Source organism: Mauremys reevesii, linkage group 5, assembly GCF_016161935.1.
Source record: "Mauremys reevesii isolate NIE-2019 linkage group 5, ASM1616193v1, whole genome shotgun sequence".
NCBI lineage: Eukaryota > Metazoa > Chordata > Testudines > Geoemydidae > Mauremys > Mauremys reevesii.
In genome coordinates, this window is record NC_052627.1 from 72,708,598 (window position 1) to 72,852,776 (window position 144,179).

The 144,179-nt window shown below is 40.1% G+C and overlaps 1 protein-coding gene across 1 annotated transcript; it reads right to left on the bottom strand.

Annotated features, from left to right (window-relative positions):
- Positions 1-937: 937 nt before the first annotated feature.
- On the bottom strand, positions 938-119,499 carry GLRA3 (glycine receptor alpha 3). The gene is made up of 9 exons (XM_039542736.1): positions 119,392-119,499; positions 110,890-111,017; positions 102,321-102,388; positions 68,282-68,505; positions 62,098-62,180; positions 39,891-40,028; positions 22,924-23,138; positions 19,083-19,229; positions 938-2,169 (listed from the first exon to the last, which is right to left on the bottom strand). The coding sequence occupies exons 1-9, from the start codon at positions 119,481-119,483 to the stop codon at positions 1,900-1,902; spliced, it is 1,365 nt and encodes a 454-aa protein (XP_039398670.1). The 5' UTR covers positions 119,484-119,499; the 3' UTR covers positions 938-1,899.
- Positions 119,500-144,179: the final 24,680 nt, after the last annotated feature.

Genomic DNA, 144,179 nt, shown 5'->3' on the forward strand with positions numbered 1-144,179 from the left:
CAGGATATATAAATATATTTGTGAAAATTATATCACATATCCCAAAACAATTGCTCTAAATCTATTTTATGCATTACCGGGGGTGGGAGGGAGAAAACCTAAATAGGACCATATTCAAAATTAAAAAGGGTTATGCAATTGTTTTGAGACAATTTAGCACAACCAGATTGCCATTCTTTTAAAAATCCCCCTAGCTAATCCTCAAACAAAACCAACGTTGTGTTCTAATCTTCAATGCAAGGATATGTTGCTATGACTAGTTCATATGCAATATGCCTCTAGTAATGCAGCAGATGTTTGCCTCCAGTTGTTTTGCTTTTGTGTATACACTTTGAGCTGTAGCAAACTGAAAATTTTAAATGTGCTCCAAACAAAGAAACTTTTCAATAATTTGTCTTAGCTATTGGATTCCATTACAAGTTCAAAGCATCAGGTATGCTCTTGCCTGTAGCTGTCTATCGGTTTCCACATTTTAGAACTTTTTTTTTTTTTGCTTTTCATTAGAGAAGTGGCAACATTATTTACTGGAAGTTTATTTTTTTTTAAACGATATAAGATCTATTATGTAATAATTTGAAAGAAGCAATTAATGTAATCTATCTAATTCTAAGTAGGGAAAATTTGCTCCAACAGTTTCAATTTCTTCTCCTATCTTTTACCATGAAGTGCAGTAAAAATAAGATTGTCCTGATATATTTTTAGAAGAACTGTTTAGTGTTTTCTAAGATACAGACTATTTTCTGCCAGTGTCCAAGAAGTCATGTCAGAATCTTCTCATTGAACAAATCATTCAAATTAAGAAAAGACTGACCTGGTTATCTTTAGGTACTTGTATATCAAACTTTCACTGATGATAATGGAAGTATCTGTGCAGAAATGTTGCCATAGTCAGCTTCAAAAAAGTTCATAAATTACTTTTATCATAGGTATAGGCTAAGTGACTTATCCCTTTTGTTTTGTTTTTAATGTCACTTTTCACAAACTTATTTTGATGTCATTTTTAATTGTCTGGCTTGTCTCCACAAATACTGTGGTTTCTGAACATTTACCTGATGAGAGAAACATCTTTTTATTGTTGTGATTTTTTTTTATTTTCTCTTTCAATTTACCCAAGGGTGATTGTGAGTAATTAAAAGTACTTAAGGGCAACAATCCTTTAAAAACAGTACCTTGTTCCCATTGTGATATGCACAGTACCAGAAAGTTTGACTAGTGGGTCGCTTCAGACTGGGCAATAGATATTTGGTGCTACTTTGCGTATTACATTGCCATGTTTTTTAAGCTCCAGGGGAACCATAATCAATTTATGAAGTGCTTTGTATGAGTAAATTTGTTTTTTTCTTTTCTTTTTCTTTTTTTTTTAAAGAACGTAATGTGTCCTGTGCTCTTGATAAAACCCAATGTGCTTGAGCTCTAAAACTCAAATCAGTAATTCATTACTCATTTTGTAAACTTTATATTCAAATTTCTGACCCTCCTTTAATCTGTTACTCTGGGAGTCATCTAAGACATTAGACCCATTTTTGTAATTTTTTTTTAAAAAATACAGTTGAATTAAAAAATTGTAAGGAACTTTAAAGAATACTGTACAATTGTACCACAATGTAAAAGTATGTATAAACACGTTGGCAGTAAAGCTGTAGTATAGTGTTGTGATTTTTACTATGAAAAAGTTGATTGTTTAGTTAGTATGAAGTAGAAACTTAGTAATAGCAGATATACCTTCACTGGGTGTCATTTGTCATCTGTCCAATAGTGACTCTGCATAGCAAGTCAAATGGGATCTTTTTCTTTGTGCCTTTTAACTATCCCAGTAAGCATCTGTATGCTCATTTGTAATGGAAAACCTCTTGCTGAACATGCCAGCCCCAACAGTTTGTACAACAAGCCTTAATCTTGTTATTGGTGAATGTCCTCATGCCTAATGATTTTATAGATAACCCAATAAAAAATGTTGAAAATCAGAAAGGCTAATGGGAAGCAAGCTCTGGAAATGGTATCAATTTTCTTGGCTCGGTCAATGAATACCTTCCTCATTTCATCGAGGCTTTTTGGTGCAGCTTGGATGGGATTATTTGGCCCCTTTGGAGTCACTCCGTCTTTTGCTTGTAGACATGGTCCCATTCCATAGGCTGTAAAACTGAATCGACTCTCCCTTACCTCATCGTCCTGTTGCAAGAAAAGTAAGGAAGTTCTTCAGTTACATAAATTTCGAATCTATTGAAAACAAAGTTCTGCATCCTTACTTCAGTGGCTTTTTTAACCCACCACTTTATATTTGCTGGATGACATCTTGGTCCCATTGAAGTCAATGGCAAAACGTCCATCGAAATCAAGGAGGGAGGGATTTCACCAACTGGCATTTTTAAATACATAATCTATTCAACTTAACTTCCATTATTTCTAATGATCTGTGATTGGACAAAATACCAATTTACTCTGTTCTTTCCCATTTAGAGCCCAATTCCCTGGTCTTCAGCCAAGCAAAACTCATGTTGCTCTTTTAGACAGGGACCATATCACTTGTCGTGTACATAGCCCCATTGTGCTATCGTAGTACATATAACATGTTGACATCAATTAAATTACTGGGAATTCTGCCTGCTTGAATACTGTAGTCTAATTGTTATGCCTTATTTCTATAGTTTCATATAGATACATCAAATAAAAAGAATTCTTTTTTAAAATGAAGGGAAATTGTAAGTAAAATATTATAAGTAGAGAAGGCTAAGGCACAGGGATCAAAACTAAGGGCCATATTCTTTGCAGTTTCTCCACTATATATACAGAAAAAATCCATTGATGTCAATGCAGTTATTCTGGATTTATTCATGTGTGAATGAGAATTGAATTTGGTTCTACATCCATTGAATGGAAAAGAAGAATTATATACATACATGGGGATGTGGTACATGTCCAAAGATGTGGCTTTCATTTTGTAAGCACATTTTGCATCACTACTTACCCAATTACGGGTACCAGGTAGGTAGAGATGCACAGGCTCAAATTTGCTGCTGTAACTTATTCTGCAGGTGCAAATATAGATATATAAATTCTACACAGGAACTGAGACCAGGTCCAAAACTGACTGAATGTATATCCCAAAGTCTCCTTTACCTTCAAACTATGTGGTTTTTTTTCTTCAATACATATCCTATTGAAGAGTAATCCAATTACTTTTGAGGAATTCATATTTGAATTAATTTAAACTCTATATTTCTTGTTCTTATCTGATCTTGTTTAAGTGCTCTATAACTATATGCTTTTAAGATCTCTGAAGTGCAACAAAATAATAAAAAATAAAGTATTCACATCTTATTTCTCAAATAATGATGTAGTCCAGGAAAGCTGTTGCCTTAAAAGACTAGACGAAAATAAAGTTACAAGTTAGACTTAGGGAAGAAAAAAATCAGTTCCTTCCCATTCCATGAGAATTTTTGAGCTTTCAAAAAAAGCCCTTGTTCTGTATTAGTATGAAAAGTGGAAATCTTAATTTTTTTCATGAACCAAAAATAGACAGAATCCTATCAGATCAATTGAAATGTTTCATTTCAAAACATTTCATTTTGATTTAGACTTATGTTTTTTTTCTACAAACTTCTAAACCAAAAGTCCTTCTGAACCAAAAAAAATGAAGTTTTTGTTTTGAAAATGTCAAAATGGATTGTCTTGAAAATTTTAAAGCTTGTTAAAAAATTTTTAAATAAGAAGTTTGTCAAAACCTTTCCTTTCCTGTGTTCAGTTTTGATGTCAACAAATCAGCATATTCTGGAAAAAACACACAAACATTCAGTTAAATTGAAAAGTTTAGGCTGACAGTCACCTCAGGGATTTTAAAATCTCAGTAATGGAATCTGAGAATGGTTGCCATTCCACTGAAATGCTTTTTAAATTTATACTTTTGCAATCCTATAAACTTATTCACAGTTCTCTGTTTTAATAACACTTCTATAGTGGCTTTATTGTAATTAGTAATGCACTCTAGTAAACAAAAAAAGGAAAATTAACATGAAAGCAAGAAAACAGCAGTAGGTTAATAAAACATGGGGATGAATAACAGAAATATAAAATGATAGCAGGGTACAAATGTTATGACACGATTAAACAAAACTGTTTTAAACTAAGTACTCTGGTACCAAAAACCTGGGAAATAACATCTTTGTTGTAATACTTTTAATAGGTGAAATATGAAGTGGTAAATTCATCTTGTGTAACTCTTGACTTCAGTGGAGTTACATGTAAGATGAATTTGGCCAACAGATTTTTTTTTTTTTAAATACCCAGAACCTGACTAAGGGCCTCGCCCTCCATATACTTGCTACTGGATGTAGGGCTTACTACAGTGAGTAGTTCCATTGACCTAAAATTAGCGTTTGATTTCTTGCAATAGTAAAGACTAACTCTTGGAGTGTGTCTGCAGGATCAGGCTCTAAAATGGGACACAAGACTCTGTTCTATGTTACTAACTAAGATTAATCTTCTGAATGCTCCCTCAAAGATATCTGAAAATAATAAAATCATCTCAAATAACGCTGATGGTCCATTTGTTTTCATAGGTGGATTTTTCTGTTATTTCTCTTTGAAATATAATTGGATTGTGTCCCTGATCATCTTGGCAAATATCCATAGATGGACCGATGCTCCATGAACTTATTTAATTCTTTTTTAACCCAGTTTTATTTATATATAATTAAATGGACCAGCTCCTCAGCTGGTGAAGCCACTCAGTTGGAGGTATACTGACATACAACACCTAAAGATCTGGACCATAGAATATCCCATTCAAAATGCACTGAATGTTGATTTGAAAACTTAAGTCTTCATTTTAGGATGTCACACTGAAGCACAGGGGGAGGGATAGCTCAGTGGTTTGAGGATTGGCCTGCTAAACCCAGAGTTGTGAGTTCAATCCTTGAGGGGGCCACTTAAGGATCTGGGGCAAAAATTGGTCCTGCTAGTGAAGGCAGGGGGCTGGACTTGATGACCTTTCAAGGTCCCTTCCAGTTCTAGGAGATTGGTATAACTCCAATTATTACCTAATTTTTCTTTTCTTTTCCTTTACATGATTGTCTGGTGCATCATCTTTTTATGTAATTGATAAAAAGGAAAAAATGAATTAACACTTATTTATAGAAGCCTTTGCTGAAGTTTTAATATAAACAAGAGGTTTTCATGCATACTGCTTAACAAATTAATCATTACAAATTGTTCAAAGTCTAGTTACATATATTTTTATTAGTATAAATATTTTAGCACCTCTTTAAATATTAATGAGTGCTCCTAAATATAGGTAAAGATTTTTGAAACACAACCAGAATCCTTACAGGCTTGAAGGCAGTGAGCTGGGTTGGTTTATTTGCATATCAGCATCACTATATAAAATACCTAGGCATAAAATGATCAAAACATTTAAATTACCTTGAGCTCAAGATGTTTTCTGTTTGATATATGCTTTCAATAATTTAATCTTCCTGAGGAATAACACACATTTGCTGAAATATCTTTGCTATATTTTTTGGCTGTAAGTAATACTAATAGTTTTAGGATGTATTTATAACCTTTGAGTTATTTTGAACATTTTAATGTTTTACTCTCCACACTTTTTTGCAGAAAGCATTTATAGTTGAAAGCTGAATAGGTTTTTTTTTTTTAAATATGTATCCAATCAAGTTATTTCTCTTAGCTCTGATAATTTTTAAGCCTTCCTTGGAATAGCAGAAAGTCAAATTTTAATTCCCTGTTTTAATTCCAGATGTACACAGGTCAATATCGACTACAGAATTAACAAAACAGGTACCTTTTTAATAACACTTCACATCATCACATACAGGTAATGAGTCCACATGGGGGAAAACATCAGTTCAGACAAAAGAACAGGGCCTTTGTTAATGATTGTGTATCACATTATGACAAATGGGACATCTTCTACATAGTTTACCCTTAAATTTGTACTGTAGATTTGAGCCAAAGTCCCGTCTATATGTTCTGCACTTCTCAAGCCATTGCTACGTCGCAATGATTCATTGATTTCATTTCCATCAAGCACTCCCCCAAAATACTTTCATCAAAATGAAGGGAAGACCAAAAAGGAAAAAGCAAAACAAAGGAAAACAAACAAAAATAAATGTGATTATCATTAAAAGGTATAATTAAACTTGTCTGTACATCTATTTTCATTATTAAAGATACCATGATCTTTAGGTCTATGAAAACAGAATAAAAAAGGTTGAATATTCCTGAGAAGTATATCGCATTAGAATTTAGTTTAAAAATAGAAACTGTATTTTTCAGTATATGTACAATATTCCTCTGTGCTTGCTTCTTTTGAAATAACAAGAAAAATAAACTCAATATGGACCAATTATGTATGATGCTTCTAACTCTGTCTCTCTTCTATTGTCTCTTTCTGCTCATTCAGGTGCTTTTAAAAACAAAAGTTTATAAAGTAAGTGGTTTTTAATTCTTAAAGTTCAGATCAAATAAATTAAAGTGTATTGAAAATGATTTGTTGCAGGCCAGATCCTGCACATCTGATTCAGGCAAAACAATCACTGACTACATAAGGACTGTAGTAGCAGTTCTCAGGTTTGGAACTTAATGTTTATCTCCAGTTTCAGGGATTGTCTCAGTTGTGTTTTTAATTCATGTGATACTTGGTCCAAAGGTGGCCAATGTTTTTTGTTCATTATAAAATATTTTTAAAACAATTTCAGTCAGGAATGGAGTTGAAGGGTAAATCTCATCATTTCCATTCTCTCCACTGCATCAATGATGATAGACTCGAATAGTCATTTGTCTGTTTCTATGGCCTGTTCTACAATAAAAAGGGGGTTCGAATTAGGGTACGCAAATTCAGCTACAGGAATAGCGTAGCTGAATTCGAAATACCCTAATTCGAACTACTCACCCGTCCAGACGCGGCAGGGTCGAACTCCGCGGCTCCCCCGTCGACTCCACCACCGCCGTTTGCAGTGGTGGAGTACTGGAGTCGACCACGGCGCTTCCGGAGTTCGAACTATCGCATCTAGATCAGACGCGATAGTTCGAACTCCGAGAAGTCGAACTCACCGCGTCGACCCGGACGGTAAGTGTGGATTAGCCCTATCACAAACATCTCTGCACTTTTCTTCATGCTTCTCTTTTATGCATGGAATGTTCTCCAGGAATCTATTCATAAGGCCATTATCCACTCCTTCAAATCCATCCTTGCAACCTACTTCTGCTATGATATCTATCAGGAAGGCAACAGTGACTAGAATACATGACATGTTGGTTTAGATGACTTGAATGGAAGTAAGATTGGGCTATAAATAATACACACACATAAGTAAAAGTCAACAGTAGACTTGTTCTGTACTTTCCCATGAGAGTTGGATTGAGTCTTCAAAAACAAAATAATCTTTAAATAATTTGGAACCAAAGTTAAGATCACACCACTGTAATCACTATCTCCATTACAATTGTCTCCCTACCTCCATCCTCCTTTTGTTCATCAAACTCACTTGTTTCAATTGGTCTCAAATTAGACTGTAAGGCCTTCAAAGAAAGGACTTCATTTTCATATATTTCCATGCATCTAGCACAAGGGGGCTAGTCGTGACTGGGAGCTATCACTAGAGCTAGTTGATGATAAATGGTAAATATTTTTGTGAAAATTGTCAATGTTTTTAATTAAAAGTGAATTTTGAATTTTCAACCAGTTCTAACTACCACAATATAAATCACAATAATGTCCAGATTCTGTTTTTGCCAAAATCTAGACGTGAAAATTGTTTCATCTTGAAAAATGTTGCAGACAGTTTAGAGTAAATTATAGATTTGCAGTATTAAAAATTAAAACAGCCAAAGCTTTGGGCCACATGCTTTGCCTGTACAGAAAAACCCAAGTAGGGGTTAGACAACACTGATTCCACAAATGGAAAGTCATTTTGTTAGGAGGGGGGTTCTGTACCCTATGGAACTGGTAAAGTTCCATCCCTGTAAACCTGTCAGTTTCCCAAGATTATAGATGGACAGAGTTGCCTAAAAGGCTTTTTCATCCCTAAACTCCCTGCTTCTATAATCTACCTAGGTATAATAGGGAACAGAATGGCAGCTCTAAATCATGATAAGAGGGGATTTAAAGTCAGGTTATTTGAACACCTATCCTGGTATTTAATTTCTCTTCATTCTCCTGTTGATTTCCTGGTTAAATAAAGGTCACTGAAAGTTGTTTTCTTTATATGATGCATCTTAAAAAGAAGTAAAATAAAATTTAATTCCTGGGAATCCGTGATTGTTAACCTTTGCCAAATGAGTCAAAATGTACACTAAACTTTATAATCACTGGCTACAGTAGCTGAGTGGGAAAGTGATAGGCGGAAACCAGCATAACACAGTGTTAAAGTGTATTTGTTAATTTACTAAATACAATTGCACATAAATGCTATATTTAGAAAATGTACTGAAACAATCATGTTTGTTCGAAAGACTGTTTAACTCTGTTTTAATCCAGAAGACTTCAATTATTTTTGTTAGCAGTGTTAGTGATCTATCAAATGTTTTCTCAAGGAGCAATGTCGTTTGAGTAAATGTATCCAGTCCTTTTTACAGTTGCCCAATAAGAAAGTGTTAAATAAGGCTGTAAGAAAAGGGATACTGGCAGAGTTGTCTCCAGACCTGCAAGCCAGAATTAAATCTGGAGGTCGGTTTGGAATCCACTTCCCTGGAGGTGGATATAAGCATTAGCCAATAGCATCCTCTGCTCACGAGCCACAAAAAGCATCAATGTCAATTGCAAATAGAGCTGCCTGCCTTCCCTTATAGAAAAAATTGACTTCAATAGAAAAGATGCAAACAAATTCTGGGGATGGAAAATGCAGTAAGCAGAGGGGCTAAGCAGTGTTGTGTTTTGGTTTTTGTTTTTTAACACCACTGAAATGAAACACATTCTTTAAAAAGCAAAAATGTAAACCCAAAAACACAACAAAAGGAGAAAATGCACACTGCAAGTTATTCTTAAAAAAAAACCAAAAAACTAGAACTATCAGAGTAATATTTAGCAAAAATGGTCAACATGTTTGCTTTTTTCAATCATCCACCTTTTAAAGTGTAACAATTAAAGTATGTATGAAATTCCATCATTAGCACTTTTCAATTCAATGCATAGAACAAGGAAATCCAGGCATAGACTAGCTAGAGAAAGTAATGGATAAAATGTAGGAATATTTTAAAGAAATAACTAAAATTAAAATGATAAAATACTTGAATTTTTTACTGTGGCATTGATTTTTTTTCTCTGTAATTGCTCTATGTATGAATGCAATTAAAGTGAATATTGTCATTTTATGTAAATTGCTGAAATAGATTTGTCTCATTCAATGCTACATATTTTAAAATCTTAAATATTTGTTAATATTGTTGTCACTACACTCTTTGCCCCATGCTGCCTTGGAATATGCGCACACAACTCTTACTCAGGCAAAACTGACATATTTAAGTCAGTATCTTCTGGAATGTGGTCCTATATTGCAGCCTTGGAGCCCAATTTGAGCTCACTGATACCAGTCTGTAACAGAAGTAATTTCAAGGAGGTAGACTGGGGTAGGAGCAGTATGAAATCAGAACCAGGCCCCGGAGGTGTTGGAGATTCAAGGGCTTGTACCGGTAACGCACTGAGTATTCTGGCCTGATCCACCAAAGCACAGATCAATGAGACTATGCTTGTACTTTAAGTTCAGCACATGTTTAAGTGGTTGAATGTTCAATGTTAAGTGCAAGAATGTTCAGCACCTTGTGAGTCCATCCCCAAGGCCTTTGAATTGGATTAACTGCTAAAGAGTTGTATTGGGGGAAACTGAAGTCTTGCTTAAAAAATGGTAGATGTAAATGAAGTTATTTTGATTCTAGAGGAGGAAGGAAATATATTACTCTACCAGCCTGTGCCCTTGTGCTTAGAATACCCAATCTGTTTTTCACTCTGACTTTGATCATGTGGTGAAAAGACACTATTTGAAATCAGGTTTCAGAGTAGTAGCCATGTTAGTCTGTATCAGTTTTTGTTGTGTAGTTGCTAGTGAGTATTTGCTTCAGGGTGGGGGGCTGTCTATAAGTGAGGACTGGTCTGTCTCCCAAGGTCTGTGAGAGTGAGGGATAAGTGAGAGTGAGGCCAGTCCTCGCTTACAGATAGCCTCCCAACCTGAAGCAAATATTCACCAGCAACTACACACTACACAACAAAAACAGTAACCCAGGAACTAATCCCTGCAACAAACCCTGTTGCCAACTCTATCCGCCTATCTATTCAAGGGACAGCATCATAGGACCTAACCACATGAGCCCCATCAGGGGCTTGTTCACCTGCACATCTACCAATCTGAGATATGCCGTCATGTGCCAGCAATGCCCCTCTGCCATGTACATTGGCCGAACCAGACAGTCTCTACGCAAAAGAATAAATGGACACAAATCAGACATAAGGAATCATAACATTCAAAAACCACTAGAAGGACACTTCAAGCTCCCTGGACACTCAATAACAGACTTAAAAGCGGCAATTCTTCAACTAAAAAACTTCAAAAACAGACTCCACTGAGAAACTGCAGAACTGGAATTAATTTGCAAACTGGACACCATCATGTTAGGCCTGAATAAAGACTGGGAGTGGATGGGTCACTACAAAAACTAATTTTCCTCTGCTCATACTCACACCTGCTTGTCAACTGTTGGAAATGGGCCACCTTGAGTGCATTGGCCTCTGTTAGTATTACACAAGTAATTTTCCCTCCGTTGGTATTTACCCCTTCTTGTCAACTGTTGAGAATAGGCCATTTCCACCTTAATTGAATTGGCTTGTTCGCACTGATCCCCCGACCACTTGGTAAGGCAACTATCTTTTCATGTGCTGTAATATATATATTCTGCTTACTGTATTTTTTCATTCCATGCATCTGTTGAACCCAGTTGAAGTGGGTTCTAGCCCATGAAAGCTTATGCCCAAATTTGTTAGTCTCAAAGGTGCCACAAGGACTCCTCCATTGTTTTTATTTGAAATCAATTAAGTGAAATTAGCATGCCTGAGACCCAAAGTAAACTTTGCATTTACAATATTGCAAAAGCTTCTACCTGAGAGAAGCAAGAGAAATGGACCAAAACAATCATCACATAATGGATCATGCAATATAACTATTAATACTCCATGATGCCTTAATTTTTACCTGACCTGCACTCTTCCTAGTTCTCTCTCTCAGGCCCACTGCTAAGACTTCAAACTATTATTTAAAAAATAACCTGCCACAAAAATGCCTTTCCTCCTATGTGGCTGGGGGAAGTGCACTTTGTGTTAGTCAGCACAATAGACAATACTCCTCTCTCCCCCCACCCCCACTTTCTTCCTCATGTTCAGTCAGGGCTAGATTCTGAAAGCCCTTGGTGGGCAGCCTCAGTGGGCACAGGAGCAAACCCAGTATTGGGCAGAAGTAGCCACCAGATTCTATGGAGGCATCTTCTTGGACATGAATTTGAGTTGTAGTCAAGAGGGGCATTAGCCACCTACAGCAGCACTTTGCACCCTGGCACCTGCAACCTGAATCCTGCCCTAGTGCAGAGGGAGTGGTGGGAGATACTCAAGAATAAGCCTGCTCCACCCTGCACCAACCCCACAGTGGTGGCTGCCCTCCTGCAGGGCTGGGCCAGCTCTCCCTCCAGGCATTGTGACCTGGCACACAGGGTTGCAGTGCCACTCATATGTGGCCTGGCTGCCCCTCCATCATGACAGAGGGTTTGACCAGGCCAAATTTAAGTGAGTGGTGGTGTGACCTGATGCATGGTTTGCAGCACCACTCAGGTTTGGCTCCCTTGGTTTCATGATAGCTGTAGATACAGTTGAACCCATGGAACCAGGCTAAAGTTGCCCCTGGAAAATAGTTACATAAAATATAGGAACTGGGTCTTATGTGAGTGGAATTTCTGAAAATGCTGGACAAAGTGCATGGGTTTGGAACAAGCCATTGCAAGCTTTTTTTATGTAAACACCAATCCTTCCCTACAAACCTTACCAGTGTAGGGTTAGTTCTTGAGGACAGGAATCTCCAGGCATGGTGTATTGGGTAATAGATTTATAATATGTTAGCAATATAAGGGGAATAAGCTGATAAATCACTTTACGCTTGTGACCTAAATAATAATTTGAGCTCAGGTCTCCAGGAATTGAAAGACTTTTGAGCTAATTGACATGCTGTCAAGGTTCCTCCCCCACTCTGAACTTTAGGGTACAGATGTGGGGACCTGCATGGACACTTCTAAGCTTAATTACCCGCTTAGATCTGGTAACACTGCCACCATCCAGAAATTTCAGTGTCTGGATCACTTTCTGTCCCCCCAAAACCTTCCCCTCCCTGGGCAGCCTTGAGAGGCTTTTTCACCAAGTTCCTGGTGAACACCAATCCAACTCCTTGGATCTTAACACAAGGAGAATTTAACCATCCTCCCTCCCTTCCCCCACCAATTTCAAAATCAAAATTCTGGAAAGCTAAACTCCATCGAAGAAGTTTTTTGTTGTTTCCTTGGCAGTATGAAGCCACTTTAGCGCAGCATGGTCAGTTTGTAGCTTAAAATGCCGTCCCCAAACATATGAGCGGTGCTTTTCCAGGGCATACACAATGCCGTAGCATTCTTTTTGACTGATTGACCAGTGGCTTTCCCTCTTAGACAGTTTCTTGCTGAGAAACACGACAGGATGAAATTCTTGATCCGGTCCTTCCTGCATTAAAACTGCTCCTACACCACGTTTAGACACATCTGTGGTTACTAGGAATGGTTTGTCAAAGTCTGGGGCCCTTAGCACAGGGTCAGACATGAGTGTTGCCTTAAGCTAGGTAAAGGCCTTTTGACACTCATCAGTCCACTTAACTGCATTTGGCTGTGTCTTTCTGGTCACGTCTGTTAGTGGGGCAGCGATTTGGTTGTAGTGTGGTACAAATCGCCTGTAATATCCGGCCAAGCCTGAGAAGGATTGGACCTGTTTCTTTGACTTTGGGACAGGCCACTTTTGGATAGCATCCACCTTGGCCTGTAGGGGATTTATCGTTCCTTGACCCACCTAGTGTCCAAGGTAAGTCATTCTGTTTTGGCCTATTTGACACTTTTTAGCCTTAACAGTTAGTTCTGCCTGCCTGATGCGCTCTAAGACTTTTTCCAGGTGCTTCAGGTGTTCTGCCCATGAATCAGAAAAAATGGCCACGTCATCGAGGTAGGCAACTGCAGATTCTCCTAATCCTGCTAGGAGACCATCTTTGGAAGGTGGCGGGTGCATTTCGCAGCCCGAAAGGAAGCACATTAAATTCATACACCCCTGCATGGGTGATGAAGGCTGACCTTTCTTTGGCGGGTTCATCTAGCGGTACTTGCCAGTACCCCTTGGTTAAGTCTAATGTAGAGATGAACTGGGCACGTCCCAATTTCTCCAATAGCTCATTGGTGCATGGCATTGGATAGTTGTCGGGATGAGTTACAGCATTTAGCTTACGGTAGTCCACGCAAAAACATATTTCCCCATCTGGTTTGGGAACTAGAACCACTGGAGATGCCCATGCACTGTTAGAGGGGCAGATTATACCCATCTGTAGCAGGCTTTGGCTCTCCCGTTCTATAGCAGCTTGGGCATGAGGAGACACCCGGTAGGGTGGGGTTCTAATTGGGTGAGCATTACCTGTGTCAATGGAGTGGTATGCCTGTTCAGTCTGTCCTGGAGTGGCTGAGAACATTGGCGCGAAGCTAGTGCACAGCTCCTTGATCTGTTACCGCCGCAGACATTCCAGGGTTGTGGAGAGGTTAACCTCTTCCACACCACCGTCACTTTTTCCGTCGTAGTAGACACCTTCAGGCCACTCAGCGTCATCTCCTCCCTGGGCTGTAAACTGACAAACCTTTAAGTCTCTGGAGTAAAAGGGCTTTAGAGAATTAACATGGTACACTTTAGGCTTTAGGGTTGAGGTGGGGAATCCTATGAGATAGTTGACAGCTCCCAGGCGCTCTTGGACCGTGAATGGCCTTTCCCATGATGCTTCCATCTTATGGGCCTGTACCGCGTTTAAGACCATAACCTGGTCCCCTACTTTGAAGGAACGCTCTTTGGTATGTTTATCATACAAGGCCTTTTGCTCCTCCTGAGCATCCTTTAGGTTTTCTTTAGCAAGGGCTAAAGAGTGTCGGAGGGTGCTTTGTAGGTTGCTTACAAAGTCTAGAATGTTAGTTCCTGGAGAAGGCGTAAACCCCTCCCATTGCTGCTTCACCAACTGTAATGGCCCCTTAACCTCATGGCCGTACACAAGTTTGAATGGTGAAAACCCTAAACTGGGATGTGGTACAGCCCTGTAGGCAAAAAGCAACTGCTGCAACACTAGGTCCCAATCATTGGAGTGTTCATTTATTAATTTACGTATCATGGCCCCCAAAGTTTCATTAAACCTCTCCACCAGGCCATTGGTTTGATGGTGGTAAGGGGTGGCAACCAAGTGATTCACCCCATGAGCTTCCCACAGATTTTTCATGGTCCTTGCCAGGAAATTTGTTCCCGAATCTGTAAGGATGTCGGAGGGCCAACCTACCCTGGCAAAAATGTCTGCTAAAGCCTGGCACACAGTTTTAGCCCTGGTGTTGCTTAGAGCTACTGCTTCCGGCCATCGGGTAGCAAAATCCATGAAAGTCAGTATATGTACTGCTTTCCTCTGGGGGTCTTTTTTGGGAAAGGACCCAGAATATCCACAGCTACTCGCTGAAATGGGACCTCAATTATGGGGAGTGGCTGGAGAGGGGCTTTGACCTGGTCTTGGGGCTTTCCCACTCATTGGCACACCTCACAAGACTGGACATAATTAGCAACGTCCTTGCCCATTCCCTCCCAGTGGAAAGACTTCCCCAACCGGTCCTTGGTTCTGTTCACCCCGGAATGACCACTGGGATGATCATGGGATAAGCTCAAGAGCTTTACCCGGTACTTAGTTGGAACTACCAACTGTCTTTGAGGATGCCAGTCTTCCTGGCGTCCACCAGAAAGTGTCTCCTTGTATAAAAGTCCTTGTTCTACAACAAACCGGGATTGGTTAGAAGAGCTGAGAGGCGGCTGGGTGCTCCGTGCCGCCACCCAAGCTTTCTGAAGGCTGTCATCTGCTTCCTGCTCAGCCTGGAACGGTTCCCTTGATGCTGGAGACATCAGCTCCTCCTTAGACTGTGGACTTGGGCTTGGTCCCTGTGGAAGCGATGTAGATGATGAGGTTGTTTTCGTTAATTGTGAACCGCTTTCTGCTGGTGCACTATGTGATATTTCAGGCTCTGGCTGAGCCTCTTGGGTAGGGTTGTCTGCTGCTTCTGCCATTTCAGGCCTGCTGGTGCCCTCTGGCGTTGGAATTGTAGATGGGCTTGCAAGCGCTGGAGTCAGTGCTGGCAACGCTTCTGGTGCTGGTTGCTTTTCCAGTTCCGGTTCTGGGACTGGCTGCACTATGGCTGTTTTAGGTGTTGGCAGGGGATCCGGTTCCACCACCTCGGTCTGGGTCTCTGGTAACACAGACGGGGCCCTTGTGGACGGCTCAGGAACAGGGATGGGTGTGGAAGCTTGCTTGCCTGGCTGCGTGTGACCATTCCCACTCTCTTGTCCAGCTTCACATGGTTGGCCAAGTCTTCCCCCAGTAGCATGGGGATGGGATAATTGTCATAGACTGCAAAAGTCCACATTCCTGACCAGCCCTTGTACTGGACAGGCAACTCAGCTGTAGGCAAGTTTACAGATTTTGACATGAATGGGTGAATTGTCACTTGGGCCTCTGGGTTGATGAATTTGGGGTCCACTAAGGATTGGTGGATAGCTGACACTTGTGCCCCAGTGTCTCTCCACGCGATAACCTTCTTTCCGCCCACTCTCAAGTTTTCCCTTCGCTCCGAGGGTATTTGAGAGGCATCTGGGCCTGGGGATCTTTGGTGTGATTGTGGTGTAATGAACTGTAATCGGTGGGGTTTTTGGGGCAGTTGGCCTTTATATGTCCCAGTTCATTACATTTAAAACATCGCCCAGCTGACTGGTCACTGGGCCGAGGTGGGTTGCTGGAGACTGGTGAGGTGGGACAATAGGGGGCCTGGGGCTTTCCTTGGGTTGTAGGTGGGGTCTTGGGTTGCCCCCGGTGATAGGGTTTATTTTCGGTTTGCCCCCTCTGATATTCACTCCCCTTGCTAGTAGTTTTTTTCTTTTCTGCCACTTCCACCCATCTGGCTCCAATCTCCCCCGCCTCGGTTACAGTTTTGGGCTTCCCATCTAGGATGTACCTTTCTATTTCCTCAGGAACACTCTCTAAGAACTGCTCCATTTGCATTAGGAAGGACAGTTCTTCCAGAGAGTTAGCACTTGCTCCTTATATCCAGGCCTCCCAATTCTTTCCAATGTGGTAGGCATGTCGGGTAAATGACACATCGGGTTTCCACCTTAGGGTTCTGAACCACTGATGGGCATGCTCTGGTGTTAGCCCCATTCTGATTCTGGCCTTGGTTTAAAAAGGTTTGTAATCATTCATGTGTTCCTTAGGCATTTCAGCCGCCACCTCTGCTAAGGGTCCACTGAGCTGTGGCCTCAGCTCTATCATGTACTGGTCTGCAGAGATGCTGTACCCAAGGCAGGCCCTTTCAAAATTTTCTAAGAAGGCTTCAGTATCATCACCTGCCTTGTAGGTGGGGAATTTTCTGGGATGGGAAACAGTATCTGGAGAAGGGTTGTTAGGGTTGGCTGGTACGTCCTGCTTAGTCCTTGCTAATTCCAGTTCATGCTTTCTCTCTTTTTCCCTCTCTCTTTTTCCTTTGCCTCCATCTCTATTTGTTTCATCTCCATAACTCTCCTGTGGGCCGCTTCTTCCCTGGCTATTTCTGCATTAATTTCTAATTGTTTTAGTTCCATCCGTCTCTTATGTTCGTTGTCTTTCTCTGTTGCTTCCAGCCTAGCCAGTTCTAGTTTGTTAGTTGCTCCACTGGTACTCATTTTCCTGCTTTCTTGTGCTGGCCACACCCCTCTGCAGTTCACTGAAACTGGGATGCACTCAGCTCAGGGCTGCTTGGTTAACAGAGACTTTCTAACTAGCTATACCCAAGAGGTAGAAAGAAAGAAAACAATTCAGCTTGTAAATTCCTTTTGCTGGCTGCTTGCTCACAGCTTGAAGCCTCCTCTTAACAAAGACCCTTGTTAAAAAAAACGTAACACCTCTGCCTTCAGGCTGCTTTCTAAGCAGCTAGAAAGGAGAAAAAAAATCCTACTGGCTTTTGGTTCCTAAAAAATCCCTCGCCGCTGCTCACCATGTCAAGGTTCCTCCCCCACTCTGAACTTTAGGGTACAGATGTGGGGACCTGCATGGACACTTCTACGCTTAATTACTAGCTTAGATCTGGTAACACTGCCACCATCCAGAAATTTCAGTGTCTGGATCACTTTCTGTCCCCGCAAAACCTTCCCCTCCCTGGGCAGCCTTGAGAGGCCTTTTCACCAAGTTCCTGGTGAACACCAATCCAACCCCTTGGATCTTAACACAAGGAGAATTTAACCATCCCCCCTTCCTTCCCCCACCAATTTCTGGTGAGTCCAGATCCAATCCCCTTGGATCTGAACACAAGGAAAAAATCAATCAGGTTCTTAAAAAGAAAGGTAAAATTATCTCTGTAAAATCAGGATGGAAAATACTTTACAGGGTAATCAGATTCATATAGCCCAGAGGAACCCCCTCTAGCCTTAGGTTCAAAGTTACAGCAAACAGAGGTAAAATCCTCTCAGCAAAAAGGAACATTTACAAATTGAGAAAACAAAAATAAGACTAACACGCCTTGCCTGGCTATTACTTACAAGTTTGAAACATGAGAGGCTGATTCAGAAAGATTTGGAGAGCCTGGATTGATGTCTGGTCCCTCTTAGTCCCAAGAGCGAACAACCCCCAAAACAAAGAGCACAAACAAAAGACTTCCCTCCACCAAGATTTGAAAGTATCTTGTCCCCTTATTGGTCCTCTGGTCAGGTGTCAGCCAGGTTTACTGAGCTTCTTAACCCTTTACAGGTAAAAGAGACATTAACCCTTAACTATCTGTTTATGACACATGCTCTCCTTTAATACAATTTGAAATCTGATACATAGCAATATTCTACATAATGGCCTCATCCAACTCCTGTAAAAGCCAAAGAAAGATTCTTACTGACTTGAATAGAAGATGGATCAGGTACTTGATGAAAGGCTGGGGGGAAAAGTAATGTCTCCACCATTTTCCCCTATTAAAAAATCAGCAATGAGTAGTGGAAGTCTAACTCACAGAGTTGAGAACTGTGGCACAAATTCTGGAAGCCTTTGCTCAACATTTACTCTTTGTTAAGAGAGGACTTGCAGGATTTGACCTTTGGACCAACCCTACTTGTGATGAATAGCAACATACTTCACAAGTAGTCCCAATAGATTCAACAGAGGGCACAGAACCTCAGCAGATCATAGCTCTGTTGAAGTTAAGTGATAGTTGTATGACAATTTATACCAGCTGAGGATGTGACCTCCACATGAGTAAAGGTGGCACAATCTGGTACTCAAGTACTATGATAAAGAAAAACAGACTTAGCTGCGTTTAACAGAAAATGTACTTTCTACCAGCAGAAAAACTCATAAAAAGTGAACTTTTATCAAAAACTGTATTTAGATCAGATACATCATTAGAGCTCAATAGAAGTCCTTAGGGCCAAATTAAGAAACTATATTTAATAAATTTCCATGCAATTGTGTGTGCCAGCAACATCCACAATCATGGAACACTTTGACCGTGCTTTCACAGGGTGAAATTCACCCCTGGACAGTGGGGCCTGCACATGGCTCATCCACAATTTAAATCCTCCTTAATCCCCCTTTTGAGGATTTAAGTAGAATTTTTGTGTGGTCCTTGTACTGACCCACTGCCCAGGGTGAATTTCACCCTATGTTACCATTTTATTTCTACAGCCACTTTAAGCAGTGCCATCCTTACCAACCAAAGCCATTTCTTAGTGCAAATCCATCTCTCTCTCTCTCAAAGATGTGAGTATTGCTAGTTTGTTTGTTTTTTACCTTGTTCTTCTTCCTCTTCCGGCGGAATCTCAGAAGCTCTTTATGCTGCCTTGACACAAAATTTACAGCTGCATACTCCAGAAGTGCAGAAAATACAAAGAGCAGGCATACTGCCATCCAAATGTCGATAGCTTTCACATATGAAACCTATGGAGAAAGAGAATGAAAATATTAGAAACACAGATGTGAATTTCAGTATCTCATAATACCAGGGGGAAATAAATTAGTGTCCCCAGACCACCGCGCTATTTTTACCAAAGAAGCACTAGCATGAAAGCTGCTTATATAACAGAGGACAAAAGGTTCAGTCTTTATTCCCTACAATTTAATTTCATGGGAAAATATATTTCTTGCCTCTTTATGAGCAAATCTTTGCACAAATGATTAGTACTTCATGAACATTTCTTCATGATCTGCTGTACACTGCATTTAATCAAAACCCTGATAATGTAAAGGGAAAAGCAGAAAGATCTAGAAATTTTTAAATTTCTGGATGGGTATGGTCCATTTTCTGCAGACGTCTGCTCAAACAGCACAAAAAGGGTAGCACGTAGCTAAAACTGACCAGCAAGAAACTTCTCTGGCATAGGGGAACTCCCCAGTAGCATAAAGCTAATGCAGTTTAGGGGCTGTGTTGGAGAAAGAAGAGGTTGTAATAAAGCAGAACTCTCCTGACTTTGGGTCCATTCAAACAGCCCCTCAGCTGCACTAACTCTTGTTAGCACTGAGGAAGTGCACGTTGGCCATTCCCTCATGTGCTGCTGCTCTTCTGTGGAGCACAGTCACAGATGCAATCTGGCTCTGTAATCCAGGGCCTGCTCCTGCTCTGACTGTAGCCAGTTAGGGGTTTGATGTTTAATCCAACCAGAAGCAGACCCCAAATATGCGATTTTTAAATGTATGCAGTTTTATCAGATATAATAATAATTTGTTCTCTTTTTTCATGTGTATGTAGTGTAGTTGTTTTCCCAGTTGTTGAATCTTTTAGTTTTCTACCTCTTAAGTATCTATTATTATAGGGATGTTGTAATAATTGGGGCCTAGTTGGCCTACCTAGGGTTACAACCTGGCTGGTATTTGACTGGCTTGGCTGGTTTGTTTATTTTAATGGATTTGCCAGAAAACTAATTTAATCTGCTGACTTTTTTTTAAATGGGGCTAAAGATTTGCATTATCATAATGATGGACTGGGATATCTAGTGTTTGTGTACAGCTGACAATGCTGCAGTGTTCCCACTTCTGAAGTTTAAGTAAAAAAATGCTGTTCTCAATCTTATCTATATGTGTGTTGGGAGCGGGGATTTTGGGGTTGGGGTTGTGGCAGGCTTCCCTTTTTGGGGTGGGTGGGTGCCGGTTTCTTTGCATGTCAAAAGCGGTAACTCTAGGCCTACCCCATTTGTAAGCATAACTGTGGGAAAGTAAGAGTGTATAAAGGGTTACAATAACTCACAGCAATAAATATAGATGGAGCAAGGTGCAAAAGGGAGACAGACTGACCTAGTCCAAACAAAAAGATCTGCTAATATAACCCAAAGACAGTGTTAAGTTCATGTAAACAAGAGAAATGTGGGTTTGGAAACCAATAAACCCAAACTGGTGTGTGGGAAATTAGGCCTACTGGTAGATGAAACAATGAGAGTGAGCTATTCTACCCATCATTCCCCTTTGGGATCTTTAAGAGAAGATTTTGGGGGGAAATTGAAGGCGGATGCTGCCTGACTGAAAGATAAAAGAATAGAAAGGAGTGAGCTTCACCATGATGGCTGCTACCCCCATCCATTTCCTTAAACCCCAGGATTCACTGTAATAGCATTGGTCCTTCACTGTCTTGATCCTGAGAGATATCCTAACCAGGCCGGGTCCGAGAGAGGGACCCAGATAACACTGGGATTTAGCCAGAGCTAGTGGAGATGGCAAACACCATTTGAGATGTGAAACTTTGTTACACTTCCCCCAAACTTCTGTGTCTTTTCCTTCCCTACCTTATTTTTTTGTCTTTCCTATTGTCCCTTTGCCGTCTGTTTAATAAGAGTCTGGCTTAGCTTGCTGAGGCTGCACATTTTGCAACACTGCTCTGAGCCTGTGACCAAAGAAACGGTTAAAAACAATGCCCCAAATAGCCTGATGCTGGTACAAGTTCACCAGGTATCAGAGTGGCTAATAAGATTGTGTGCCATGCCCGCGTTTCTCCAAAGGAGAAGTTGCAAGAGTGAGTCAACACCAAAGGCAGAAGCTGCATTTTCTATCATTACTGTGTGTTTTTCTCTCCCCTCTTGTGTATTTATCTTATGTCTTCTAGGAGACTGGATTGGACTTTAACAACAACAACTCCTGCCCGTCTCCATTTTTCCTCCCCACCCCCCCCAAAAAAGAACAGTTATTACCACCTATAATACCATCTAAAAGACTGTTTGCAGTTTAGTTGTAGTCATGCTGGTCCCAGGAGATAAGAGAGACAAGGCAGGTGAAATAATATCTTTTGTTGGATAAATTTCTGTTGATGAAAGAGACAAGCTTTTGAGCTTAAAACAGTCTAAAGACTGTCAGACATGGTTTATTTTCTGTTTATAGATCCTATGCAGTGAAAGGGAACAAGTATTCCTTATATAGTTTACATTTTAAATGCTTTTGCTGTTTTTCTTTCTTTTTTATCTTTATTAAAAATCTTTAAAACTTTTTATTAGTGTTTGCCATGGTAATTAACTGGCTGATTAATTACCCAAACCCAAAACCTTTGGTGAAAACTGTTCAGTATTGGACAGTATAGGGTCATGGTCATACTTTTGACTCTTTGGGCCCATATATTCCATCAAAATTAATGCAGCAGGGTCCTACACTGTGGGACACTAAGTTCTCTCTGCAACCAAAGGCATATTTATTTTGATCAGAGGACAAAAAGTCTGGCTCCAACAACCAGGAAAATATTTATACAAAAACAAGAGAGGTAACAACAAACATATCAAATTATTCCCATTGATTTCAGTGGGAGTTCAGGGTGATTAGTCTTTCCTGTAAAAGAAAACATTTAAGTAATGACACTTAGGCAATTTAAAAATGGACAACATAAATTTTTCTGGGGATTTCACCCATGCTGCTGACAGACACCTTTGTAAAACACTTTGGGCTAGACTGTCACTCTGACTCAGTGTGTGGCTGTGGAGGTGATACTTGTCCAATACTCCTCACTGTAAGAGGATGGAGAAGGGGTGTTCTAAGGATGAGCCCTGGATCCATGAGAATAGCTGACGAGATGCATATAGTAAGCTCTTCAATGAAAAGAGAAATAACTTGCTGTGCCCCCACAACCAGCATGGGGAGCTGGAAAGAGATTGTTACTCTGTAAGTCATAGTTTTTGATTTGTCTCGTTGTGGGAGAGTACAGCTACATGCTGCCCTTTTACTCACGGCAGACTGGAAAGCTGCAATATTCTCAATATTTGCTAAATACATTGGTTGTATCACAATGGAGAAAGGGACAAACTCATCACAGACCAGCATATAAAAATCTGGGCAACACTAGTGGAGCAGTGAAGAACACTGTTTCTTCAAGGTTCAAAATCTGTATCATTGAAGTCACTGGAGTTAAGCCAGCTGAGAATTTGGCTCAACAGATCAGTTGGTACAGAAGTAAAATGTGTTCTGTTGAATGAAAAATTAAAAAAAACCCCAAATCAAAGTGGTTTATCTCCCTTCTGTTCATCCTTAATGAACAAATTTATCTGTTAATAAGAAGAGCACATGTTGTAAAGGTTATTGAAGGCCTCTGACAGCCATACAGAATCATCATTTGTACTAACACAATGATTCTGGTATTGTACAAGCAAAGCAGTTTTTTGCCTACCTTTGGAAGTGATGCTCGTGAACCTGAACTTTGTGTTGTCATGGTCAGTACAGTTGTTATACCTAAAGCCACTCTGGCTGGTGCTGCATCCATATTGATCCAAAACGACACCCAGGAGAGAATGACAATCAGGAGACTCGGTATGTACATTTGAATGAGATAATAACCCATTTGCCTTTCAAGGTGGAATCGGACTTCAATGCATGTAAACTTTCCTAGTTGTAACCCAAAAGAAAAAAAAAGTTTCATGAAAATAGGAAAGCTATTTTCGTTGCTAACACACACTCTAAATAAAACATTTATATGAGCAGTTCAACTAGACTTGTCTTCTAGTGGAGTTACAACTGTTTTGATTGCTCTTTCAGCGTACATAAATTTCCCCATCACCATAGGAACATCTGTTTGGAGAGAGAAATTGAATTTCCAAAATTTTCTCTGCTTGTAGAATTCAGTAAGCTGCTCTAGAATTGTGCTTATTTTGAAAGTAACTATCATAATGAAACACACTAAACATAATGGTCATAATGAGCAACAGGTCATTTTCCAACCTTTGCCATCTGAGTTGCTATTTAGAGATACTGCCATCTGCAGAAGGACATTGTGCTCTCCTGTGCCATCAAACTTGCAATCCCATGGCTCAGTTTGAAGTTTAATTTTATTTCTCAAACATAACCTAAAAGGGAAATCTGGGGGGCGAGGGTGGCCTCAGGGTAATAATTGCTGACCCGTTATGTATGCCTCATCCCCCTTCCAAAATGTTCTAACTTAAAAACCTAGTTATCAAGGTTTTCAAAACTTTGGGCTTCTAATTAAGTTACTTTTGGACTTTAGGAACCTGAATAAATGGTTTTTGGTTTTTTTTCAAAGTGCTGAGCACCCACTGACTTGATTAAAAGTGAGCAGGAAATGTATTCACCCGTGGAAGTAGAATATCACTGTTGCCACCAAAACAAAACAAAAAAGTATTAATGCTCCTATGCCAGAATTTGTCACTGTTCCTGACCTTGTGGTGGTCTCCTTTTGTAATTCCCTTTGTTTCTACTAAATATTAGCATTTGAAGGCAATATTATTGATATATTTATTGACAGCAGAAATTATATTTCACCATGGATCTCTGTGCTTATTTGAATGAATGCATTTTAATCATTCTGGATTTTGGATGGATGCATTTATATTAATATTTAAAAGGTGTGCAGTTATTCCAGAAGATGTGATTTCCAATAAGTTATACCAATTATTTTTTCTGACCCATTTTTACCCACACGTTTATACAAAATCCCATGCGTATTATCACATTCATGTACCATCCTGTATTATCTTTGTACTGAAACAGCATTATCTAGCATATAGAAATCAATTTCCAATTGATGAAGCTGAGTTAAAATGTCTTACATATTCCACTTTTGGACAAATTAAATGACTGGTAAAGTGTGTCATTTATTTTTCCTTAAGGTAGCTTTGTTATAAAGCCATTAGTCTTGTCTGTAGATTTTGTAGTAAATTTCATGGAGAGTAATCCCTATTTCTGTGAAGTAACACAAGTGTCCAGATTTAAGTAAGACTATGGTGATGGGACTCAATTGTTCAATGAAAAAATTCTATTTTAAAACTAGAGAAAATAATTGTAAGGAGTTTTATAGCTACCAGCTCAATCACTCGCTTCACTCATAATCTCTGTCTGTAACTCCTAAAGAGAATTCTCTAGTAGTGCAGATTTCTCTAGCCCAATCCTACCATAAAACCCTGGCACATGCCTTGCGTTGTTTCAACTTTTTCAACCTCCCCTTCTCTGGCCTCTCTGCTCCACTGGTGAAATCCTGTCCTACTGAAGTAAATGGAAATCTTACCATTGACTTCAGTGGGGTCAAGATTTCACCCCACATCTCTCCGTCCAGTCTATTCAAAATGCTGCAGATAAAGTCATCTCACTTAGCAGTTTCACCTTTTCCATCCACCTACTTGAATGTCTGCACTGGCTCTAAACTTTTGCATCCTTGTCTTGAAGGTTCTACACAACTATGCTTGTTACCTTTGCTCTGAGAACTCAATACCCCTTAACAGTCCCCTGGTCTCCTTCTCCAATCAGCAATCCCATTCTTTTTCCTCAAACAGTCCTCTTTGGCTAGAAAAGCCATCCAGATTTTGTATGCCATAAAGCCTCGTTTTCCTTTTTCCTCTCAACTCCCTTCTTTTGCCTCCATTTTCGAATCTTGACCTAGGTATCTCACTTCTTATTAAAACAAACCAGAACAACAACAACAAAAAAACCCTCACAACCTTTATGGTAACAAGTTTTGTATATAACATTATTGTATCTCATGTCTCCCCAATATCTCACAGCTCTGTTTTCATTGTCATCCCTTTTGCATATTGTATCTGAATTAGATCCTTGAGGCAGGGATCTTTCTTAATACTTGTCTGTAAGGGGCCCTGCATTTCTATGGTGCTGTCTAGATAGCAGCTACTGAGGACAGGGCAGCATTCTGGATGAAACATGCTTGAAAATTTCTTAAGGACCCATAAAAAGAAATGTCTCCATTAAGGCTGTGCCTTGTAATACTTACAACTAGTGGAATAGTGTGTGAGTGACAGCACTTCTCAGTAGACTAGTCAGATTTAGCAGGCCTCAGGCTCAGTGATGTCTGAACAAGAGGTGGTGGTAAACACAGTCAGGGGTAGTATAGAGTGTCTGATATGCCATGGGGGGGGGTCATAAAAAGAAAGTGAAAGTTCAAGCAAATCTAGGCTTTCTGCAAAGTCATTTAAATAGGGTTCTTGGGCTGTAGGGAGTGAGATTTAGCATCCTCTTCCAACTTCCCTCATTCCTTTTCCATTCTAGCTGGCAGCTAAGGGCATGGGAGGGGCAAAGAGCAGTAGAATGGATAATGCCGCCATAACTGATGTATGTGTCTGTGGGCTTGGGACAATCACTTATTAAATTTTTCCTCATAATCATGAGGAGGGTGACACTGCATTATACTCCAGACAGAGGTGTGACAAAGGGGGAGACACACTAATTATCCAGGAGGGCTCAAAGTATTACCACCACACAGCTCAGAACATGTGGTATTGGAGCATAAGCAATAAATATCACAATAGCCCTGGTGTGGTGTGGCTCCTTGCAACTGCAGGTTTGACAATATTGTCTGAACTGAGGAGAGAGGGCTAGGGGGCTAGAGAACAGAACCTCTTATGAGCAAAAGAGCCACGAGTGAAAGGAAGGGTGCAAATAGAAGAGATTCTAATAAAGGGAGAAATGGCGATGGGTTATGATCAAGCTAAGATTGACATGGCATTGGGTGACATTTCAGACAATTACTGCTGATGTGTGAAGTGGCTTTGTTTAAGTGCAAAAAAAAAATCCTACAGCCAATGTTAAATAAGAACATAAAGGAAGAAAAATGGAAGGAAAAATGATGGAATCCTGCTCCCCCTCCCGCCCCCCCAAAAAAGAAAAGAAAATCAGCTGCTAGAAGGATTCTCTTTCCAAACAAATTCTGTAACTGACCAGGAAATAACATTAGTAGTCAAGGAAGACCTAATGCTGTGCACATGTGTGTCTGAGAAAGCATGTAAATTGGGGGGTGGAAAGGGGTGTATGAAACCCTGCACCGAGGATTAGGGGCTAGGGATGCTCTGTGAGCTAAGATAGCCCCACCTCTCTGGCCCTGCCAATCATGCATGGTAAGGAGGAAGCTGTAGTCAGCAAGGGGGAAACCCTGAGAAAGGAACGATTCTTTCACCAGCCAGAGGAGGAACATCCATGCCAGAGAGACTCCCCACAAAAACTCAGAGGAGTCCAATGAATCCCAGGACCAAGCCCAATAGGGAGAGACTGGTGTGAATACCTGGGTGTTAAGGACTCCAGTAAAGTTGCTTCCCAGACACCCTGAAGTAAGGTCAGAGCCACTGACCTTTTTGTTGACAATAGGAAGAGCTTGATCTCTGTTTGTTTGCATTTTTGCTTTTCCCCACCTGTTACAAAGTAAGCAGACCTGCAAGGATGGGGCTCATTACAAGGACAAAGGGGCTGGGGCCTGGTCCTGGCTAACCCTGTGTGGGTCAGAAAGTGCAGGGATAAAGTGAGAACTACCATCAGCCAAGCAGAGTTGGACCTTGCAAAGGGAATTAAAACCAAGAGGAAACGGTTCTATAGCCATATAAGTAAGAAAGAAACAAGGAAAGAAGAAGTGGGACTGCTAAGCACTGAGGATGGGGTGGAGATGAAAGATAATCCCATAGAGTCTCATAGACTTTAAGGTCTGAAGGACCATTATGATCATCTAGTCTGATCTCCTGCACAATGCAGGCCACAGAATCTCACCCACCCACTCCTGTATCAAACCCGTGTCTGAGCCACTGAAGTCCTCAAATCATGGTTTAAAGACTTCAAGGTGCAGAGAATCTTCCAGCAAGTGACCTGTGCCCCACACTGCAGAGAAAGGTGAAAACCTCCCAGGGCTTCTGCCAATCTGCCCTGCAGGAAAATTCCTTCCCAACCCCATATATGGCGATCAGCTAAACCCTGAGCATGTGGTCAAGACTCACCAGCCAGACACCCAGGAAAGAATTCTCTGTAGTAACTCAGATCTCACCCCATCTAACATCCCAACACAAGTCATTGGGCATATTTACCACTAGTAGTCAAAGATGAATTAATTGCCAAAATTAGGCTATCCGATTATACCATTCCCTCCATAAACCTATCAAGCTTAATCTTGAAGCCAGATATGTCTTTTGCCCCCACTACTCCCCTTGGAAGGCTGTTCCAGAACTTCACTCCTCTGATGGTTAGAAACCTTCATCTAATTTCAAGTCTAAACTTCCTGATAGCCAGTTTATATCCATTTGTTCTTGTGTCCACACTGGTACTGAGTTTAAATAATTCCTCTCCCTTCCTGGTATTTATTCCTCTGATATATGTATAGAGAGGAATCATATCTCCTCTCAGCCTTCTTTCAGTTAGGCTAAACAAGCCAAGCTTTTTGAGTCTCCTTTCATATGACAGGTTTTCCATTCCTCGGATCATCCTAGTAGCCCTTCTCTGAACCTGTTCCAGTTTGAATTCATCCTTCTTAAACATGGGAGACCAGAACTGCATACAGTATTCCAGATGAGGTCTCACCAGTGCCTTGTATAATGGTACTAATACCTCCTTATCTCTACTGGAAATACCTCGCCTGATGCATCCCAAGACCACATTAGCTTTTTTCACAGCCATATCACATTGGCAGCTCATAGTCATCCTGTGATCAACCAATACTCCGAGGTCCTTCTCCTCCTCTGTTACTTCCAACTGATGGTTCCCCAGCTTATAACAATAGTTCTTGTTGTTAATCCCTAAATATAGGTATGACCCAACACCTAAACACTTTGCCTAAGTTTTTAAGAGCTTAGGGATAGTAGCACAGTGGCTAATGATAACAAGGATATATGGAGGTAGAAATTATCACATCTGAGGTGGAAATCAAACTCCAAACAATTTAATGGGACTAAATCGGGGGGCCCCAGATAATCTCCATCCAAGATTCTTAAATGAATTTGCACACAAAATTGCAAGCCCAATAGCAAGGATTTTTAATGAAGCTGTAAACTCAGAGATCATACCCCATGCCTGGAGAATTGCTAATATAATTCATATTTTTAAGAGGTGGGGGGGGAAGTGATCTGGGAAATGACAGGTGTGTTAGTTTGACCTCAGTCGTATTCAAGATTTTGGACAATTTTTGAAAGAGAAAGTAGTTGAAGACATAGAGGTGAACAGTAATTGGGATAAAATACAACATGGTTTTACAAAAGACAGATCATGCCAGACCAACCTGATCTCCTTCTTTGAGAAGATAACTGATTTTTTTAGACAAAGGAAATGCAGTAGATCTAATCTACCTGGATTTCAGTCAGGCATTTGGTAATTTCCCATTTGGAACTCTATCCATTAAATTGGAGAAGATGGGGATTAATATGAGAATTGAAAGATGGTTAAGGAACTGGTTAAAGGGGAGACTACAGTGGGTAATACTGACAGGTTAACTGTCAGGTTGGAAAGAGGTTACCAATGTGGTTCCAAAACCTATCTCTGAGGAACTAATTTTATTTAACATTTTTATTAATGACCTTGGCACAAAAAGTGGGAGTGTGCTAATAAAAATTGTGGATGACAGAAGGTTGGGAGGTGTTGCCAATACAGAGAAGGATTAGAATATCATACAAGAAGATCTGGATGATCTTGTAAACTGGAGTAATAGAAATTTAATAGTGCAAAGTGCAAGGTCATGCATTTAGGGACTAATAACAAGAATTTCTTCCTATAAACTGGGAATGTATCAATTGGAAGTGACAGGAGGAGGGGAAGACCTGGGTATACTGGATGATCATAGGATGACTATGAGCTGCCAATGTGGTGCGGCTGTGAAAAAGGCTAATGCAATCCTAGGATGCATCAGGTGAGATATTTCCTATAGAGACAGGAAAGTGTTACTACCATTATACAAGGCACTGGTAAGAATAGTGTGTGGAGTTCAGGTCTCCCATGTTTAAGAAATATGAATCAAACTGGAAGAGGTGCAGCAAAGGGCTACTAAGATGATCCGTGGAATGGAAAACCTACATTATAAGAGGAGACTCAAAGAGCTTGACTTGTTTAGCCTAACCAAAAGAAGGCTGAGGAGATTGCTCTTTTGAAAATACATCAGAGGGATAAATACCAGGGAGGGAGAGGAGTCATTTAAGTTAAGCAGCAATGTGACACAAAAACCCTGGTGCTGGGGCGGGGGAGGTTCTTTTTCATCTACAGCGTGGGGGACTGGTCACTTGTAAGTTTAAACTAGTATAAATGGTGGATTCGCTGCAACTTGAAGTCTTTTTAAATCATGATTTTAGGACTTCAGCGCCTCAGGCAGAGGTGAGGGGTCTATTACAGTAATGGGTGGGTGAGGTTCTGTGGTCTGCAATGTGCAGGCAGGCAAATGAGATGATTATGATGATCCCTTCTGACCTGAAAGTTATGAGTCTATGAAGTGATTGTTGCAGGGGGCCCCAACCCATGTAGGGTGGTGCCACAGAGACACTTTTTTACAGGGAGGTTAAAAGGCTGAATCTACAAGCACAGTAAAGGCAGCAACTTCTGCTATCATGGAATACTGTGTGTGTGCAGACAGTGGTGCTTTGCATGTTCTCAGATGTAGGCATACTTCCATTGTAATATCAGCACTAGTACTAAAATGGAGAGGCAGGACTTCACTGTTATCAGCATTAGTGCTGGGATACCCTGATGGGAGCATGTGTGTATATTGAGAGAATGAGGCCATGCAGGCTAACCACTGTGAAACTAGCACAGAATGTTAATATTAGTATTGTTTGTTTACTGAATGCTGTCAGTGTAATGACTCACACATGCTAATGGCTGTTAGTGTGATGGCAGTATGAGAGTCTCTTGTGGTAGTACCACGATTGCAGGCACTTATCAAAACAAAAACAAACAAAAAAACACTACCAAAAAACCTCAGCTGGCAAAGCAAGGGTAGTGAGCCTAAGTGACTCATTATGCTAATGAGTGGAATGGAACTAGGAGGAAGATACTGCTATTGGCTATTGATATTGGAGTCAGGAGTTAACTGTTTGCTAAGGGAATTTATACAAATAGGTATTTCCACAGAAAAGATGCTTGCCACTCCAAAGAGCTTATAACCTAAATATAAGACAAGAGACAACAGGTGGATTCAACAAACAGATGGCAGGTGGACAGATGGAGCGCAGGTAACAGTGAGATGATTCTGATTAATGTAATAAGCCTACAGGACACGAGCTCCCTAAATATAATCAGTTGTTTTGAAGGCATCGTGGCATAAGTGAGTTTAAGAAGAGACTTGAAAGTGGTTAATATAGTGGTTCTGAAGGCTTTTACAGGGAGCTTCTCTCATGCATGAGAGAAGCATGGGAGGAAGCACAGAGGTGCTTGTTAGAAAATTTGACAAACGGGTAGTCAAAGCTGGCATCACTGACGAAGTAGAGGCAGGGTTGATGGCTCTATAGCATTTTGGACTGTAAATGTGTGGGTTTGTTAGAATACTCATTTACCCATTACTTGCTGTTTTAGATGTTTTGAGAGTGGTTTTATAAGCAATGGAGTACCTGACTTTTCAACATGTGAAATATCCAAAAATTACAGCTTTGCAACACTTAGCTTTGGCTGGAGTACCATCCTAGAGAAAAACTCTCAAATGAGGATGCTTCTTTTCTCACTCAATTTAGCTTACACCAGAACCTCAAAGCAAATGAGATTGGAATTCTCAAAATGTTACATGATTGGTCACATTTTGAATACTTTTTAATTGGATCAGTGTATTCAGCTGATACAGGATACACACGTGCCAATCTGCTTTTGTAGTTTTTTTATGCTTACACTCTGAGGGGCCCAATTCTGCCCTCATAGCCATTACTTCTAATGACTGAAACTGTGTAAAGCTTCACCTTTGTACTAACAAATCTTTGATTAATACTGGCATCCATACCATGATTGTACACAGCTGAAATGTATTAGATCATTTTTCCTCTGCTTTCACAAAGTCCACTGAAGTCAATAGAAGGCTTTCCAAATTGCACAACTTAAATCCAGAACTGGGCCTCGAGTGACTCCAAATGCCTTCAGAGAACCTGGATTGGTGTATTAATCAAAAGAGTTCTATTTCAGATTTGTCTGATTTTAGAGTTGTTTGGAAAATACTTTTTTTTTCCTGTTGAAGAAAACGTTGAGGTTTTGGCCAAAATTGGAAACCCATTTTTTGACTAAAAGCTGAAATATTTCAACTGAAAACCAAAATGTTTCAATCCTAAATTGCTGCCTCAGGAAACAATAGTTTAGGTACCTCATGCTCCCATTCTCTGATATGGGCAAGGCTCCCTGGTTGGATTACATCTTCCTTGTTGCATGATGATCTTCCCACTTGGTGAGAGAAAGTGACAGTTGTATGGCCACAATGCATCATGGGAGATGAAGTCCAGCTGGGGAGCTTGGTCCATGCAGGAAAAATGGAAGCATAAGGTACGTAAACTATGACTCCCATGAGGCACTGAAGCAACATTCCAGTATCAAAATATGTTGGTTTTGACTGTTTGTTTTTATCCAAAAATGAAAATTTTCTATGCAAAGCAGACACTATTTATGGAAAATGTTATTTAGCTGAAAACCCAATATTTCATCAAAATACACTTTTTCAGTAGAAAATGTTCAGCCATTTGTATTAATTAATGTCTCATCAGCTTCAGCATCAACATAACAAGCAACCAGTCACTTTAAAGACAGGATATGAAAGAAGGGAGAATGGAGGAAAAATGTGTTTCTAGAGGGGGAGATTTTCAAAAGCACAAAGATCAATGGCAGTTGGCTTCCTACCTGGTCTTTGTGCCTTTGAAAATCTATTTATAATCTGGAGTTTTTCTTCACTGAGGATTTCTTGGTTAAAGACACAGGCATGTGGTTGTTGGATCAATGGTGGTACATGTACTGCTGTGTCCAAATGACATACAGGTGTTTGATTTCTCTTTCTACTATCTAGCCAGCCAGCAGCAATCAGTTGTGTGTGTGTGTGTGTGTGTTTTTTGGAAGTAGGGGCAAAATGAGCCAAGGTCCATGAACAGATAGTTGTGACTGGCATCAATCCTCCTTTGTCAAAAGAAGATCAGTTGCTCTTCCTTTCTTTCTTCACTGAGCCATTATCAGTGTCACTGTTAGGCAAATGAGTTAGCTGAGTTTACTGTGGCCAGTAAAAATACATTTTTGCTCAGAATGACCTGCGGTTGTTTGAGTTATTCTGTTCTTGTCGTTTTCTGAAATGCTGCATAAGAACATTCCTCCTCCTCCTTCTCCCCTGTCAGAAAATTTCACAAGAAAAACAAAACAACTTCTGTAAAACTTCATTAAGGATTATTTAAGGTTACTCAAACACATAAACCACCAATGCAACCACAAAAAAGCCTGGAAACTAAGTCTTCACCTACCCATTACAATTTACAACCGTGATTTCATCTTTATCACACTTCATTGCCCACATCTACTCACAAAACACATGCCAGTCTCCCTTCATGGAAAACATGCAACCTGATGTTTTCTGATTGCTCAGATAATAAACAGTTATAGCCTTAAAATGGGTGGTTGGAATGTGCAGTGCAGATTTTAAGTTGTTTAAGAGTTGTATTGGATAGAAGGAATTGTTTTAAGTGGAAACAGTTTGTAGTGGCTCGAGGTTTACAATTTGGGGACATTTTTGTTTGTAGTATGTAGTAGTGCTATTTGGGTAGTGTAATAAGGAAGTATGGTGTGCGTTGTTCATTTTTTTTCAATAGTTGTCTGTGGTCAGCATTAAGTTTGCATGTTTTTATGTGACCATGAAGCGAGGAGGCATATGTGCTGTAGGTGGTATATATTGATGAGGTAATGTGAGGAAGGCAAAACCATCTCGGTAGGTTGCAAAAAGTGGGTGGGAACTGAACTAGTCATTTTCTGGTTATTATGCCTGTGTTGGTATTGTATGTTTTGTGGAGCAATGAATGGGAACGTTGGATATCACTGGCAGCAGTGTCATGTGTACCCAAAGGGCAGTGAGCAGGGATGTTGCTGAGTGATGATAGCACTGTTGGAAACAGGATGAGATTGGCCATTGTTATGTTCTGTTGCTGGAACTGTTATATTCCTATATTTGGAAGCAGTTATAAGTTTCCAAATGTCCCTCACCATCTGTACTTAGAGGGGTACATTTTCAATTACACATAGAGCACCCAGGAGACTCGGACAAGTCTGCTTCTGCATACCATGCTGAAACTTCAGCAGTTAATGTTAATACATCTCACAGGCTGTCTCCTGATTGTGTTATTTACAGCAAACCTCAGGCGTTGTCTACACATTAAGTCAACTTTATCTAATTCAACCATGAGCCTCTGAATTAATTAAGTCAATTGTGCGTGGCCACACCATGCTCATTGTCTCAATGGAGTGCGTCCTCACTCTCAGTGCCTGCATTGATGCACAAAGCAGTGCATCGTGGGTAGCTGTCCCAAAGTGCAATTTGCTGCAGTGTGTTTTGAGAAGTTTGTGCAATGCCTTATGGGACCAAAACACCGTCACATGGAAGAATGGGAACATTGCATCGGAATCCCATAATGCGCTGTGCTCAATGGAAAACAACCCAGCATTTTTTGTGCCTTAAAACTGTCGCATGTATGCCATAACCCCAGAAGCATGGAGCCTGCTCAGTTATGCACTCTCGTTGAGCATCTCAAACACCTCACACCTTCTCCTGCAGTATTTCCAGGGCCAAAGTAGGGTCCGTCTCACAGAACATAGTAATGTCCTGCGAGCAGCCCTGCTGCAAGACATTGGAAAAAAATTCACAGTTGCTGCTGGCAGTCACAGAGCAGCTGCACTCTGAGTGCCATTTCTGGTCCCGTGAAACAAGCACTGACTGGTGGGACCACATCGTTTTGCAGGTATGGGATGGTGAGCAGTGGGTGCAGAACTTTTGAATGTGGAAGGCCACCTTCCAGGAACTTTGTACAGAGCTTTCCCCTGCCTTGCAGTTCACCAACACAAAAATGAGAGCTGCTCTGACAGTGGAGAAGCGAGTGGCAATCACTATTTGGAACCTTGCAATGCAAGACAATTACCGATCAGTGGGGAATCAATTTGCAGTCAGTAAATCAACTGTGGGAGCTGCTGTGCCACAAGTGTGCAGGGCCATTAATCAACTTCTGCTATGAAAGGTAGTGAGTCTGGGAAATGTGCAGGACATAGTGGATAGTTTTGCTGTGATGAGGTTTCCTAACTGCGGTGGGGCGATAGATGGCATGTATATCCCCATCTTGGCACCAGACCACCTTGCCAAAGAGTACATAAACTGAAAGGGATATTTTTCAATGGTGTTGCAAGTGCTGGTGGATCACAGGGAGCATTTCACTGACATCAATGTAGGATGGCTGGGAAAGGTTCATGATGTGCATATCTTTAGGAACTTGGGTCTGTTCAAAAAGCTGCAATCTGGGACTTTCTTTCCAGGCCACAAAATGAACATTGACGATGTGGAGATGCTGATAGTTATCCTGGGGGACCCAGTCTACCCCTTTCTCCCACGGCTTATGAAGCCATACACCAGTGGTCTGGACAGCAGTAAGGAACAGTTCAACTATAGACTTAGCAAGTGCAGAATGGTGGTTGAATGTGCCTTTGGTCATTTCAAAAGGCGCTGGAGAAGTTTACTAACAAGGTTGACCTTAGTGAAGAGAACATCCTCAGGGTTATAGCTGCCTGCTGTGTTCTCCATAATATCTGTGGGGGAAAAAAGGGGGGAAATTTTCTGCAGGGGTAGGCAGTTGAGCCAGATTGCATGGCAGCCATTTTTGAGGAGCCAGACACATGGGCGATAAGAAGAGCACAGCAAGGAGTGCTGAGTATCCGCAAGGCTTTGAAAAGCCATTTCAATAATGAGTCACAGTAATGTGAGCTGCTTGTCTGCATTGTGCTTTTCCAAACCTTGACCCGGCTTGTATCAGTGTCCCTGTAAAGCTAACCCCCACCCAAGCCCAATGCTTCTACTCAATAAAAAAAACCATTTATTTCTTGAATCCATTTACTTTATTTAACAAACAAAGTAAAGACAGAGAACAGAAAAAAAGGTAACCTTGGGGAAAAGGGGTTGTAAAGTTGGAACAAGAGAAACATTTTCATCTGTGTAATATACCATCGCATTCCAGACCATCAAAGGTCTGTGAATGGGCGCCTTCTGTTCCCTGTACCTTTCCCTGAGTTAAGTGAAAGAGATAATGGACTTTTTGCCCATGCCTTAGGGAACACTTGGGGGAGGGTGATTCTGCACCAGCCGATGCTGGCTAGCTGTCCATCAGGGTCTGCAAAGGGACTCTACTCTCCTTCTCTTCCTGCAGTTCAACCAGATGCCTCAACATGTCTGCTTGGTCCCTCATAATCCGAAGCATCTCATCCTGTGCCACACACTCTTGCTCATTGGAAGCTTTCCTGCTCTCCATGTCTAACTTCTTGGACAGTGAAATCCTCCATGCTCTCAGCTCTGTGTCAGCTGTCCCGGAGGCATTCATTATCTTGGTGAACATGTACTCCCGCAGTCTCTATCTCCTCCTTCTAATCAGCAAAAGTCTGCTTTCAGGTGTTGATGACATGCCGAAGGATATATTTCCAGCTGTCAGTCATGGGGGGAAAAATAAAGGAACCATTGTACATAAATAAAATTTAAAAAAACCCTTATTACACTAGGTGTAAACCGTAACATAATCAGAATCCATAACCATTCACTGTGACATTTTGCTGTTCCAGCCATGGCGAGTAGCCCCCATCCCGGTCATAGGTGAGTGCACTTTTAATGAAGTTTATGGCAGGCTCATGTCAGGAGCAGAGGTAGCTAGTCGAACAATGGCCCTTCCCCATAGCACCATGGGAAGCTGTTTATGAATGGAGTGCGGGGGAAAACGTTTTCACTCCCAAATTGTGGACTCTCTCATGAGGGGCCACAGTCCCTTATCAGCCACTTTAAACTACTTGCCGACCCATGCTGAGCACAGTAAAGGCACATTAGTGGTTTGGTGATCTGGAATGTCTGGGGGTGGGGTGGGTCTACATGCTCCCCCCCTTTTTTTTTCTTGTAAGAGCACTTTTAATGAGAACAACTCTCATTTCCCCTAGGTGACCCTATGTGATATCAGTCTCCTGAGGGTAACAGAGGTGGAAATGAAAGACATGCTGCAAGCATATGGGTATAGACCTGGTCCTTATCCTGCTATACTGTGTACTGCAATGATGCCAGCAGAATTTATTCAGGAGTTGCGTGGGAAAGTGTCCTATCCTGGTGGAAGAAATAAGACTGCCCTGCCCAGAAACCTTCTGCAAAGGATTGCAGAGTACTTCCATGAAAGTTTCCTAGAGATATCCATGGAGGATTCCTGAGCTATCAAAGTTCACATAAACAGTCTTTGCTGGAGTGGCCTCTTGTAAGCAGAGAACCACAGTACCTCACTTTTTCTTCACAGTAAACATGCAATACCACCGAATGTATGTGCCCACTAAAGTTTAACTGGACTTTGATTGTAACTGTATATTCACCAGAGGTGCCTTCCCTGACATCATGGTCAGCCACTGTGATGTCCGGCGACCCACAGGGCTCCAGAGTAAAAATATTTCCTGGCTCTCTGGGAGAATGGATCCACCACTCACCTGTCTCCCATTCTCTTTCTCCTCATCCACATATACCATATCGTCCTCCTTGTTGTCCTTAGACTCACACACCTGTGAGGTGTCCACGTTGCTTGTGGGAGTGCTGGTAGGGTCACCCACGAGAATCGCATGCATCTCCCTTGTCTGCTGATACGCTTGTTGAGGTTCTTTTACTTTCACATGGCACTGCTGTGTCCCCCTCATGTAGCCCTTCTCCCCCATTTCACAAGCAATCTTTGCATAGTGTCAGCGTTTCTTCTGCTGGATCGGAGCTCTGCCTGCACAGACTCTTCTCCTCACACAGTAGTGAGATCCACCAACCAGGCTGGAGCACTTTTGGGGCATGTAGTCTCCATCATCAGCTGTGCTCAAGCTGGCATGCTCTCAGTGCTGATCAAACAGGAAATGGGAAATCAAAAATTCCCAGGGCTTTAGCAGGGGAAAGACTCTTTCCTGTGTACCTGGCTGCAGTGCAGCAGAGTTGAGAATGATCTCCAGAGCGGCCACAGATGAGCATTGTGGGACACCACCTTGAGGCCAATTAAGTCGAATTACACAACACTGCATCTGCACTACCTCACAGCTGACCCATGAAAATGGAATTCTCGCTATGCCTCTCGCAGAAGTGGATTACAGAAGTCGACATTAGAGGTGACTTAGGTCGTCGCAAAGGGCCCGGTAGTGTAGACACATACATTAACAGGTCAACTTAAGGTGGCTTCCTTCGACCTAACTTTTTAGTGTAGACCAGGCCACAGAAAAGAGCTTCATATCATGTGTTGTAACTACATCTATATTGAAATGATAGCATTTGTTAAGTGCCCAGCTATCTGCAGTTGTGAAGCATCTTTTTTTAATTAACCCATTTAAATCGACTCTGATGTATGCTTGAGTGAGAGGTTTTAGTTTTCAAAAATGATTTCCTCATACTATGTTTTTCATGGAGTATCAGTGCACAGATTCACATTAAGTGCCCTAGATAAACAATGAGTCCTCAAGCACAAACTGCACATAAGTGATCACATATTAGCATAACATAATGGATGGAAATGAAACACTCGGGTTATTAGATTCTCTTGCCAGCAACTATTATTGCCCACACAACAGTGGATAATCATGATACCCACTGTAGAAAATGGAAGACAAAAAAGATGTAAAGACTAAAACAACCTCCCCCATCCTCCAAAAAACAAAAAAATCTTCCAGTTTTATGGCATTAACCCCAAGATGAAGACTGGAAAACAAAATAAAGCCTCCAGGCTAGACCATGAGCTGGACCTCCTGAGAGGTGTGTCCTGAAGGCACAGCCTGGGGGGAGTGAACACAAAGGTGACTTTTTAAGTTATCTTTGTGCTGCCCGGTTTCTGCTTGTGCTGGGGAACAGTGTGCTTCCTGATGTAATGCAGTCTCCTCACAGTTGCCTATGGACTGCTCCTCAGTCTAGAATGGATAGGCACCAACTTCCTCTCTACCCGGGGGGGGGGGGTGCTTGACCCCCCGCCTCAGGCCTGCCCACACTACACCCCTTCCTCTAAGGAACCATTAAGTAACAGTCAACATATTTAGGTGACCCAAAATATTATCCCTAATTTTGCGCCATACTTCTCAGAAGTCCATAATTTGAAAGGACGTGATTCATGTCCCAAAATTAACTACATCCCACACAAATTGGTTGTTCTCTCACGTTAATTGTTGAAAATTATTTCCATCACAAAAAAAGAAGTTAGGGATCCCTCCCCCCCCACTAAAGGAATTGAATCCCACAATAGTTTGTTTCCTGCATGAATAATTTTTGCATTGACTTCAAAGACTTGAAGTCTTTGTTGACCATTGAATCCCACATTTGGGCCTTGGCAGGTTGTTTTTTTCCAGTTTCCCCATTAGTAATAACAAGGACAATAATACTTTATTTACTAAAAGCACAGTGGTATCATCTATAGGAGTACAGAGGTGGGACACAAGCTGGAACTTGTGAGGGTGAGGAATAAAGTCTGCTGAAAGCATATTTCCTACTTGTTAAAATAAAATAAAAAATTGTGACATGGCAATTTCCTGCAATATACTGGACAAAACTTATTGGTGTTTTTTTTATTTATTTAAACGAAATTTTAAAAAAGGGAGGGTGGAATCCTGGGGATTTTAGCTTTTGCTATGTGTATTTTTAATAACGACTGTACTTGTGGATTGAGAATTGGACAGTCACATTTTTATACAATGACAAATAATAAATGACTATTTTATACTTTTAGTATTGAAAAAGCAATGCCTAGTATTTTCTATATACAGATTTAACTACTGCGACACATCTTTCAAATAATTCTGGGGGTGATGGAGTATAAGGCCATACTCTTTGTAGGAAGGACTCTTTGTAGGAAGACCCCTGTGCCCACATGAAGCCCCACTGAAGTTAATGCGGCTCCACACAGGTACAAGGCTCTGCCCTCATAGTCACTTGCAGAACAATGAAGCCTGGCTGACCCATCTCTGCATAACTAATGTATTTCAGATGTCTATCTTTCCTAAATAAACTTTTATAAGAAAATTTAGAAATCTTTTCAACCATCGGGCAACTGTTTTGTTTCATTATGTTAATGCTTTCAGGGCATAGTTGTGTGTGTGTGTGTGTGTGTGTTTTGTAGTGTTATAACCTTCAGATGAGTTAAATGATGTATTTAAAACAACAGAAAATAGCAGCAGCTGTCTTTCCAGTTGTAATGGACTAAGAAACTCTCCTACCTGTATTGTAATGTTTGGTGCAATAACATAAATCTTTCTCTTCTTTCAACAGAAATTGTGGCAGAGTGAGCCCTTCTGCTACCTGTACAGCTCCCTTTTCTTGCCATTCAAAAATGAGATCGTTCATTGTATATCCAACTAGAAAAACAAACAGAACAACAACCCATAAATCTCCTGCAAAGTTTTTAAAATGTGTGATGCACCAAATACCAATGTCCTATACAAATTATATGAGATGAGAAAAATAGCAGGTTCCACTATATCAGTCAGCCAAAGGGGATCAGCACTCATCTCAGTCATGCAGATCTAGGCTGACAGTTATTTATGTGGATCCTCCTAAAAACATATGGTCAAATAGATTGAGAGGGAGATTTTCAAAAGTGCCTAAGGAAGTTGGATACCTAACTCCCTTGGGTGCTTTTGAAAACCTCACCCTTTGTTTATTATGGAGAATACAGGCCCGTTGATTTAAATCTTGTGAAGCTGTAGTATAGTTTTGAAATAGTGCTTTATACACTCTTTTATTTTTCCTGGATCTAAATGGCTCTGAAACAATTTAGGCCCCAATCAGGTGAAAATATACAGGTGAGTCCAGCAGTTCTCTTTCCAGGAGTAAGGCCATAGTTGGCTTGAAAAGATATTTTTTTCTTTGAAGCAGGTGCAAGACCAGAAGAAAAACTATTGTGATTAACTACCAAATCAGTATCAGACTGTGATAATATTCCTACATGCCTGCCTCCCTATCCCCACAGCAATATGTTTAAAAACAAACAAAAAAAACCCTCTTACTGTATAAGTCAGTCCAAGTAGCTGTTTACACAGAATCAGTGGTATAACAATCCGTGTCATGGCCAGACAGTGGAAATATTAACCCAGGGCCAGATTCTGGCTGATTTGTCAGCAGGTGGCCAAGTTGAGGGAGAGCACAAGGAGCTACACACACAAACCATGCCTAGTAGCTTCCTGGAATCCCATGGGGGTAAACAGCCCCTACTCTCTCTGTGCACTGCAGGTGTTCACTTTCTGAAGATGAGTGGGGAGGTGCAAAGTATGTGTGGGGATATGTTCCTTTAATTTCTCCCTCCCCTCCAATCCTATGTTCCAGAACTGGCTGGATATGAATCTAGCAGCATGTGGCACCCTCTGTGAGGGCAGCAAAGATACTGCTCCAGCATGCCCCAGAAGCTTCTAGAAGAAATACTGCTCATGGGCGCCGGCTTCCCCACTTTCTCCTGCGTGCTCAATCCCTACCCTGGCCCTGCCCCTACTCCACCTCTTCCATGTGGCCCTGCCCCACCTCCATTCCAACCCCTTCCCCAAAGTCTCCGCCCCCTCCCTGCCCATATTCCAATCCCTTTTCCAAATCCTGGCCCCACCTCTTCCCCTGAGGGGGCCACATTCCTGCTTCTCCCCCCTCCCTCCCAGAACACCTCTAAACAGCTGTTTGGCAGAGGCTGGGGGAAGTGCTGGGAGGTAGGTGGAGGAGCAGGGATGCGGCACACTAGGGGAGGGATGTAAGGGGAACTTGGCTGCCAGTGGGTGCTCTGCTAATTTTTCCCTGTGGGTTCCCCAGCCCCAGAGCACCCATGGAGTTGGCACCTCTGATCCTGCTAGAATTCCAGCTGGGTTTTCCATCCAGAGAACTGAAACCTCCAACATACCTTCCCTGCACAATGCTGAATTGTTCTCTAAATTTCCTTCTAAGGAGCTGATGGAGTTCTCATGGTTTTGAACTCTGCATGCTAACTCCCTCCTTCCCACCCAAAATCAGTGCTGGAAAGTAGCCTTTCCCAAAACCTAACCGCCTTGAACAATAGGAAAATGGAAATTGGAACCCAGATCCAAATTTCACAAGTGGCTCCTTTCATTATGATGGACTGAACCACCAGGGACTTTAGGTGTTCAAAGTCCATTCTGAATTATGTGGCTTCAGCCCATCTCTAATTTTAAAAGTTTTTTAGCCTTTTTAGAATGCTGACTTAGGGCAGGTCCACACTAAGAAGCGGGGTCGAACTAGGGTACGCAAATTCAGCTACGTGAATAGCGTAGCTGAATTCGAAGTACCCTAGTTCAAACTACTCACCCGTCCAGACGCCGCGGAATCGAAGTCCACGGCTCCAAGGTCGACTCCGCCACCGCCTTTTGCAGTGGTGGAGTACCAGAGTTCGAACTATCGCTTCCGGAGTTCGAACTATAGCGTCCAGATTAGACGCGATAGTTCGAACTCCGAGAAGTCGAACTCACCGCGTCGACCCGGCTCGTAAGTGTAGACTAGCCCTTAGTCAGATGCAAGAAAGACGACATACTGTTCGCATCAACCACGGAGAACTGGAAAGCTCTTTTAGTCTTACAATATATGTTCAAAATTTTCTTCTCCCCCAAACATTGAAAACTTCTGAGTCTCAGTCAAGGAAATTTTTTTAATGACTTCCTGATGTGTGAGAAAATCCATGAGTTTTGTCTCCTTCACCATTCGGTGACAATTACTACTTGTCTGACCAATGTTTAGATATACATACTTAGACATAATATACTGAAAGTCTGAGTTAGCAGCTGAAAGAAATGTCTGAGACAAACCACTTATTGTGTACTATAGCCAGACTGTGTTCATACATCACACTAGTTAAATCCTTTTAACACAGTTTGCCATAATTCTCAACACTTCTCTGCCTCCAACTGTTCCTCGTGTTTCCCTTGGGCAGCATTGTATACAAATTCTCCACAAACATTCCGTGTCACAATTATTTGATAAACTGTTATCTTGGGTGGGGGGGGGGGGGTGTCAAGGAGTGTGTGGAAGAAGAGACCACAGAAATGTATTTGAAGTAGACGCATTACATACCCATAGTTAAGATTAGACCTCATGTCATAGAGTTCATTTTATTTCTTCATTACATTTGTGATTAAACTCTTATTTTTCTGTCTTGTTTGCCACACATGACATTCTGTAATATAACCAGCTTTAAAGTCCACCACTGATGGCTCAAAACTATGAAACCTCAAAACTATAGCTTCTATAAAACTTTGCATGCATTCAGACAAAAAACATCTCTGTGTATAAACAGATTATCATTTGAAGCATGTACATTATAGCTAGGAGAAATATCCCTGGAGGAAAAGTCATTGAACTGACAAGAAACAACTGCTGTGTCAAAATGTATTTCACTAAATCAAAGCCATTCATTTATAATGCATGTTTTTAATTACTATCTATCTTGGCCATCTATTTTTATATTATACAATATGTTTAGCATAAATTGTTAATATTTTAAGTGTTGATACAATATTTTTAACCATAGTTTTTCTATTTAACTATACAAATAATACAGCTTTGGCTTTTTCCAATATTACAAATATAGTTTTATAGCTCTACATTATGTTTATAAGATAAATTAATATATCAAAGTGCAAAAGGCCAAATGCAGAGGTGAGTCTAAATTCATGTAAAAGAATCTAAAATGATGGAATATACACAGTCTTCCCACCTCTTATCCAGACTAGATCCCTTACTAATGTGTAACTTATACCCTTTTTACTCATTGCCTTTAAATTTGGTCCTCTGAGTTAAGGTTAAAATGGTGTAACTTTTATATCACAGGGATGATAAGAAGGTATACATTATGCCATCTCTGATTCTTGTAGATTAATTTATACTTGGTTTTGAATTTTGGCCAGTGAGCAGTGTACACTTTGGCAGATGCCCTTGGGTTGTTGACAGCATATTTCCTATTTGTTAAAATCAAAAATAAAATGTGACAGATATGGGAATTTCCTTCAATATACTGGAAAACCTTACTGAATTAAGTTTAAGTATCCTGTGAGTTCACTGTATTAAAATGCAAATGTATCCCCCTGGTTATTCAAGATCTCAGCCTTTTGAAACTTTGCCATCAGGAGAGGATTTTTGTCTGCTGACCACTTGTTATGTGAGGAAAAGATCAGAGGGCCAAACTGTATAAATGAGTGACTCAGAAAGTCATGGGTGTGGCAATTCTGAGCTAATAGCTTTTAACTTGTGACCACAGAAAAAACCCTTGGTGGGGTTTGAAGGACTGACTCCTACCAGAGTCCTTGTTGCAACTGGAATGATCTCTGGTAAGCTTATTAATGTGCATGTAGGTTTTTATTGTTTTTAATGTTTTCTCTGTAATATTTTCACCTTAAGAGTGAATGCGCTTGCTTAGGAAGAGGTAACTTATAACTGTGAAGAGTTATGCTATTTATAGCCTCTGAGGAGAAAAGCAAAGCAGGCTGCTCAGGCAGTCTGACTTGCTGGGGAATTTACAGTACCGCCTGGAACTGTCCACTTTGGACATACCCTGGTCAGGAGGGAGAGAAACATGTATCTGTATTCAACATAGGTGATCACTGGGGGCCAGAAGCCTTGGAAAGGGTACCCTTGGGAAAACCATAGAGGGGGAATACAGGTGCAGGTGTCCTGAGCTGTGACATAAATAAACTGGACTTTTCTGTTTTCTTTTCTTTTCTTTCCTCCAGAAATTCCCATTTGCTAGGTAGTTATTTCTAGTTCAGTGTAGCTCTGAACCTGAGAGAAAGTGAGCCGGTATGGACCGGTACGGCGTACCGGTAAGAACCTGCACCAGCTCGTATGAGGCCCACCGCTTTAATGTCCTTGCCCCTTTTGCCTCCCCCATTGGCAGCCCTGCTTGTAGGGTCCATACTTGCAGGACCACAGACAGGGGAGGCAAAAGGGGCAGGGACATTAAAGTTGCTGCGCCCTCCCCCCCATCAGCGGCCCCTGATGGCGGCCGAGGCGGGGGGTAAGGACAGGGATGTTATAGCGCTGCAGGGTCCTTTGCCATGGCAGCGCTTTAATGTTGCTGTTTCTCCCCTCCCCCCCATCAGCGGCCCCTGATTGGGGGGAGGGGAGAAACAGCAACATTAAAGCGCTGCCATGGCAAAGGACCCTGCAGCGCTATAACATCCCTGCCCTTCCCCCCCGCCTTGGCCACCGATAGATGGGATGGGGGGCAAAGGGAACAACTGCCTCGGGGCCAGCGATTTAAAAGGGCCTGGGGCTCTGGCCCTTTAAATCACCACTGCAGCCCAGGACGATGTGGGCCAGGCAGCCTGGAAGGGCTGGCTGGGGGATTCTTACCCTCAGCCCTGCCCTTTCTGCCCAAGGCCCCTCCCCTCCCGGGGGCTGGCCCCGGCCCCGTACCGGTAAGCGTCTGTAGTTACTTTCACCCCTGGAGAATGAGAAGGCAGGAATAGTGACAGGAGGATCTGGTGTTATTTGTGGAGATGAAGCAGAAAATATGCAATCCATTTGTGAGAGTAAGTCAGTTGTGCAAGAACAATTCCAAACTCCAGAAAGAGGATTGCTCAACAGCATTTTGAACATTAGGGAGCTAAAAACACCTACATTCCTTTTGTCTCAGAATTCCTTGCAGAGGAATAGTAATGTAGGGGATAGCTGAGTTTCCATGATACCACTGCCAGAAAAATATTCTTGAGCATTGGTGCATTTTGTAAAGAGTTGCTGAAATGACAATAGAGCACAATGACCTTGACTAGGCTGTGTGTACTGGATGTGAGCTAATTAGTGAGGGATACTATTCTTTTTAATTTGTGATATAACTATATCATAGACCTAGTAGTTGCCATTAAAATGTCAGAAATTGTCACAGTGTAGTGTAATAGCACTCAGTTTAAGAACTCCAGTGCCATAGTATTGGGTGTGGTGTATGAAATAAAACCTGATGTGTAGATAGAAACAACTGTAGTTACTGTGTGAGATTTTTTTTTACAAACATAGTCCCTAATTCTGTAAACATTTATGTATCTGAGTACTTTGAAGAATCTGAGTGAACTCAACCCAGTGATATCTAATGAGACTAGTCATATAATTTAATGTGACTCATGTGCATATGTTTTCTGATTGGGGCCAATGTTTGTAATAATAATTAAAAAAATAGAAATCCCACTAGATGTGGCAACAGAGCAGGGATCCCTATAATGCACTTTGCATGCTCATTTCAATAAAGATGTATTTTAAAAGTACACAGAACTACCTGCTATACAGGAGTCGTGCACTGTCTATGAATAGGAGTTATTTAAGTTAAGGGCCCATATTGGCACAACAACAAATGGGTTTAAACCACTTATCAACAACTTTGGGCTTGAAATTAGACAAAGGTTTCTAACCATCGAAAGAGTGAAGTTCTGGAATAGCCTTCCAAGGGAAGCAGTCTGGGCAAAAAACCTAACTTGTTTCAAGACTAAGCTTGATAAGTTTAGGGAGGGGAGGGGATGGGATGTGAGGTTGCCTACAATGGCATATGGCCCATCGGCTACTGCTATTACCATTTTTTTTAAGACTCTAAAGTGGCGTCTTTTGTTTTTCTTTATAACAAAGAGGAGCCCCAGTGATGATACAGGGGCACAAAGATCTATCATGAGCGAGCAATTGAAGAAATAGTGACAAACAAGGAGGACTTGAAGTGTCTATTTCCAGCCCTGGATCTTCTGAGAGGTTACTTAGGAAGAAGTCCTATGCAGCAGTCACAGCTGACCAGGCTTGAGCTTCTGGGTAAGACTCCTCCCAATGGAAGCATTATCCTAGGATGCATTGGCACAGATATGTGATTCAGTTGTACTACACAGGGGAAATAGACACGTGCTGCTTGGAATTTTGTTGTTGGGACTCTCTTGTTAAAATCTTTAGAATTCTTGACAGCACAACTGAAAGCTGTGATACACCTGCCAGATAAGAGAGAATTTTGATGTCAGTTTTTAGTCCTACAGTGAAATGGGAATTTTTCTGGAAATGGTTTGGAATTAGGAAGAGGTGTAGGGAATGGGATGGCATAGTAGATGTTTCTTTATTCCAACCTGCTAGTAAGCCTGTGACACTTCTGCAATGAAAATATACATTTTGCAGATTTTCTGCACTGGGTTTCACATTATGCTAAAGTGTTGCAGCCTCCTGGTAAAGCTTCTGATCGATTTAGGGTTTGGAATGGTGAATTTTAAAGGCATCACTGAACTTTTCCAGGTAAATAATACAGTGAAACATCTCCCCAATATATTTTACTTAGGTTCTGAATAGGGCTATCCTGGATAGCCACACACTTGTTTTACCTGTGGCTCCACAGAGCATTTTAGTGTGGGCTGTGGTGTGAGGAAGTGCATGCACTGTGGTTCTAATGCACACAAGGCTGAGGACTGCAGGGACTTCACTAGATGCAATATGTGTGGGAAAAGTGGTAGTTCCCAGAGGCCTGGCACAATAGGGGAAGAGGTCATTCCCAGTCTCACAAGTATCTTTCCTGGCACCAACCATCAGAGGATTCTAAGCAGCCCTGCAAAGATTAATGAGGGCCCCATTTGAAGTGACAGTGCCTTTCTGCTTTTGGGGGAAGGACTTGCCTTGTTGTTTACTGATCCAGGATTGGGAAGAAATGAGAGAGCGGGAACCATTAAGAGTCAGGATGACACAGCTGGGGACATGAACACTGGTAATGTGGGGCAGGCAGTCAGAGACAGGGAGGGGAAAAGAGAAACTGGGGAAGGAACATCCACAGGCATAATTGTTTTTTTTAGGAATCCCAATCACCTGGGAGGAATTGGCAGGCTACATGTATGGCAGACTCTATAGTTGGGGAGCAGATTTTGATGTGCTCCGCTTCAGAAATGGGAGAGTTTTTCTTGAAATCAGACAGGGAATGAGGGATCCAAGGAGAGTGAAGGTGGTTACAACTATGTGAATCACACAGCATTGTCTGTTCCAACCGATAATCGTTTTTCTGTATTAGGTGCTGTTGCGGACAAGGAACAGCAGAAAGAGATGTTACAAGTGCTTTTATTGGGAGGAAAAGGCGGCAAAGGTTATAGAGTTTGATTAACTTGAGAAGGAACCATTAGAGTTAGGATCAGGATCTGGGGACTCAGGAGGCCCTCTCGTTGAGAATAATGAACCAGTTAACAAGAAGGTGACCTTATTTGATTCATAGGACCTGATACTTATGATGGTACAGGGTTACTGTTTTATACTTAAGCAATATGAGAACCGTGGCTGGGAAGGGTATTATTACCGGTTTCTGTTATTTTAGTGTGAGGTACTGTTGTATTACCATCTATGTTACCATCAGGGTCAAAAGCTGAGGAAAGGGTTGGTTGGTTGGTTTGTTTTCTTCCAAAAAAAGGGGAACTTCAGCTATCAGGAATTGGAGGCCTATTCCTCGATTGGACATGGATTATAAAATTTTGACTTTCATTCAAGCCAGGAGGTAGGGGAAAATAGCAGGGAAATTATTGCAACCCAGTCAGTCTAATGCAGTTGAAAGTCATACAATGGCAGATCTTGTGTAAATTGTGGGAAGTATTTGAAAATGGGTGAACATGGTGACTGTGAGAATGGTAGGGTTATTGTGACAGTCCGCCCCTAGGGTCAAGGCAGCATGGGCTGTCGGTCACAGTCCATAAAGCAGCCCTTCAGGGCAGGGCAGAGTGGCCTACCGACCAGAGTCTATAGCGCCAGCCTTCGGTGCAAGGCAGCATTGCCTAATGGCCAGAGTTTATAGCACTGGGGTGTCCCTTATGGGATGTGGCAGCACCCAACTCCACTGGGCCCAGGGCCCTAACAGTGGCATAACAGCTTGCCACTGACTCAGCAGGGAGGGTGGGGGTGTCCTACCAAAACACACTGAGTTTCCCCAGGGGAGGGGGAGGTACCACTCCATCACCCTCCCTGGGTCACCTCCTACCAGAGTCTGTGTTGGGGTTTCCCGTGCAATGTGTTCAGCAGGGCCAGTCGTCTCCAGGGTTTCCTCCAGTCACCAGGGTGCAGGCGAGCCATGGACGGCTTCAATTCCCAGTACAGTCAGAGGCTGTGGCTGGCTCTCTGTGGAAGCTTCCCAAGCAGGTCCTTCCCCTGTGGCCTCCAGCCCAGAATGAGCTGGTCTCCCTCCCTTTATACTACTAGAGCACTTGGAGCATGCCCAGTCTTGCCAGGGAGGCGGAACTTCCGCTGTCAATACCATGGGCTTAACCCTGTCTGGGCTAGTGCGGGGTAAGCAGACCCCGTCACAGTTATGTTTTGGCCTTGGATCCAGCCAAAGCTTTTGATTGAGTGAAACTGCCTTACTTATGATTGGTCCCGTCTCAGTCTGGTATTCCTTCACAGATTCTTAATTGGCTACAGATTTTGTACAGATTTCATGCACTATGTATTCCTTTAGTAAATGGGTAAAGAATAGAGGCTATACAGATACATACTGGGGTAAGGCAAGATTGTCCTTTGAGTCCATTGTTATATTCTTTTTCTTTGGGTCCTTTACTGTGGGCAGTCTGTGATATCAGGGGGTTCAGGTCTTAAATGCATGGATTAAGGGGGAGATGACTTTTACTCTGTCAATGACTATTTTCACCCATGGATAATATCACAGTGGTTCCAGGCAGTACAAAAGATATGGACTTTTTGACATCTTAAACATTTAGCACCTGGAGTAGTGAAAAGCAAGGCTCTGTGGGTGAGGATTTTGAAGTGCTCTTTGTCTCATCCGGAGGAGTTGCAAATAATGAGCCCTGGGGTTATAGATATTCTAGGCCTAATCTTCTGTGGTGATTCACTTGCTGAGTTGAACTGGGAGAAGAAGTTTGCCTCCAGCCAGGTTAAGATGATTCAATGGGAGAGATAGACGCTGATGTTGGCAGAAAGGGTGGTGATAAGTAAAACATTCCTGTTATGTCTTTGTATATACATGGCATGTGTGTATCCAGCCCTAGAAAATGGTAGGTCAAATTGACAGGGTTGTTTTTTCAGATGCTCTGGGGCAATAAATGTAACCTAGTGAAGAGATGCATAGTCTACATACCAGTTAAAAGAAGGGTAGAGGATGGTATTCTCTGATTATTTTTTTGATTATAGTGTTTTTGTTTTTTTTCATGTGGTGAGATAGGAAATAGCCACTTCTTTTCGAGTATTCATGGGAAATGTCACAGGTAAAGAAATGGGGTAGCTGGTAGGGGGAAAAGGGATGCAGCCCGTAAAAAAACATATTTTTTTTCCTGCAACAGCCCAGCAGGGTCCCTCTTGCATACAACTTGCATTAAGATGTATCTTCTGACATTTGGCAAATTCAGGCAACAGCATTCCAGTCTGGTGGCTCATAGTTAAGAAGAACATTATGCCAAGGGGTTCTTAAGGAATATTTTTCAGAACACCATTTGGCAGTATTACTGAATTGCCCAGAAGATTGTCTCAGTGAGTGATTGCTGTACCTTTGAAATAAGAGTTCCCTTCACAGTGGCTGATATTTCATGGTACTTGGTATGTCAGAGGTAACTTTCAAGGGAAACACAGATAAAGGCTGCTGCCAGGAAGCCTGCTCTGGATCAGAGGAGACAATGGAACACATTTTATTATTCTGCTCCTTTATTGTCCTTTATTGAGCTAGGAGATGATGCTCGCAAAGCTGCAAGTCCCACTGTTGTGTGGCGAGACTTATGAACAACTGGCTCTTGGATGTTTTCATGCACCACAGGATTCGGCATCTTCCTCGATAAGGAAGGTCAGACATTTGCAGCATATTTTCTTTGAGAAGCTGGCAGTTTTTAAGGCAGAGGTGTTGTACTCTGTGTCAAAGCTGCTGTTCAGACTGATTTTAGGCACAGAACAACTCACCTGAACCTCTAGCCCACACTATTTGTGCACTCATTCAATTGCTGGCAGTGGCAGAGAAAAAAAAAACAGATGAGTTTGGTGGAGTGGTGGTCAGCATGGGGGTGGGGCTAGGATATCAAATTGACCTTTTACTTTTGAGAACAAAGAGTCTGGGGTGGGGTGGGTTTGGCTGGTCTCTTTTTGTATCCATGATTTGTCCTCATTGTGACTGTAATTTTGGAGTTTTTAAGTTTTTATTTAAACACACACATGCAAATAGAGTCAAGTATCAGAGGGGTAGCCGTGTTAGTCTGATAGACTAACAGATGTTTTGCAGCATGAGCTTGAATACCCACTTCTTCGGATGCAAGCAGTGGCACTTCTGGATTCTTCAGCTCATGCTGCAAAACATCTGTTAGTCTATAAGGTGCCACAGGATTCTTTGCTGCTTATGCAAATAGAGTGAAACCCTGACCCCAGGATAGTCAACAGCACAGTGACTAGGACACTGCTAGCCTGGGAAGTGGGGAGCGGGGGCCCATGTTCAAATCATCATCTGAATTATATAGTGCCCTGGTGAATGCACTAACCACTGGGCTAGTGGCTATTCTGGGGTGGTCTCATATTTATCCCAAGCCGGAAAAGGAACATTTGTGAAATCTCAAGAACATGTGAGGGATGAGAAAACCAAGTTTTACCTAGATCTAGAAGGGATCTTGAGAAGTTCCCGAAGCTACACAAACATGCAGATAGGGAAGTTGATATAACCTAGGCATCTGAGCATCTGCAAGGAAATTAATTCCCAAACATGCAATGAGCCACTTCTTCTGCATTGCTCTTCAGGTTCAGTGTCATATCTGCCAGCAAAGTTTCTCCAGGAGCCTTGCTATTATATTTGTTTTACCTTCTCTAGAAAGGGTAAAATTGCAAAGGCATTAATGCTTGTCTCACCAGCATTATCTCCCACATTGATATTTGGCCAAAAATACGTTGGGTCTCCATCCTCCCTTTCATGCACTTTTTTTTTTAAATGGCAACTGATGCAGGGATGAATTTTGAGTTTAACTCCCTTCCCCTAGGGAAATCCCCTCCCCCAACCCTTGCCTAATTATATGTCCTAGTTCTCTTATAGCTTCTATGACACCATCTTATTTGTGACTGGGTGGACAAGTTGAACAACTGTCTTCTGGAGAGCATACTATTGGTATGGATTATATGCAGAGTACAGTAAGAGCAAGATCCAAATCCCTCTCAAATCAATAGGAGTCTTTCCATAGATTTCAGTGGGCTTTAGAGCAGTGCCTAAGTACCTGGTGTCCTCATTCTTTATGGAGACTAAGCATGCTACTTCCATTGCTATCTCCATGTTCTTTTATTCCAGCTTTGCAGGACACAGACCTTCAAACTACACATGTATCTGCTTCTCCTGTACTGCAGCATGATATTCTGCCACTGTGTCAACAGGATATCTTTACTTCCTTTTTTAGTGTGACAATTTGACAAATATCATTTATTGTTGGTCTTAAGAAACATCAGGAAGTAACTCAAATAAATTTGTTATGCTGGAAGATTCTAATGGATTCCATTAAGTGAATCTTTGATCCAAAGACAATCACAGACCTTGCTAAAGCATTCTTTCAAACTCAAAGGAAGAAATAATTAAGCCCCTTTATGTAGTGAGACAGCTGGAAACAATGGAGGCTATTCCTTATCTCACATTGCTAGACCTGAGTGGAACTATTCCAGGCAGTTTAACAGGGATTTCCCTGACTGAAAATGCAGGGACTCTGAGTATGGTGTGCAGGCTGTGGGTGTTAAGAGGAGAGATCCTGGAGAAGAAACCTTGAGAGGAGGCTGAGATATGGAGCTTCTTGGGTACAGCGCTCTGTGGAGGGGCACCGGGGGATTCCGGAGCAAGGAAACTGCAGGCTGTTTGTTTCTACTGTGCTCAGGGAAACAGGACATTGTGTATGTTCTTTGCAAATAAACACAATTACACCAAAGAAATACCTGATTCATATTAACATTTTTTCCTCTTAACCTGTAAGGCCATGAATATTGGCTAGCCCCTCGGGCCAAAGGGGCAACAATATCATGCTTGTCTCTCTTCACCATAATATATGCTTCCAAATAGGATTACTCTATATAATAACTTTTACTGATTAAAAGCTAAAATGAATTTCATATTTTCCCAGTTACTACATCATAAATAGTTTAATATAATTTCAATTTCTTACCTCTTCTATACAGTAATCACAAAACTTAAAAAGTAGTAACTACTTTTATTCTAAAAGTTACAAATACTTCCACAATGAGAGTCACTTAAAGCCTTCTGGGAATTATTTACAGCAAGCTACATAAAGAATATCTGTTCAGGCTATGGTCAGAGGAAGTTTAGTATGTGTTAACACCCTACAAATATCTAACAATGTGTCTGAGTTGCATGTGTGACTGAGGGGAAAGCAGACTTCTTTGTGTGTGAGGGAGACTCATACCATTTTAACGTAACATTTTAAATATTTAAGCAAGCACAGAGTGCTGCTAGTTTAATTGTTGTAATACAAGTGCTTAATTTAACAAGTCAGTCAGTTCTTTTCTTTAGGATTATCATAAATAAGTTCTCCTCATAGTCTTCCCCCCCTCCTCTGTTTAGCGGACTGAACACACTGCTTTATTCTGCACAACTAAAGTTTTCCTAAGTCTCTCTCTTGAAAAAACATCTATAACCTCTTCGTAATAAATCTTTTAAAGTCTAGCTTCATGGATGATGCCATAGTTAGCAAATGCTTTACTTATTCTGGCACTGAATAAATGAAAGAGCCTCAAATAGCTACAAGTGCTTCAGGTTGTGATTTTAAAAGTCAGAGGTGTTCCATTCAAAATATCCAAAATAAGGGCAACATTCTCCTTAGTGTGGAGAGCTATATAAAGTTCATAAAGAATTCTCATTGATATCCCTGGGATGTCTGCAAGTGGATAAAAGGCAGTACACTCAACAGCCATTCAGACTGTGGTAAAAATAACAAAAAAACCCAACCACCCAAAAAAACAAAACAAGCAAAAAACCTACAATATGACTCAGAGGAGAATTTTGCCTTTGAAAGAACAAAAAGGCATAATTCACATTTTTGTGTGTTGATTTTTTTTAATGCAAGCAACTCTATATACCTTCCAGGAAGATTAATTTATTACTATTAAAAAGTATTGGTAATTACTCAAAGCCTACGCAGTGTAGTCATCAAACTGAATGGGAAGGAAAACCAATAAAATGGTATTATTTTGAGTGTTTGGTTCAAAATTAAAGCTGACTCCTCTGTATGTAATGCCATAATCCCAGCCCTTGCACTCCTGGAACACGAGAGGGAAAGTCACAGCACGGCTATCAGCAGTGAGGCCATAGCTCCCACTATTTCCCCCTATATGACCTGGGTCTTTGTGACCTGGGTTCCAATGTAGAAGCAATGGAGCAGTGATGAGGGAAATAACACATGCTTTTATCTTTACAAAGAGCACAGAAACTGTCACCATGTCAGAGGCGCTGCCCCCTGGAAATATTCTGCTTGTTATAGCACACAAGTGGTGATTTCTCCCTCTGTGTGCTTTTTAGGGTGACCAGATGTCCTGATTTTTGGGTCTTTTTCTTATATAGGCTCCTATTACCCCCCACTCCCCGTCCGGATTTTTCACACTTGCTGTCTGGTCACCCTAGTGCTTTTTGATGCAAATCCCCAAAAGGGTTTGGAAAGGTGAGTCTGTGGTTTTTCTTCTCCTGCAGCACCAGTCGAAGGAACTAGCCAGCTTCAGAGAGGGGAGCAAAATGCTACAACCCAATGGATGGCGCAATGTGTGATCTCCCTTTATGCTCTCTGAGCACAGGCCTCGACAAGTGACCTCTCAGATAGCATGGCTCTGCATTGTTGCCTGCTTAGGGCAGTGGTTAAATGCTACAATCTAGTCCTAAAATATCAGCATCCTGATAGGAAACCAAAATGTAAAAGGACAGAGTGGGACGTATTTTCCTTTTTTCTATAACATGTCATCTTAATTTGGCTTGAAAGTATGTTAAATAGGGGGGAAATGTACAAATAAAGGGCCAGTCCCTGGCCAGCATAAATTAGCACAGCTTTATAAATCTTAATGGAGCTAAACTAATTTATGCCAGCTAGATCTGTCTGGTAACTTATTTTTAGTTAATTAGTTCATTTTAGGCAGTTTAAACCCTATTATCCCCTATGCAGGCTACTCCCAGATAGTGGAAAGGCAACTCCAAAGTTCATTTCAGAGTTTACTACACATCCTTTCACAGGGTAGTTGGGAGATGACCCCATGGAGGATACGCAAATGCTTATTTCTCCATAAACTGCAGCTCCTTGGGGACTCGCTGACTCCAAACTGCCAATGGTTTTTTCCATTATGCTATCCCCTTTTCTGCAACAGGGGGCTCCTCTGCTAGATGCTTTCCTTGTAACATCCCCTGTAATAGGCTTCCCACACACAGAAGAAGCACCTAAGTAAATTAATCTGGAGTGGTTGAATATTCATTCATTTGGTAGAGATTTCACCAGATATATTTTACTGGAGCAAGACATGATTTTTACATCTCCTAATATTGGCCACTACCTTCATAAAAATCCACTCCTTTCCTTTTTATTAACAAACACACAGCTGGTCTCAAACAACCCAAAGATCTCTAGTGTTTCCGTACAGAAAAGTTCCGCTTGACTAAACATTTGCCTTCCAGTTCTCCTAGTCACAATGACTTATCTGAGTTCTTCTCTCATTATTTTTTATGATTACTATTTAAGGCTCATGTTCAAGAGTAACCTTGGTTTGATGACTGAATCCAAACAATCCTCTAGGCATCCAGTTGAGGTAAGAAATACCATTATTTTGACCATGGTGATTTTTACTATTTTCCTGCAAGGCAACCCAATAACGTGCTTGCAGGAGAAAGGAAAGAATGAGAATCTTCCTGTAGATTATAATTCCTAAAGCTAAAGATATGGAAGATGTTTGAACTTTGACCTGAGATCCCATGTAGAATCAGTGGAGCAGGCCAAGGATTTTACATGTTGATATGTCAGGGTTCAGCCTAAGAAATAAACTGTTAAATAAAGTGTTAAATATGTAATTCTTTCTTTAAGTCTATTATATATTCATTTCTTTTTTAAAATGAAATTATCAATTATGCAGCTCCCTGAGGGCTAAGTAAATGCACCAATACCACAAAAAAAAATCCATATAAAGAGAAACAGTTATTGAAAAATCTTACAGAGGACAATCTTGTGCCATCGCCACTATGTTCTTCTTTTGGGTCTGAGAGATGGTTTGAGATCACAATGTTAGTCTACAGGTCCCATGGAGCCTGACTAGCTCCAGGAAAATTAAGCACCAAGCCTGTAGATCCCTGTGAATACCTACTCCTTTGCACTGCCCTCTAAGCCATTCTGATAAAATGTCTCCCTCTGGAGCTGTGCCACCATGGTCTCCTGCTCTGCTTATGTCCTCCCCTACTTTAAGAGGTCAGATTGTATAGTTTCCAGCTGAATCCATGTGAATATGTTGTTGGGGTTGGAGGAGCAATAAGCAAAGTAGCTCCCTAGCTCAGTACCCCCATGCCTAAAATGTAACACACCCATTCTATACCTACAGATCATCATCTGTGTGCTGTTTAATGTGGAAGAGCCTTTATGGGCTCAAACACCAGCCCTGGATTTGGTGGCACCTTTTTTTCCTTTTGGGAGACCTTTCTGCACTGGATGGGAGCTTCTGGTCTAAGATTATGAGCTTTCTTCTCTCTGCAGTCCTGGTGATTAAATGTATAGCTGAAGCATTCCTTTACAAATTCTTCTTGTGACTAAAACACAACAGGTTGGCTCACCTCCTCTCACAGGAAAATGCTTAGAAGGGGATCACGGGGAGTAAATCTCTCTCATGGAGATGGAGTTCCTCACCGTTGTCATATATGGGAAAGGTGGGGGCAATGGTTTCTCCACAGCATAATACAGGCACATGGAGGTCCTGTGCCTCTATAGCTGCTCTGGCTCCCATGGTGGCCCTTTTCTCTGGGCATGGCTGCTCCTGGTGGGAGTGCAATTGGAAAGACAATGCAATCTCAGACTGGATTATCAACTGGTGGTGGAGAAACAATATGCACATTCTATCACCTCCCAGGCCTGCCATTGGCCTGACCACTCCCGTCTTCATCTGTACAAACTGTCTTCTCCACCTGTCTGGTGTCTGGACCCCTGGAGTGCTCTCCACGGGGCACCAGGAAGGAAAGAAAGGATCCTGTTTAAGCAGCTGAACTCTTCAGTGCAGGAGGGGGGAATTCTCTGCATAGGAGAACTCCTCTGCATGCACATCTCAGTGGAAGGGATCTTCCCCTAAAAGTTTAGATGGTGGGTTGGATTATCCTTCATTGTCTATAAGACTGAGTAATTAAGGAGCTATAAAAGGGGAAAACGTGATTCATTTTAAACATTAAGGGATATACCAATTAAAATCTAATAATGGAGGCATTTTCATACTTCCTTACATATATTTGTGTTTCATGTTCAATTTCTTCCTTGTTAACAGGCCTAATCTTTATCTGAGCCAGTAGCTTCCTTTAAAAACAATCAGGAGTCCAGTGGCACCTTAAAGACTAACAGATTTATTTGGGCATAAGCTTTCATGGATAAAATTATGCCCAAATAAATCTGTTAGTTTTTAAGGTGTCACCAGACTCCTCGTTGTTTTTGTGGATACAGACTAACATGGCTACCTCATGATACTTAGCTTCCTTTAGTTATTGCTTAAGGTTCTAGGAATATTACAGTTCACAGAAATTCATAAAACAATCTAAGCAAGGTGCAATTGGAAAGACAATGCAATCTCAGAATGGATTATCAACTGGTATAATAAAACCAAATAAAACACAACATTAATCCATGAATAAATCAACTGGTATAATAAAACCAAATAAAACCAAATATCAACTGGTATAATAAAACCAAATAAAACACAACATTAATCCATGAATAAATGGAATGCAGGGAAATACAATAAAAGATAAATTTAACAAGGGAGAGACACAAGAAGCTCTATTAAGGGGAAAATATTATGCTGAGGAGAGATGCCACAAGAATAAGATATGTTTCTAGCTACCATTATTCTATAAATTGTTCAACTAGAACAGAAATAAAATTATCAGAGAGGCTCTCGAGCTGCCTTGGCATGAACACTGCTCTTTTCATACTATAGTTATAATTCATTTATTTTCCTCCTTTTTAATATATAGATTAATAGAATCTGAGGTCAGAAGGGACCATTTTGATCATCTAGTCTGACCTCCTACATAACACAGGCTGTAGAGTCTCACTCAGTAATTCCAGCATCGAGCCCATCATTTCTATTTGAGCTATAACAGGTCTTTTAAAAAGATATCTAGTCTTGCTTTAAGGAGATGAAGAGGAGCCCCAACCAGTTCATTTTAGTTGGTAAGGATAAATAAAACTATTTTTCAGTAAGAGTATGGTAAAATCCATTCTTAAAAAATTGCAGAAATATTTGCCATACAAAAAAGTCCTACACCGCCTACCGATATAAATAATGTATGTCACTGTCCCGATACCACAGCTGTAGATCCAAGGGGTTGGAGAGACCTTGGGAATACTGTCTCAAGAGCTGCTGAAGACTGAGCATGTCACCAAGGAATGGTTTGGGGAGAAAAGTTGTAAACAAGTGCTGCACTTAGAGCCCTCCACGCAGGGGGAACAGCAGCAGCAGTGATTGAGATTCTGCTACTAAGCAGTAGCATTATTTCACAACAAGCTCATTTGTACTTAAGAGAGATTCCAGTAAGAAATGAGTTATACATATTGCAGCTTGCTATTATAAATAGCTGTGAGCCCTGAAATCTTTGCTCAGGTGAGTAATCCTTATGGAAGCAGTCTCATTGACTTAAACGGGACTACTCAAGCACCAGCACTACTCAAATGAGTAAGGTTTGCAGGCTCAACCCTGATGGAGGTGAAAATAAGTAGATGAAAAAATAATTGTCCAAAACCATTTCTGGTTATTTGTTATAAGAAAATAACCCTGATTGTTCCAGCTATGTCCTCATTAAATATTTACAGAAAAATCAAGGTCTTCTGTATATTTTTAGTTTATAAAGAGGCCATCTAGTAAACCCACTAAAAGTCCTTTATTAAATAGGAAAAGAGCAAAGGCACATTGTTGGTAAAGGAGGTGGTTACATTCAAGGCACAGATGAACTGGGCCATATTTCTTCTTAGACAGTTGGGGGTACCACATGTGGAATGAGGACCTCCAGAATCCATGCTAATTCATTCATGTGCTACTGTTTTGATTTTCTGTGGAATGGTAGTGAATGTATTATTTACAATGCTTTGACAAATCGTAACTTGTCAGTCTGTCTTAACTGAAGGAGCATCTCAGCAAATGAATTATGAGAATTCCTCTTTTGCTCCTCCCTTGCTCTTGGTGGGGATTAAGTTACTTCATACCTTTTCATGGAGCAGTTTACTTCCTGAAAATCCAAGCCAGCTACTCTGGCTGTCAGACAGGTGGGTGGAGCCAGGGCTTCTCCCCACCCCAAACTTCTCTTCCCCCTCCCAGCTCACTTGACTGCAGTGGGATCCCCTACTCTTCTGCCTACATCTGGAGTCACAATCAGATCAGGGTGAAGCAGGGGAACAAGTGTGTGTGTGGAGTGGGGGATCATGAGGGGTATGTCCCCTGACTTCCTTGTGCAACCAAGTAAAAGCTATGACAACCTATCCATTTTTTAATAAGGTTATAGACCATTTATTGCTGTGACTGGAAGACTGTGTATTTACAACAGAAAAAATCATTTGTATTTTGTACACTCTTTACCTTTGTGAATATCATCTGTGTGTGCCACATGATTATGCAACAGGGGATTTAATCCCACTGAAATGGATGATTAACATGAAGACTTCAGTGCAAAATGTTCTGCTGGAAATTAGAACATCAATAGTGCTATTCAGCTAATAAGTGTTTGTTGGTTCCTTGGGGTGCAGTTTGTGAGAATTTGTGAACTCCTGAAAGGTTTCTATAAAACAAAGCAGATTCTATTGCATAAGAATGTTCAGATGCTGTATTATCTATGCTTACTATGGTCAAAAGAGAGGAAAAACATAAAGGTTTTATGAATTTTTTAAATCAAGTAAATGTTTCAAGATTGCATGTTAAAGCTCAAAACTTTCTGAATGCAAAAAGAGGTTGTAAACCATATCTTCTGTTTGTTCAGTGAAATGTGATTTTTGTTTGCTTTGTGGAAACATTACTGTATAGAGCAAATGTACTTGGCATATGTATGCGCTCCAATATAATTGCCTCCTGGTAACCTTTGCTGTAGTTGCACTTCGTTATAAAAAGCCAGATCATGGCATCACTTATTAAAAAGATTTCCCATTGTGCTCAATGAAAAGTGCTGTGTAAATACTGATTGTGCAGTATGACCTAAAGTGCCTTGACCTTTGGAACAAGTAACTAAGGTTGCCATTCCATTTTTTGTCAGGAAAATTCCTGTTAGACTCAGCCATTAATCTGATATTCACAGACCACTTGACAATATTACCATCCACCCACTGTAGTAAAAAGCAGGACTAACTTTCAAAATCACCTTGCAATTTGTTTTTTAAAAGCCTACAATAAAATCATACAGTAAATAATTTTGACAGATTTGGTGATGCTGAATCACCTCCCAATGATGTTTATTCACCTTTCTCACTCCTTCTCCCTGTTCCATTTAAAAAAATAAATAAATAATGATGCCTCTTTCAACCCTTCAACATATGCATAGTTCTGAAACACTGTAAGAATCTGATCCATCAAGTTAGGCATCTGTTCTGCTTCTCTGTCTTAATATTCTAAATAAGCCAGTATGCACATTCTAGATACAGGAATCTCATTAATACTTTTACTTATGAACATTTTAATTCCAATACTAAAAATATAAAGCAAAGAAGATACTATAAGATATATATTTATATTTATGCTAAATATTTCTGTCTTTGTGTATCACTAATTTTCACACAATTCTTAACTGACTCATTTCTCATCAGTGAAGGCTCTCTTGATACACATCACCCCTTCTTGTAGAAACACCTTCAGGAAAGGGATGTGGGGGATGAACTCTCTTCCAGACATCACATCCCCATTATCCCATAGTAAGTGTTGGGTTTGTCCCCTTTGCAGAAAAGCCCATCACTAAACACAGCAGAGACTAGGGGAGGTCCAAACCATTTGTGTGGGTGTCCTGTGCCTCTGCACTAGCTCAAATCCCGGGACCTTAGGGTACCTCTGCAGGTACCAGAGCCGAATGGGGGAATGGTTCTGTGGAGGTGACTAAGCGCCTTTTTCTCACAGCTGGAGAGAGTTTTGTGAACAGAGGCTCCCCTCCATTTATGTATCAATGGGGGAGTCATCTGGGCCTTAATTGTGTTTAAAAAAAATAGCATGGGCACAGTTTAGATTGTGGAAAGAAATAATGCTCCTACATATTCATCTTGCATTTTGTGTCAATGGACATCTTGAGATAGATATTATGCATAGCATATTGGGAGTTGAGTTATCAAGCATCGTTTTTGTTTCACATGAATGGTGATTATTCTCTAGGTCAGAAATACTTCAACTGAACTATTCCTTTAATCTGAAGTCTTAAATCTTTTTCCAATTATGGAGACATATATACTCAAATGGAGGACTAACAATAGCATATAAATTACTTAGACTAGTATGCTTACTTTTTCCAGTGTGGAATTGAACATCATAAATGCTGTGTTTGTGTTAAAGCTTTACTCTTTGTATATATTTTAATGCTTGAAGTTGAAGAACTTAATACTATTAGGCCTTTCTTTCTCTATTGTTTTTTGTTGGCTACATTAAATGGCAAGCTGGTTATCTGGTACAAATTCCACTGAGTCCATCAGTAAGTCTTCATTATACAGTCCTTTGATGTCAGAAGAAGTTTTGACAGTAGTTTTGAAGTAGTGAATAAGGGGCCATATTCTGATGTTACTGACATTTGTGTAATAGAAACGAGAATTTATGCCAACATACAGTATTACATTTTTTTAAAAAAATGAACAGAATTCTAGGAAAAAATACTGCATAGGCATGCTAAAAACTGAATACTATTAATACTGAAATGCAGGCCCCTGGAATCAGGCTGAATTTAAGATGGAAGTACTCACCAAAGCTCAAATAATCTGTGACTTTTAGAATGATGGAACCAAATACTCACAAAACAAATATAACTTTACAACCTATGGACCAGAATCTGCCACTCTTACTCATTCTGAGAAGTAATTTACTATCTGCATAATACTACTACTCAATGTAAGGATGGCAGATTCTGGCCCTTAAGAAGTTTTTTTGCATTCAAGCAGCGCTGTATATTGTATGGGAAGGCCATAATTGTACAGAATACTTCCAAAACATGCTTATTTTGGAAAATGCAAAATTCTCTACATTACCACCTTTTCTATCCCAGCATGTATTGTCATTTTTATACTGTTATTCGTAGAAGAATACTTTGTTCACACTTACAACTTTCCAGCTGCATTATACATGTTTGCACATCCATTGGGAAGTTTTTGAGATCCATTGGACAGGACAGTATTAAAGTCAATCTGAAAGAATACAAAACCATTATTAAAATATACCTCAAATACCATAGGGAGCACAGAACAAAAATGTTAACACACCTGTGGTTAGTGGTAATTGAAAATAACTCAATGTATTTGTAAGAAACACTCTAACACCTATGAAAACAATTGAATCATTCTGACTCTCGTGTAAGAATCCTGCTTTGCATTTGTGATTTAAAAAAAAACCACGGAGAGTCAAAACCTAAAACTATTCTAAAATATTATTTATTTCAGACATATTCTCTAACTCAGTGGGTATTCCACAAAAATGTGCTGACATTTTTTAATATTACTCTAAAAGTACAAACATATTACAGTATTTCATATCCTTGGCATACAATTTACCAAGACACTCTCCCCTACAGGAATTACATAACTGATGCCAGGTGCAACTCATGCTGGCAGAGTAATATAAGCATTTGTATCCTAAAAGACAATACAGTTAAACTCCCAACATGAACATGTTAAAGGTGATGTTTCAGTTGTGAGTATTATACTAAAGAAATGCACCTGTGATTTTAAACTGCACATTTTGTGCCACAATATTTCTAGTAAACCATGTTGCAGTTCTATAGGCACTAAACTTATTTTTAAATATTAAAATACCATCATTTCTATTTAGTGTAATACTTGCTAGACAGATAAGAAAGAAGAGATGCAAAGAGAAACAGAAAAAGAAAACAGTTTTGCTTTAATAGTTCCTACTGTGAATTATATCATGGAGATATTTTATTGGCCTTTCAGTTTTTGTGTAGTTTCTTTGACAGACTACTGTTGAAAATTATATAGTATGGATCAGACTTTGGCTAAGCTTTGGGTGGGTGAATAGCAGCCTTACAAGGACCCTTCCTTCCGTATGCACCTCCGATGCAGGAGTCAGTCAAAAATATGCAGAGGGACTGTTCCATAATAGCATCTCTTGAAACACAGGTCATCCCAAAAGGGGCACGGAAAGGTCGAGCCTCATCCCCCTCCTTAAACTCACACTGGCTTATAGAGCTAGCCAGCCACAGAAGGTAGCAAGGGCAGCATCTTCTGGGCATGCTGCCCTGGTGTGTTGGAGAACTCTGGAGGCAATCTGGACCTGCTGTTCCCACTGAGGTGGTGCAGTCCTGCACCACCTTCTGCATGGGGCAGTGCTATAAGGTACAATAAAGCTCTATCATTTGAAGCCCAGTTCAGCAAAGGACTTAAGCATGTGTTTAAGTCCCATGGAAGTCAACAAGCTGCTTCTTATTTGCAGTACAGCCCCCTTATGCCACTCTGGCAGTATAAAAAGGCCATATAATGTAATGCATAGTATAAAGATGCCTTAGGGTAAATGGGAAACAGGCCCAATGACTTCAAGCACATGTTTAAAGATAAATATGTACTTAAATGCACTGCTGATTTCGGGGCCTAAACAAGAAATGGTAAAGGCTTATTTGGCTAATGCAGGATTTCCACCCCTCACACACACACACTGTAAATCAGCGGTTCTCAAATTTTAGCAACCCAAGGACCCCCATTTTGATTTACAATTTTTCGCGGACCCCCAAGTTCCCCACTCAGCCTCAGGCTCTGCTCCCACTCCACCCCTTCCCCCACAGCTGGGCCCCTTCAGCTCCTCTTTCCTGCCTCTTTCCACTCCCTTTCCTGAGCACACCCCATCTCTGGTCCTCCCCTCCCTCCTAGCCCATCCTGCAGGCTGCAGAACAGCTGTTCCCTGGCATGCAGGATGCACTGGGAGGGAGCAAGAGGCGTTGATCAGCAGGCCTGGCAGCCCCAGACTTGATTCCTTCCCCTCCCTCCCAGTGCCTCCTGTATGCCACATCTGTTTTCTGGCATGCAGGAGGTGCTGGGAGGGATGGGGAGGAGTTGATCAGCGGGGCCATGGTCCTGGACTTGATTCCGCCCCTCTCCTGAGTGCGCTCCTTCCCCGTTCCTCCCCCTCCCTCCCAGTGCCTCCTGCATGCCACAGAACAGCTGTGAAGGGGGAGGAGTTGATCAGCAGGGCCCACGGACCCCCTGGAATACCCTTGGAGACTCCCAGTTTGAGAAACACTGCTTTAAATCTCACTTTATCCAATCTAATTTGTAGTGTTTCCAGGAATTAGGGTTTTACCTCTTTCTTTGGGGGTACTTTTCCACAGACTAATAGGGAGCTTTTTATGATCCAAGACTAATTTTTCAGTTATAAATTGCTACAAAGATACTAATACAGAAATATTAAATTCAATGATCAAAATGTGAGTATAAAGTATTCTGATTGCTTCTATGAATAATGATACTATATGTAATCAAGTGGAAATTACTCATAATAAATAAATACCTAAATAGTGGTGCTGTTATAAAGTGGACAGCATTGATTGTAAGAGAGCTCTGTGTTATTCTGCTGATTAGACATAATTGCTAGATTAAAGTTTAGTATTACAGAACCTTGAATTAGAACTAAATGTAATCAACATTTTTTAACTTCATTTGGATCCACTCAGTGGGAACATTCAGTTAAGAGAAAATATAATAGTGTCATTTAAGAGGATTTCTTATAGGATTTCTTCTTGACCCTTACACAAAGTATATTAATAAACTCTCTTATCCAAGATGCATGATAATTATACCAGAGTGAGGCAATGTCTACATGACAGGTGCTATAGCAGTACACCTACAGTGCTGTAGCTGTCACTATAAGCCTGTAGTAGACACAGACTATAGCAAAATAAGGGGTTTTCTGTAGCTGAAGGAACTCTACCACCTGAGCAGTGTTGGACTGACAGATGCATTCTTCCATTGACTTAGCTGCATCTACCCTAGGAGTTAGGTCAGCACAGCCATAGTGCTCAGGGATGTGGACTTTTCACACCCCTGTGTGCCATAGCTATATTGATCTAAGTTTTAAGTATAGACCAGATGTGAGAATATAGACAATGGGCCTGATCCCTGAATTCCTTTTCCTCCCAGAAGTCCCATTGACTTCGTATGAAGTTTGCTTCTGCTTGAACATATGGACCTAAATAGACCTAAATACAAAAAGACCTAAATACAAATTTCTGCAGAAATGGCACGCTGAAAAGGTTTTATTATCTATTGCTGATCACTTGTATTTTTAATTGTACGGATAATAGTAAAAGTGTATATTATTTCTTTAGGCTCCATGCCAGCACCTAGAAAAGGCTTGCAGGGAGAAAGTGATGAAAATGACCTTTCACAGTGACTACTTGTTTTACAGTCGCATCCCTGGCTGAATAAAGAATCATTGTAACTGATCGGAGAAAGATGCTAGCAAAAGTAAATCTCTGTAGCTACCAATAAAATCAGAAAAGGTATGTAAATGTAGCAAGTAGATTGTCACACAGTGACCTCCCATGAGAACATCTGTCGGAGGGCAAATGTAGATGCAAGGTCTGCAAGCTTTATGGCAGGAGGACACTGGCAGCATTATCTGACAATAATGGTAGTGGTTGATGTTTGAGATGCACAGCTTGCTGTCAAATTCAACAGGTCAGCTGGCAGAAGGTCAGTGCATTGTGAATAAGACTTTTCAGAACTCTAGCCTCAAGAGCAAGTAAGAATAGGAGGGCATTAGGTATTGTTCCATTGGCCAGGGATCATTAATGCACAGAATGTTCTGCCCATGCCCCTTCCTACTTTTGGTGCACTGTGTGCATAGAGCCAGGTATGCAGCTTTACACCACTTTGGGGTCCCCTGTAGACAGGAATCCCCTACAGAAGGGGAAACCACAACTGCCCTGTTACAGAAGGTCCCCATTATGGGGGCTGACTGATAATCTGACCCCTTGTCTTTACTTTTTCAAAGAACTAGTCTAAATGTAAATTCTAATTTAAAACAAAGTCTAAATTGAAAAGTGGCTCTTTCATGGGCACTAACATATGTATGTGACTACATTCATCATTCACTTCTGGTCTGCATATGTTATTCACTTGCAATTACGTTTGGCTGGAAAAAGACAACTCAGCACTTTAAGGGTGTTCAACATTCTCTTTTGAATGACAACTATTTCAGAATTACCTTCTCTATATTCATCAAATGCAAAACTACCTTAAATTCAGATGAATATTCACCTACATGTTGATTATATAATTTTGAGTCTTTTTCATTGTTTGGGTCTGTTATTCCTGTTGAAAATTTTTGGCAATTAAATTATGGTAGAGTAATCACTGGAATTACCTTGGCACCACAAGAACTGTGCGAACTAATTGGAGTTTGCTCTCAGCACAATTAATTTTTATACCTTTAGTATAGTAATGTGTCACATTCTTTTCAGTGTGCACTCAAACTACTTTATTCTATCTGATCCAGACAAGACAGACCAAATTCCATAGACTCATTAGCAAAACTTCCCCATGTAGTACACCCAAACATGAGAACTGCATTTTGTCCAGTCTTCTAATGCATCAGTTCATATGCAGATTCCTCTCTTTATCAGACCAAAAGGCCCCCCCGTAGAATGCAATACCTTAAAAGCATGCAAGGTGAAACACCAAATGAGAGGAGTACATTTTGCTCTGAAATTTACTATCATAAAATTGAGGGGAATGCTGAAAAATGAGATAAAGTGCAGTTGATCAAAATGTTAGCTGTTAATGTAAAATTGAATTGCTGTTCCATATGGCAATGGTGATAGATGTATTTTACAAATAAATGTCAAGTAGATTGGATTTTTTAGGACACAGGTAAGAGTGTGAAATGGTGATTAGTATAAAACTGGAATGTAATGCAAAGGAAAATTAGGCCCTAGAACTTCACTCCTGAAACAGCAAAGAATCCTGTGGCACCTTATAGACTAACAGACGTTTTGCAGCATGAGCTTTCGTGGGTGAATACCCACTTCTTCGGATGCAAGAAGTGGGTATTCACCCACGAAAGCTCATGCTGCAAAACGTCTGTTAGTCTATAAGGTGCCACAGGATTCTTTGCTGCTTCTACAGAAGCAGACTAACACGGCTACCCCTCTGATACTTGACTCCTGAAACACTTTATTATTGACTTCTAGTGCTAATTTGTGAAATACCACATGGGACACTGAAATCACACCTTTTTGATTACTAGAATCTTCCCCCTTACACACACCTTAGTTTCTATAAGTAGTGAGTGATACCTTTAAAAGTTTTAGAGCTAAAACCAATTACATACACCTTATGAAAACTTCAAAGCCTAACTTTCAAATGGTACAAGGCAGTAATCTCTAGTTAAGGACTGAAATCAGTGTTAGATGCCCAAATACTTTTTGAAGATCTGGGCTTAGATGTTTATGAGAATATTGGCTGCTACAGTAACGCCAGAGCAGAAGTGTTAAAGAGGAGAAGAGAAGCAAGGCAGTAATCATCAGAGTAACTTGATTTTGTCAATATTTGTTTCATTACATTAGGTAGGCACAACTTCCAAAATGTTTCACAAAATGTTAGAAAAAAAAAAAGTGAATACTTCTGTCTTCAGGATGGTTCCCCCTTCCAATAATATGTGAGCAGCTCTTTGAGTACTATGTGGCTACTCATATATTAAACTGTTCCTAGTTTTGACATTTAAGAGCAGCTACAACAATTAAGTGAAGGAAGGAGGAAATGGCTGGCGAGATAGGACTATGTGAAAAGCATCATCTCTGGTCTCCTGAACATTTGTGATCATGGGAAAATATTTAGAATGAAGGCTAGAATTTGAACTCATTTAAAGCCCTGCCCAAATACTAATGCTCAGGAGGTCTGCATTTTCTCACTGGCTCTGCCAAAAACTTCCTGTTGCCCCTGGGCAAGCCACATAATCTCTCTGTGATTTAGTTCCTCATCTGTAAGATGGGGGATAATAATTCTTTATTTTCTTCCCACATGTTGTCTTCTCTATTTAGATCATAAGCTCCTCAGGGCAGGGATGATCTCTTACTATGTGTAAGTTATGTGCCCAGTATAATGGGGCCCTGTTCTCTTTTGATGCCTGTGCGTGCTATTGTAATACCAATTCAGCACTCAAAACTCACATTGACTTCACAGCATAATTTAATTGCATAAATAACAATTGGAGATATCTGGTTCCAAGTGTCCCTGCCTGTTAAAAGTATTAAAAAAAAATTCCTTTGTCAGAGACTCACCTGATAGAATAAAGAACATTTCCATTTTTGAAAATTCGTAACAACTTGTTGTCTGTTGTAACTTCATGAAAGTTGGCACCTTTTTCATTAGCAAAGAACAAATCAGGTTTCCAAATAGAATCTAACATGGATGGATCTAAATCCAAAGAGTCATCTGGATATTCGCTATATGCAAGGCGTGGATCATTCCAATTCTGACGGAGAAAGATATTCACTCGGTAATCCTAAGTGAAAAACAAAACAAGCAAAGCTTTAGCAAGGATAGGGGCTTTATTTTTTATTTTATCACTTAGCTGTGTAATCCCCTAACCTTCAATGGATGACAAATGATTTATGTCCATGAATGCCAGCATGATACCTTGCTTCATAGATTCCAAGGCCAGAAGGGACCATTGTGGTAATCTAGCCTGACCTCTTGTATAACAGAGACCTTACCTGTAATGATTAATAGTTATACAATAGATAGTAGCAAAGATACATTTCAGGACAACAAGAAACAATCACAGCTAGGGCTACATTAAGGCAACGTAGGGCTAAAGATAGACCTCACCTCAAACTCCACCCCATGGTGCATTCCACCTCTGCTTGGGCTATAGCACATAAGAGTAATTTGCTGGTGTTGTGTGGGATCTGCCCCTTTTTATCTTTTGTAGGCACAACATTCTCCATCTCCCTCTTCCTGTCTTCAGGCCAGCTGGGTTGTGTCCCAGAGAAAGAAGACTCAGCATCCACCCACATAGAGGACTCTGACCCATGAGATGAAGGATAGGTCAGTGATTAGGGCACTAATCTTGGCTTCTGGGGACCTTGGTTCAGATCCATGTTCTGCTACACATTACCTGGGTAAATTACTTAACTTTCTGTGCCTCAGTTCTCCATCTATGAAATGGGGATAGTTGTATTTCCTTGTCTTACAGGGTTGGTATAAGGATATTATGATAATAGGGGTCATAATATAATTATTTATGATTGACAGACTAGGTGGAAGTCATCATCATGACATAATGGCAGCAGGAAGACTTACTCTCACTATACAATGATCATATTATATTATTGGAGGGCACTCTAAAAGCAACAGGTGTCAGAGCTGAGATGCATGGAGTGGTTCAAATCTTTCCAGTTATTCTGGGCTATCTGTACTATCTGGCAGAAATTGCTGCAGCAGGTATAGTTGGGCTCTTATTCACAACCACAAAGGCTAGAAATATTGTATTTAAAATGAAATCTAAGATTATGATTTCATGTGATTTCAAAAGTTGAGGTCATAGGCATGTTCCATGCTGCTTATGCCTTAATCCACAATTGCTCGTAACATGATGTTCTTAATTTTCTTCACTAATATATTATTGCAAGGACTCTTTAAATTAAATCAAAGACAATGCTATCAGGTGTACACAGACAATGTACATTGCAGATATGGAGAACACAGCATTGTCAGACTACTGCTTTAACCACTACACATCACAACTTTCTGAAGGTTAAAGTCATCAAAGGATTTAATACCTGACTTGAATTCCACTCCATCTCTTTCAAGTGACATTCGTATAAAGGGAAGCAGTTACTAATATAACAGAAGACACAATTTAAAGTTGAGGACTGTCGTTCTTTACAAATCTGCAGCGTTTTTAGTTTGATTCTGGGATTAAACAGTCTCCAGCTGAATGATGAGGGTAAAGTACAAAAATGGTCTCAGTAAGCAATAAAGCACTGTAACAAGCTCATTCTGCTAGCCTTTACATGTCGAGTTGAACTGTATGTCTTTTTAATATAGCACATTTTTATGCACTTTACTAAGAAGGAAAGGAAGTTAACCTTCGAAAGGGAATTAATCAAGGGAATAAGAAAAATCCCCAGGTACTTAATTTTTTATTAGATCATTTAAATGGCAAAGAAAGTTGTAGGCTTATGTTTGGTAATATCATTAAAACACATTGGCATAGCTTCAGATTTGGAGAGATTTATTTTATAACATCTGAACAGCTGTCCAAATTCCTGGATAAATTATGTTAAAAAATTGTAGGTAGAGAACTTCTTAGAAATGTTCTGTAAAACATTGATTTATCAGAATATAATTCAATGTTATGTTTCCATGTACCTATCTTTATAAACTGCATATTTGGGCAGTCTCAAATCATCACCTCTATGGAAACTATACTGTCAAGTATCAGAGGGGTAGCCGTGTTAGTCTGGATCTGTAAAAGCAGCAAAGAATCCTGTGGCACCTTATAGACTAACAGACGTCTGTTAGTCTATAAGGTGCCACAAGATTCTTTGCTGCTTTTACTATACTGTCAGGGATCAATACCTCTGAAGTCCTATTGCAGGTGCTCAGCACTTCCAAGGATTTGACCCTTAATTTATTTGAAAGGTTTGGTTTTATAGTATCTGGTAATGGAGCTAAGGGTAATGTTTATATAATTAAAGGTGATAGATGCAAAAGGACCTAATTCTCCAACCCTTACTCATCTTGACTCCACGAGTAGTTCTGTTATATTTGGGGACACTTGTGGAGTAAGGTGCTACTCAATGTGAGTAATAGTGGCTAAATCCGACCCACAGGTTACTAAAAACTTGGGCCCAAATCCTCAATGGGAGCTAGGTGCTTAACTACCTTTGAGGGTCTAGGCTTTGATCACCAACATCTTTCTCCTTAATCATCAGAAGCTACCATAGAGATAAATGTGCACTTGGACCATCCTGTCAAGACCTATTATCTATCCTGATCAAATTTCCAGACAAAAACTGTATGTTGAAATACAAGACCAGCTGGAGAATAGAACTAATTAGATGATGAAGGAAAGTGTAGGTCCTCTACTTAGCAGGAAAGGAGAGCTAATAACTGATGACATCAAGAAGCTTGAAGTATTTAATGCCTATTTTGCTTCAGTGTTCACTAAAAAGGTTAACCGTGATCAGATGCTCAACACAATTATATTAAGAAACAAGGAGGAAAACACACGAGCCAAAATAGGAAAAGAACAGGTTAAAGAATATTTAGATAAGTTAGATGTATTCAAGTTTGCAAGGCCTGATGACATTTTGTCTTGGGTTTCTTAAGGAACTAGTTGAAGCAATCTCAGAACCATTAGTAATTATTTCAGGAACTCACAGAGGACAGGTGACGTCCCTGAGGAATGGAGAAGGGCAAATGTAGTACTTATCTTTAAAAGGGGAAACAAAGAGGAGGTGGAGAATTTGAGACCAGTCAAACCTACATAGCTGGAAATATATTTGTTTAATAATTGGTTCCATCAGTTTGTAAGCACCTGGAGGATAATAAGGTCATAAGAAAGAGCCAGCATGGTTTGTTAAGAATAAATCATGCCAAAACAAACTAATTTCCTTTTTGGGTACTAGCCTTGTGGATGGCGGGGGGGGGGGGGGGGAAGCAATAGACATGATATATCTTGATTTTAGTAAGGCTTTTGACATAGTCCTGCAGGACATTCTCACAAGTAAACTAGGGAAATGCAAGTTACATGCAATTACTTTAAACTGGGTGCAGAACTGGGTGAAAGATCATTCTCAAAGACCATGTTCACTATCAAACTGGGATTGTCTCTCTAGTGAAGCCCCACAGGGGTCAGTCCTGGATCTGGTACTAGTTAATATTTTCATTAGTGACGTGGCTAATAGAGAATATATTTATAAGATTTGCAGGTGCCAAGTTGGGAGGCATTCCAAGCACTTTGGTGGGCAGAATTAGAATTCAAAATTACCCTGATGATTTGGAGAATTGGTCAGAAATCAACAAGGTGAAATTGAATAAATATAAGTGCAAAGTATTTCACTTAGGAAGGAAAAAATCAAATGAACAACTACAAAATGGGGAATAATGGACAGTAGTACTGCTAACGAGGATGTGGGAGTAATAGTGGATACAAATTGAATAATTCAACAATGTGATGCAGTTGTGAAAAAGTCAAATATCATTCTGGGGTGTATTAAAAGAAGCATTGTATGTAAGACCCAGGAGGTAATTGTCCTGCTCTACTTGACATTGGTAAGGTGTCAGCTGGAGTATCGTATCCAGTTGTGGGAACCATACTTCAGAAAACATGTGGACAAATTGGAAAGAGTCCAGAGGAGAGCAACAAAAATGAGAAAAAGTTTAGAAAATCTGAACTCTGCAGAGAGGTTAAAAAAATCTGGGTATGTTTAGTTTTGAGAAAAGAAGACTGATGGGGGATCTGAAAAGTCTTCATATATGTTAAGTGCTGTTATAAAGAGGATTGTGAACCATTGTTCTCCATGTCCACTGAAGGTAGGGCAAAAAGTAATGGGATTAATCTGTAGCAAGGGAGATTTAGATTAGATATTAGGAAAATCTTAAACTCTGAATACACTTCCAAGGCAGATTGTAGAATCACGACGAGAAGAGTTTGGACAAGTATCTATTAGGGTTTGTCTACATTTACTTGATCCTGCCTCAGCAGAGGGGCCTGGACTTCATGACTTTTTAAGGTCCCTTCCAGCCGTATATTTCTATGATTCCCAGCCTTCTGTGACAAAATCAACCATACATCCAGATCATTAAGCATAAGGCTGGAGCAGTATGGTGTAGTACTAATCTTCATCTATTTTAATATTAGGACCAATGCCCAGCAAGTGCAGAGATGGAGGAGAGTGCAAGAAGCCTCCATCTTTTGCACAGTGGCGGCAGACAACCCTGAAAACAAAGGCAGCTCCTTGCTAGTACCTCTGTGGGCGATGTCTTCCCCTCCAAAAAAAGGGAAGGGTGGAAGCAGGACTGTGGCTTTTACACCTTCCTAGGTGTAGCACCAGCCTTCTTCTTACTCTGAATTTAAAACTGAGCCCTTAGGGACAGATTGTGGCCCATCCTACATGCCTGTGTAGGGAAGTATAGGGGCATAAGACATGACCTTACTCCTCTGCCCATACCGTGAGGAGCTGTGTGTGTGAAGAGAGAGACCTCTTTGGGGCTGCCATGCTTCCCCCCCGCATCCCCCCAATTCCATGCACATGAGTTTGAGTGAGCAGGAAATGGGAAGAACCTGGCTCTGTGCCCCCAGTACACTGGCCACTGCAGCTGTGCCAGCATGCTGTGGGGATGTTCACTATGCTGTGTATAGACCTGAAGCAGAAGAAAGTTGGGAGGGAGATTTTGAATCTCCGCGAGACTTTAGGCAGGGCTCAAAACAAAGCCATTATTTAACTCTTAATTAATATGTATTGCAAGTAAAACGTGTTTGTCTACTTACTTTACCCTTCCCACAGAGGGTACAACAAGAAAGCAATGCAACTATTTGTGGAGTAAGGTGCTACTCAGTGTGAATATTGGTAGTGGAATTTAGCCCTAAATATTGGTGAGTGAAGGGAAACTGGAGGTTAAAAATTCACAGTGGAAAGTATAAATAAAAAAAGCAAATGGTGGAACATAAAGAAACTCTTGTAGACTACATTAACCTATGCTGAATGACAACTTGCCTCAGTAGCCCTCTCAAGCTGGGATCAAATTTGTATTGGTTTAACTTGCTTGGCAGTCAAAGAACATTCAGTAGTTATCCTCTCTCAAAACTATTAATGAAGCAGTCTCATTTTCAGATATCAAAAATCATACTGTACAAAAAAGGTTAGCCATTTTACTAGTGCTGCATGAAGGACAAACAAGTGCTCATTGTACTGAGCTAGTAATTACAGAGTGTGAGCATGAGGCTTAAATGCTTTAAACAAGTAGCATGATTTTGTGTAAACAGAGAGCAGAATTCGTTTTTCTCTGAGGATTACTAAATAACACTCTTCTATAGTTACTAATTTTCATAACTGAAAAAGTTGGCAGGACCCCTTCGGTTCTCACTTGCTACTTGTGCATAGGGACCAATCCTGCCCCCTTTGCATAGCACGGAAAACTCCATTGAGGCAGGGAGAAAGCCAGGAGGGAAGATTTCTGTGGAAGGACAGTGGAGCGATTCTGTGACCACCTTTGACCCCCCAAAGTTGCTGTAATCCCTAGAGTTCCTGTGCCCTTGTTTTGTGGTGTACAATGGCTGATAGATACAGTCAGTCCTGCTGTTCTTCCTTCCCCCTCTATAGCAAAATTGTACTTGCAGTGTGTGAGAGAGACCAGGTTAGGACATCAACCCAACCATTACAATGGAATCTATACATGCGATTACAAATTCCTTGTTTTTGCATATTTCTTCAGTAGATGAAACAAAATTGGATGACTAGCTAAGTACTATTTGCTAACCTGTAACTAGGTTGATGCAATCAGTGTGACTATATTAAGTCTTATCTAATAAGTAACTCTGAAGCCTACACTGCCTTTTAGTTGGTGTGAAGTGATAAAAACAGCTACAACCATGAGTGAAAGCTCTTTTTTGTTTAGAATATCACCAGGTTCAAAAGTCAGTCTATTACTATCCATTTTTTAAGTTATCAGCTATTTTGACTTTTCTAACTACAGCCTTGCAACAGCAAGGCATGTATTTATGACATGCCAACAGTCCTAGGTCATTGTGCTGTCAGAGGTAACTCAACCAATCACCACCCTATACACTACTGCTAATTTGGATGCAGCAGTTTCATTGGTGGTATGAGGGAGATTGCACATTTGGTGGATGACTTGGCCCAACTGCCCCATCCATGTGACAGCATGAGCAAGATTTGTAGTGCTCAAGCCTTTATAAGGTCTGTTAACTTCTGATTCACTATGCTGAGGTACACAATGGTAGCATCTCACAGTATGGCACCATACACCAGAACGTTGACTCTCTCAGTGGAACTTGATGATTTATAAAGAATTCATTAGTTTATCAAATATGATGTCTAGGTTTTTACAAGCCTTTGATAAAGCACAAGCATACTAGGCACAATATTTTCTCTTGGTTAATTGATTGTACTAATTCCAATTCTAAATTATTGAAATAATAGGCATCTTTTCAAAAGTATTTTTATTTGTATCCTTTTGCCTTTCAAAGGATTCAAGATCATTTATTATTGGCCATGTTTTACCACTGTCAAGATGATAAAATGATTTTTAGCCAGATATTTTGTTCCTTTCAAGAATTTCCCCTGCAATTAAAATTAGTGTCCAGTTCTTTCAGCATAAGTCCTATTTTGATCAGGACACACAGGTGAATGAATGACAGATAAATGGGCTGGATTTTAAGTGGCAGGCTACAACTTTATTTAACACTGTTGAGGGGTTCTATGCCCCCCATATCCCAATCACATATATCAGGCATTTAACTGAGTCCAGCGTGGTGGTCAGGACTCTCACCATACAATCAATAAATTGAGGTAGAGCCATCTAGGAGCTGGTCCCTTTCATCCTTATCAACACTGGCTGCAAGTTGCAACAAGCTGAAAGAATTTTACTTTCCCTAATGTTAAATGTTTTACGTTTTAACATTGTAACTTAACTGCGCCTCCATAATGGCAAGAAGAACGGGGAAAAAAATCAGACATCCTGCCAATTTTGTGCAATGGAAAAAATTCCTTCCTGATCCCAAAATGGGCAATCGGTCAGACCCACAGAATCCTAAGTAACACAGCATCAACAGGATATTAAGGGAAGTGTGGGGTAGCTCGCCAGAAAAAGAGTTTTTTAAAAGCCCAGGTAGCTTAAACAGGCAAGGAAGATATTCTGTAAAAGTCAATTAACAAGCCCATTCTCCCATTTCCAGTCAATGGGAAGGGAGCAGACTAAAGGGGGGTAGCCCTTCTGTCCCTCCCCACGTGGTCACTGCATTCCTCCCCAGTGGTTGCTCAAACTTCCTCTCTTCTTGAAGGGGAGTGGGGCATTTTACTGCTTTAGTAGGTGACTGATGAGCACAGGCACAAATGCAGTACATATAAACAATTTCTTTCTTTCTGGGTACCACAGCTCATATTAGCTGATATTATTAACAAACCTGTACCCTCCCTTACTTCCTCCTACACCATTGTTTCTGTCAAGAAAGTAGTTGCTTTCAAAGCCTACACAAGCATCACTTTAGCAGTGAAGTAATTTGACTCCTTCTCCCACTTTCGTGCAGGCAACAAGTGAAACATTTTAAACAATAGAAAATCTAACATTGTCCTCTCTCAAATGGCAGTGACACTCTGGGCCAAACTTTTACCTGACTGACACCCTGTGCAATCCTGCTAAAGCAAATAGAAATACAAGAAGTGTATATCTGGGCAGAATTAAGCCCTGTAGGCTATTTTTTCAGTTTTTATAACAAATTTGATAACTGTAAACTCTAGCTTAAATAAATTGTGTAGATTATCCTGCTTGACAGCTCTGAATAATCAAAATGCTTTGTTTATCTACAGGACAGGACCAGGGCAAGTTTCCTTGCTAGCATGCCTCAATCCTGACCTGTGGGGGGACTTCCTTTAGCAGTAACAGGAGTAGTTCAGTCTCCATGATCCAAGCAGTTCTTGGCTTTTCTGTTGAGTGTGTCAATTAGTGCAAAGTACGGTTGTGAGTTTGTGAGGTGGGGCTAGCAAACATCCCTTAAATGGGAATTGTGTTTAAGCTCAACTGAGTTGGGTTGAATTCATGCTGATGACCTCCAAGCTAAAGGTTTGGAGGTCATTAGCAAAGCCCTGAGGTAGCCAGTCTTTCATAAGCATTAATGTTACACCTTAAATAATAAGGCTTGCTTAAAACACCTGTATCTGAGCAGTACAATATGGCTCATTAATTATTGTCTGAAGTAATACCATATATTAAAGTCCATATTTTAGCACATTGCTTTATTATAAAGTGATAATAATTAAAGACTTGGCAATACTGTGAATATACATTTCTAAGGTGTCATAAAAGTTATTATAATTATATATTGAACACATCACTATGCTTGTCACTTTATACATGTAGTTACAATATTTCTGTTCACTCATGTAAACACTGTGGCAGTCATCTGTAGTGAGGATACTTCTTTGTGAAATTAAACTCTTATCGTATTTGGGATCCTGCCAGCTCTGCAGTGATAAGTGTATAAAGGCAAATTTGCAAAATTTCATTTGCAGATCACCTGCACACATTCTTTATGGACACTTGCACCAAAAGATCACATTTACATGCACACAGATGGATCTTTCCCAGTATTCTACCTGCTTTAGTTTCATGTACCATTAAAATTTCAGCTAATATCCAAACACTAAGCAGGAATTTGAACTTGTCTGATTCAAAATGAAACAAAGGTACATTTGCTTTGTTGGTGGTAGCTCACAGCAGCATTTTAACATGAGAAGCTTGTGGAATTGCAAACATCGCCTCGAATACAAAAGTTAATAGCATTGTGGGAAATGTACTTCACAAGAGTAATGGTAACTTTGTTATTGGTAACTATGGCAATTGTTAGCTCAAATCCATTTAAAGACCTCACTCAAGAAAACATTTGAGTGTTTTAATGCTGGTGAAGTCACCTAACATTGCATGAAAGCAGATGTATTTATGTAGATCTAATATTAAGATTTGTAACATTGGTTTGAACAATTTCTAGAATATTAACAAGACTCAGTGGGACAGATTTTTTCCATTCTTATTCGTGTATGTCATTCACACAATGAATTTTGCCCTGCATGTTCACCAATTATGAAATATTGACTGAAACATTTTAAATGCAAATTATTATTATTATATAAAAATCAAAATCCAGGCCTGGATTCAGGCTTCATTACAAATGCAAAATGTTTTAATTGAAAGGATCCTGTAGTTCAAACGACACTGGACTGATTGATGGTTTTTGATCAACACCATGTGAAACTTTCAGCTCACATGGTTTCAAATCCAAAAACTCGAAGCAAAACTGTGGGGTGTCAGGGGAGGAATGGTGGCATGTGAACAGAAATTGAAAAGTTTTGTGTTCAGGCTTGGGAACTGAAGTGAAATCACTTATATTCAGAAAAAGTTCTCTGTTTTAGAGCTAACATATCATCTATAATTTTCATTTAATGACACATAATTGGGCTGAATGCTGCTCTCAGTTATATCTGTGTAAACTTGGAGAAACTTCAGTGATGGAAATGGAGTGAATCTGGATTTATCTCTTTGGCCCTCTACCACTGTTATATACCAACAGTCAAGGGACATAACTTTTCCAACCTCCCTCCCTCTGCCCCCCAATTCCCCTCTCTCTCTCCTTTTCTTCACATACTTTGGGCACCATTTTGCTTGACCTTTCATTGCTGTAGGATTACTTGAGAGGGTGCAAGAAGCCCCTCCCTACTGCACCAGGGGTAGTTAATTATTTTTTGTCAAGGTCCAAATTTCTTGGTCAAGGTATAGTCAAGGTCCAGACTCCAGGGAAACATTTTTCACACCGCAATAACAATCATGATAAGTAAATAAATTTTTGAAGTCCATTCAAAAGCATCTGGAGGTCTGGATTTGGATCATGGTCTACCTATTGACTTCCCCTGCTGTACATAATGCAGAGTTTTCACCACTGAGTAAGTTATCACAGGTGTCATGAACTGGTTCTGTTTTGGTGGCTGCAATGCTCTCAATTTTAGAACTATTCCCTCAGCTACCTCAGTTTCCCCATTGGCTACTAAAGGCTGCACTGTGCTGCTTGTGAAACAACATCTGCTTGCTGGGGAGCGTCTCATAACAGGTGCTTCATAGTAGTGCTGCTTTTTCCCTTTCAGCAACTGAGCTTGGTAGCAGTAACCTTGCCAGCCACACACCCATTACACTGCAGCAAAGGAATTAACTGAGGAAGGAGCCCAGGATCAAAGCATGGATAGGAGCAATTTGTGCAGGGCAGGCCCCTATGCTGCCATTAGTAGAGCAGCTTCCTCTGCAGATTCAGGTGTGGAGGGCTGGAATACCTGGGGGCCTGTAAGAGAGAAGTGAATGAGGGAACTTGGGCAATAGAGTAAGTCCTTCAGGAAATGTGGTATCTCTACATTTCCTGTATACTCTAGATGCAGTCTTTGCTTTCCTGAGTCACATTGACTGCTGGGGCAGAATGAAACACAGCAGCCCAGACAGGGTAGTCGCAGGCTGCAGCTACACAAAGCAGCAGAAAGTGTTTTTACCTCATGTCTGTACGTAGTTCCTGGTTGTTATAATGACTTTATCTTGACACAGGTCTCTGCTCATCAGTATGATACTACATGGGACCAGCAATAGAAGGCACAGAGTGCTGGAAGCCACACTGAAAAAGTTTACATTGCAATGGCTGCCACAGAGCCTGTGCAACTGCAAGTAACTCCCCTAACCGTCCTGAGAATTGGGGGAAAATGTTGAATGTGGCTGGAAATGTTTCAAACACCAATTTAAATGGTATAATGAATGTCACAGGGGGCAAATAAACCAGAGGAGGATGAGGAAGAGTTTACTCTGTTCTTAACAATGGTAGGCACAGATGCCCCAGATGTATACAATATGGTGGGGAGAGGAAGGGGGAAGCTTTGCAGAAATAATGGGAGTGGTTGGGGATCTTTGTGTCCTTAGTAAAAAGGTTATTTATGAGGGAAAGATGTTCAGAACACAGACCAAAGGGGAAACAATAGTGGAGTTTGTCACCGATTTAAAATTAAAAATAAGTCCTGTGAATATGGAATATTTAAAGGCTCTTTCACTGAAGACCAGATTGTCCTGGCATAAAGAAGTGTGTGAATGGTTACCCAGGAGTATGGATCTGACACTAGAAAGGGCAATATATATGTGCCAAGAAGCCAAACAAACAGAAACTCGATAAAAAGCTGAGAGAAATGCACAGAGGTCATGACTGTGAGTACTATTGCTAAAGTAGCAAATGAAAAGTTCTCAAAAATTAAATTGTCCAAAGACAGAAACATGGAAAGTTGGAAACGATTGCAGTGATGTAGCAACCAGCATGAGTATAGGAAATGCCTATCATCTGGGCAAATATGTAGAAACTGTAATAAACCAAACCATTATGTTAAAATGTGCAGAGAAGGCAAGGATATATATATATATAAAGTGCAGAAAAGGATTCCACAAGTGAAGAGGAAGAGCTGTTCCTAAGTACAATAATAGAGGAGGCTGAAAAACAAAAGATTAGCTAATTAAAATGTACACAAATGACACTTATGATATACAAGAGACTCTGGGGAGACAAGTAAATTAACTAGAGATACTGAAGTAGAGAGATGTAAGGAGCACATAAAAGTGGAAGAATCAAAAGTGTCTGAAAGACTATAATAGAGGAACAGTTCCAGTGTTGGGATAGTACACACTGACACTTAAATGCAAAGGGGAAATGATAAAGAGTTTGTGGTGGTATGCAGAGGCAAGCAAGACATCTTGGTCCTACATACATGTGAGGTCCTTAGTCTCATTAAGAGGATGCATTCCACAGAGAGAAAGAAAGAACCAGATATAAGAGTATTCATAGCATCATATGAAGCTGTATTCACAGAAAATATGTTCTTCCAGTAATATTTAAGATATGGATAAGAGAAGATACTGAATCTGTAGTACAGGCTACATGAAAAGTTCAACAAGTCTTAAAAAAGGAGCTAGAAGAAGAGTTGGAAAACATGACACTAAATGTTATCATTAGGCAAATAGAAGAACCAACAGGTTGGGTTCAGTCCTAGTAACTGTAGAGAAAAAAGCAGGGGGACCACAGCTGTGTATGGATCCTAAAGAGCTGACCAAAAACATAAAAAGAAACACTTCCACTTGCCCACAAGAAGTGAACTCATGTCTGAAATGGCTGGAGCCAAATTCTTCAGCAAATTAGATATAGTGGCAGGATTTTGGTTGATCCCCTTGGACACTGATAGCTCCAAGATTGGCAGTTTCAAAATACCATTTGGAAGATACTGCTTCCTAAGACTGCCTTTCTGAATATGTTTGGCCCAGAAGTATTTCAGTGAGCCAGATGTTAGAGGATCTAGTGGGAGCAAAAGTGTGCACTGATGACATAATTTGGGGTGGCACTGACATTGAACATTAGGAATGCCTGAGAAGAGTACTGGAGATTACAAGAGCTAATAACTTTAAATTGAGTAAGACCAATGTCAATTTCAAACAACAGAAATAACATAGTCGGGAGAGAGACTGACCTAAAAAAATATCTTGCTCAATGAATCAAAGATTCAGGCAGTACTGAATGCTGAGACCTGAAGATACAAAGGGATTTCAAAGCCTGCTAGTCATGTTGAATTACGTCAGCAAATTCATACCTAACTATACAGCTTGCACAATTCACCTAAGACATCTCCTGCACAAAGGCACTGAATGGTGGGCAACAGCAGCTGAGTCAGTTCACCAGTCACTGCAACTCCAATTAGTCAGCCCAGAGCACACCTGACTATGGGAGCACTAATCTGGCAATAGACTGGGGTGGGCTGGAGAGAGTTAAAAGGCCAATTAACTCATTAGCCCAAGTGCTACAAAAGACACAGGAAAGAAACTTGAAAGGAAAAAGAGAATGAATAGAAAAGTCAGAGCTGTAGTCTTCCCCTTATCTCTGGAGTTGTGGGTTGCATGTTACTGATAGTATGAGGCTGCACAGACTGTAAAGGTGGCAGAAAAAAACACTATAAATAAACTTCACATCTCTGAGCTATTTATGGGACTAGAAAGTAGGTAGGAGCAAGTCTGCTTGGCCATATGAGGTCAGAGAAGGAAAAGATCTTAATTAAAGATTAAAAGAGGAAAAGGGAGTCTCAGGATGAAAAGGGGGAGTCCATGCATTTGTGTGGGTGGCTTGTTAGTTTCAGAATGAATTCCCATCCTGATATCTTTACATGCACACATGATGGGCAAACTAAGTTCTGTGAAGAGTTCAAAAATCATGACACTCAAAAATGCAGTTAATAAAACCCTCATGATGGGGGGGCAAGAAGTGTTGTTTCATAATGTTTGAAACTACAGGATAGGCAATGTTGTCCCTGTGCTCTCTAAGCCTAAAGATGTCTGACTGAGGCTAGCACCCCCACTTAGGTTCTCCACAGTAGCCAGGCAGGGGCTGGCAATGGCTTCCCAGTACCCTTCCAACATATTGAGCCGATGCTGAACCCTTTCAGATGAACGTGGCCCCTTCACTACTTCCATTCCCCAGAGCTCCAGGAAGCAATGTAGCTGCCCAAAGAAGTCTTTGCTTCAGCAAGTAGTAAGTACTTGAGAATTTAGCTCCCACTGTATAATACTGTAATAATATTTTAGAGTCCTATTATGCTTTTTGTTTAATGGGGATTTCTGTTTAAAATCTAATGGCCTAGCATTACTGTGCATTAGCTTATTTTGATATCTCAGGCTAGGACAACAGTATACACTGTTTATTGAATTATCAGCTTTATTCACAACACAGAAATCTCAAGCCATGAATTCATTCTCCTCCTCTTCTGCCAGCTATGCTTATGTGACAGCTTGGGAAAAGAGTCAATGTAAAACTTATGCATTCTGATTGATTTTATGAACTCTATCACTGTGCCTCTGTGTATTGAATCAGCCATTTACTGATATGGACAATGTCTCATATCACACATCCTCTCTGGAAGTTGCTACAGGACAATAAAAAATTTGTTAACATTGAGTGACATTGCCCCACCAATACACTGGATATTCCAAACAGGGTGGCTAACCTGCAAGAAATGATTTTTTTTCAGTCTGGACTTCAGGTGGTTGGTGACCCAATACAGGATCATGTGATGGGGGAAATCTGTTCACCTGAGGGGTGGATTGCAGGGACACCACAGACAAGCTGGTAACAGACCAGGGTCTGCATCTGTGTGCGTACTTAAAGGTCTGAGGCTGGAGAGACCGTGCCTAAACTCTGACTAGCTACAGCAAGCCAAGAGCATGTGAGACCCAAGTATTGGGTTCAGTAAAGCAGCCTAATAGTGTCTAGCAGGAGGGTGGGACTCATCAGGGTCGTAACAGTTTATATACAGGTACAAAACTCAGCAGCTTTGTTTGCAGTAGCTCTTCCCTTCTCACCGAAAAGCCACCTTTCTCTTATAAATATATATTTTTCAAGTTCATCTGTCAGCATTTCAGACAACATGTGGGTATTTTAATTTTTTTCCATTTTTTCCTTTCGGGCATTGCTCATAGCTGTAGATAACATTAGCTTTTCATTTGGGGTCTGCAGCTTTTTAATTCCTGGCTTCAAATATGACCAAAGTTCTGACATATTGCCTTCAAGAGCATTCTCTCTCCCTCCGAACTAGAAATCACCTACAAAAATGGAATAATTCAACTTCTTTATATAATTTTCTCTTCCACGGTGTGCCTCAAATATCTGCAAAGCTATCATCTCCCTCACAGTACCACTTTTAAAGTGTTTAGTCTATCCTGTTCCTTTTTTCTCTTTGTACTACTTTTACTGGTTGCATACAAGAATTATGTAAACTTCTTTGGTTGGTGTGGTTTCTCTTTCAAAAACAACTTTAGCTCCTTGAACTTCATCTTCAAAATCCTCTGACCCTTCTAATTTTAATATCATTTGTTCAAACAGGAAGAACATAATAGGCTACTTGCCAACACCCCTCAGCAATTCTCTCTCTCATTTTGATGTAATATTGTGGAAATGAATGCTATAATTATAGTGAATGAACATTCAGAATGAAATATAAAGCTGGCTATTTCTTAGGGAAATTAAAGCTTTGGATGAGTGCAGTAAAAGAATGTATTTTTCTGTGGGGAAAAAAGAATAATTAAATCTAAGCTTATCTCACAATTTTTAACCAGAGCTTTCTTTTTGCAGTGTGCATACTTTCATGGTTAATTATAGTTTGAGCTAATTAAAGTAATCAATTAGTATTACATTACAACAGTAACCAAGCTAAAGATGAGTTCTGTATCAATCCAAAGAATATTTTGTCTTTATCATACTAGATGCAAGAGAGGTACAATGTGGGGACTGAAAAGATAAAGACTGATGTAAAGAAAGATTCTTTACTACTATACATGAGACGCTGGTATGTCACAAAATACATTCATGGATTTAGTTCTTACTGGCTAGAATTTCTAATACTGCTACCTTGGTCCCTGAAAAATATGAAACTTGACGTGCTTTTTAGTGCTGCTTTGATTAGTGTAATTAGACAGGCTGCCCTGTGGCTGATTAAGCTTTGTATAATAACAGCCTTTCCATTTTGCACTTGTTCAGTGACCTATACTGCACATCAGGTAATCTAATTATTTTAAGTAAATTGATGGAGTTTCTTTAGTTTTCCCTTGCATGTGTGAAAATTTAGGGCTGGACCCAGTGACTTCAATGGGCTTTGAATCAGGCCCTTAAAGAAAAGAAACTCACCGTGCAAGTATTTAAATCCAGGTGAGCCTTTCATAGCTGTGGGATTTGCTACATTTCTTAAATAAATACATTTCCATAATCAACTGAATGAGGAAGGCTTCCTAAGAGAATTACTTCATTCATTAAGCATTTTAGGAGACTGCCCTGACTGAGACACTGTTTCTGTGAATCAGCTTGTTGTGCAATGTTTGTCTACAACCAGTGGCATGTTCAGCATACAGTGTTATGCTCAGAGGTTGGGTATAGAGAAAAAGAGCTCACGGTTTATAAGCATTTCTCCCACGTACACATCTACCTAATCAAGAGAACACTGCATGGTTGGCCTGCCTGTACCAATTGTGCTCAGCACTAGTGGTTTTCCTGCAGGCAGGATGCAGCTTTCCAAAGAACCCCAGTTTACTGCCTAGGACTGAGAGATTAACTGATCTCTACCACTGAGAGTTCTGGAGTTTGGTAACTTATTTTCCAAAATGCTTGTGTCAGATGGTAACTGGCCTGGAAATAAAAGAGAAGTCTACAGAGAAGTTAAGGGGTCGGGAGAAGAGGAGGGTTCCTTTTCAGCCTGCTGACCTTTGCCGTGGCGGGGAGACAGAGCCGAAACTCAGTGCTACAGCTGGCCTGAATTATCAGTGTAGAACCTAGAATGAAGGCTGTGGGATTCCTGACCCCAGGTGGAGAAAACTATGTAAGTTAGCAGCCCAGACCCCCCCAAAGGGATTCTGTGGGATCCCTGAATCAAGGTAAAAGAAGGGTTGGCTTGGGTGAAGGAGTAGTTTAAGTAGCTGTAAGAGACTTAAAAAGTGAGATCCTGTAAAGGGGAAAATCTTAAAGTATTCTGGCCTTGGAATAACTTCTTACAAGGACCACAGAGAGCGATGAGGGACCTGAGAGCAGTGCACCAGCAGGACCCTGTCATGCCACAAGGCAGTGCCCTGACATGGCTCTCTGTTGCAGCTTCACTTCAATGATACCAAACAGTGTTCACACACCAACACTGTCTTGTCACTATGAATCAATCCAGCTTGGCACAAAACATTTACTGTTGGAAAAATCAAGCAATGGCATCTCATATTAAACCTTTTGAGTTGGAAGGAGGGCAGTACAGTATGTGTTAGCTGAATCCGTCCAATAATACATTAATTATCTGTGGCTTACAGTTCTCACGGTATTTAACTCTGAATCTCTACCTACCACTTTCTGTCACATCAGATAACTACAGTTTGCCTTAGCTACCTGACAGACAATCTTAGACCTGAGATGCAGGGTCCTCCTTAGATTCCAATTATAAAGCTCTAATACACTTCATTATCTGACCTCTGACTAGTGTGATACAAACACAAAAAGAGTCCAGGCTGCAGCTAATCACATATACTTATTCAATCATAATATCAAATATTAAGTTGGTACTAGATTATATATAGGTAGACTATTATGCTTAGTATAGTTTTTCTACAGACTGCTTTCTCTGTCTTTCATAGTACCATGCTGAAGTTTCCTGGGCTTACTAAAGTGTACAGCGAATGTAGCTTTTAACTGAATGTTGGTTTCAAGTAAGAATTGTCTTTCCTGAAATAAATGTTTTGTTCTCTGGTCCTGACTACTCACCATGTTTAACTCCCAGCTCTTATTATTTTAAAAAGACTGACTAACCATGTGTAGCCAAATATGGTGTGGGGAAAGGGTGCAGGGTGTTCATATGAGCAGTAGATATCACAAGAGGAGGCAGGAGTGGTGGCAGACAGCTCTTTACGGGCTTGTCTTCACTGCTAAAAATGGTGTATTTTTTACCTCAGGATAACGAACAGGTACAAGCTGTCCTGAGGTAAAAAACACAAGTAAACTCACCAAGGCTAACCCCTAAATGTGGGAGGGGTACATAAAGGTGTTCACTTTATGGTAAAACTAAAGTGCCTTGTCTTCACTGTATTTTTTTATCTCAGGATTGCTCATGTGTTAGTTCACCTGCGGTAAAAAATGCCCCTTTATGAGCAATGAAACAAGCCCAGTGTCCCTTCCACACTGGCTGGCAGAGCAGAGCTGGTCCAGGGAGTATTGAATGTTACACCCTATCAGTGTGTGTTACAGCTCCCACTCTGGTGTAGGGACTGCCAAGGCTCCCAGAAGCATTCTGATCGTCAGCAAGAATTCCTTCAAAGGTTGCTGCACTTGAGGAATACCTCCACATCACATCTTCCTCCACTGTTTTGGCTTTTACAGCCAGCGTCCACAGAGTCCGAACTTGTTTTAAGCATGGTTGGACGAAACTAAATACATTCACTTCACTTGCTATCATGTAGACAAACTGTAATACACTTCCAAGTGCACTGATACTCTGGGTGAGCACAGCACCAACTTAAATTTGTTTCACTGCTCTCAGAACTCCATTTCTATTAATGGGAAACAAGAAAAAAAAAAGTAGGAACAGCAGATAAAAAAAGACACTTTCCTCTTATCAACTCAATTAACTAATTATAAAGAATGAGGGCCAGATAAATCTCTCCCCTGCATGGTAAGGAGGGGAGCATAGGATGAGGGAAAGGGCCTTTTGCTGCAAGTATTTTAATGAGGCTTCAACATAAAAATGTGCAGCAGAAGTAGCCTATGGTAGCACCACACCTTTCTGGGAAACAACAAAACCCTCAACTCAAAGACAGACTCATAAACATGAATCATATAAATGCAGCGCTGGAGGGGACCTTAAGAAGTCATCAAGTCCAACTCCCTGCATTGCAGCAGGACGAAGTAAAGCTGGATCATCCATGATTGGCCAACCTGTTCTTAAAAAAACTCCAGTAACGGGGATTCTACAACTTCCTTTGGAAGCCTTTCCAGAACTTAACTACCCTTATATTTAGAAACTTTTTTTCCTAATATCTAACCTAAATTTCCTTTGCCTGTTACTTCTTGTCCTAACTTCAGCAGACATGAACAATTGATCAGTGGTCTCTTTATAACAGGCCTTCATTTACTTGAAGACTCTTTTCAGGTCACCTTCAGTTTTCTTTTCTCAAGACTAAACATGCCCAGTTTTTTTAACCTTTCCTCATATATCAGGTTTTCTAAATCTTTTATCATTTTTGTTGCTCTCCTCTGGACTCCTTCTAACTTGTCCACATCTTTCCTGAAGTGCCATGCCCACAACTGGACACCATACTCCAGCTGAGGCCTTACCAGTGCTGAGTAGAGTGGGACAATTACTTCCCATGTCTTATATACAACAATCCTGTTAATACACCCCAATGATATCAGACTTTTTTTGACATTGCATCACCTTGCTGACTCATTCAATTTGTAATCCACTATTACCCCCAGTTCCTCTTCCACTGTACTACCATCTAGCTAGTTATTCCCCATTTTGTAGTTGTGCATTTGATTTTTCCTTCCTAAGTGAAGAATTTTGCACTTGTCTTTATTGCATTTCATCTTGTTAATTTCAAACCAATTCTCTGCCAATTCTCTCTTCTCTTGTCCTCCAAAGTGCTTGCAACCCTTCCCAGCTTCATGTCATCTGCAAATTTTATAAGCATAATCTCCACTCTATTAGCCAAGTCATTAATTAAACTATTGAATAGTACTAGACCCAGTGAGGCTCCAGTAGATACACCCTCCCGGTATTGCAGAAAACCAGTGATGATTACTCTTTGAGAACAGTCTTTCAAGCAGGTGTGTACCCACCTTACAGAAAATTCATCTAGACTGTGTTTCCCTACTTTGCTTATGACAATGTCAAAACCCTTACCAATATCAAGATATATCACATCTACTTCTTCCCCCATCCACTAGGCTTGTAACCCTATCAAAGAAGGAAATTAGGAGAATGCTGCAACAATTCTGTTTGCAGGGTTTCTGACTGTTCTATGATTTCCCATTGTACAGGTTCTGCTATGGGGAAGTAAGGGCTGTTATTTTTGTTCTTTTCTGATGTCAGAGCTCCAAGCACAGAACTCTTATTGCATTGGCTCTTGTCTTATGAAATTATGGGCCAGATTCTGTTACCTTTCCTCATGTTGGATAGTACTTTGTTCTGAGAGCAGTCCCACCGGAGTTAATAGGACTACTTGCAGAATCAATTACTACTCAGTGTGAATTAGGGCATGTCACCCCAACTCTATCACATCTAACATAAACTGCTTGTTTTCATTCTGAATGCCTGTTACAGTCTATCCCTCCTCTACCTTTCAGGTCTCATTTACTAGTGAACTGTAAATGCTCACCTCGGTTTGGCCCATGATGCCAGTCTCCATCTCTCATTTGTTAAATTTTCAAAGAAGCACCTTTGTGCTTTTACCCATTCTGCCATTCATGCTTGGAAGGAACTCTAGGTAAAGATCTGAAAAGCTACCTCTTTATCCTCCTACAAAACCTTCCTCAAAACTCTTCTTTGCTGTAATGCCAGAAATCTTGACAGTGGTTATGCTTCTGGTGTGTTGAGACCACTGCCTATCACGTTGACTGATATCCTCTCTTTGTTTCCATGAACTCTTCTATCTGCTGTCCCTTGTCTTGTACATAGATTGTAAGCTCTTTGGGGAAAGGAACCATCTCTTTTTTTAGATATATGTTTGTACAATGGGGTTCTGTACTAGGGCAACTAAGCATTAGGATAATACATATAATAAATAATAATCTGGCTCTCTGATTTTTGTGGGAGGGAGGGGTTGCTCATTTTGTCTCCTGAACTTTTTGAAAGCATATATTATATGGCAAGGAATTCCTAGCAGTGGGACTCCTCTCTGTTGTGCATCACATCTTTGCTTTATTACATGTCTGAACACGGTAAGACTATAGAAATTTTGTGACATGTCATACTGCTTTCATTTCTGTGAAAGAAGTTGCAAGTGAACCCATAGCTAGATATGTTCACCACTAATTATAACTCATTAATCTGTCAGAGATTCAGCATAACAGCTGACAAGAAACTATCTGATTTAAATTGATTGGTGAGTACTTAACTTTAATTGGCATGCCAAATCTGTGACACAGTAACAAGTTATGACTAATGCCAAACATCCTTGAGAATATGCTTCTCTGTACTGCATATCCTTAGGGTACTATAGAGATGTTGCTGCTCAGGAATTAAGGATTTATCCACATGTGAAGTTGTTTCTGATTAACTCTTTGTGGACACTCTTATTCAAGAATAGGAGTGTCCACATGTAGAGTTATTCCAGAATAGCTATTGCATATACTGTAACTTTAGAGCCCCGAAGCCTGAGCCCTGCAAGCCCAAGTCAGCTGACGCGGAACAGCCATGGATATTTAATTGCAGTGTAATGGGTGGGAAGATTTGAATATCTGTATGGCAATTTATTTCTAGTATGAACTGAAACAAAAATAATTTACCTCCACTATTAAGGTAACACTGTTGATGCTTGTTCTTTATAACATTACCATACTCTAAATATGGTAACTGAGGTTTTGTGATCTGTATTGCATGAGGCATGATGGTTCAGCAGAATGAGAAGTAGTTATAAGGGGATTGTTGGTATTTATTCAGGAGACAGGCATTGACACAGGGGGTCAGATTAAGATTATGTGGAATTTTAATTTAGAAAGTTCTAACTTTCAATTGCTTGTTCTTTAACTTAAACCTTAACTTTGAATTCATGAAAAAGTATATTACTGCAATGTTCTAAAAATGTTGCTGTAATTTAACCTGATATCTCTTTAAAACATTATCTGTAACTTAATGATGTTTTTTCCTCTAGGAATTGTCTTAGATTTTAGAAACAATTTTTTAAAAAAAACCTAATGTGTGGACAGGTACTCCTTTTATTTTTAATTTCCTTCTGAAAGAGAGACTATATTTTGCTATAATTGTGGAATAAAGACATATTCCGTGTGTCATATCAAACACTCTGCCTGTATCTATGCATTTTACAGGACAGCTGCATGGCTTAATATTTCATAATTCAGAGACAGAACCAATAAACATTGTAGCACTCATATTTGAATCAAGGGTTTTCTTTTATGTCACCACCATTTTCCGCCAATATAAATTAAATTTTGCTTTAATATTTTGTAACTGTTGATTACCCAAGTAGGATGTGATTCCCAGTGCACTTAGTGATGGTCTATTTCCACTCCCATTTAAGTTAATGTGAGTTTTATTATTGACTTAATTGGAAGCAGAATCAAGCCAACACTGAGTGCTTTTGAAAATTTCACCTGTAAGGTCAAGGGTATATTTGTGCACAATTACAAAGCACAGGTGATTAAATAAATGGTTATGTGCACATTCCAGTATTACTAGCTCTATCACTGCCTTTATTAGCACTGATCATAAATATTATTGACACTCTTACAAACTTTACCCAGAATAGATGGGCAGCTTTTTGGTTGGTTCCATTCTATTCCCGCTTCCAATTTTCTGTTTCTTTGGTGGAAATAGAGCTATTTCCTTTGCGTTTTTCTTGGTTAGTTATTTATGGCTATAGCAGAATTTAAGTTGCTGGATGTATTATTTACAAGCATGGTATTATAAATATCTGTCAAGGATGCCTAAAGCCTAGGAGAGAGATTTTTATCAGTTGTATAATCAGAAAGTGCTGTATAATAGTAATAGTAGATGTGGCAAACACTTTCCTTGGATGTCTGGGAATATAATTTTATCACAGTATGAACATAACTCTTGTTGTTAATGGAAGTTGCATGTTCATAACTCCCAATGCATTACACTAAAATCCCACTAACATGCTCAGGTTAATTGAGCTAAAACTGAAAAATGACAGCAGCTTTTACAATGGTTTTAATTTTGAACAACAGTGGCAAGAGTTAGAGAAACATTTATCTGACAATTTACACAACCATACATAATGTATAAAATGGCTATGTCTACATGCACCTTTGCCACATTTCTCAGTGTACAAGTAGTAGCTTTTAATGCACTAGCAGGTGACGAGTAGTCACTGATAAAGATACTGCTACTCTCACATCTTAAGGTACTTGTGGGTAGCTGAAAAGTTGAGCTTTCCTAAGCTGGAAGGCCCCATGGTGAAGGGAGGAGTCGGGGGGAGAGCGGGGGAAAGGTGTAGGTTTCTTTCAATTCCATGCTCACCAATGCAAGGACCACTCACAAGCTGGCCATAGTATACATACTACATACTGTCTAATATGGCAGTCAGACTTGAAATTTTGTCAGATGACCTAGACAATAACAATACTTAAAATGTATCAATTTTCACCTATAGATCGCCAAGATGTCTACTAAGTTGAGAAGCTTTATCAGCCACAATATAGGCAATCCTGTAAAACTGAGATAATGTTCTATAAAATGAAATAGGAAAGTTAAGGTATAAATTCTATTGTCTGACCTTTCAGGCAACTTGGATTTGTACTTCTGTCTCTTATTAAAATTAATATTTAGACAGCAAATGAAAAACAAACAAAAATATGAAACTAATGTTAGCCCGATATGTGTTTTATCCAGGCAATTCCAATAAAAGACAATGAAAGTCATGTAGGCAATGCCCTATTCAACACAAACCTTCAAAAGACAGTACATAAAGGCTAAATTATTGTGTGTGTGTGTGTGTGTGTGAGAGAGAGATTAAAGAAAACCACCCAAAACCATTTCAGTGCATTAAGGTACTCCTAAATGATAGTGTATGTATCTGTCTACCTGGTTCTTGGATGGCCCCCATTACTGTAGTGTCTTAGCATTTCGCCCTTACACCTTATTTATAGTGACACTTTATCCCTTCAGACTACCAGGGCCTAGATGCAGCATTGAAGGCCATCAGTACTCACCCTGAAAAGCTCATAGGGATGTCAGGCACTTTTTCCTTTCCAACAGCTAAACACCTCATCCCCTGCTAACTCAATTGAGAAAGATTGTGTCTTAAATCTAGATCCCACAAGTGGTAGCACACTGCATTCCATTAAACAGTAATATAGGCCATAACTCTTCATCCATAACTAATCCGGTTGTGGCAATAAATCAGCTTTCATATGTTACTATAAAGTTACATTTTCAGCCACAAGTCAATAGATTTACAAACAATGTAAAGACTACTTTTTTATAAGCATGGAAATAAACATGGGATCATTTACTCTCCTACAAAGAGAGCAGATATATTTTTTAAAAAATATATTTTTATAGTTGAAATAAGGTCACGAAGAAATAGCACAAGTATATATTGGTTCTGATTCCCCACATATACAAAAGTAATCTCTCCCCTCCCCTCCTCTCCCACAAGTTATCCATTGCTGCAATATCATTATTATGGTGGGGGAAAAAACCCAGAGGAATGAGCATTTACTACAATTCTTTTAAATGAAGAGACTAACTACAGATAGTCTCTGCAAATGTTTTACTATTTATTACCAGACAAACCATGCCTGAGTATGCTCTTCAGTATTTTCCTCTAGAATATTTTGCTCAAGCAATACAAGCCCCTGAAGTATTCACAGTATCATTGTAACAACCACTAGTGTTAAACTTATTGTTGTGTTGGCAGTATTTCCAATGTTATTTCCTTTTTTTTTTGAAGGTTAATAATTCATATGTAAGACAAATTGCTCCAGGCTGACAAGAATACATTTATCACATAATATAGCCAGGCAACAGGACCACAAGCCAAGTGTGGGGCCAGAGATAGTACAGAGAGAGAGAGAGAGAAAAGTAGTAGGAGTTGGGGAAGATGGTAAATTCCTGATTTACTACACTGAGAAACCTTTGACTGCACCCTTAGAAAGCTTTTAGAAACCTCCACTGAAGCAGTTTTCCTTGCCCCTATCCACCTACTCACCTATCTGCATCACATGTGGGAGAAGCAACCACCTGCACATCAGTCAAATGGATTAGGGCATTCCCCAGGTGTGGGAAGAGTGGGGCATCAGTGAGGGTGAATAGTTGTTGGGAATGAAACCAAGGATTCACCTCAAAGTTATAAAGTGTAGGTGGTGCTCATTTAACTTTTGCATGCTGGTCCATTCCAGTACTTCCTAAGGTCTGCTCAGAATCAATCAACATGGCATATTTCCTATATTAAGATACATTTGTGGATTAAATATTTTCCATACCATAAAGTCTTCACGGATTTATCAGTGTGTGCCAAGAACTGACACAATTTGGAGCAGCTTGAAAGACACACACACAGATCATAGTAGCTCTTATAGAGCCTTAAAACTTCAAGGAAAGGCCAATAATGCCTCTTCCTGAAGCCATAACAATCACACTTATGAACACACTGAGAATTTCCTTTTGAAAAGAAAAAATAAATGATTGGCCAGAGAATCAATTTTAACTAGGTCTTGTACAGCATTTGTCACTTTTCTTTTTTATAATGGCTATAAATAAAAACATGTTTGTTTATTTATTTATTTTGAATGGGGCTCATTATAAATAACCAAGAGTTTTAAAATGTATTGACATGAAATATTATAAGTAGATCTTATCCAAAATTATATGTCTTTTTCAAATGATCTGGCTACTGAAATTGAATATCCAGAAGAAAAAAATTAAAAAACAAGAAAACAGAATACAGTGAAGACACAAAATCCAAGTTAAATTTAAAAATAAAGTTAAGGTAAATCAAACTGATCAGAGGAGAGGAATTCAGAAAGACCACTCTATCCCTACTCATGGTGATGTAGTGTAGGCACTGATAAGCTCTTCCACCATATGTGCACAAGGAAAGAGAAACAGTCTCTGAATGTCCTTCCTTTTCTTATTTTTAGACTCACCTTTAACATTGCTGTAAAATACGGTAGCTTTTTGTGTTAATGGAGTTTCGGTAAATTGTAGGTTCATGCAAAAATGAAGGCCAAAGGGTATATTCTTATCTGGATGGAGGGGATTTATGGGTTTAATGCCTATTAACGCTAATAGGAGTTAAGGGCAAAAATCCCCATACATCACGATGAGATTAACACCCATTAGCTAAATACACACACAAAGACAGCTATGCTAAAGACATCTGAAAACTCATTTCCTTTGGCTTTCATTTTTACATGCATAACTTTGACACTGGTATCATTGTATCAATAAATTAAAAGAATACTTTGACAGTTTGGTACAATAAGAACTATAAATATATATTAGAACAAAAATTGTTGCTAGACAAAAACAAGATAACACATGGAATTAGCCTGTTGTGACCTGATTTCAACAAATCATAGAATGTGATATACTCAGGATAAACCAAAAGCTATAACCATATAACATTATAAAAAGGGCCTAGTGCAACATGAAAAAGATCTTTTATACAGTAGAGGTGGATATATTTAATCTCGGGATGATAAACCCATATTATGTTTTTGTACCGCTTGGTAACATCTGTGTTAGTTACTTATATAGCTGTTGTACCTGGCTGTCTCTAATGTATTTATACAATTTCTAATGAATTTTATCCTCACAGCACCCTGTGAGGCAAGGAAGTCCTATTAGCCTAGTTTCACAGATGGAGAACTGAGGCACAAAGAGGCTAAATGAGTTCCCTAAAGTCACTCAGGAAGCCTGTGGCAGTGCAGGGATTTTACCCCAGGGTTCTCAAGTCCTAGGTTAGGGAACCTACCACTGGCCATCTTTCTTCTTTAATGCTAATTAATAATGGAAAACACATATTTACTGCTCTAGATCTTTAAACTCTACAGGTGAAATAAAAAACAATTCACAGGGAAGGCATTTGATTTGTTTGCTGTATCTATTTCACTTTCTAGCTTGGCCTTTTAGATTTCAGTGGTATCACCCATGTATCATTATTCTCCCCTAGCTTGAGCACACACATTATAGCATTATTCTTCATTAATTTAAGTACAAACCTAAGTTGTGGGAAACCAGGAAAACAGACATGGGCCTTTATCTAGTTGTACACAGAGTTAGAAAAACTCAGAATTTATGAAAATGTTATTTATGCTCAAGCTCTCTCCCTTCTGTTCTTTAAGGCTATTATATTCACCAACTTAATGAATGCAGAAACTGAGAACTTGTGCATAAGAAAAAAATGTGCTCTTTTTATGGACTCAACATTTCTTTTTTCTTAAGGCCTACCCTCTTGAAAATGCACTCAGCTCTAAGGAGATGTTAGTCCACCCACTACTCCCAGTGCAGTTAATGGGAGTTTAGGGTGCTGAACACTTTACAGGATTAAGTCCTTAGATATAACCCCTAGAATATTTGAGCCCTTATGAAATATTTGGCTAAATCAGGGTTTGAATAATCAGAGGAAGAAATTGAGAAAGTGACTAATCCCATGAGGCAAAACTGAAGAAGTAAAAATGCTAGTTAGGTGGAGGCTGGATAAATGAGAAGAAAGGAAGCTGGAAAAATGGCATTCGATGTTGAATGTAAGTGAAAAAGAGCAGGGATTCTGTAAGCTTTTCCAAGCAGGCCCTCAGCAAATAGTTTTCCGCAGATCACCTCTCTGGAGATCAGTTTGCAACTGTATCAATGATAAACACAAAGATTGTCTAAAAATATGTGTTTGCTGCTAAAGAGAGGAAACTATTTCAGGGCATATTTTAGTGCTGAGTTGGTCTTTAAAATGAAAATTGGTACCATGTGAAAGAAACATATTACTCTACCCATAAATTCTGAGAACAACACAGATGCACTAATAATGGATTAATGATCACTGAAATCCTTATCTGATGCAAAAAAATAATAATTAGGATGTAAAAAAAGATATAGTCATCGTGGTTTGATTCTTTCAAAAATGTAAACCCCAGTGTAGAATACAAATACTATATACTAGCTCTCAGTGTTGCAACTACTGTGGTAGTGAAGGTAACATTTTTGGGAAAATTCCTAATTACAAAGTTTTTCATATTTTTACTAGAAACCTCACCGTTCAACTTTACTAGATGAAAAGAATGTTTCCCATTTCATCCTTTAAAAAACAACAGATTAAAAAGAGTGCCCTAATCTGATTGCAAATTAGATTAACACCCATTTGTTGTGGCATTTCATTAATGTGCACATTTTTTAACGTAGAAGATGAGTGCATTTTTAGACACTTTTTTTCTTATATACATGAAGAGTGTGTGATAGGTCTTTTATGGAAAAGAAATATAAAATGAAAATGGCAGATTAGAATGCAGGTTCAGCAAGAGGATTTGCACAGATTAATCTGTTCATGTAACAAACTGAGCAGCTGCTGGCCCAGTAGAATTTGAAAGACCTTTGTCTGCGTCTGACTCAGTGACCTAGGCTAAAGACTGCAGAAGCAGGATCATGATACAGAATATGGAAAGATAAATAGCACAAATTTCAAACCTAGTGCAAGATCAATCTGTAGATTGCAGAAGTGATGTTTCTATTTGCCCTTCTAGAAGGGAAAGATTTAATTATCAGAGTGCAGGAAATAAAGAAATAAAGGAATTTCTATAGCATGTTGAATCTGGAAGGTGACCTGTATTTCAGGTTATAGGGGTTGTGATCTAAAATGTGCAAACTAGACTACTCTGCATTAATCACTGTAAACACTAACAAATTAAGGGATCTGTTAGGTCTAATGTTATACATGTTTCTGCCAAAGGAAGACTCATTTCACAGACACTAGTGGTTACCAACTAAACAGACTGTATTGTATCAAACATCTCGGAAGCATACATACATATAAGGGAATATTGACTTCAAGCACTGTGTTTTAAGACAATCCCATGGCAGAATATGGCAGATATAGATATGCTCAGCTATAAGAAGGTCAGGCTGATGAAACGGAAGAAGTGGATAACAGATGGCGTAATGCTGACTGGTCAAAAAACATGGTACACAATGTTTTTTTTCAGTGTGGGTGAAAAGCACATCTTGTTTTTGTCTATATAATATCCCAGGCTTTAAGGGAAGGTACTGCTAGCAGCAAAAGAGGCAGCTCACCCAGTTCCTACCCATAGTTGGGCTGCATTACTATTTGCAGCCAGACTCAAGAAATACTCATGACCAGAGGTTTGGCAGGAATAAGCAGGAGACACACATTCTTTTAAAGGATAATTAGCTGGCTTGATGGCATTTGCCATTAGACCTCTTTCCAAGAGTCAGTGTCAATGCACTCTTAGCACATGTATAATTAGTTCACTTAGAAATATATTAGCTTATTTCTGTGCTAATATCAGTGTGCTCTTCTTGACCTCCAAAATCCTTTAGGAAATTTGGTGGAAATATTCTCTCCTTTTTGGCCTATCATATTTTCAAGTGCTAAATGAGATTCTTTGATGCTGGCTTACTTCTCTTCCCTATAACCAACTACACCATATTTGCTAGTCTTTGCTTCATCTCTGAAGCTCTGGAACCAGAAATGTCAACAATGAGCCCACTCTCATCCTTTAAACTAAAACTCAATAATCACTTTTAATTTTTAGCTGGGCACTGCTGATTGCTGTACATTGAATTGCTATACATGTCTTAAAATATCTTGATATATCTTACACAGTACCATATCATGCTATCATGAGAAACTTTGTGTATGAACAGGGATGATATGGACACCATAGATTCCATTATCTTTTAAGAGTTGTTACCAACAAGTAAATCAAACTATACTAAAACTTTTTAGGCTCCCAGCACTCAATCCTGCAAGATTCTGAGCACTCTGGCCCCAAGCCAGCAAACCACTTAAGTATATGTTTTAACGTTAAGCACATGGACAGTCCATTGATTCATCGCATTCATGAAATTAAACGTGTGCTTAAGTGCTTTGTTGGATGAGGGCTACGGTGCCCAGTGCCATGCAAGATCAAGCCTTTAAGTCATATTTAAGTCTCAAAGTTGCATAAACCTATAAAGACTCTATGGCCAGAATTCCACTGAAGACACATGCTACTACTGTGTATTTTAAAAATAAACACCTGCTCTTAATTTAATAAAATGAAATTGATTTAATTCAATGTAATTTACAATCATGAGCTGTTTAGATATTTAATTAGGCAAATTAATGGGATTGAATTATAAAATGCTTATAGTATTTTGTGCGGCTAAATCTAGAAAGAATATTTTTGCCTCCTACTATCATTGCTTGACTTTTAAAATTCCAGGATCACACAATAAGGAATACAAATTTGTGGGGGCATGTAAAAAAAAATCAAACAATGGGCCAAATTTGGAAGGCCTTACTCACTTCTCATTCTCCACTCCCTCCTCCCCTCATAATTTAGACCTTTGTTAAACCAATGTATGTTACACCAACATAGGCTCCCTTAGATTTATATAGGCTCAGTTAGACTGATCTTACCTACATAATCTATGAATCTATAACATGCACTCCGTCCTTTAAAAATAACCTTTCATTTTGGCTCACTGAGAATGAAATGAACGGGAATGTGAGTTCACATTACTTAAACTCACATTCTAAGGGAGCAGAAAATATGAGTGTAAAGTCAAAGCAACTAATTGGAGGGGTAACAAGGTAGCCTAATTTAACTCATACCCAGTTCTTTCACTTACACCTTCTGGCTCCTTCCCTTGTATACCAGTCCAAGGGAATCCATTGGTCTTGCAGAACCTACCTGAGTATAAAGAAGCCTGATATTCATTTCACACCAGGGTAAATCTGACATAACCTCAATGAAAGTGCTAGTGTAAAAACTGGTATAAGTAATATGGAAGAAGACATCACCTCTGAATTAAGCCAATTGTCTCTTGTGTTATATATAGCCAAGCCAGCAGAGGGAGCTCAAAGATTTTGATCACCTTAAAGATACCACAACGCAAATACAATATAGATTTCCAGTATATTGATACAGTATAGATTATAGGTACATTGCTAAGAGAATTCCTGTAAACATAGGCAAATATATTTAAAACAAATACATTAGATTCATACACATTTAGAAGTTTAAATTCCAGAGATGCTTTCAGATATCAGTTAATGATTTCCCTAATTTGTATTTAATTTTTCTCTTAAAATCCTTTATATAAAGATTGGAAAGAAATACTTTAATAACATTTTGGACATTGTCGTTACAGTCTTATAAATTGTCTGTATACATAGTGATTTAAAACAAATCCCAAGAAGAAGGTAACTGGTCACATGATTCATGTAACTTGAACAGAATAAACAACAAATACTATAGTAAAATACTGTAATATGACTGCTATTCAGCACAGTTGCATAAAAAAATCCAGTTTGTAATAAAATGCCAGATGTTACTAGTGTAACGTTAAGGTATAAACACTGTCCTAGTTTTCAAGAGCTGTTCGTCATCACAGGTCACAAATAAAGTCATGTGTGAGTGCTCATATTTTAAAATGACCGATTTCATTCCGACAGAGTTCAACAACTACTGACCATAAGTAAAAGTCTTCTCTGAGCAGCATCTGTGCATAAGTTACAAACAAATTACCAGTATTATGGAGTATCAGCAGTTGCTATGTAATCTAGGTTGCACTTTTTTGTGCAGCCTTAACATGTTTGCAGATGGCATTACTAAAAAAGTTAATAAATATTATACCATGATGCTGACAATGCTTTGGGATTTCCTAATGTATGTGACTCTGGGCTATTTATGCCATACCATGATAAGTGTGTATTATTTATTGGCACTCATTGTGCCTGGGAACAAATTGTACAGATCACTATTTTCCTATCTGGAAGGTGTCTTTCAAAGATCATTAATGCTAAGGTTAAATATTATGTGTAGGTTTTAATTGTTTTAACTAACCTCTTCCCAAGGTGGTAACAGAGCAAAATGTATCACCTTCTTTGGTAGGAGAATATAACCTTTTACAACATGAAAGTAACTTAATAATGGAGAAGAAATGGTTAAAATGAGAATTAGGAGTCCAACGTACATGAAACAAATCTTACCATGTTTTTAATTAAGATTAAATTCTGGCTTTTGAGAGCCAGGGGAGCACAGTGAGCAGGGAATACTTTCAAAAGCCAAATGCTGAGCAGGAGATCTTGTGCCAATAGAAGGTATGAAGGCCCTGATCCCATTCTTAAAAATAGGCACGTGCTTATGTATCTTGCTGGATTGGGTCTCTGATGCCTTCTGGCACAGTGCAAGTCTTGCCCCACCACCCTGCCAGAACACTATGGGTAGGAGAAGTGATGGTCCTCCCCTTGCCTAAACACACCCTATCCAGGGATTGTGTGCTTTGTGAACACTATTTCTTAGGGCATAAATCGGGCCCCAAATTTAGTGCTATTTTCTGGATAAAAGTTGTCTTGTCTAAAGTCCACATACTGCACTTAGTCTACTCATAGAATTGCCATAGCGATCAGTGGTGTTTCTGTCCATGGATCAAAAGCAATTTATATTTGTAATTATATTAGCATGTATGCAACTGCATTGGAAATGACATAGTGTTCTGTCTTTTCAAAAGGGCTTTAAAAACATCAATCTGTACCTCCACTTCATCACTGTTGTATCTTCATTCTACAAGTATGAAAAGTCAGGCACAGAGAACGTAATAGACTTGGCAAGGCCACCTAGCAAATCAGTGACTGAGTTGAGATTAAATGCACATGGTTTTGGCTCCCAGGCCTGCAATCAGTACATTAGATAATCCTGCTTTCTGAACTGAAATTAAATAAAAGCATTTCTGTGTATACGCTAACACGAAAAATGTCAAATTCATGAACAGGTGTAAATATTCTAGAAATGTTTGATAGCCTCTAAATGGCTGTCAGTGTTTGTAATATTATACATACCTAAATTAGAGAAATAGGAAAGCACTTAGCGTGACTTCCAAAGTTACTTTTTCATTCTTTCCTCACATTTTTCTTTTAGATAAAACCTTATCAGAACCCAAATTTCACTGAAATTTAAGGGCTAAATGCTCATTTCCTCTGGAAAGCCCAAGCAAACAGCTCCTGAAGAGTAGGCTTGTCCTTCCCACCTCCAAATTCATGACTACCATTGTATATAGTAGCAGCTGCAGTCTGCTGAACATCTCCTTTCTCATGGAGGTTAGCCAATTAATTTGTATAGTTTGCTTGCTCACTAGACATAAGCCTACACCTCCCATGGCTTCCCCCAAATTCGCCCTCTGCGCTGCTAAAGAGAGACATGCCTGGAGTCCTTCTCCACAGCAGCTAAGGATTAAATAATCCTGGTGCTTAATTTGTGCTAGGGCTGACCCCTGGCACCTATAGGCTTTGCAGTTTATAGCCCTGGCACCTCTGGACTTGCCACATCAGTTATGAAAGTAAAAAAAATTGCTTGAGCCCTGCCCCCCCACCTTTTTCATTACAAATTAAGCATTGTATTATCCCCTGTTCAACCCAAATATGGCTGCTGGCCCTTGAAACCTCTTCAATCTGTTTAGGATGCACAATTTCCCCTCAGAAACCACAACATTAAGGTAGCTTTCTACCTGGAAAGATCAGTCTATTGTGTCACCAGCCTTCATAGCCTTCCAAGGCTTTCAGTGTTCAGGCAGCTATGGATATTTTTCTGGTGGACTGGATCTAAATATTTGATTTTCTTTAATGTAATCTACACATTGGTGCTACATTTTATTTATAGTAAATTATACTTTACAGAAAATAAAGACATTCATCATGTGAAATGTATGCCCCTATCTGTTATATGAAATGGAACAGTAGCATATAACTAACAAAGCTACTTGAGCCATAAATTGTGCTATTAGAAAGATAAAATGTCATAGAACATAAACTTTTTAATTCAAAAGTAAAAAAAATTACATATTATGAAATTTCCTTACAGCTATCACCGAAGATATGAAAAGCATCACTGTTGGCCCTCATAAGTACACTCTTCAGCATGGTAACAGTAAAATTATGGATTTTCTACCAGAAAAAACAACTATTGAGTTAAATATTCTGTTTATTGACTTTAACCACAACAAAAATGATTTCCCCCTCAGTTTAGTTCCATCCTAAAATAGACCTAACTTGTTGTTCAGTTATTTGAGTTACTTTAAGTTGCCTTACCATGGTTGTCTCTGCAATGGATCCAAAGCTGTTTATAAATATGTTACATGTGACATTAACTGGAGGGCCTGCAAAGAAAAAAAATATTGTGTGACCATCAAAATATATTAACTGGACTAAACTATGATGAAAACAAAGACTTAATCACTTGGGAAGAAGTAAGAGACTACATTCAGGACTTCTTTTTAAGTGATGTGAGAGTGTGTTTTGTTAGCGCTGTTAGTTTAACTGTTCAATGGATTTTTTTCAGTTCATTTTTTTCAGAGATTCATTAACTGTCCTATAATTTGAAGGAATCCCAATTAGGGCTCAGGAAAGAGAAGGGAGTTCATCATGTCTTGAGGGAAGATGCCATGCAAAAGTGAATGTGCTTTTTGTTGAATTTGTACTATGTCATCTAAAACAATCTAGGTGTTACATCTCCGTTTTAGTACAACAGAATATACATCACAGTCCTTCTTCACAGCAACCAGGAAAAAAATAACTGTTTACTTGACAGATCTGCAATCTCTGAATCCTCTCTACTTCTTTAGTAAGAAAAGCACATTATTAGAGCTTTTTGCTCCTGTTAGCTGTGTTGGCTATTCAGTGCTAAGAAAAAAATGAGCTAGATTCTATTCTGCTTTGTGACAGCCACAGACATGGCACTCACCTGTCTCCACAGGTGGGGAAACTTGATAGGGCTGGCAGTGAAAGAGGACAGTCCTAGCAGTGAGCATCTCTTACAATTGGCCTGAATTTTTCAGAGATGATGTCAGATAGAAGCACGAACATATAGCTACAGAATGTGAGGAAATGGATTGGGCAGGAATTGTGATACCAGACATAGTGGCTGAGTGGGGTGTGACCAGACTAGTTGCTGGCAGCCCCTGTGGCCAGTAAAAGAGCTTGGATTTTAGTGATTGGCCTTGGGCTCACGGGATAGAGTGGCACCTTGTGGTCTTCACAGACTGAGGTTAGACCTTGTTGCCCTCATAGGCCAAGGTCCCCACCCTTCTGCACTCTCTGTCCCCCTTGCAGAGGGGAGAGGGGAAAGGAGTATGCTAGGACTCAGAGCAAGTTGCGTCCTTCAGGCTAGGCTGAGGAAAGCCTAACCCCAGTTATGTGTAATATGGGTTGTGGGTAGCACTCCTCCCCTGTGTTAGTTTAGTAGAAGTTGCAACGTGCCACTTAAATCCATCCATGTATTAATCCTCATTTCACTGCTCTGTCCTTATCAGTTGTTCAGGATCCATTCCTGCAAATATTTACTACCAGGCATAGTCTTTCTACCATGAGTAGCTCCATTGTATTCAATCAACAATTAATATCTTCCCTGACTTTGCAAAGTATCAGTAATGGCAGGGCAATGCTTGTGAGTCTGACATCTGACTTGAGAGCTGAATCATCATCTTGTGCAAAAAAGGTTTTAAAATAATGTTAAATGTGGTATTATGCGATTTGATGTTACAGTTTCTCTATTACTTCCATATCATAGTTACTCTGTTAATTAGTGAAAATTTTTCTTCCGTTAGCCCAATCATCATTCTTATTATTTAACTCAGTTTGGAATTTGAAAGCCAAGCTGGGTTCTTTTCTTGTTTCATATGATTACCAGTAATAAAGATCCCAGATTTGGAATTTAAGACCAAATCCTGCAAATTTACTAATAAGAGTAGAGTTTAATTATCCTGAGTAACACTGAAGTCAGAAGCAGCTCTGTCATTGCTGATGCTTCACTGCTGACTGACATCAATGGGACTACTGGTGTAATAAATGTTTGAAGGATCAGCACTTCTGTGAACAAAATTCTGCTCATGGTGCATGAACCAGAATAGAATGCAGCTCTCCTTTTTCTCAACTGTATAGGCTCTGAAGTGAAGTATAGAAGAAAAAAGCACTAAAAGATATCTTTCTCTGTTTACTTCACTGAGATAAATACATACAGGAAGCAGATCTGTTGTGTAAGAAAGTACCAATTTTTCAGTCACTTTGACAATGATGGCATTTAATTTACTAATTACAAAAATTAAAGCTGCCTTATCTCATGTTTCTTGAGTTTCAATGTAAGATATGACTGGGGCCAGGAAGGGTGCAAGTAGTGGGAGGGAATGGGAAAGTGATTTCAGGGGACCATACTTAATGGCTGCCACTGGGTTGTGAAGTTATCCAATGTGTGTGCAAAAGTAAATTCCAGTTCCAAGATACATCACATTTTTTATATATCAGTGCATTCTATCATTTCCAATTCAACATGCAGCTGTTTACTTCAAAAGAGAGCCTAATGGAATTTTATAGTGTACCCAATGGCATATCAGTTATTGAAGAAAAACAACAACTGTGCTCTGGATCAGAAGCACAGTTCCATAATTAAAATTAGCAAAATATTTAAATATAATAATTTGTCTAACAAATTTAGAAACCAAAGAGAGATATACATAGGGGATGTCCTTTATAGTCATAGGTTAACACATGTTCCTGCTTTCCTAAGTGATCCTAGATTGTTTAGTTCAATTTACTAGGATCTGAATCTGAATTTCTTAATGTGATAAGTTAAGATACAGGTAGGAAATAAGAGGTGAGAGAAAAATAACATTTTAACTAAGTTGGGGTTGATAGCGTGTGGAGTGTATTCCTATATTTTGTTGATGCACACAGAAGAAATGGGAAGTAGGGACACTTCTGTGATGCAAAACAAGCAGATTATTCTTAGATGGAAGAAACCACATGGATTTTAAAAATGTAAATTAAGTAAAGCAAAATCCAAAGTGGTGTCACTCTCCATATAAGAAATGATTAGGACAGATGGGTTAAAAGAGTAAGCCCCCAGTATGGATCTTACTAGATGGTACATGAAATTATTTAAAAGAGAAAAGTATCTCAATTTGTATCAAATGAAAATTAAAATCATTGCCTATACTCTACATCAATATGAAAAGTGCTTCTGTGGTAACTGCCAAACTGTTGGGCTTTATTCTGTCTAGATAGTGCAAATCTAATCCTCTCACAGAATGTTGAGAATGGAAGGATTCTCACTTGACACTTCCACATTCAGATTTGGAGAGCTATTGTTTACTGGGTCACTGTTACTCTGATAGACAGGAAGAGAGCACTCTATTCCCAGAGATTATCAGTATCGGAGTCTCCCTGAGTTGATTTACAGAGTGAGAGGAAAATTTGCTGCATTCTAAGAAGTGATAGCAGGCTACATATATATAGATGTATATAGTATATAGATGATGGAGGCTACATGGTGGGAGGGGCAAGCTTGCTCCTACAAAACCTCTACATACAAGAGAAGCAACATACGACAAGAAAGATGGAAATAGTTAGATTGAACAAGGCTCTCCCACCTCTTCCCAAATTTCTGCACTTGCGGGACAAATTTGTTTTCTATACTCTCCAAAGTAGCAGGATGAGTTAGTTTTATCTTGTTTAACCTTGAAGAAGAAGAAGAAAAAGAAGAAGTGCTTGCTTCTATGACTAACTCAGAGTGAGGTGAAGGGAAAACAGGAGAATTCAGGAATGACCACATGGGGCCAAGTGTCCTTTATGTCAAAACTTTAGGTCCTTTTTCTGAAGTGTTCACACTTGACCACCAAGTGATAAGAATAACTAACTCAAGTATTCCAGAACAGTATATCAGCTTTGAGAAACAGAGAAACACAGATTTTAATATTGTAAATCAGAGTTAGCTTTAATACTTAAACATGTACTGTGTTCCCAAAGTTTAATATTGTTTCCCTCTATTGCACTTCAGTGGCTATCTTAGCAATACTTTCTCAGTGTTATGATGAAATACCTAATAAACAACTTATGACTGATGTTTTTTAAAATAGTTATCTTTTAAAAGTAAACCATTCAAATTAAATTTTATAATAAGTAAGACATAATGCATCTTGCATCATGCTACTGTAAGTTTTCCATGATCATCAGCAGAGATGTTGGAAATTATAAAGCAGATAATGACTGTAACATTATCGGATTAAAATGTAACCACGTAGATAATTGTTGTTACCACTGTTATATAATTGCAACAAATCTTATACAAAAGTATGTCAAGTAAGGTGTCACTAGAGAAGTTATGATTTGCTAAATATGATTATGCTATTTGTATGCATGTATCATTTTTATATTTGAAGTTATGAAGATTGGCTCTATACCTGTATTTTAAATGTGTTTGCTCCTGTGGTAAGGCCCACAAGGTATTTAGCCTACACATCTTGAAGGGACTATTCAAGTTAAGTGGCCCATCAAGGGACACTTAACTTACAATGGACCATGAAAGACTCCCATCCATGCCTGATGGACTTTCATGTGAACAACTGCTGTGACTAAGTGAAATCATGCATGGACATGTGACTTGCTCATGTGACTCCAAACACCATCTTTCTACTGGTAAGGGGGGAGGGATAGCTCAGTGGTTTGAGCATTGGCCTGCTAAACCCAGGGTTGTGAGTTCAATCCTTGAGGAGGCCACTTAGGGATCTGGGGCAAAAATTGGTCCTGCTAGTGAAGGCAGGGGGCTGGACTCAATGACCTTTCAAGGTCCCTTCCAGTTCTAGGAGATTGGAATATCTCCAATTATTACCTTTTTTTTTTTTAATTTTCCACTAGCTGTGTTGAGGGCTTTGTTTGAAATAATGGATTTCCCTCCACAGAAGCTATAAAAGGCCCTAAAAAAAGTCTCCATTTTGCCTCTTTCCTGCTCAAACCTCTGGACTATGATGAACTTGTACTAATGGGAGCATTCTAACCAAGGGACTGAGGACCTTCCAATGATTTGGAAGCCACCAGAGACTTGACTTAAGCCAGCAGTTTATTCCATCACTGCTACAGGCCTGATCCAAGAACTTTGCATTTATTGTATGTATTTTATCCTTTAACCAATTTTAACTCTCACCTTTCTTTCTCTTTCTTTCTTTTCATAAATAAATGTTTAGATTTAGATACTAAAAGATTGGCAACAGAATGATTATTGGGTAAGATCTGAATTGTATATTGACCTGGCTTTGTGGCTGGTCCTTTGGGATCATAAGAACCTTTTATTTGATTAAATTGGTTTTAAAGGTCCACTCATCTTTAAGTCTAGTGTTTTTGGTGGTGATACAAGGACTGGAACGCCAGGGAAAACTGCTTTTCTGACTTCTTGTTAGCCAGTGTGGTAAAACAGAAGTTTACTTTTGTTGCTGGTTTGGGATATTTTATGGGAGAATAGCCACCAGTTTTGGAGTGTGTCTACCCTATTTCTAAGCAGTTTGTCCTGAATTTGTTATTCTCAGTTATGACCCACAGAGGCACGGTTGCAATGACCCATTGCATTATTCCTGAAATAGCTACAGCTCATCCCTTCACGTTCCTATGTACAAAAAGCCTGTTCATGACAGAGAGCCTGATCCTGAACTCCTAACTTGTTGAAAATTCTGTATTCAAACATTGACAGCTTTGAATAGATAAGGACTTAAGGACTGGACCCAGATTTGGAAGACAGTGATGCATTCATACCTAGTGCTTTTCACCACAACTGAAAGAATGGAAAAAACATAACATGGACTCTCCTCCTCTCATTGAGTGAGGCACTTCCTATGGTCAATTTTGGCATAGTCTTAAATATTCTATAATTAGGACAAGCTTTTACCAGGGATTCTTCTCCTGTATTCTCATCCATACCCAAAGATGTTTCCGAATTTCCATATTTTAGAGTTAGAACTAATATTGGACCTCTTTGAAAATATTGCTTAATCCATCTATTCTATTGAACAAAAACAAGATTATCTTGTGTATTACTTCACAAACACAAAGCAGTCAGAAACAAAAAGTGTAATTATGAAGATTAAGTATGACATGCAGTTGGTAGTCAAAGAATATAATATCTTCTGTGTCTAGGAATTTTAATAGAAAGAGATTCAATTTCTAGTTATACCAGGGTTGATAGTCTGGGATTTCATACTAGTACTTGTTTCATATCTTAACTGTTGATAAATTACAAAGTCCAAATGGCATGAAGTTCCACTTGTTCATACTTGTTCTTAGAATAATAATAGCAAGAACGTGGCAAAGTAGTTTAAGGAGATATTTATTCTTAGCAATAGATCTGAATCTTTCTTGGCAAATTTATTCAAATTGCATAGCTGTCAAGAAAATTTACAAAGTACACTTTTAAGAAACAGCAAATCAATGTTGAATTAGGTTTTTGACTCTTTATAGTCAGATGGTTACCAAAAAAAGTCTCCCAGTCCTTTGAATTATATATTCAAGAAGCACCATACTGAATCCACTAATTGCTAAACATCTGCCCCTTCCACACTGTAGCCTCCTCAGAAGATTGTGATTACGTGGTGCCTATGACAAATATCAAAATCCAATCCCCAAAGGAATTGCTAAGTTATAAGATCCTTGCTTTTATATACTGTGAAAAGGCATCTTCTTGGTCTCACCAACCTCAGCTGTTTTTAGCCTTGGCAAGACAGGCTTGGGGTAAAACAGTCCCTCTTGGCTGCACAGAGGCAGTCGGCTCCTTCTCTCAGCCAGTCTTTTATGCTTGTTTTTCTCCCTTATGGGAGGGAATGCAGCCTCCCCTCCTGGTGAGGCTTGCTGCTCCTCACCTACTAGCAGCTTGACTTCCCCATCTCTCTCCCCAACGGGAGAGGGTTTAAAAAGGTCTCAGGTTCCAGCCCTTAGTTGGAATCAGCTGATCCTCATTGACCTCAGGTAACTCTCTCTCAGCTGATCCTAATTGACCTGTAGTCACCCCTCCTCAGTTGATAGGGAGGAGGGCCTTTTACCCTTCTGGGACTGTTTTCTACCCCACCCTTGCAGCTGTCTGTCCTGAGTTTTTCACAATACTCACCCATGGAGCCTTAGAAGATTCAAAGAAAAAGAGGAGATTGCATTGCTTGGTCTTATTTGCCAGAGGTCCTCTTTTGTGCAGCACAGCTTCACCTTAGATTTAAAGTAAAGCTGTGCTGCACAAAAGAGGACCTCCAGCAAATAAGACCAAGCAATGCAATGTAAGACTTAGTCTGAACTTGAAATTTACATGCTAAAGGGAATAGCTATGGTATATAGTTGAGAACACCTTTAATAAGGAGGCAAATAAATAGAAAGATTCCACACACACAGGGAAGTAATATTTTAAGTGGAACTTATCTATTGTTATTGTACAAGTTCTGTTTTACACCCAGGGTTTTTTCCTCCTAAGCAAGAAGCCAATAGTTTCTATTCTCTGAGGCATGCAACTGGCAAACAATCAATCAATCTCTAAGGAACTTTATTCCTATCCATAGCAAATATTGTATATTGATCAAAATAATACATATCTTTTGGGGTGATTTGTTTGATGAATATTTTCTATACACATTTGTTGTTTAAACTAAGGTGTCAGGAACATATTCTGAGGAATTTCACTTCTACTCACCAATTGCAACTTTGACATTTCCAGATAGAAGTAAATCATTTGAGATTAGTTTTATTTACTGTTCTATCTTTTTAAGGTTGGTTGACTGGGAAGCAGTTTGACAGACAACTCATTCTCCTCTTGCCAGACAGATTCATTGGGCAAACCATGGCAAAGGAAAGTAAATAAATAGCATCCAGTACTTATAACTTCAGGGATGTAGCTAGTCAAGTTTCTGAGCACTGGTAAAATTAAAAATATTTTAAAACGAGTGATGAACAAGAGGTGAGATTGAGAAGGGTGGTGAGATAGATGTCCTGAGAAGTGGAGATAACCTGATGTACAGAAAATATCTTGAAAAGAGAGGAAAGAACACTTCCTGAAAACAGGAAGAAGGGCACAGATGAGGAAAAACTAATACAAAGGAATACTAGCAGGGGCTTTATTTGCAGTAATTTTTTTCCCTCCACACACAATCTGTATTTGAAAAGTATTATTTTATTTTACTGAAGGTACAAATGGTTAAATTGATTAAAATATTTTTAAATTGTTTCATAAATTTATGTAGAATTCTTAAACTCTGTAAGGTTGAGAACACCCCTAAAGTTTCAACATTCTACCTAAGCAAATTGAGGGTCACAGAGCTTGTTGGAAGCCTATTAAAAGGGTGACAGAAGACTATTGGAGAGCCATAGATACAGTCAGTGACAGGAAGAGGATAGCTCCTAATGTTTTCTATCTTGAATGCATTCATCAAATACATGGTATGCTCTTTATCTTTAGACCTAGCATTACAGTGGTCCTAGATGCTGTATCCTGTATGGACATACAGGAAGTACTTTGGCACTAATTATTTAGATGCATGCACATCCCTATTTGATTCATAAGCATACACCAAAAATATGGAAAAAAAAATGTAGCTGTGAACATCTTATGTGTTCCTTTTAGTTCTTTAAATTAGACTATATACATATCACACTAAAATATTAAAAGAATACCAATCTTTAGTAGCATTTTGGCATCTACACAAACTTCAACAAACAGTAGACCATGTTTTTGCTGAAATTTGAATGATTAAAGTCAAGGTTAGCTGAGCATGGCTGAGTACATTTGTTTTGCTTTTAAATTTTCTCCAAAACACACATTTGCATAAAAGACAATGTTAAATTAAAGTGAATCAGTTTTCAAAATTACCTTTGAAATTTGGTCTGATTCTTGCATCATAGCCTGACATCCTACCCATTAATTTATCCAGGAAATCAGATGGCGACATTGGCATGCTACGAGATCTTGCACTGTCTGTTTCCTTTGTGACTACCAAACTAAAAATAAAAACAAAAAAGATTTAATTAGTCATAATTTCTAGTAATAATTAAGTACCTAACAACATAGTCATTTTGTCCATCAGTATTAAAACAGATCAATTCAAAGGTAAAATTGTATTTTAAATTAAACATTAAAAATAACAGAATTATTTTAATTTGAATATGTGAAAACAGTATGATCTTATTATATCTATGGTTATATATCTAATTTTTCCCTAAATATCTGACAAACTGCATTGTGATCACATTTTTGTGTGTTGAGGCTTCTCAAAATTAACCATATTTGGAAATTGACTTGGAAATTGACTTGCTCCACAAAATTGCAATAGTAAATAACAATGTCAACTACACAAATATCTATACATCTGGAATGCTATGATTTTGAAAGTGCTCTGTGATTAATCTTTTTTACTGGGTTCTTTATAATGGAAACTTGCATTAGAGAAACTTAGATTGGGATCTTTCATGTTACTTTGAACAGACACACCCCTTTTTTGTATCATTGATTGAATGTTTGATGGTGATATCTATGCAGATGGAACCAGGTAATTCATTGGCAAATTTTATTCCATAACATTATCAATGAGGTTCATTTTCATTTAAAACAGAAGTGACTTCTGCTGTGGAAGAATAACTTAATGAAAAAAACTATCTTAGGGCAAACTTCTCCTCTCAGGTCCACATGGCAAATGTCATTTCCTATAGTCTGCACTGTCTAGATATATGAAACTGACATTCTAAAGGGTGCTCTGCACATATCAAGAGAGCAGAATATAAGCACAGAGATCAACCATGTGGATTCTCAAAAAAAAGAAAAATAAATCAAACTGATAAATAAAATATGAAATTATAGATATATAAAATTATTGTAAACAACACTTCTCTTTGATATACTGTGAAACTATAACAAAGTGTCTGGTTCTAGGATCCTCAGAAAAGATGAAGAGTTCTGCTGAATTACCCTGATCTCAGGTTCTAGGATAGTGCATAAAGAGATAAATCTCTTCTGCTAACTCACCCTGATGTCAGACAATTGGATCCTATTAGTGTCAGCTGATTATCAGATAAGGGTTTAACTGTCTCTTCAAGGCAGAAGAAACTAAGGGTAGGAATTGAAAACCCATAGGGACCTTCAAAATCATTAAAATCTTAGGCTGAGGTTTACGTAGCTTAACAATAAATGAATCCTCAGCAAGGGAGTAAGTTTGGACCAGATTCTGTATGTGAACTGCTTTAGGAGAAAATTGGGATTGCCAGTTTGTTACAGAAACTTTGTTTTTTCTTTCAAATTTAAAATTTCTGTGGACCCATTTATTTGTCCCCTAATTATTGACTGCATGGCTAAAACACTTCTGTGGTCTTCAGTCATATGTTTTGTTTACAGCATGAAGAGTTATAATGTTTTATTGAACTGAACAATCTGCCCCAGAATTGGAAATTTGGATCTTAAGGTCTAACGACATAAAAACCAATATTATTAATCTTTCTTCACTGGACCAAATTTTCCATGCAACACGTTTAGGATTTTATCACTGAACAATTAAAAACTTCTGGACATCTCTTCTTATTAAGGAAGTTGTTGTTGTTGTTGGTCTTTTTTAATTAAAAGAACTTGTAATTTAAAACTTTTCAATATATAGTACAAAGAGCAGCACTGTAGTGATGATCAAGGCGTTATAAAAATCAAATGGCTTCCTGGAAACCTACATTTATCCCACTGACAAGAAATATATATTGATTTGAGTTGGAAAGAATGGCTAGTTGGTCATTTAGTCTACCATCTGCATAAGGGTAGAATTGTTTTCATTATCCCTAAGCCAGTCTTGATAAGTGGGTGTCAAGCCCAGCCTTGAATATCTCCAGCGATGGTGATTCTACACTTTCCTTTGGTAGCTAGCTTAGTTGTGTATTTCTTCCTGTAGCTAGGAAAGTTTTTTTAATATAGCATTTAACATAATTTTTCTCTAGTGCAGTTTAGACCCATTACTGTGTGTCCTGTTTTCAAGTGCCAATGATATTTTCATCCTCTTTCCAATATTCCTTATGGACTTGATTCACCACTGTCTTACATCTTGAGTAATCATTGTGCAAAGGGAGTGATAAATGGTTGTAAAGCAAAACAAATCAAACCCCACTACAACCACTTTGCACAATTGTACACACTTTGACTGCACTAGACAGTGAAGAATCAGGCCCAGTGGGAGGTCTTAAATTGATATGCCCATTGGGATGCAGGTTTTTTGTTTTGGTTTTGCTCCGCTCTGAACTTTCTTTAGTATGTTTGTCTTTTTAAAACTGAAAGCAGTGCTCCAAATTGAAGGGTAACTAATGTTGAATAGAGAAGAATATATATTTGATTTCCTAATGATTCTCTCCATATAGCATTGGCCTTATTGTAACATGATCATGGTTGTTGAGTAATATTTAATGTAGTCATTTAAAAACCTAAGATCTCTTTCAGTGATTCTGTTGCCCAGCCTATATTCTGACATAATCGAAATTGGTATATTAAATATAGGTGGTATATATATAGTGTAAATAAGTTCTATTTTAATTCATTCCTTTCCAAAAAGGTTTCCCTCGATTTCAATAGGACATTCTCCTGAGTAATCACTGAAGGATATTTGTCATTAAGAATAACTTCACTTGAGAACATATATTTTAAAGAAAGTTGTGTGGACAAATACTAGTGGAACAGTAAAACACCTGTTGAATTCAGTAGGACCAGGACTGGTATAGTAGATCAAAAGTGGGGTCTTAGGTCTTAGTAGCTATGCCTGCGCTGAAGCTGGAAAGTATCATTCTCAGCCTGGATAGACAGACTAGCACTAGCACTGCTTGAGCTACTATGCTAAAAATATTAGTGTGATACTGCAGCCCAGGCAGCAGCTTGGGCTAGCGGCTTCAAGTCCAAGCCCACCCAACCGGCTGAGTCCAAACTTGGGCCACTGCCTGTGCTGTGGCATCCACATGGCTATTTTAGTGCACTAGCTCTGTTCAAGGTGTCATGAATCTGTCTAACCATGCTGGGAACCACACCTTCCAGCTGCAGTATAGACATTCCCAATGAGGCCTGGTCTACACTGGGGGGGTGTCGAACTAAGGTAGGCAAGTTCAGCTACGCAAATAGCGTAGCTGAACTTGAACTACCTTAGTTCGAACTACTCACCCATCCAGATGCCACGGGATCGAAGGCCGCGGCTCCCCCGTCAACTCCACCACCGCCATTCGCGGTGGTGGAGTTCCGGAGTCGACGGGAGCACGTTCAGAGTTCGAACGATCGCGTCTAGATTAGACGCGATCGTTCGAACTCTGAGAAGTCGAACTCTACGCGTCGACCCGGTAGGTAGGTATAGACCTACCCTGAGACCTAACTGGTGTAACTCTGGGCTTATCTACATTAAAAAAAAAAGTTAAGGTTGCAAAATCAAACACTCAAAACTCTTCAGAAATGCCAGAATAAAATTTCCTGTGCCTTGTGTGTAATCTCCAATTACATAATCACATACTGTATTTTCCATAGAACTCCTGCCTCATTCGGTGTACAGAACAGACAGTACACTGAGAAAGAATCAGGTTTGTGTGGCAAATGAGGCTGTTGTCTGTAGTATCTCCACCTCATTTGTGGTAGAGGTTGGAAGTCATGTAGTAAATGAGACAGGATTGCAGAAAAAGAGAGAGCAGTTTTTGGTTGATGTTTCCATTATCTTGGATTGTAATATCATATAAACAGTTAGTCATGCAGGACCGTAGTTGTATCTGAACCAGAACTGAAAAATTGGTGCCTGCCTTTTGTGGATCTAGTATGGAAGCTAAAGCATGAGGATAGCTTCTGAATAAGGGATTTAAATATGATCCCCTATCCCTCTCCTGCAATTTAATTAGAATGGGTTCAGATTCCAGGTTCTGTTTTGACCCATTCCTGAAAAAAGAATACTACATCATATGGATATAGTGAGGCTTAATTAAAGTTTATAAAACACTTTGGAAAAAAGTCAGAAGAAAAAGAATACTTTAATATCACTACATATACACACACGTGATATTATATTATTATAATGATAAATAAAGCTTTGCACTTGCATAGTGCCTTTCATGTCAGGATCTGAAAGTTCTTTAAAAGCCTGAATTAGCATAATACCATTGTAACATAGGTATTATTCCCATTTTACAGATAGGAAAACTGAAACCCAGTTTTAATAACTTGCCCAAAATCACACAAGAATTGTGTGGCAAGGCCAACAGTAGAACACAGTTCTTCTGGTTGTTAGTCATGTGCCTTAATAACAAGACCACATACTGTCGGCCTAGTCATTTAAATAACACCATTGCAGGTCACTTTTACTTATTGTAACACTGGCTAGTGGAGCAGTAGAAAATACAGTTAGAGGCATGGTATTTTTGACAGGAAAAAACAAACAGTACAGAGGAAAAATATAAGGAAATAATGAAATATGCATTGCTCCTGGATACTCCACTGTTAAGAATTCCCCAGTTATGTCACACGTTGTCTCTAAAAATAAGCCTCTGTTTGCTACGTGGCTGCACACTATGAATATATTCTCCCTTCACTCAATATAAATATAGCTCCCATTAGTATTAATGGGAGCTCAGTACACACATCAACAAGAGAATAATCTTCCCTTCACTACACACAGCTACTGTACATTTGCAGGAATGACTTTCTGCACATCTACAGGGAATACAGATTCTCTTTTAGTCTCTGAGCTGGTTCTTTCAAGAATTTTATCTCTCTCTGTTTCCCCAATGGCCAGGGTTATAAGAATTTAGTGTGATCACAACTTTACATTCCATGGGGCATTCAAAAGCAAGGTACAAAAGATTGTTGCATAAATTTAAAAAATGCAACTTTAAATCACCAGCATATGAAAGAAATTTAACACTAATTGTTTCTTTCCTAGACTTCCCAGTGGCTCAGCTTTTAGCGGAGAGACCACCCTTAGGAGTAACAATGAGAGTAGTTCAGTCTCCATGCCTATTTACTTCCTGCTACTGGGACTACCAACATGGGTGCTAATTGTGATGATGGTTTTGTGTCATGGATACCGGTTAGCTGTAGTTAAACATAGCTACCAAACATACACCAGGTGGTAAAAACTTCCAGCTTAGGGCCAGATTCAAACCACTGATCTAGTTATTTATATTTGAAAGTATCTTGGATGTGGGTGTTTGTAAGCTACAGCTGGTCAAATACCTAAAAACTGATTTGTTAAATAAACTATTGGACAAAAGGAAAAAAAAGTCAAATAATGAACCTGAAAGATAGTATTTGACCAGTTCTATTCAAAACATAGAACATAAAGGGGTGGTGGTGAGGGGATTTTCAATCCAAATGGCTTGCCACATGAAATAATCCTGACTAGAAAAATGGACTTTCCAACATTATAACAATTACTGTTTTCCTCTGACCACTCTCTCTCAACTGAACTGTGATGGCTGTGCACCCCACTCTGGCAAATAAAGGATTAAAAAGATCTTGGAGGTGGGATCGGGCCTAATTTCATTTCAGTCCCAGCTGAGAAGAAGGGACTCCCTAAAACTAGGCACAAGGCAAAGTAGGAGGAAGACTCTGGAGTGGGGGAGGGGAGGGGTAGAGAGTGCTGTTAGAGAGGCTGAGAAAGGCCTAGAGGAAGCTCCTCATTAATGTGCTGGGAAGAAGTTGCACAAGGAGACAGAACTTCAGAGCAGCAGCAGTAGGAGAGGCAGCAGCTCTGTAAGAGAAATTGTAAATGGGAGAAAGATAGGAGCGGCACAGGGAAGCAGCAAGAGATTGTAAGGAACAATCCTTCCCTTCCTGTTATGAACTGGATGAAACTTCATTATGAGCTGAGTTAAAATTTGGTTCAAACTGATGCATGAATGTGTCCTTCAATTATATAGTTATAAGAGAAAGATAAAGGGGCCACACCTACAACACGGCTTAATAGAGTCAGTCCAGAAACTAGCACCATGTTGGGGGGAGATTCCACTGGCTATTGTGACCAGGTGTGTGAGAGAACACAAGAATAAAGAGAGAGGCCAGAAAACCAAGCTATAGCCTGTGAGCACGGTGTGACCTGGAAAAAGCTAGAGAGAGCTTTTGGGTTGGCTAAAAAGCTTTGGGGCTATAAGCTAAGAAATTGCTCCTTTTGTTTTGGGTTCCTCTTGCGTTTGGAGAAGCAGGACTTTGTACATTTCCTATAAAGAAACAAGATTGCATCAAAGAACACCAGACTCCATCAATTCTACTTCCAACTGGAACATCCCCAGTACCCTGGCATTTGACTAACTGCTTGAATCTGAAAAATGGCAACATGCCTAAAATAGTGTCCCTGGGATGGAACTCAGAGGAAAGGATGGGCCTGGATTCCCCTTCTCCAGCAAGTAGGGAAGTTCAAACCTCAGGACTATGAGGCAAAGATCGACAAGTCCCAGACAAGGCAAAGGGCTTGACACAAAGGCCCATCAGACTTTGGGTATTTTATGTTTGTATTTTTTTTGCTAACCTGGAAGGGGAACTGAATTTGAAAGATGATTTTGCTGGACGGCTGGGCCACAGATACTGCAGATTACCATAGAACTAGAATAGCAGAAAATAGAGGCTGCTGGAATACAAGAATGCCTGTGTCCTAGTTTGAGGGAGTGCTCTGACAGTGAGTTCCCCCCATTATGCCATCCTTCCCCTAACAACTGGAAGAAAAGGAGATGAACAATATAGCTTGCCTTGAAGGTCAACGAGGTTGGGTTTTGACAGAAAGAAAAAGGGAGAGCATCCTGAAATAAAGGACCTTACTTGGAAAATATTCCACCAACATACGCCTCTGTTTTGAACCGAGACTGTTAGCTCAAACACCTTGCTGATTGCAATGACAATGAAATTACATGGGGAGAGGGAAGGTCCCTCAAGTAGCCAGGACCCAGACTCTTTAGAGCCTTTAAGGTCAACATCAGTATCCTAATCATGACCTAGAAATTGAGAGTTGACTTACTAATGATCTATAAGTACCAACATAGAAAGTACATTTCTGATTAAAAGGATAAAAGGCACAACAAGATCCAGTGACTGGACACTGAAACTAGACAAGTTCAGGTTAGAGATAAGGGGCATGTTTTTAACAGTGAGGTAATTAATCATTGTAACAATTTACCTAAGGATGTAGTAGATTATCCCTGCCCCCCATTTCTATTCAGAGCTGAGTATAGTGTCAATCTCAAATTTACTGAAAGGGATAACTTTAGGACTCGGTGAGCCATTATGCCCTAATTAGTTCCCTCAGAATCTGTCACACCTCAGCTGTGAAGGACAATAAACAAAACTATTAAATAATTTAACTTATAGCTTCATTGGTAGTTTCTTCTTTCTGTTCTGATAAATGACTTCTGCACTGTATTTTGGAAATTTTATACCTATATTTGTACTATGTGTCAATTTATCCACGTCTTTATCATTATGATTTTTTTTGTCAGGTAAACATAGCTTATTTCTCCCCATTAGTATCTTAAGAACAGATTCTTTGAGCCATTGAAAAAGTTATAAATATTTGTGTTTTAAAGTACAGTGTTGACTGCAGAAGCATCTTGTGATGCTGCTGTGCATATAACAATGGATCAATGGCTTTTTCATTTTATTATTTAGCCTGTTCCTTGGAACACCAAGTATAAATCAAGGCCCTGGAACTATGGGAACTTTATTTTGTGGGTCATTTTATTCTACTGATCTTTGAATGCTTTTAATACAGTGTATATTAAAAGGGTTTACAGAGCAGCTCAAGGAAATTAATTACATACTCGTGGGGAAGTGACTGTATGCAAAAGCTGCAGCCAGCCATTATGCATTCAACTGCATCTCACAAACAGCAGTACAACAAGCATTTCTGCAAATTAATCTGAGCTGATATTAATTTATCGGATCACTCATGATTAAAATAATGATTACATTGATTTAATCCTGAGGATGCTTCCCTTGATTCTATGGTTGTAGTGAGTTTAATGGTGACAAAATTCATCAATATTATATAAAATGTGCCTAAGAAAAGAAAACACTTTCAGCAGGCCCTTTTTTAATGAAATCCAGCAATCTGATTGCAACTGATTAGTTCCTCACAATCATTTTTTAAATATAATATTCACAGTCAAGCAAACTGGTTTGAGTCAATAACTGTTGCATAAATAATCTCCAGAGACTGATATAATCAAAGTTACTGTATGATATAAACTAAGCTATGGAATAACTAGTGATCCATACTGATATAAGGCATGAAAACATCATACAAGAAAACTGTAAAAGTAGACTCAGTAATAGCAGATATACAACAAAAACAAATGTTAACCCCATTATTAGCTACAGTAGAAATAGTCAAAATATTTAAACCTTCTGTTTCTGACCAACATGCAGATTTGATTTTTGTTGTTATTGTTTGGAAACATGAGGTCTGGGAACCTATTTGACTTTTCAAAGTCCATCTACCCCATCTTGTCAATTGGTGGCTGCATATGTGTGTTGTGTTGTGCCAGCTCTCTGTAGATAGCTGGCCCAGAAGATCTTGATCCAACTTCCCAAAGAGACCACAGACTCGGTTCATCAGCGAAGACGCTCAGCCAGGTTTATTGTCAACGAAGCACGGTCCTAGCTCCCCGGATCAATGTCTACAGTTACACTGGTACATGCATGCTTGTTACAATGGACTTGGCTCAGTGAACAGTGGGGCTTTTTATTCCCTCCTAGGCTATGGAAAGACACCCCCTTCTGCGACCCCTCTTTTATACACTGATAAAAACAATTGGGATGCATTCGCGACCAGTACAGCTACTGGAAAAATCTGTTCACACGTCTGGGGATGGAGCGGGAATCCTCCAGGGACCGCTCCATGAAGCTCTCCTGGAGGTACTCTGAAAGCCTTTGCAGAAGGTTCCTGGGGAGGGCTGCCTTATTTCGTCATCCACAGTAGGACACTTTAGCACGCCAAGCCAGTAGCAAGTATTCTGGAATCATTGCAGCACAAAGCATGGCAGTGAATGGTCGTGGGTTTTGGTCACATTCAAGCAACATTTGGTCTATATCTTTCTGTGTTAGCCTCAGGAGAGTGATATCATTCATGGTCACCTGGGTGAAATAGGGGAATTTTTGTAAGGGAACAGTAAAAGGACCCCGTTCATGCTAGACTGTTTGTACTTGGCCAAAAGGGATCATCCCAGGGAACAGCCACGCGGTGGGGGGGAGGGGTGAAGGGATCATCCCAGAGAATAGCCACGCTGTGCGGTGGGGGTAGGTGTGTGCTGCACATCCACCCGAAAATCGCAGCCCCTCCTTTTAAATATGAAACCCAACCCATTGCTTGCTCTGGAAAAGGAGGGTGCTGCAGTTTGAAAATATTCCCACATGTTATGAAGGTGTAAGAAGCCAACCCCGTATCCCAAAAGGCTGCCTGGAAACCGAATTCTGTTGCCCAGCCATGTGTGATATGTCACCATACTGGCAGGTGCTCAATATAAAAGGCAAAATGCGGCCTTGTACCTAAAGCACATGTGCTGTCTGCTGTGAATTGCTTAATTCACTGTGAAAGTCTCTTTTTTGTTCTCAGAAATGTATCATCTTAAATTTTACTCTCTCTTTTTATCTTCCCCCCGGTGCAAATGTTTCTATGCTCCCCCTATCATCTCCATCCCTGAGGTTATCTCAGATTAGAAGGCAAAAAAACCCCATACTCACGATGACATGTTTTCTGAGCTCATGCAGTCCTTCCACACTGATATGGCACAGCTTAATGCATGGAGGCATTCAGTGGCAGAAGCCAGGAAAGAATTAAGTGAGTGCGAAGAGCAGAGGCAGGACACAATACTGAGTCTAATGGGGGAGCAAACAGACATGATGAAGCATCTGTTGGAGCTGCAAGAAATCCAACAAGAGCACATACCCCCAGTGCATCCACTGTATAACCGCATGGCCTCCTCCCCAAGTTCCATATCTGCATCACCCAGATGCCCAAGAACACGGCGGGTGGAGGGGGAGGAGGCTCCGGGCACCCAGCCACTCCACTCCAGAGAATGACCCAAGCAACAGAAGGCTGTCATTCAAACAGTTTGATTTTTAGTGTGGCTACAATAAACATATGGCCTTGTCCTTCCCTCCTCCCCACCCCATCCGGGCTATCTTGTCCGTTATCTCATTTATTTTTTAATTATTAAAAAAGGAATGCATGGTATCAAAACAATAGTTACTTTATTTTGAAGGTGGGAGGGTGATTGGCTTACTGGGAATTAAAATCAACAAAGGGGGTGGGTTTGCATCAAGGAGAAACACACACAACTGTCACACCGAAGCCTGGCCACTCATTACACTGGTCTTCAAAGCCTCTCTGATGTGCAGCACACCTTGCTGTGCTCTTCTAATTGTCCTGGTGTCTGGCTGCTCAAAATCGGACGCTAGGTGATTTGCCTCAACCTCCCACCCTGCCATAAACATCTCCCCCTTACTCTCACAGATATTGTGGAGCACACAGCAAACAGCAATAACAATGGGAATGTTGGTTGCACTGAGGTCTGACCTAGTCAGCAAACAGCACCAGTGAGCTTTTAAACATCCAAAGGGGCATTCTACCACCATTCTGCACTTGCTCAGCCTATAGTTGAACTGCTCCTTACTACTGTCCAGGCTGCCTGTGTAAGGCTTCATGAGCCATGGGAGCAAGGGGTAGGCTGGGTCCCTAAGGATAACTATTGGCATTTCAACATCCTCAACAGTAATTTTCTGGTCTGGGAAGTAAGTCCCTTCTTGCAGCTGCTCAAACAGCCCGGGGTTCCTAAATATGCAAGCGTCATGCACCTTTCCCGGCCATCCCACATTGATGTTGGTGAAATGTCCCTTGTGATCCACCAGTGCCTGCAGTACCATTGAGAAGTACCCCTTGTGGTTCACGTACTGGTTGGCAAGGTGGTCCGGTGCCAAGATGGGGATATGTGTTCCATCTATCGCCCCACCACAGTTAGAGATCCCCATTGCAGAAAAGCCATCCAGTATGACCTGCACATTTCCCAGAGTCACTACCCTTGATAACAGAACGTCAATGATTGCATTGGCTACTTGGATCACAGCAGCCCCCACAGTAGGATTACCCACTCCAAATTGATTCCCGGTTGACCGGTAGCAGTCAGGTATTGCAAGCTTCCACAGGGCTATCGCCACTCGCTTCTCAACTGTCAGAGCAGCTCTCATCTTGGTATTCCTGCACTTCAGGGTGGGGGAAAGCAATTCACAGAGTTCCAGGAAAGTGGCCTTACGCATGCAAAAGTTTTGCAGCCACTGGGAATCATCCCATACCTGCAACACTATGTGGTCCCACCAGTCTGTGCTTGTTTGCCTGGCCCAGAATCGGTGTTCCACTGTATCAACCAGCTCTACTGCCACCAAGATGTCCCAGTTGCCACAGCCTGTGCTTTCAGGCACATCTGTGTCCATGTCCTCATCAAAATCCTCCTCGTGCTGGCATCTCTTAACCCGGTTCTGCACATACTGCAGTATAATGCGTGAGGTGTTTACAGTGCTCACAACAGCAGTGGTGACAGTGAGCTGAGCGGGTTCCATGCTTGCCGTGGTATGGTGTCTGCATGGGTAACCCAGGAGAAAAGGCACAAAACAATCTGCCGTTGCTTTCACGGAGGGAGGGGCGACTGACGATATGTACCCAAAACCACCTGCAACAATGTTTTTGCCCCATCAGGCATTGGGAGCTTAACCCAGAATTCCAATGGGCAGTGGAGACTGCAGAACTGAGGGATAGCTACCCACAGTGCACCACTCTGTAAGTTGATGCTAGCCATGGTAGTGAGGACAAATTCCCCCGACTTAATGCGCTTAGTGGGGACATATGCAATCAACTGTATAAAATCGATTTCTAAAAATCAACTTCTATAAAATCGACCTAATTTTGTAGTATAGACATACCCAAAGAGAGCAACTTTGGCTAAAAATTGATCATGGATCAATGATCATATAAAGGCATTAGGAATAAAAAAGCAATATCCCCATAGATGGAAGGAAAAGGGAATAGATAGCAATCAATACAAACTAGAAGTTATGAAAGTGAAAAAAATTTATAAGGGAACCTAAAAACATCAGGGCAAAATCCATGGCTGACAGAGTTAAGGGCGATTAAAAGGAGGCTTTTTTATGTATATTAGGAACAAAAGAAATCCTAGCAATAGTATCCCCATTGCTGAGTAACTACAGGTCATTTAGCCTGAGATCAGTCCTGAGCAAAGTAATGGGAAAAATGGTACATGACTGAATTAATAAAAAAATTAAAGGATAGGAATATAATTAATGCCAGTTGACATGCTTTTATGGAAACTAAGTTTAACAAAACTGATTTCATTCTTGCATGAAATCACAAGCTTGGTTGATAAAGGTAACTGCACTAATGTAACATATTTAGTCTGTTGTAAGAAATTTGTCTTAATCCCACACAACATTCTGATTAAAAAGTTAGCACTATACTATTTTAAGAGCACGTATTAAATGGATTAAGACCTGGTCAACTGACAGTCTCAAAAAGTAGTCATCACTGGGGAATCATCACTAAATAGGGGTAGTTCTAGTGGGTTCCACAGGGCTCAGTACAAAGGCTGACACCATTCAACATTGTCATCAATGATGTGAAGTAAATATAAAATGACTGCTGATAAATATATATAGATGACACAAAGATTACTGAAGTGATGACAATGGTGGCAGGGCACTCATGCAGAGCAATCTGGATCACTTGATAGGCTGGATCCATTCAAAGAAAAGGAGTTTTAATACAGCCAAATGCAAGGTTATATCTCTAGGCACAAGAAATGCAGGCCGTACATACAGAATGGGGGGGTTGGGAATGTATCTTGGAAACGTGATACAGTGACTCAGTAAAGAATTGAGAAGAATTTACAAGAAACTGAAAATAAGCTTCCAGTGCAATGCTGTGGCAAAAAGGGCTAAGGAGATCCTTGGATGTATAACAGAGGAAGTAGGAATAGGAAGGTGATTTTACCACATTATATGTCATTGGTGAGACTGATACTGGAATACCGTGGACAGTTTTGGTGTCTGTATTTTAAAAAGGGTGTTAAAAAAACTGAGAGGCTAGAGAAAAGAGACACCAAAATTATTTGAGGGCTGGAGAAAATGACTGAGGGTCAGAGACTTAAAGAGCATGATTTGTTTAACTTATGAAATAGAAGATCGACAGGTGATTTAATTTGTCTATGGGTACTGTCAGTGCAGGGGCGGCTCTAGACATTTCGCCACCCCAAGCACGGCGGCATGCCGTGGGGGGCGCTCTGCTGGTCACCGGTCCCGCAACTCCGGTGGACCTCCCGCAGGCATGCCTGCGGAGGGTCTGCTGGTCCCACAGCTTCGGTGGACCTCCCGCAGGTGTGCCTGCGGAGGGTCCGCTGGTCCCGCGGCTCCACCGAAGCCGCGGGACCAGCGGACCCTCCGCAGGCATGCCTGCGGGAGGTCCACCGGAGTGCTGCCTGCCGCCCTCCCGGTGACCGGCAGAGCGCCCCCCGCGGCACGCTGCCCCAAGCACGTGCTTGGCGTGCTGGGGTCTGGAGCCGCCCCTGTGTCAGGGGGAGAAAATCTCAGGAACTAAACAGCTCTTTAATTTAGTGGAGAAAACCATAACAAGACCCAATGGCTAGAAACTGAAGCCAGACAAAATCAAATTAGAAATTAGTCACAAATACTTTATAGTGAGGCTGATTAACCATTGGAACAAACTACCAATGAAAGTGCTTTATTTTCCAGCTCTTGGTGTGTCTTCAAATCATGACTGGATGCCTTGTTGGAAGATATGTTTAGCAAAACACAAGTTGTTGGGCTCAGTACAGGGGTAACTGGGTAAAATATAATGGACTTTAAGACTAGACCAGATATTAGACATAGCTGATCTAATCATCCCTTCTGGCCTTAAACTTTATGAATCTTCAAGAGTTCTATATTACTCAATTCCTCAAAACATCTTCCTACATCTCCCCAAGCGCAACCCCCACCCCCCCACCCCCAAAATAAAAACCCTGCTGGTTTCTCTCGCTAAAACCAGCTCTTACCCCATCTTCCTATCAAAACTGTTCTTCTGCCACTCTCCAACTCCCATTCTGGCATTCCAGACACCCTGCTACCCCAAACCAGAATGCTTCCAAGGGATTTACATAGGAACTGCTGATGCCATTTCTAGAATGTTCTGCTTGCTTTGAGAAGACCTCCCCCCCATCCCCACACTTAAAAAACAATCAGGAGATCATTTTTTTTCTTAATGAAGTTACACACTGCTTGTATTAAGGGAACAGGAACAGCAATGCCAGATACAAGTATAAATTTTAACAAGAAAATACATTATGGAGGTATAGAGTTTTAGTTATGAGTTTTAATTAGATTTACATGGGAAGCAGGATTGAAATACTTTTATTTCACACTTCATTAATTGAATTAGATCTCAAAAGTTAGCAATGGCCCAGCTTTTCTGCCGTGTTAGAGTCACTCTGTGCTGTGCAGTCAGCACAAAACAGTGGCTACAGCTGGCATACCTAGCCACAGGTATATCACTCTAGCATAGAGGAGTGCTTCAGTGGCATAGAATTGGCACAACAATATCTGGGCTGCTCTCTATCTATGATTTGTATGGAGCTTATCTTAATGACTGAGCAAGTGGGGGAAGGGCCAGGGCTTTCCTGCACTCCATTATCCACTATTTATGTAATGGTCCACCAGGACTATACAGAGCTAGGGTAATTTAGAGCAGTCTTGGGGGGAAGGGGATGTTGGAAGCAGCTGCCAATTTAGAGAAGCTTGCAAGCAAGCAAGACCACTGGGATCTGCATACAGACTTTGTAGAGAGGCTATGTCTGTGGGAGGAAGACCACTACAAGGAGAACCTCACAGATCTTTTCCTTCAATCTCGCTTTATGCCTTTCTCTATTGGATACACTACTGGAGACACAGAAATCAGATTGATATTGCTTTGCACATGAGCTTGAATTCAGAAATACCTTTAAATCTTGAGAGTTCCTTTCTGCACAACTGCTCAAAGATTTTGGATGGTTGTACCAATGTGCATGTTATCATAGAATCATAGAATCTCAGGGTTGGAAGGGACCTCAGGAGGTCATCTAGTCCAACCCCCTGCTCAAAGCAGGACCAAACCCAACTAAATCATCCCAGCCAGGGCTTTGTCAAACCTGAACTTAAAGGAAGGAGATTCCACCACCTCCCGAGGTAACCCATTCCAGTTCTTCACCACCCTACTAGTGAAAAAGTTTTTCCTAATGTCCAACCTAAACCTCCCCCTCTGCAACTTGAGACCATTACTCCTTGTTCTGTCATCTTCTACCACTGAGAACAGTCGAGATCCATCCTGTTTGGAACCCCCTTTCAGGTAGTTGAAAGCAGCTATCAAATCCCCCATCATTCTTCTCTTCTGCAGGCTAAACAATCTCAGTTCCCTCAGCCTCTCCTCATAAGTCATGTGCTCCAGCCCCCTAATCATTTTTGTTGCCCTCCGCTGGACTCTCTCCAATTTATCCACATCCTTCTTGTAGTGTGGGGCCCAAAACTGGACACAGTACTCCAAATGAGGCCTCACCAGTGCTGAATAGAGGGGAATGATCACGTCCCTCGATCTGCTGGAAATGCCCCTACTTATACAACCCAAAATGCCATTAGCCTTCTTGGCAACCAGGGCACACTGTTGACTCATATTCAGCTTTTCGTCCACCGTAACCCCTAGGTCCTTTTCTGCAGAACTGCTGCCCAGCCATTCGGTCCCTAGTCTGTAGCAGTTATAATAAAGGAGTTCATAAGAGAAGGACTTCTCTGCATGGATATGCTTTGCCACTGCCTTATCCTGTTAGCTGGGGTTGGCAGTGTAGACCCAATAGACCATGTGTGATTGGCGTAACTTTTACAAACTGTCTGGCCTGATGTTCTTGGGTTGAAATCAGAGAGTTTTCCTTCTCCTGAACATATGAGTGCATGCTCTCTCTCAACTTTTTTTTTAAATCATGTTTTCCTGAGTCTTCTCAAAATTTGTTTTGATTATCTTGCCCTTAAAAATCTGATGTCATTTGTATGCTATGCAATATACTGAATTTACTGATACCTCCTGTCAGATATTATAGTGGGTTTATAGATTTTTGAACTATTAACCTTTGAGGCTGAAATTTTTCCATGTGTTGTCTCAGCCCAAAGGTGGATTTTTTAAAATTTGGAAACTTTAAAGGGCAGGGACGACTATTGAAACAGTTTGTATAAATGAGATTGCACATGCATCCTTAGAAGAATTGTCTTAATATCAATAATGCGTGTGGGAGGGGGAGGGGAAGAACATTTTTAAAAAGTCACATTTTAAACCACCTCCTCCCAATTCTTCTCATCACTGGTATAGGAGAATGCCAGAATTGGAAAGTATCCAGAGTAAGCCATGCTCTAATAATCCCTGCCAGCATAATTGTGCCAGGGGATTGTTACAAATAAATACAATTTAGAGCAACCCCAAAGGTACTGCATGTTGTTCCAGGTGCATTCTTCAGAATCTGTCACTTATATTTCCGTTGAAAAGGGCAATATACAACTATTACATTGTTTACCTTGTAACTTTGTTGGTGGTTTCCTCTATCTTTTCTGAGACAATACAGATGTAATTTATTTTGAAAACCTTATATCTATACTTTTGCTGAGTGTCAAGTTATCTTCATCTTTGCCATTATGATTTTTGACAGGTAATCATGGATTCTTTCTCTCCATAAGTAGCTGAAATACAGATTCTTTGAGCCATTGAAAAGGTTTTAAATACAAACATTTCTAAATACAGTGTTGACTGTAGAACCATCTTGTGATGCTGCTATGCACATAACAATGGATCAATGGCTTTTTCATTTTATTATTTAGCCTGTTCCTTGTAACAGCAAGTGTAACTCAAGGCCCTGGAGCTATGGGAACTTTATTTTGTGGTTCATTTTATTCTACTGATCTTTGAACGCTTTTAATACAGTGTATATTAAAAAGCTTTACAAAGCAGCTCAAGGAAATTAATTACATATTCATGGGTGAAGTGAAAGCATAAAGACAAAAGCTGCAGCCAGCCATTATGCACTCATCTGCATCTCACAAACAGCAGTACCAAAAGCATTTCTGCAAATTAATCTGAGCTGATATTAATTTATTGGATCACTCATGATTAAAATAATGATTACATTGATTTAATCCCAAGAATACTTCCCTTGATTCTATAGTTGCAGTGAATATAATGGTAACAAAATTCATCATTGCTAAATAAAAGGTACATAAGTAAAGAAAACACTTTCATTAAAAAAGGGCCTGCTGAAATCAAGCAATCATCTGATTGCAATTGATACCTTATAATCTGACACTATTTACATATTGTGTTCTGAAAAGTATGGTAGAAAAATGTCTTGCTATGTCAACATCCTCAGGTTTGATTCCTCTCCTACAGACAGTCTATCAATGAATAGCGAGTGTGTGGACAATTATGTGAGGCAAATACAATACACATGAAGTTCTGAGAGACCAGAAGCATAGAAGAAGTCAGAAAAGGAATATAAACAAAAAGGGAGCCCTCTTTGAGAATGAGTTAGGTACTGTGTAGGTAAAGCAAGGTACTGAAGAGGTTAGAGTTTATACCAGAAATTAAGAACATTCCAAACACTGTTGTAGCAGTAGACTTGAACCTGCAAAAAAGAAATTCTTAAGGCAGCAAAGTCCTGTGAGATTAAAAAATGTGACAGCCTAAAGCAAGAAATAACAAATGCTAAAAAGAATGGCTGTGAAAGGATCCAAGGTAGTCCAATATAAATGCATGTTCTGATTATGAATAAAAAAATCGTAAGGACTACACATAAAGTGAAGGTACAAAAGTTGGTTTCAGTTTTACCAAAATATGTAGAGGGAAATGAATAATAATTTGTAACAAATAACATATCTGGCAAATGTTACCTCTCCTTATTCACAAAGGGCTCGATTCACAAGAGGGACCTAGTTGACTTAACAACCTCTCACTCTCTCCTGCTGAAGCTCTTTCATTTTGTATAACTCATTAAATATTCATTGGGCCAGAGAGAGAATGAGTGGCTCTATATAGCCCAGTGATTAGGACACTCACCTGGGAGTGGGGACGGTGGTTCTAGTCCCTGCTCCAATGACTATTATTTAGAGACTGGAGAACAGTGATTGAGAGCGACCCATCCCAGAATACTCAATAGTCCAATGTTTAGGGCACTTGCATGGGATAGAGAAGACCTGGGTGCAAATTCCCACTTCACATCAGGCAATGGAGTGATCTGAACCTGGCTTTCCCATATTCCAGGTGTGTGTTTAACCAGTAGTCTGTGGTCATCCTTTGTATGATGTTAGGAGTGTTGAGAGCATGCCTGCTGGATCAGGTACTACAGTGAGATGGGTGGGGGAATGCCTAATCTGTGAATTCTGTCAGAGTTTAGGCGTAAATTAGGTGCTGAGCTTCTTGGTGGTGTCAGGATTTAGGTGGCTCTGTGAATGCATGCTGATAGAATTTAGGTGTCTAGAGGATTTTAATGATTAAAAGTGAGGCATACTAGGGGTAGGCAGCTTGTGACCACTGTTTTTTTTTATACACAGTGATGCCTAAACGTTGCACTTCTTGACACTTAGGTGCATAAGCCTTTCGAATCTAGGGCAGAATGTCTTCAAACAGATGGTGGTGTTTGTGGGTAAAGCCATTATTCAAAATCTTGAAGTTATTTTGTGAATTTTGTTTATCTTAGGCTATGTCTACACTGCACACCACTTGGGGCGTGTAACTACACACTATATATGGTGCCAACATTGTGGTGTATAGCTACATGGCACTGAAAAGCTCTGGCATGGGAGTGGCAGCGGGAAAAGGATTGGCAATGGTGATCTGCCAGAGCCTTTCCTCACAGCCTCCCACTTGCCAGAGCTTTCCCCGGCTGCCAGAGCCTTTCCCTGTTGTAGCCAATTATTTTGTTTAATCATTCAATAGAGGATTTATTGTTGTGGTTAAATATAATAAATTAATGTGTAAATGGTAGTTTAAATAGGATAGTATCATAGAAGTATAAGGTTGATAAGCATTTACAAGTGATGAGCTGCCAATGTGATATGCCGTTAAAAAAGCTAATGCAGTCTTGGGATGCATCAGGCGAGGTATTTTCACTAAAGCTAAGGAGGTGTTAGTACTGTTATACAAGGCACTGGGGAGACCTCATCTGGAATATTGTGTGCAATATTGTGTGCAATCTGGTCTCCCATGTTTAAGAAGGATGAATTGAAACTGGAACAGGTACAGAGAAGGGCTACTAGGATGATCCAAGGAATGGAAAACCTGTCTTATGAAAGGCGACTCAAAGAGCTTGGCTTGTTTAGCCTAAACAAAAGAAGGCTGAGGGGAGATATATCAGAGGGATAAATATCAGGGAGGGAGAGGAATTATTTAAGCTTAGTACCAATGTGGACACAAGAACAAATGGATATAAACTGGCTATCAGGAAGTTTAGACTATAAATTAGACGAAGGTTTCTAGCCATTAGAGGAGTGAAGTTCTGGAACAGCCTTCTAAGAGGAGTAATGGGGGCAAAAGACATATCTGGCTTCAAGACTAAGCTTGATAAGTTTATGGAGGGGATGGTATGATGGGATAGCCTAATTTTGGCAATTAATTCATCTTTGATTATTAGCAGGTTAATATTCCCAGTGGTCTGTGATGGGATGTTAGATGGGGTGGGATCTGAGTTACTACAGAGAATTCTTTTCTGGGTGCTGGCTGGTGAGTCTTACCCACATGCTCAGGGTTTAACTGATCACTATATTTGGGGTCGAGAAGGAATTTTCCTCCAGGGCAGATTGGCAGAGGCCCTGGAGGTTTTTTGCCTTCCTCTGCACCGTGGTGCATGGGTCACTTGCTGGAAGATTCTCTGCACGTTGCGGTCTTTAAACCACAATTTGAGGACTTCAATAACTCAGACATAGGTTGGGGGTTTGTTACAAGAGTGAGTGGATGAGATTCTGTGGCCTGCGTTGTGCAGGAGGTCAGACTAGATGACCATAATGGTCCCTTCTGACCTTAGAGTCTATGAGTCTATTAGGTATACTAGCAAAATAAGGCTATAATGCAAGTCCTACACAATGAAGCCTGTAAGATTTCAGTTTAGCCATACTAGGCCTAAGAAGGGTTGACATGATTTGAAGACTTAAACCATGATTTGAGGACTTCAGTAACTCAGACATAGGTTGGGGGTTTGTTACAGGAGTGGGTGGGTGAGATTCTGTGGCCTGCATTCTGCAGGAGATCAGACTAGATGATCATAATGGTCCCTTCTGACCTTAAGTCTATGAGACTATGAGACATAAGTAGGTAACCCAGGAATAACCCTGTACCAGTAAATTTACAAGCTTATTGCAAAGAACGTGCCAATAGGTAATGTTCAGGGAAAGTATGCAACAATGTACCCATCTAGGCTGTGAGATAGCTGGTTGTAAAATCATAGGAAATTCTGCTGAACAGCAGGGAACCCCAAAGTTTATGGGTTGTGGCAGTACAGATAAGGAAAAAGGCGATAGAACCCTCATATATATGTATAAGGTAGTAGGTGTGGTCATAAGAGAATAAAAAGGGTTCCTTGGTATGGATAGGCAGGAAAGACCTGAGCAGGAAACTATTCCCCCCACACTCCTGATGACAACCTGTTGAAGGATCCACCTGATTCGATGATCTCTTGGGGGATGTAAGTATGAATACAGTGTTGGCTATTGCATTGGCTTTCTCAGATTTTCTACATGTATGTGTTTGTGACTGTAACATTGATTATCTGCTTAGTGAGATTTGTATTACACACACAATTCATTACTTGTAGCTGTGTTTGTGGTCACTGTATTCATTCTTCATGTGCTCCTAAAGTTTTCCAACCTAAGGAAATCCCTGACGGTGTCTCTCAGCTGGTTGATCTTAAAACTGTAGCAGCCCAGGAGTGGACTCACTCACTAGGGATGAACAACATCAATTCAACATCAATTCAAAGAATTGATGAACAACATCAATTCTACATTTGGGGGCAGGGGGAAGAAACTCTGGCAGTGGGGAGCCAGCTGGACACTACATTGTTAAAATTAGCAGTGTAGATGGAGGAGGCAGTGCTTGGGCAAGCAGACAGACACGTAAGGTACATACCCACAGGGTTCAGGGGTGTCTTTACCTGAAGTGCCTCACCATTTACACTGCTATTTATACCTGTGCTGGGGGGCATGCAGTGTATGTATTCTACATGCTGTCAAAAGGAGTGTGTGGTGTAGGCATACTTTTTGACTTGCTTCTAAAAGACCATTATGTGATAGCTCACGCAAGTCATATGAAATTGTTATTGTTCCCAAGCTGAATGAGTAAAACTTTTAAAAATAGACTTTCTACCATGAGTCCTGACAGGAGAATTAATAATTCAATGTGAATAGTAAAGTCTGAGTTTAAAGTCTGCTTCCTACAGGCATTTGTGCTACTAAAATTGGTCACACAAATGTTTGTGGAAAGGGAGCTCAAAAGGGGCATAAACTCAGTAGAGAAAAACATCTTAAAATACAACTACATTCTCAAAAGAAAAATGGCAATAATCTCTGAGCTCTGCATGAGCTGCAATTAAAATCACCGAGAAAGACAAAGGAAGCTAAACTGCTTGACTGTACTGGGGGTCTGTGCACTAGAGAAGGAATCTGAGCCAGCCCCACATAGAAGGGAGAGGCCATTTTGGGTGAGCTGGGAGCCATGCCACAGGACCACAATTAGGATCAGGATCCAGTGCCTCAGAAACCAAATGCAGGGAGCACAGTGAGATTGCAATCCCATTCCAGCTCCCAGGCTGGAATAGTAACTGCAAAGACCTTCACTATAGTCTCAGGTTCTCCCCATGGGTTGTGAAGGTGAATTCTATCCTCCCAATCCCATCATCAAAGTCATTTTACTCGAGCTTTCTGGATGGATGAATTAATTTCACCCAAGGGGAACAAAATAGCTGAATGAGCTAATACTAGCTTAAGGAGTGGAGGGAGAGGGAAAGAAATACTAAATAGTACCCATTAACACGTGAAAAGAGAGAAATTAAATTAATGATGACTTTAAAATGGCTGAAATATCAAACTCCTTTTTTAAAATTAACAGAAAAATACAGTAAAATTGGACAAGTAGGAAGCAGTGAAGAGTAGTTATGAGAATACTGTACCTGGAAAGTATGAACATGTCAGCCAGTTTGGATAACATGCATTACAGGGTGTTAAGGGAATGAACTGAATAACTTACCAAATAAATGTTAATTAGTTCTGAAAAGTCACAGAGAACTGGGGAGGTATCAGAAGACTGAACAAAAACAGATATGGCATCAATCTTTATAGAAGGAAAAAAGAGTGACTGGCAATTTTTATCCACTAAGAATGATTTCAACCCCAGTAAAATAGTGGTACAAATATTACAAGAAAATAATTGTTATGTGGAGGGAGGAGTTTTCAAAAAGCATCTAAAACATTTAGGTGTTATTGAAAATCTCATCCATAGGCTCTTAATCAGGAAAGCATTCCAAATTAGGAAAGCACTTAAGGTACTTACCTTTAAGTGTCTCCTTAAGTGCTTTTCTGAATAGAGATCCTAGAGGGTAAAGAAATAATGAACAACCAGAGATTTGAAAATAAATTTTTTTTGCCAAAATTAAAAAGTTTGATTTTTGGGGTGGTGGTGGGGGCAGAATACAATTACAAACTGAATGAAGGAGATCTAATATATTTGGATTTTGGTAAAGAATATAATGTATTTTCACAAAATCTTGCAAAAATTAATTCTTATGATCCTGAATATGTGTAGACCTAGCCAGACTGAAGATTGGAAGCAGAAGGAAGAAAACAGAGGTTAACAATGGACATGTAAACTGTAAATATAAAGTGGCCTTGTAGATAATATGGAGTTGGTAGATAAAGAATAGTAGGAAAGAAAGGAATGTATGGCAGCTTGTAATTGTGGCCTAGCATGTAGTACAGCATATAAACAGCTCATGATCTAGATGGGGATTAGCTACAAAAATTAGTAGACCAATCAGAGTGCATGATTTGATGTAGACTGGAATGCACATGTGGTAGCCTGTTTCATAATATGTACATATATGGATTTGTATTCATGGGCTTTGGAGCTGTGACCTAAAAGCACCTCGCTGCACTTGAGCCTGATCAACTGAGGCCTGGTCTACACTACAGAGTTAGGTTAGCAGCTCCCATTGGCCTGGAGCAGCGAACCGCGGCCACTGGGAGCCGCGATCGGCCGAACCTGTGGACGCAGCCGGTACACAAACCGGCCCGGCCCGCCAGGGGCTTTCCCTGCACAAGCGGCGGAACAAGTTTGGGAACCGCTGGACTAGAGGAAAGATGCTGAGATCAGTGTTAGGTCCCATCTTATTTAACATATTCATTAATATTTTGAAAGAAGGGGTAGCAGCACCTGATTGAAATGCAGAGATAAAACTAGGTTTCCATTGATTTGTAGATAATTCAGATTTTCCAGGAACTGTCACACTTCCTTTTTATTAATAACCATTTTATAGTGTCTTATCTTTTGCTCCCTCAGTTCAGTTTATGCTTTTTTTCCATTTGTGATGAATTGACGTAGTCTCTCATTGCTTTTCATTCCCTGTTATGCGGGCTATGTGAATAAAGCAATATTGGATTTGTTTTCTTCTCTGTGTGTTCTTTCCAAAAACCAACATAAAAAGTCTTATAGTATGTAACATCATCTTAAGGCCAAGGTCAAGTTAGTGCTTCAGGATACTGCTCAGAGTGACAGGATTCATGCCGGATACCGACAGAAACCAGAATTTCTAATGTATGCACTGAAGCATTTCCCTTACTGAATAAGTCAGTGAAAATAATGCTAAGGTTAATAAACGATGCTGCTAGCCTTTTATGTTTCCAGTGAAATTGGTCCACAAAACATTATACACACACACACATACCTACAAACACACACCATATCTCAATGGTGTTTAAAATTTCCTCCAGACGCCTGGCTTTACTTTGCTGTCCTGATCTTACTTGTGTTACCATCTTATGTCTACTGTCCTCTCTACTGGGAAGTTAATCAATGAGAATGTGCTGGATGCAGGGATTATTGGGCCCAAGTGCATTCTTGGCTGTTTCATATGCACCTCCTGAAGGGTTAACTATTAAAAGGGTGACAGAAAAGGGCATTTGCCCACCTACACTCTGTCCACAGTCACTTTGTAGAGCAGCCTCCTGTTTGAAAATCTGAGCAAGCATTTTTTGAGAGTACAGTTGAACTACAAGAGAAAATCTGAGCACTATCACCTCCAATGGCTTGATTACAGGCATAATAAAGGCACGTAAAGATGTGCTCCCACAGTTTATTTGTATCAGGTCAGCAATGTTATTATAGTTCTTCCCATTCCCACTATAAAATGATATGTTTTAGCCTATTATTACCAGCAAGTCACCACTTTTCATCGTTTTACTTCTGTCTTGAGGGGCACCTTTAGGCAGTTGGCTCCTTGGTCACTAAGTTTAAATTTAGATAGCTCCTGAGGATGGTGCATCTTTCAGTCCACAACTGCCTAGACTAGAGCATGAAACACCTATCCATTCCTGAGTGTAACCAATGACAATGCAATTTTAAAACAATTATATTAAAACCTGAAAGGAAACAACATGCAAAGCTGTTTTGATGCTTTGCAATAATCAGGGTCTTTTGTACTCCACAGTATGGTAGACCTAAATTCCCTGGAAGGTCCCAATCTACAGAATCTGCTAGGGCAAATTGGAAAAGAGAGTTTTTTAAAAATATAAAATAAAATAAATTTATCACCTTAAGAGGCAGCTTGTGACTGGGATAAGCACATTTGCTGGATATTTCTGCTAAATGATCTGTAAAACAGTTATGTGTGCCATTTCTAATGTCATCTTAAGGTTTCAGAGTAAACAGCCAATTTAAATGAAATTCACACCTCAGAGCTATTGTATCAGGGTTTCTTTAATCTGTGGAAGAGAATGTTATTACAGTTTAGGCTTGGTTCATGTTTCTAAGGTTACCTTGACAGCTGGACACATTTCTTTTAAATAAAGGCTGAAGTTTTGGAGTTCAATTCTGCACTAGGGAGTGGATTCCACAGAAAAGTGCAGGCTGTGAAATTTCAGAATACAGAAGGCCCTAGCAACAGTAAGTGGCATATTTATTTAACATATGCTGCTGTATTTTTAAAAGTGTGTTAAGTATTCATAAAACTGTAAATTGTGAGATTGTGTCACAAGTGACACAAATCAATATGCTTCTAAATGAACATGGGATGCATTCCTATATCTAAGAAAATGTTATTAAATAAGGGTATTTAAATAATATATTCCAAAATTAGTTGAACAACAAGGGGCTTGATCTTTCACCTGTTTTAATCTAAGTTTAACTCTATTGATTGAAATGGCATTTCCTCTAATTTTCATCAGTGCAAATGAGATCATAATCAGGCCTGACACATCTGGACCTTTCTGATTTAGGAGAACAATCATTATATTTTTCTTCATAGAGAATCATAGTATTCCTCTTATTGTTTGTATCAGTTAGCTAGGAATGAATTAGGAAATATTGAGAAGTAAGAACAGCACTAGCACAGCAAGAATTAAAAGGTGAATATTTATTTAAATACTGTAATTTTAATTTAATTTTCCTACATATTACTGTACAAACATATTTCTTCCTTCTGATTTATAACAAAAACAAAGGTGGGCTTTCAAGAAAGCAGTTTCTTTACAGATTTATTTTCAGAAATGAGGAACAGCAGGTGAAATCCTGGCCTTAGTGAAGTGAATGGCAAATAGCAAGCCATTGATTTGAATGGGGCCAGAATTTCACCTGGCATATTTAAATTACCGTGTTCACTCATAATAGTCCTCTCTTTTTCTTTGTTTTGTAAACTACAAGACAATCCAGGTTCTTAGGCACACCCACATAGGGAGCCCTATTGCTCTGCCTCTGTGTCATTGTCACTTGTCCAGTAGGACCTAGAATGTGAAAACTGATGTATGTCAGATAATCTCTCCATTGAAAATAGCTTCTGGTTGCTACAGACTAGGGCTCTAGAGATGAAAGGCTCTGTACTTCATTACCCTGAACTATTAAATTTCCATTTCTCTGCACCCAACACAGGCACATCTGTGTTGATTTTAATAAATTCATTCACTGAGTTTGCAATACATGGATTTTTAATTGCTGCTTTATTAACATCAAAGGTGCCATTCTTTGCTTCTTAAACAGCTACTGACACCGCACAGGCAATTCTCATGGCATCTCATATTATATGAAGTATTTTCTTGTATTCTGCTTGGCATTTTTTTAAACTACTAAGACTATTCGCATGAAGAAAAGTTTGTTGGTGCTGCTATTATTACTCATCTGAAGTCCTACTTCTCCATAACATAAGACTAAGCCCCACAGTAGTTAACTGTAGGCCCAGTCACACCTCTGGGATATGTAGCAAAAGTCACTCTCTCTGCACAGATCCTTTCCTCTAGTGCAGTCAGGGACCTCCATGATATGATTCCTCCTCAGATAAAAGAAGAAGGGGTTAGTGAACAGGTTGAGGGAAGAGTGGATAGGCAAGAGGTGATACAAATCTTCCCGCTTCCTTTCTGGAGGTTACTTGAGAAGTATAATACAGGGAGAAGCTATACTACATTTTCACAGCTCTGCCAGCCCCCCTTCCCCCCACAGATAATTATCTTCCCTGTAAGGAGATCTCTGAGAAAGGAACAGTTACAGTACCCAGTTAGGGGCTTCAGTGGAGCCACTCTGTTAACAAGCAAAGGCCAGAGCTACTACAGAGTGACCAGACTCCACAAAGGTGATTTTGATCTCCTCCTGATCTCATGAGATCCATTCAAATGCACTGCAGTTTTGATTGAGCCCTTTTAACTGTAGAGGGTAAATTCTGCTCCTTGGTAGAACAGGGAGAATTCTCCACAGAAGACCCTCATAAATATTTCTTCCCCTTCAAATCTCTCTTCAGTGGTTCTGTGTGGAAGTGGGCAGTCTGGCCTTAGAGTATTACCAAGAGTTATGATTTTATTTTTAGATAAGCAACAGGAGCAGATATAGTCCTAAACAAAGATTTTACTTTACACTACTTACATGTGGTGACTCAGAGCACTTTCCACTAAACAATAATATTACAGCAAAAATAAAAATAAAAAAGGAGTACTCAGTTTAGACTTAAAAATTGAGAATTTCTAATTTCCTGAGTTTGAGAAGCAATTTCCAGAGAGGTGTAAACAGAAAAAGCCTTGATTCATAAAGATAACAGCCCTGTTGCGAGGATTGTCATGAGTTGCTAATGGAACAATTCTGAAATATATGAAAGGCCCAGTCTATAAAGAGTTTGTTTAAATGATAAGCAGAATTTTAAAATCTATAAAGAAATCTGCTGAAAGCTAATGTAAAGATTTTAAAGAAGTTGAGTGTATAATTAAAAATCTTGCTGCTGAGTTCAAAATGAGCTTGAGTGTGCTGATTTGTTTATATATAAGACCAAAAAACAAAGAGTTTAAATAGTCCCATCTTATAAAGTTCATACAATAATAAACAAGAACAGAAACACATTAAGATATTATATGAAAGCAGAATTGTCTCTGAACTGAATGCTCTTCAAAATTTATTTAAAATAAAGTGCTGCATGTTTTTTTGTCATGTCCCATAAACCACTGTCAGAAGTATAAGATCTAAAATATACCACTACATTATACTCCAACTGCATTGTTATAATAATACACAGAACTAGCTATACAGGATTTCTAAAATGCAAATAATGTTGTTTTATTCTTCTATCTGCAAAATAGCTTTCAGATATCAGCTTATAAAAATAGTTATTTTTAACTATCAAGAGTCTTTATTTTTTTCATATTTCTGATGTAAAGGGACTTGAAAATGGGATGAAAAATTATTTCTTTCCATAAAGAAATCAGATGTCTTTCCTTTTACAAAATGTACCAGAATGTGGACCTTCAGCATCTAACTGATGAGAGTAACAAGTTTGCATTTAAATAGATCATCTTAAATAGGGCAAATTTTGTTTTATTTAGCATGTACTAAAAATATAAGTTCTACCCTTCTCAGAGATGGCATCTAAATAACATGCAGATATAGTACTATCACAAGGTAAGTAATTCAAGTTGCTTCTACTGGAGCATTTAGCGTAACCTCCCCCTACCACCACCCAGAAAAAAAAATCCCACAAAAATTAAAATGATGTAAGAAAAGTTGGATCTCTAATGTTGTTTTAAAAAATGAGAACAATCATTACCCTTGTGTCATATCTGGAACAGGGGAAATCATTTAGGGGTCAGTTGTGCTCAGAAGGTATAGTTCTTCATTGAAGGTACAGTATAAGATCTGCATCTCAATGGATCGCTAGGAGTGATTGTGTCTTAGAGGGAAGACAACATGGTAGCAGTTTACCTCCCATCTGCCCAGGTATAAATGATTGCACAAGGTGCAAAGCCGGAGAATTGATCTCAATGACTTCCAGAAAGCAAAACATCTGTGTCAACATTTTAACATACCCTCATTTGGACATGATGAATTGGGCTGATCTATATCCTTTTGGGATGGCTTGTGATGCGAATAGCTCAAGTCAGGAGCAGTCTTTTTATTCCAGAGTGCATAAGGGCTGCAAATTCACCCTGCCCCTGTCTGAGAAATAAAAGCTAGAACCTTCCTATGCACTCCCACCTTCTCACTGCCTTCACAGCAGCCATACACTACATAGCTTCTAGTTTTTTGTGCATAATGACTATGACTATTCTTTAAAATGATCATTTAGATGAACAACCCTGCTATTATGAAAACATGTTTGTTTCTTTAAAATCGATAAAAAGGATATACATGCAATGCAAAGATGTCAGTCTACAATCTGAACTTAAATATGAGTTAACTTCCTTGAGTAATGTTTTCTGATCTGATGCTATGCCTTCCAAAAACTTATTTCTTCTCTTTGTAAATAACATATGTTTTATATTATTAAATAAAGAGTTGGGTGTTCATTCAATAGTATACTGACATTTAGATAAATGTCAAGGAAATCATGATCTATAAGTAACCTTTACATATAATAATTGATAGTACATTTCTACTTATAATATTATATTTCATTCAGTATATTACAGCCCATAGGATCCATCTTTCTACTCCATACATTAAATATTCAAAACTACAAGAAAATGTACACTCTCTACTGCTCACCCTCCCACACAACACCAAATAATCCCACATCATGTGACCCAGTTTCTTAAAATCTGTTCCTGTTTGCAAAGTTAAAGTAAAATTACAATAAATACTACTACATTTCACATGTTGATTCAATTAACCTAACACTACCTAAAATGAATGTATATTCACCATCACCACTGCTTGGTACTATACATAGTTGTGTGTTTATAAATAATCCTTCTGTATGTTATCACAAGTGTGTGTCTGATAACCTATCATTGCATTTTTTTATTTCCTTCCTGCACCTTTGAAAAAAAATAAGGATATGACACTCAGTAATAACCTGCTTGTGTGTTATGCAAGTTGTATGTATTTATGCTTTGTTTTATTGCAGTACAAAACTAACATATTCACATATATCAGATTGGTTTACTTCTAGCAGAATATTCTAGCAAAAACATCAAAAGGGTGACCTCGAATTCTGCTTTTAAAATGTCTATATTGTGGGATTTTTTGTTTGTGTTTGCTTGCCTTTTAAAATAAATACAGAGATTAATGGAAGAGGGAGTCTAGTTTGTTCCAGAATGTAACCACCGCACTTAGAGAACTTGAGAAAAAGAATGTTTGTGTTGATATCATGTTAGTTGATCTGAGAAAAGTGCACTGGGCAATAGTGAAAAAAACTTGTGCACTAGGATGTCCTCTAATCTTTTCTGCTCAACTCTTGATTTATTGCTCTATCGGTATCATACACTATACAAATTTTAGAAAGACCAACTGCATAGTACACCAAGTAGGTAAAACATCCTGGAAGAAATTCTCGAGTCAGTTTCCTCTCTCCACCCGGCTATCATTGTTCCTGTTTCTGCACGAAACTTTCCTGACCTAATAAAGTCCCCAAATTAGATGCCCTATACTAAATAAAATAATAAATAGTAGTAACTGAAATCAAATGTATTCCAAACTCGGAATAAATTCGTAGAACTTTATCTACATCTCTAAAATGAAGAATTTTAAAGAGCGTAAGTGCTGCATTTTCCATTTAAAAAGAAAGAACGTGACAAAACACAAGCTAATTGGTCAACTGTGCAAGGGAAAACCCCAGCTCTAAATAAGACAGGGAACCTTACATTGTAAAATGAAACTGAAATCCAGCGTCACTCCAGTATCTCAAAGTTACCTCAAAGACACAAATCCCATACATTTAATTGTCACTGACAATGAGAAGGCTATTGAAGGCTAGACAGTTGTGGCGAGTATGGCCGGAGAGGCAGCAGCAACTGTGCATCATCCATGAGTCCCAAGCATTTCAGCTGTGCAAGAAAAACCGCTTGGGGCACGTTTGTGATCTGCGTTTCCCACCCTGGAGGGACTCACCTGAGCAGAACTGCAGCTTCCCAGAGATAAAATCCCGAAACAGCTGCACGAAGGTATGTAACCCTGGCCATGTTACTACGAGGCATTCACAACCTCCAGAGCAGACGTTTCCGAGTCATGGAGGATCCAGAAAGAGCGCCAAGGAAATTTGGTCAGTCTTGGGAGCTGTTGGAGAAACTGCCGGGACTTCAGCACCTTGGAGAGCTCCCTGCGGCAGTGTAGCACCTGTAATCCCACTGGCAGGGAAGTTTTAGTCCGGGGTTAGTTATTCACCAGCACCGGGCACTTGGCCGAACATTTTCTGGTGGTGGCTGGGAACCAGCTCTCGGTAGGGTTTGTATTTTTCATTTAAAGAAAGCGACTGTTCCAAAAGGGGAAGATCAGGCAGAGCAGAGGCGGCAGCGGCAGCATGCGCTCAGCTTCCCTTCCTCCCTCCAGCTCCTGCTAGCAGCCGGAACCCGGCTCGCCACATTCCTGAGCAACTGGAACGCTAGGACCAGCTGAGAGAGCTAGCGCGGGGGAGGGCGGAGACCAAGCCCAGGCAATGGGCTGCCCACAGCCACTCAGGGGAGCTCCCGGGCCGACTGACAGCCGGGTTGAGCAGCACTGCAACATACCAGAAGGGGGTGGGTGGGGGAAGAGGGGAGGTTAATCCGTTAGCCGTGTGTGTGGGGGGGGGGGAGGGGGAAGTGATGTTTCAGGGGGTGGACAGGGAGAGGATCTCCTAGAAGGAGATGTCTGGCGGCGGCGGCGGGGTTGACCCTGAGGAAGAAGATGAGGGACTGGTCCCGCAGGAGGGAATGGGGGGTGGGAGGGTGGCGAGCCTTCAAAAGGGGATCTGATATGGGGAGCAGTTAGTCATCCCCCCGCTGTCGCCGCCTTTGTCTTTTCACACCCTTTAAATTCAAAACGAGTGTTAGAACGGAGCCTTCTGTCCTAGCTGCTGTCAGAGCCCCTTCAGATTAAACGCTTGTAAAAGAGCTGTTGCTGGGGTGGAGAGGAGAGGTGAGTGCAGGGAGCGGGGCTTGCAGACGACCCAGGGGCTGTGTCCCTGGGGCTTGGGAGGGGAAGTTGTGTGTGTTTGGGGGAGTGCGGTGAGGTTGGGGGACGGGCGGGAGTGTCCAGGGACGGCAGGTGTGCTGGGCGCTGGGCAGGGCGAGGGAATGGGCGTTGAGCTATGCGCTGGGGTCAGTGGCTCTCCGGTGGCTGGGAAGAGCTGTCCCTGGTAGCAGCAAAGAGTCCTGTGGCACCTTATAGACTAACAGATGTTTTGCAGCATGAGCTTTCCTGGGTGAATACCCACTTCGTCGGATGTCCGTGGTAGTTTCCACTTTGAAAGGCACAACCACAGTGGAGATGGGGAATCAGATCGCCCTGGTCCTTTTTCATCCCATGTGATGAGATGTGGAGAGGGGGGGTTCAGAAGGGAAGAGCGCTCTTGAGCAAGGAGGCGTTGAGAGCTTCAGGAGGAAAGAGTCTGGGGAAAGGGGGGCGAGTGAGGGAGAGGCAGGTGGGGGAGAGCGGGGGCAGAAGAGCGGGCTACCGGAGAAGGAGCGAATGGGGTGTAAGGGGCGGTGCGAAGTGAACATCTGTGGCTGTGAATGAACCTCCGTGCGGTGCGGGACAGTGGGCGTGGGGAGGAGATACCTGTGGGGATGGGGAGGCAAAACGAGAAAGAACCTTAGACAAGGGGAGGCTGCTTGTGTTGGGGCTGGGAGGGGGTGTCCTTTTTTGGAGGTGGGGAGATCTCTGTAGCAAGCTCAGTCTGGACGGGGGCTGGGGCCTGCACTTGTATTTGCGGATGTATTGGGGGTGGGAGGAGCTTGTCTGAGCAGGTTTTGGGGGACCCTGCTTGTGCTGGTGCATGTGTGAGTGAGGGGAGGCGGCACTGTGTGGAAGAGGCAGGTGTTGGTGGTTAAAACAGGCGAGTGGGTTTGCTTTGGTGTGGGAAGGACTGGGAGGCAGGAGAAGCTGAAGGAAGAGACAATACTGTACAGCGAGAGTGAGGGAGAGCAGAAAGAGTGCCAGAGAGGAGAGGGAAGGAAGGTGTGGGGAAGGAAGAAGAGAACAGTGCAAAACCACATTTTAGTCACATTATTAAAAGACAGATACGATAAACTGTGCGGTTCGGCCATACATCCTCCTGGTTCTCTTTCTGAGGTTGCACCTGTGCCTTCTTTTGCTATCACCACTGCAATTGCCCCAGCAGGCACCATTACATAGTAATAACTCCGACCTCATTTTCTACAACTGATGTGTGTCTCTCCAAACCCACATATACTTTGTGTTAGATGCATTGTTGTGGGACACTCTAGAATGTCATCTGTTTAAACTGGCCCTTCCCCCTAGGTTTTCTTTAAATGTAACAGTTAAATAGGAGAGTGAAGGAGAAAGAAGATCGGGAGTCCTCTATCATTAACACACAAAAATCTTAGTCACTGCTAAAAGAATTGCTTTGCTTCTTAATGCTAAGGAAACCTCCTTTTTTTTCCAAGGTCTGTTCTGG

What these genes read in the sequence shown, in the direction of transcription:
- GLRA3 (XM_039542736.1), bottom strand. Translation starts at nt 119,483, where the DNA reads ATGGACTTTGAAAAGTCAAATAGGTTCCCAGACCTCATGTTTCCAAAC. An exon ending in AATCAGACCAAATTTCAAAG is followed by an intron (nt 102,389 to 110,889) that starts GTAATTTTGAAA and finishes TTTTCTTTGCAG; the next exon opens with GCCCTCCAGTTAATGTCACA. An exon ending in GGAAGAGGAAGAAGAACAAG is followed by an intron (nt 2,170 to 19,082) that starts GTAAAAAACAAA and finishes TTCTTGCAACAG; the next exon opens with GACGATGAGGTAAGGGAGAG.